Source organism: Dermacentor andersoni, chromosome 7 (assembly GCF_023375885.2).
Source record: "Dermacentor andersoni chromosome 7, qqDerAnde1_hic_scaffold, whole genome shotgun sequence".
NCBI lineage: Eukaryota > Metazoa > Arthropoda > Arachnida > Ixodida > Ixodidae > Dermacentor > Dermacentor andersoni.
Window position 1 is genome coordinate 44,821,825 of NC_092820.1, and position 101,736 is coordinate 44,923,560.

Sequence of the window (101,736 nt, forward strand, 5' to 3'; positions counted from 1 at the left end):
AATAATATAGTAAGCCTTGCGTAGATAGGAATGTTAAAAAAACGAGTCGCGCGGTTACCGCCTTATACCGTGGAGCTTGTCAGTTTCCTCGTTGTCGAGCTAAGAATGATGATGATGATTTCTTGTACACTGGCATAGACCCACTGTGGGGTGTAGGCCACGAACCGGGTGGTAATATGGTAAACGAAAAAAACAACATTAAACAAAGATATTAAACCAGCCAATAACAAGTAAAATAGCGTGTAATAAAATAGTCAGCCTTGCTCAAACAGGTGGCAGCATATAGAACTTCAAAACAATAAAAGTACCTAAAAGAAAAAGTGAGGGGTCTTTTTTTTTTATGAAAACACAGAGAGGTCTGCGTGAGCTAGTGTGCTTTAGCCTGCTACTCTGCGTAGGGGTAAGAGGAGCAGGAGAAGAAAAGAGGGAATGAATGATGATGACGACACATTAGAGCTAAAGATGCTAGATTCAAGATTATGTATGGCTGATAATGGCGCGCTCCCACGTCGACATTGGGGAAATGTTCCAGAATTTCCCTCATTGAAGATTGTTGCATATCTTGTCAACCGACCACTGACGCAAGAGAAAGTCCTTAATGACCTGATGGACATCGATGCTCATAGAAGGTATGAACTGGTGAATGGCACATTCAAGGGCATACGACAGCGCATGAAAGGCCAGTTTCATAAGCTGATGCAGATAGAAGAGCTGCAATGAGTGGCCGCAGTACCCGCCGTGGTTGCTCAGTGGCTATGGTGTTGGGCTGCTAAGCACCAGGGCGCGGGATCAAATCCCGGCCACGGCGGCCGCGTTTCGATGGGGGCGAAATGCGAAAACACCCGTGTACTTAGATTTAGGTGCACGTTGAAAATTCCCAGGTGGTCGAAATTTCCGGAGTCCTCCACTACGGCGTGCCTCATAATCAGAAAGTGGTTTTGGCACGTAAAATTCCATAATTTAATTATGGGGTTTTACGTGCCAAAACCAATTTCTGATTATGAGGCACGCCGTAGTGGAGGACTCCGGAAATTTCGACCACCTGAGGATCTTTAACGTGCCTAAATCTAAGTACACGGGTGTTTTCGCATTTCGCCCCCATCGAAATGCGGCCGCCGTGGCCGGGATTTGATCCCGCGACCTCGTGCTTAGCAGCCCAACACCATAGCCACTGAGCAACCACGGCGGGTAAAATTCCGTAATTTAGTGGCCCCAGTACGGCAAGCACCTGTAGAGCGGACTTAACAGCCGGCGTTTGGAACTCAGAAAGAATCACGCACACAGAGTTCAGTAGCCTTTTAAGCATGCTCTGAATAGCCTTTTTGTAATTAGTTCATCGCTTAGTGCTCTCAGTCTCAATATAGTACCTAGACCAAAAAAATGGTGGAAGTGAAGTATAATTCAAGTTAAAATTTTAATGTTATTAATAATGCTGTTAATGGGATTTGGTGTTTTTGCTGTTTGAATTTTGTAAGTTGTTGAAGGTAAATATATCAAGCGTGCACAATGCCAAATATTACTAGGGTAATTGTTTTGTGTCGCAGAGGTCATTAAAATGCCTCGGCAAACGTTCGTGCAGCGGTATCCTAAAGCTCATGCTTCAAGTGAGAGTAGAACATGAAGGTACTGCATGAAGGTAGCCCGAGATTACGGAACGGAATTTTCAAAAATTGTTCTCGTTGATTGGAAAACCTCCGTCACGACAAAAAAAGTTATGCGTTCATTCCACTTCATTGCAGAGTTAGCATAAAGCGGACACCGCCAGACCATATCTGTGCAAGTAAAAATTTAGTCGCGAAATACGGCGTGAGGGAGTGGCTTATTGCGATGAGATTGCAAATGTTTGTAACTATTGTGTAACCGGCTTCTCCGCAAACAGCCGATTGTTCAATGAGAAAAGTATGATAACATGAGGTCGCGTGAAAAACAAACAAACGATCCAACAATAAAGCACATTTCACAAATATGGTCAAAAATGGCTGTGGCTTAGCTAAGGTTAAGCCCAGGATGCGAAGCATACTAGCCTTTATTTTAGTTGTTGAACCACTGTTTAGCCTGGTGAACTGCTGTTGCTTGGCTATATTTGGTTCGGCTAGTAGAAGAAACAACTCATGCGTTACTCTGTTTCGCCTTCAAGAGTGGAACGCGACAGCGTTCCCGTCGACCCGCCAAGGGGTGTAAGACAATGGGCTACGGCGCAGCGACTACGCGCCCCGCATTGGACGCGGTGAGCGTCGAGCAACGCAGCGTTCGGCGCGGCAACGAAATGTGCGCCTGAGCAAGCGACGCACGCCTGAGCCTTAGAAACAGCTCGTTTCTAAGGCAGCACCGCATTCACTAGAGGCGCTTTTGTACCGCTTCGAAGCATCGTACTCGTGGCTCAGTGGTAGCGTCTCCGTCTCACACTCCGGAGACCCTGGTTCGATTCCCACCCAGCCCATCTTGCAAGAGTTGAGCCAAAGCCACCTAGAAACAAGCGCAGCTGCTTATATACCGCCGCGACGCCGCGAGCGACGGCGCGAGTTGGAGCCCCGTTTCTCCTCTGTCGTGACGTCACGGTGTCACGTGGTATTGAAGGCGACACCGCCGCGCCTGAGGAGCTGGGTTTAGCTCTAGTAATATGCTTCGCATAAAAATTAGCTCCATTCCGACCTGCGAAAGCGGATGTACAGCAACGCTGCTGCCGACGTCAGACAAGCACCACCACCACAGACGACGTACTACATCACGCGCGCACGGATATGTGTGCAGAAGTGGAGCCCACATGCTCATTCTTCTAGGCTTTCCGCCGAGCGCAAGTGCCTTGTTGAACTAATGGAACTTTCAAAGTAAACTGTGCTAGAGAATTTGTAAAGTGCGACTCACACACAAGCTGCAGACATAGCTTCAGAATGTAATTCGAACATACGAGAAAACATATTTCTGCCACGCGGACACTCAAAGACAAAGCCCTTTTCCAGCTGCCGTTTGAGGTCTGCCTGAGTGGCCGCGGCCGCTATACATAGTATGCACATGACGTCACATCCGCTGCTGTCGTCTGCTTCCGCTACCTTCCGCCATCTTGAGGAACCTTATAACAGACTTGCGCATATGCCTATAGGTTCCCCAACATGGCGCCGCCGTAAACCGGAAGTCGCGCTGTATCGTTGAATGACGTACGTGCATACTATGTATAGCTGGAGGTACGGTTCTTGGACAATGTTTGCCATAATGTCGATTACGGTCGCAACACACACTGTGCGACAGGCGCAACGGGCAGAGCACCAGGCACGTACCCAGGATTTTTTTTCGGGAGGGGCCCAACCCAAGGTAAGTTTTCTATGCAAATGAGGGGGGGGGAGGTACCTTTACTAGTAGCAATGTGAATAACGCCCGCCATTCGCCGTGAAGACGTGTAAACCCGCAAAAGAGAACTGAAATAAGGTGTACCTCGCACTGAGCACCCACGCATCAAGGACAAATACATTGTGAGCACACGTACGTCACGCGCGCATGCACGCGTGTGGAAGTGTACCATACATTCTCATTCTCCTAGGCCCTCAGCTAAGCGCAAGAGCGTTATTGCGCTAACAGAATTTCTCAAAGTGCATATCGTCGGAAAATTAGTAAAGTGCGACTTACACACAGGCTGTACACATGATAGCTTCGGATTGTAATTCGAACATACTAGAACAACGACATCGTCACGTGATGATATCGTCTGATGACGTAACCTGATGACGTCATCACGCAAATGTGACGTCACGCGATGAAATCTTTGTCGGGTTATGATGTCGCCTGATGACGTCATGAGACGGCTCTTGGAGAAGCAGCAGACTGCGCGCTTCCCGCTTCTTTGCACTGTGTGCGGGATCGGCCCGCATTTCTGTGTGAGCACCGTGCACTCTGACAGAAAAAATCGCGAACTAGAGGCCACCAGCTTCGCTGTAAAGCAACAGCTAATATACAAAAGAAAGCACACAAATCAATCCTAACCCACGCGGAATGCTGCGATATAACAATAACGCACACAGGACTTACAAAATGTTGATATATAGATACAATGTCACTTTCAGTAAAGAATGTAATAACGCTTTCAAAGTTGAACGCTGTAATCATGCTTTATTCCATTGCCCAAGCTATTTTTTTCCTGAAAGGATAATTACCAAGGGTCGAGGGTCAGAATAGTAAATTACACTTCGAATCGTCGGATATTCGACGATTCAAAGAGTTTTTTTGCAAGGCCACTACTCCATTTTCCAAGAGTAATGTAGGTGCAGAAATTCCATGAATTCGGCTAATTGTTTTTTATTTCTGTCTTCAGACGGAGAAAACTGTCTTTATCTAGCCGCAGTGGCATGAGCAGTAGCTGGCAGCACCGAAACCACTGAACCATTTAAAAGGGGCGCACGGAAGTGCATGAGCTATTTTATAAAGATGAATTTCTCGGTGGCCTTGCACACATATTAAATTAACTAAGTTTAAGTGGAGCAGAGCTAGTGAACAAAATGTGTTCAAAGCAGTTGAATTTCTAGACGCGTTCATGCGATGCATAGCCAAAGACAATATGTGACAATAATTATTCTTTAAGCATATAGGGGTAACTTTTTCAAAGCTAAACTATTTCCAAGAATTCTGCCTGAAAACTTGGGGCATAATGTGGAAGACAAAGTGAAAAAGACCACTCAGGAGACGGTAAGTAGATTGCTATGTCTGCTTTCTGTTCACATGAAGAAGCATGAGTCCCGATTATGTTTATGCAGAAATGTTTTCGCGAAATCCACGGAACCTCCCTTTCCACATTTTTCTTTCGCTCAGGTATGTACTCTTTTGTTAATGCGTACTATGTCTTTAATACTTTCCGCGCATCTTCCAGCCTTGAAGCTTCACATGCAACAAGGCATTTAAAATTGTCATGGTTAACATCGAGGTAGTCCGGAATTGAAACATCGTCAAATGCTCAATAATTAGGCACCAGTACAGTCTTCGTGGTACGCACTTGGTGACGCGTGCCTAATAGGTGAAGAACAACCATGTTTTATTCTGAAAAATTCGGATAAATATCTGAAATCTTATTCTGAGTGCACTAGAATTAGTGAATGGAATGACCTCCGGATTATGTACACTAAAGGTATCAATTCTGCCAGCACAAATACTATCTGTGGGATAAGCAACTGTGGCCACGTGTATTAAAAAAAATATTTTCTTTTGCAAATAACTGCACATTGTGAACGTTTCACAAGTGATCCATAAATATCAGGCAGGTTTAAACTGCAAGCATGCGAAATCTCATTCCACTTTCTGGCACTACACATTATTAGCACACCTACAAACCTACGGATTTTGAAATTTGTAAAAATAATTCGGACATGAGCCCATATTTATTTAAAGCTTGCCTAGACCACAGGCCTTTTCTGGGATATGTCTTAGCGATGGTTTAGCTTTAGACGGAGCACACAAGCAGACCCTTCGCACTAATAGAACATATTTGTGCAGGTTTCAATAAACGTGTTGCTGGCAGTCAGCGCTAGTCCTATGCTTTTTCCTATCCGTGTGTGAGCGTCCCGCTCCAAAAAGTTCGTCCCGCTCCAAAAAAAACAAGGGATTTTATTTTATATATTGTCCCACTTCCAGACAACAAAATGCAGCCAAAAACTAGAATTGGCCGCACATACATACGGTAGGTAAATCTTAATGAGTGTGTCATTTCACATACCAGAACGCCGGTTACTGCTTCTACATGTATCCCTACGGCTCGTGTCCTATTAATTGCAATAATGTGTTCAATATGGGCACGTCAGTTAGCTTTTCCGTCATATGTGATACCGAGGTACTTAAGTGACTCAGTCTGGGAAATGGCGCAAAATGAGTTGCGTCGGTGCCGCGTTGTCCCGTGGAGCCTGCCAGCTTCCTCGTGGGCTAACTGCAGTAGAGTGACCGAGCCTTCATCCTAAACTGGGGCTGTCAGTTTTGTTTTAATGACCGATCAAGACTACAGAAAAAAAAAATGCGCCCTGTGTTGAAAAAAAAAAAGTTCCAATCTTTGGAATGACGGTTGATGCAATCCTACATTCATATTGCAGATTTTAGCCATTTTTTCTTCTTGGTGGTCCTTTTTTTTCTTTTTGTTGTAGGTATTTATCGTAGTAAAATCCCCCTCTCAGCGCCTTACATAAGAAGGAATACACTATAATTTCAAGTTCTCTAATCACAATATGTATTCATTTATATACTATATATATATATATATATATATATATATATATACATATATTGTGACGCAGCAGTTGTCACTACGTTTATTCCGAATCGAAGATGCGGCGAACCGATCACGCCCACAGCACGGATCACACTCGAGAGCCAGCCCCACAAGCGATGAAGAACCCCATATGAACCCCACATGATGATGATGATGTACAGATGACAAAGAATAGCTTATAAATGGCCACTCTAATGTCCCCTCGCGCGAGAGCGGCCATCCTGGCCGCAATTCAAAGGGGCGGCGAACGCCTCGTGAAAGGCTTCATGCGGGAAACGTGGACAACCTCAGCAGCGCGGCAGCGGCGGTCATTTGGAACAATAACTGGTACCACGCGATAGTTAACCGGAGAAGTCTGCTCCAAGACTTTGTAGGGGCCGATGAACCAAAGCTGAAACTTGTCACACAAGCCAGGAGTACGAACTGGTGTCCGGAGTAGCACTTCGTCGCCAGGGCGGAAGCACACGACGCGATGAGAGGCGTCGTAATGCTGCTTGCGGTCCTGTTGCCGTGCTTCAGTGTTAATGCGGGCGAGCTGGCGACAATGCAAAATGCGGGACACATATTCTTCACAGGAGAATGGACAGTGATGGACAGTTGGCGCGAAGAAAGAGACGTCAAGACAGGAACAGGACGAACGACCACAGACAAGGTAGAATGGCGAGTAACCGGTCGTGCGTTGAACGGCGGTATTACACGCAAAAGTTACGAATGGCAAAATTGCGTCCCAGTTTCTGAGATCTGGTTAGATGTGCATGGCTAGCATGTCTGATAGCGTGCGATGAAATCACTCGGTGAGGCCGTTGGTTTGCGCATGGTAACTGGAGGTAGTCTTGTGGGTGGTTCCGGACGCTCTGAGTACTTCGTCTACTAGTTGCGAGAGTAACGCTTTTCCACGGTCGCTCAGGAGGACGCGAGGAGCACTGTGGCGCAGTATTAAGTATTGAAGTATGAATGCAGCAACTTCAGAGGCTGAGGCAGAACTCACACAAGTTCTTTAATATATATATATATATATATATATATATATATATATATATATATATATATATATATATATATATATATATATATATATATATACAGAGAGAGAGAGAGAGAGAGAGAGAGATTATTTATACATATGTCGTATATTTATATATACAATACACAGTAAAAAAGACTGTTATAAAACACTCAAACGGTAACTTTCTGAATTAGCAGTTCAACTAAATCATGGCAGATGTATGTACACATAATCATTACACACGCATAAAGAAGAAATTCTCGCAAGATACTTTGGTATGCAAAATAGTCACTGGGAGGGCGCGCGCTGTATTCTGCAGCAATAAAGAAACTTCTTGGAGCCTATGTTTGGAAAGCAAACAACGCTTGTCGAGTTCATGAGCCCACAAAGTTTTACACATAAACACTGTTTTAAGCAATAACAGCAATAGCTGTAAACGATTTATGCTGAAAGTGGCAGCTGTTGGTTTTGTTTTCTACAAAGAGAGGTATACATGTAACTAGCTATAAGCCTTGCTTACTTAACATCCGTATGGTAAAACCTGCTACTTTTTTATGGTGCAGGAGATGATGCTGGCTCTTTGGACTGACAATGTCAAAGAGTGGCTACCTCACCGGAGTCGTTCTATAAATTCGAGAAACAAGTATAGCTCGATCAATATGTGCTGAAAGTACTGTCATACATAGCATGACTATTGTGTCACCTTTCCTAATTACGACCATCGCAGCTTCATCATTCATCTATCCAACGGCACACCGCCCTTGAGGTTTGCTATTTGGCAGTGGATGAATTTCAAGGTCAAAATGAGAAGAACCATGAGACAGAAATTTACAAAAGAATAATAACGCGTTCTTAAGGCGTCCTAACTATACGTGGCCTTCCCACGGCGCCATCAGAACACAAAGGAAATCAGTTACTAGGCGGGTTCTTCTTTTACACTTGAAAGCGTAGTTACGTCCTTTCCTGCTTTGTATGGTACCATTACCAGTTCCGGGCAACTGCAGTTTATGCAAACGTAATCTTTACCGCGAAAGGCTCGCGGCGAACGCTATGCGCGAAGGCGAGCTTTCTGGGTTTTTTTTCTTTCCCCCGCATGGCCGCCGCTGCCGCGGATGCGCCGAGGCACGCGCCATCTGGTGTTACCGCAAGGAACCCTACGGCGCACACGGCGCGAACCTCCCTCTTTGATTGGTTGAGTTTTTGCCCACGTCAGATGCATTGGGGTGCAGATGCAGTATACAGCTTCATTGGAAAAAATTGCCGCGCACCTGAGATGTGACGTCGCTGAAGGTGGTGGAGTAGACGCCTCGTGTCAAAACAGCTTCTCCCGTTTTTTCTCGCGTTCGCAGGGTCTATAGCATGATATGGCGGCTTCTGGGTGGGAAAGGGTTACGCGATACGTACTGAAGTTATTTAAGTCAGAATGACCCGAGCCTCGCGGCATTGAGGTGGACGCAGCACCCAGCGCGCGATGGGGGCGCCCGTGTTTGAGCCTACAATCAGCCTCGAAGACCAGTTGTGCATTTCTGAAAATTCGTTTCGCGAATGTAGCCTCACTGCAGCATTCTCACTCTAATTCTAAATTGTGGTTTAGCAGCAATGAGTAGTTACGAAACATATGACGATTCAACATTGCGGACACTGTTCGGCTGCGGATAATGTGTGCTGTTTACTTTTACAAGCGTTCAAATTGTCTTATGTAGCCCTTTCAGTCACGAAGTCTCCACATGGAGACGTGACTTTCTTGTTGGCTTTTTCATCAAAAAGCGAAAGAGTCCCCCGCGCACTGGTGCGACTAATATTTGAGACATGATTATACGTAATGAGCGCCCTCTTATATGAAGCGGCGAAACACTGCTGAAGAAAAAGGCGTTTGAAGATAGACGACTCCGCATTTTACGAAAGCTCTGGTTTGTCGCTGTTCAAATTCCTCGTTTACAGCAGCCTACATATGCAATTCCGAACAGTTAAAAAGCCCTGTTTTATGTAAAGAAGGAACTTGATTTTATAAAAACCGTTACTCAATACTCAGGGTTCTGTTACTGAAAAGTATCGCTCCTGTTTTGATGCGCGTCTCCACACGGAGACACCGTGACGTACTCAATCTTTCTTTACCACGCTGACGACCCATACGCACCACGCAACAATTTAAAACTACCGAGGTTTTTATGGTCTTGCTGTGCCATCTAGTTTACTGTCGAAGAAATAAACTTTTATTGTTTTCATTTACGAATGGTGGCAATTTTTAAACGTGAGACAAAGGTTGCTGTATGCACTATTTGATCGTGAAGGGGGTAGACGCTCTCGTTGCCGAACCATCGAGCGAATGATGTCGGTCCAGCATTTATTTCCTGGTCCTCGTGTGGTTGTGTGGATGTCAGTGACTCCTAGTTTGATGCCACATCAATGGAATATTGTTCAGACGAAGCATACCCGCAGAACCAGCACGGACTGTTTTTGTATCTGAGAATTTTCTCTTCGCTGCAATTTAGCATCGTTTCTTTTACTGTCCTTCCTCAATAGCTCTTTTTGAGCCACCCTCCTTGGTGTAAACGTGTTGCGGTCATCTTTGTGTGAGCTACGACGCGAAGGACCACTGGCCTCAGTAGGTACAGTGCCAGTTCCGCAGCGGCGCAAGTACGAGAAGTGTATGGCGAAAACTAGGTTCCGCAGCCGGAAATGCGATGTTTTCCTGTGTAGCGCTGCTGAGGAGGGCTGTTTCTTCCAATCTCACAACCTGAGAACCCGTTGATGCAACACTCGCACAGCGACCTTGAATAAATAATTTCCCTCTTTTCTGTAACCTGCCAAAGTGTACGTGCGAATCAATCAATCAATCAATCAATCAATCAATCAATCAATCAATCAATCAATCAATCAATCAATCAATCTTTATTTCGCAATCGTTCATTTACAAAAAATGAACGCTGGAACAAGAACTAAAAGCTGCTTTTTTGCAGCTTGACAAGGTTCTTGCCCGTATTCATGACAACGGGGACATAATAAAATAAAGTTTGTACGCTTTAGTGTGTGCAATGTACAAATGTATAAGTGAAAATGTGTAAATCCAGATGTGCAATCAGTGATACAAAGCAGAGTGTTTAGTCAGTACAAATGACATGTACGAATATAGAGTATATAACAGATATACATAATTATTTTCAATTGCTGAAACAGTTATCATATAACATTCTATTAACATACGAAAACACAGATGGCAAATAAAGGTGTGTATAAATCTCTTGCAGGTTACATCCTATATGCGAAAATGTTATCGAAACGTAAAACCACTTAATTTAAGGAGGTAAGTAGTGACTTTCCCAAGTCAAAGGAACGTTTAAAAATAATTACTCAGTTTGAATTAGGAAGTCGCGTATTGTTTTCATAGTAATGTCAGTTATCTCGACACCGATTTCATGTAGCTTATTTAATAAGGCTGGGACGTGATGTCATTCATAATTTGTGCGGGAGAGTAGTAGCAGCCATCTCTTTCTATCTTAATGTTATAGGGTAAATCTGTTGGTTCTGTTAAGTTACACAACCCCAAGAACGCTTCATTGTTGTACTTAAAGAACCTCTCGTACTTTAGGGCAAGGTTAACTTCATATAAACTTGCTAGACAAATGATATTATACTTGGAAAATACTTCAGATGTACGTGCGTCGAATGGCATGTTTGCGATATGACGAACAGCCTTTTTTTGCAGCAGTAATGATATTTTGCTTTGACGTGGTACCCCACACAAGGTGGGAATACATTAAATGAGATGAGAATAGTGCATTATAAAGGATCAGCTTAACTTTAGATGGTATCGTCTCATGGAGTCTGCAAAGCACGCCGCAAGCTTTGGCTAAACGGGATGAAATAAGTTCCACATGTTCATTCCGCAATAATTTTTTTTATTAAATATAACACCCAAAGTTTTGACGTTAGGTACAAGTTCAATTACTTCAGAGCCAACCTGCAACAGTATGTCTTCACTCAGATGTTTTTGTGGAGGTGCAGGATATAACAGCTTTTGTTTTTGTTGTATTTAATTTGATAGTGTTGGCCTTGCTCCATTCGGCCAATTGTTTCAGTTTGACATTTGCCAAGAACGAGAGATCGCCGATGTCACGAGACTGAAAAAAAATAGGCTGGTGTCGTCCGCATAAATGATGAAGTTCGCGTCATTAGAAATGCTGACAATGTCGTTAACATATGTATTAAACTATACTGGCCCTAGTATACTTCCCTGGGGAACGCCCTGTGTAATTTCCCGGAGACGTGAGTCTTCTGATGAAACTGAAGCAAGTTGTTTTTTCGGTTAAGATAAGATTGTAAAAGTTTCAGAGAAATTCCCCGAAACCTATAATGCTGTCGTTTAGTAAGCAAAGTCTGAAGATTTAACCTTTCAAATGCTTTAGCGTAGTCCACAAAAATTCTTAGAGTTAGTTCCTTATTTTTTACATGATGGAATGTTTATCACAAAATGACTTTAATATTTTACAAACAACTTTTTCCAGTCCCTTGGGTAGGACAGGCAGTACTGAGACTGGCCTGTAATTCGACAGCATATTTCATTTCATTTCATTTTATTTCCTTAAAGGCCCCATTGAAGGGGTATTACATAAGGGGTGGGTACATACATGAAAAATTGAAGGCCGTATTTTTAGTACAGGGTAAGATAATTTGTTACGGTGTTTAAAAATCTGCTAGGACAGGTTATGACTGTAATTTCGTTAGGAAAGCCGTTCCCGTCTGTTGCTGCACGAAAAAAGAATGAAGACGAAAAAGTGACAGGGTGCGCGCACGCGGGCGCGCGACTTGTTGCGGGTGACCGGTGCGACTGGAGATGCGTGCCGGGGGGAAAATGTACGGTGGCTTGCCGAGTGAGCTGCAAAAGAACTTGTGAAAAAGACAGACTAGCAATGCGGCGGCGAGATGCAAGCAATGATAAACCGCATTCTGTTTTCAGTGCCCATATACTGACGTCGTAGGAGTATTTCGAGTGAATAAATCTTGCAGCTCGATTTTGGAGCGATTCCAGTTGATTGATGAGATATATCAGTAAAACTTCATTTGGGCCTAGTTGGTACATAATTCTTTCCATCTTGCTTCCGTGAGCTGAGCCGCAAGGCTCAGCTCACGAAAGCAAGATGGAATTGCATGTTAAAAATTTTGTGTGGATCTGGTGCAAAAATTACCCTAGATGAAACAAAAAGTGTTAAGGTATTGGTAACGCTGTTCTACCTGATGAAGTCAACCGTTTGATAGTGAAAGGCCCTAGGTTCTGTGTTCCTTCTAGTGTCCCTGCTCATGAACTCATAGCTATTAATAGAAATGGTGCTTCCAAGGCGAATCAAGAAGACCGCGATCGCTGCCTTCTTGAAGGTGTCGAGCGTTTGGATAGGGTAGTACCTAAAGGACCTTCACGCTGTTCTGATGGCAGTGTTCGACGTACGTTGTCTTTCCTAAAAGATAACGAACTGTGCCTTTTGCAAGCAGATAAAGGAGGAGGGTTTGTTGTCGTCGAGACGGGCATTTTTAACGAGAAAGCGCTGCAGGCTGTGCTAAAAAACTTTGTTCTTATTAAGAAAAGTGCAGTTAGGATAAAAACAAAGTTTATTGACTTTAGTAAAAAACTGGAATTGATGCCGCTTGCAAAAAGCATAGAGAACAGTAGAGCCAGGTGCCTATCGGTATTTTTTAAGGCTAAGACCCACAAGCCAGATTCACCATTCAGGCCCATTATTAGTGAATCTGGTTGTTGGCAGAAGAATGTGAGCCAATTCCTGCAAAAAAAGTTACTAACAGTGAACGACCCTTTCCGAACAAGGAATTCGAATGACGTGGTGCAGTTCTTGCTTGGGAATAAAGATGTAGGTTATGGTTTTTCTGTTGATGTTGAAGATTTATTTTATTCAGTTCCACAGCGTGAACTCCTGTCTTCGGTACGTGATTGTATTGAGTATAGTGGTATGATCTCGTTCCAGAATCATGCCGGACTTTCAGTGGGAAATTTTTTAAGACTTTTAGAATATTACCTTCGAGCTGCTTTTATTTGTTTTTAATGACAACGGAATGGTATTTGTATTGGGTCATGTGTTGCTCCCATTCTTGTGGATATCTTTTTGTCTAGTGTGGATCATTCTTTAGACCATGCTTTTATTGAGCGGAAAGATTTAAAAGTTTTATGTCGATGATTTTTTTGTATTTTTATCGCTTGCCTCGTCCTACCAGGACACGATCAATAAGGTTTTAGAGGATCTTAAGGTACATGGACAAGGTCTTGCGTTTACCCACGAGAGTCCACAAAACAATGTATTGCAGTTCTTGGAACTGAAGCTTGAATTCTGGAACGCCATGTGTGTTGGGCGTGTCAACCCCGCGCGAAAAAGGAACTTTTGTCCTTTAGGTCTGCGCACTCGAAGATTGTGAAAAGAGGCATTGCGTCGTCATGTATGTAATTGGCTCTTAAGAGTTCGTGTGTGCACAAGATGCAAGAAAGTTTTGATAATCAGATCAGCCGACTTTTGGCAGCTGGGTTCCTTATGTCGCTTTTGACTGCCGTGGTTGAAGCTCTGATGCAGAGAAGAAAACCACAAAAAGGCCGGCCGCCGAACGTGAAACGCGAAGGCCTGCGGTGGTCCCTTATATGCATAAAGTGACCCATCGACTCAAGAAAGTTGCTTGCAGGCATGGTGTTCTTTTGGCGATTTCTGCGCCAAACAAGCTTTCAAAGCTATGTTTCCGCACCTGCGGAGAGAGCAGAGGAGGATGCCGAATTCGGCATGGTGCCTCATACGTGTCGTGCGCTGTCGGCGTGGTTTATGGCCTTCCACTCTCATGTGGTAAGACATACGTTGGCCAGACAGGGCGTTGCGTCAGTGAGCGACTCAGGCAACATGCGCAAAAAGTAAACAAAAATGTAGACAGAAGAGCGCACCTTGTTGCGCATATAAACTCTTGCAGATCTTGTGAGGCGCGACTTGATCGGACATTAATTCTTGGCAAAAGCAAGAATGAGCATGCGCGGCTTGCCTTAGAGGCCTACCACATTAAAAGACAAGGCAATAATTGCATCAGTGATACATCTTTGTCCCTGCACCCATCAGAATTTGAATTCCTACGTTTGCGTATGCGATAAGTTGGCAGATGTCAGTAATGTATCCTCTGCGCCTGCGCGGTTGTGTGGCCTAGGTACATATATGCATTGACGACGAAGGAAAAAAAGAAGTTGATAGTCAGCGCCAGTGTGTGTCGTGTCTTTTTGTGGTTCGTCTTAGGTGTTTGCGCTGTAACGTTAAGTTCAGGATGAGATATACTTGATGAGGGTTCCAAACGGGGGATGCGTATACTAATTTCGCCCTGACGAGAGACTGATAGACTACTAATTTTACATATTTTGGGGCGTGGTGCAAATGGCGTTTTAAAAACCCGAGTATTTTGTCAGCAGATGAAATGATGTTCATAATGTGCGTTTCCCAGGTTAAATCTCTACAAAGGGTTACTCTGAGATATTTGTAGGAAGGAACTAATTCAAGGTGGACGTCAGCAATTTGGTATGAGAAAACAAGTGGATTTCTGCGGCGGTGGAAGGAGACAGTCTTAAATTTGTTAGGGTTTATTTCCATTAATTAGCCAAAGGTTTTGTCACCGGACTTGAATAAGGCTGCAACTTTCGCGTGTTGCATTTTTCTTTCAGGAAAAATTTCAGTTGACAGTGGTAGCTTAGAAGAGAGAGAGAGGAAAGGGGAAAGGCAGGGAGGTTAACCAGAGAAAAAGATCCGGTTGGCTACCCTACGCTGGGGAGAGAGGGGAGGGGGAGGTAAAGTGGTAACAAAGTAGAGATAAGGAAAGGAAGGAGAATAGACACACAATCCCAATCGGTCACTGTCACTGAATACTGTCATCGCACAGCACAGTGACACTTGAAGCACTGTCAACACCTGTTCAGGCTACAGCCGCCTGTCCAATTCTGTCGCCCTCAAAAACCGCAACAGTGCACTCGTCGCCCTCTGCTGCGAAGGCAAAATATGAGTAAAAATATGAGTAAAATATGAGTAAGTACTGGTGGCTAGAAATCACGCACAAATTTAACAGGTCTTATTTGAAGCCCGTTCACACCACGGGATTTACTGTTCTTCAATGACATGAATATCGTGTAAACTTCATGTGGATCTGTAGGTTTAAGAAAAAGTGTACGTGCGTTGCGTGTGCCCATAGAGTTGGTTACTGCTGTTGTCGTGAGTACTTTTTTTAGACTGGTGAAATAATAATTAAACACATTTGTTAATTACTTCCTCCTTAGCGTTATATCCTAAACTACAAGTTCAAGGTCAACACTATTGTGGACATCGGAATGCAAAAGCTTTTTAATATCGCGCCATAATGGACTGCTTCGATTACCCAGCTCTTGAAATAGGTTCTCGTAATACAGCTTTTTAGCATTTCGTAGAAATTTTGTAACATAGTTCCGGTATTTCCTAAAGCCTGCAAGATCATCAGGGTTCCTTGTTCTGACAAACTTATGATACAGTGAGTTCTTCTCAAGGATCATCCTAAGGCATTCGTCATTAAGCCACGGTTCCATTTACTAGTTGACTTCTTTACTCTTTTATATTTAAAGGAGTTGTCATATGCTTCCTTAAGGGAGCGCATGAGTTTATCATATGCATTATCAGCGTCCTGACATAGAAGCACGGAACCCCAATCGATATTATTAATTTTCTTGCCGGAAAGTATTTAGTGTCTTGTAATTAATTTCCTGGAAAATAAATGACTGAGACTGACGCGCTGGTTTTGAAGCCTGATGAAACTTACAGAACATGTGTATCGGCAAATGATCGCTCATATCAGCTACGACCAGTATTGTATCAGTATTGCATGTATTAGTATTCTATATCAGTATTAGTAATTAGTCACGATGTTTCCGTATGAGGACGTGATCAAATTTTCATAATAATTGTGCTAGAGAGCTGAATGTTTTTCTTTGCACTCTGGACACATAAAGCATCAAAACCTGCAAGTTTCAAATTTTTCTCTGCACAATATCATAATTTGTGACTGAAAGGCGTAGATACATTGGCCAACTGCTTTGTTTTCTGGAGGAGCTTTCCGCACACGAACAAAATAGTTTTGGTTAGTAATAACAGCATACCGTACAGCGTTAATCTCATTTTGTCGAGTGGTCGAGCGGCTGGCGGTGGACTGCGCAATCGTCCGAAGCACAGGTAGTTGCTGGGTGATAGATCGGTTCGTTTTACAGCGCATGGCGCAAACATGTGGTATTCATTCATTTCATTGATCATTTCATTGAGAAACACATTTCTGGTAACGATACCTGGGCTAAAAGCTATTTTTAGACAGCTTGACTGGGCTCGGGCAACCTGGAAACATTTAGAAGTGGTGACATTTGGGAGGTGAAACTGATCAATGATAAATAATAGCCATTAATAACACATACAGGTGACATGCACATATTCTTGCACATATGTTCCCATGTATACTAACACGCACATTTATCATAATACACAAATATTGATTACACTTCAATAGGCCACAGATATTCCTAGAGTAAAAATTTCTAACCTACCCATTTCCAACAATAATATAAGTTCGAAATTTAGTTCAGGTTGAAAATAGAACCGCTTGTACGATTTGCATAGCATCCTGAAAGTTAACAGTAATATAAGGCTATATGTTCCCAAAATATCATTTTAGCTCTTTAAAACTAAAGCCTTTGTATGCTTGCACCTGTTCAATATACTAGTTAAATTATGTTCAAGGATTTGTAACTTGTAGTTCGTGCGGAAACGCGGCATACCGCAAGTCCATGTTTCGCGTGCATATGTTGCTTAGTGCGGGATTTAATTATGTTGTGTGTGAGAAAATCGTGAAAGGAACTCGCCGAAAAAATAGAATGAGCGCAAAATACGAAAGTTCTACACGATATGAGAGGTCGTAATTTTATAGGCCCGAAATCCAACGCAAGTGTGTGATAAGTACGGAATGTTTGCAATGTATCGAACTTTCTTGTTTTGTAACACTTGAATATTCATGCTCTTTGCTTTTCCTGTTGTTAACCATACTAGGCTGCAATAGTTGATTGTGCCTAGAAGACTGTGTGATATACCTCAATTTTGACAGATGTCGGAAAAATTGTGCTGCAACGTGCAGTCAGTCCGCATGCATAGATACCTCTTTGCAGATTACGTTTACGTGTGTTCCACGATAAACAGGCCTCTAAAGTGACGCGCAGTATTTTCTGTTGGTCGACGAAATCGATTTGCACAATAAACGGTGCGATTGATCATCAAAGGTTTGTTTCTTGCGCGGAACACAATGATTTTGGATTTAGTTGGATTCCCTTCAAGTCTATTTTGTTGGGACCAATAAAACAACTTCTCAAGAAAAGTGTTGCATTTTCCTGGCAAAACGTCTGCATTTGGGCCAGAAAATAAGACAGTGCTATCGTCAGCGTAAATAACGAAATTAAGTGAAGTTTTTGTGTCACGAATGTCATTTATGAATGTATTAAATAAGAACACACCTAAAACGCTGCCTTGCGGTACGCCAGTCTTAATTGTCAGATGAGAAGACCGATTTCGACCTATTGATACTGTCTGACTTCTGTTCGTCGAATAGGTTTTAAAAGGATCAGAAGCGTTACCGTGTATCTCATATATGAAAGCTTTTGTAATGCAATATTATGATTCACACAATCAAAAGTTTATGTAAAATCAATGAACAGGACTAGACTCTAGTGGTTTTTATCTATAGTGCGTAGTATATGTTCCTTAATTGTTAATGCGGTCTCGGCTTATGTGCCTTTCCTAAATCCATATAAAGCATCTGATAATATTTTTTGTCTTTCAACAAATTTGTTACTCTGGTTAGCATAATCTTTTCCAGTTCTTTTGACAAAACGGAAATAACACTTATTGGTCTGTAGTTAGCTACTTTGTTTCTATCTCCACCTTTGTACAGTGCTGCTACCCTGCTCTTTTTCATCGCGCTAGGAAACGTTCTCCTCTCCAAGACAAAATTAAAGATATGAAGCAGTACGGAAGGATAACATGCAGTACATGCTTGACAGGTCGTATGTTAATGTTATCTGCATCTAATGCTTTGCTGTTTTTCAAGTTCATAATTGTTGCATGTAGTTCTAGCTCATTTGTTGGTTGAAGGAATACGCTTTCGACAGAAAGGCTAGCTAAGCTCACTTTACCTATGGATGCATCCTATGCTGTGGCAACATTGATGAAATGATGGTTGAAATATTCCGCCTTTGCTTGACCACTCAGCACTGTGTAGTTACATGTGATTTGGTTTGGTCGTATATTTGGAGCGCTCCGACCCAATACATCATTTATTAAAATTATGGGGTTTTCGTGCCAAAACCACGATCAGATGAGGCACGCCGTAGTGGGGGACTCCGGAAATTTGTACCACCTGGAGTTTAACTCTTTCCGTACCATGGCGAAAATAGGTATCTTTTGTAGGTTACGCCAGATCATTTTTCTGAATGAACTACTGCACTGAATATTTTAACTAAAACATAAACAAAAAGCACTATAAATGCACTTTTCACGCATAAATGTTTTATTAGCGAGATATATATGTCATGAAAAAGATAAAAATTTCCACAATCAAGATTTTGGGATAACATTGAACAAAGTTTGCAACAACACGGTTGTACCTACTAAAAAAATATGTAACAAAAATAATGGGATGTGCGAAATGTATTGCCGTCTAATAGGCACCATCTCCGAAAAAAAATCTAACATTTTAATTGAGAAGGTATTACACTACGAAAATTTAACTGCAAGCACTACAGTTGGGCGTGCCGGCCTGCGGCAGGCGATGTTCCGGGTTGGTTTGCGTCGTCGTCGCTCTCAGAGTTTAAGTGCGACGAGGCAGCTTCCTCAGACTAGCTGCTGCTCGATCCATCGATCGAATAAGCTGCGGAGGCAGCGGAATCACCAGATCTGTGATCTTTCGAAGCGCGCGCGCCGCTCCCGGAGGCAGCCAGTTTTGCTTCCTACTCTGACGATCGCGAAACATCGGAGCGTGTTCAAAAATTACTGCCTCTTGGGAAAAAATCGAGCTGCTCATAAAACAAAAATATAGTTCTCGTTCTTTACGTACGATGCCGAAGTGTGTCCATGAGAGGCGCGGAAGGTCCCCAAAGTGGCGTTTCAAACATTCGATAGTGGACGGCCATTTTTGCTTTCTACTTTGACGATCGCGGAAGATCAAAGCCCGTTAAAGAATCACCACCTGGCGTTGAAAAACAAACTGCTTAAAAGATAAAAATATAGTTCCCCTCCTTTACGTCCGATAGCTCAGTATGTCCAAGAGCGGCGCAGAAGGTCTCGAAAGCGGCGTTTCCAACCATCGTTAGCGGGCTAACGATACACAATGGGCGCGGTAAGGAAAGAGTTAGCGCGCACCTAAATCTAAGTACACAGATGTTTTCGCATTTCGCACCCATCGAAATGAAGTTTCCATGGCCTGGCCGGAATGCGATCCCGCGACCTCGTGCTTAGCGGCGCAGCACCATAGCCACCATTGGCGTAGCCAGGAGGAGGAGGGGCTCAAACCTCCCTCTCCGAAATTTTCTGACGAACCCTTCTCCCCTTTCCCATGGAACAGAAAGTTACAAGAAGTAGGTTCCGAAAGAGCGACATGGATGAAAGGGAAAGCTCGAATGCGAAAGCGAGGTAAGGGCTAGTGGCGGTATGAAGGTGAGGGGCGGGTTGTCATAAGGGCGGTCCCTCTCATATGCACACAACTGCTGAGCGGGTTATATGCGAAGCGTGCGCATACAACTTGGGAGGCATTGTTGCTCCCCACCGAGCCTTCGTGTCGTCGAAGAGCTTCTCATTTCTGGTACTTCAGCGAATCGTCTACCAAGCTGCGTGGAAGAAAGGCATTCCGAAAAGATATTTAAAGAAAGGCATAATAAACACCCCTCCTTCTTCTTTTCGTTTTCTTTTCCTTGTCTCAGACTTCATTATGTTAACAAACTTGAGAAGAGCTTGCTCTTAGGCTAGTTTCTACGCGCTGTTAAAAATAAAGAAAATATCGCAAAAGACGGTACAAGAAAGAAAGGCCTACTAAACGCTGACTTGCACACGACAATATATATCAAATAAGAAACCGCCACAACAAACAGGTCAGAGGGCTGCCTTCCTCCCGACTTGGTAGGTGAATGGCCTCGAATTCCATGCATGAAACAGAAATATAGGAATATTAGGGGCCGCCGCGCCGTTGAACAACCCGGTGAATGCTGAACAGTGCGACAGAATTTTAAGAAGGGGAGTGGGGTGATGGATACGAGGAGCGGTGAGAGGGGAAGGCGCATAAAAGGCACCAAGGACGAATTTGGCGAATAATTATGGACACAGGCAGAGCGTCTCGTCACTGTCCGATCGCTAAACCCCAGACGGCCGTGGTCAATCGCCTAGCTGAGTCTCCCCAGTCCCTTCGTTATACGTGTTGCATAATTAGTGAGGAGAGCCCATTCTTACTAAATGTCTCGACGGTTTTAAGAATAGGTGAGTGTCCGCAGGCACCACACTTTCAGATCTCTCGGAGCTACTGGCTCCTATTTTACTGCGAACTACTGATGCCGTGATTTTCGCAAAGGCTTCTAAACAGGAAGCAGCCCTGCTTCGGACTGTCTCCCATCAGTTCCCTAGTGTGATCGAATAACAATACGCGTCACGCGATAACTACAATACCGTGATGGCATGTTACTTCCAAACATCTCTTCAAACTTGTCGGAGAGCAGGTGACCGAAAGTGAGTGAAACATGCACCATATGATTATCGAAGCTCTAGCGCAAAGCTTCCTTCACGTATATTTAAATCTAGAGTAATATAGCATGCCCACAACGCCGAAAGCACGAATGAGTGACGGGTGACTTGCAAAAGAGTGCCCGCCCTCTTCCGTACGTAGCCGTGGCCGTACCACTCACTGGAAGATCTGGCTGGAAAACAACGGTTATCCCCACTGTTACCTCAGCTCCAAGAAGTCTGACCTGCAATCAAGAAGATGCAGGATAATGCGTTTTATAGGTTTTGATTGGCCCCGTTTTCAACACCGTTCGCTTTTCCAAGTCATGTAATACCTAGGACATCGACATACATTATATAAATGCAGCAATTCGTAAACGAAATTCCAGTTTTATTTAACATCATAATTTTTTTAAAATAGCATAGGATAATAGCATAATTTGATGCGAAGTGGCTACACGCCTTAGCAATGAAAAACTTAGAAGGTAACCAAAGTGTTTTTCGGCAACGCCAAAACGTGCGTCTTCGTTGTTAAAGCATTCTTGTCCGGGAAGTTCTAGGAGTTTGTCTTTGCGTGGTGTACAACCTTCATGTATGGACAGAAAGAGAGAAAGAGGTGAAGGTGGGGGAGGAATAGTTGTCGGCAGAGAACCTACCCCTTCTCCCTAAAACATAAATTTCTGGCTATGCCATTGATAGCCACTAGGCAACCACGGCGGGTAGCGGTTGTCCTCTACGGTCTTTTTCTTTTTTGTCTCGTGTTTTTCTTTTGTGTTTCATAAGTTAAGAATAAAATGACGCCGTCGATTGGGCGGAGGCTCCACTGCAATACCGTTACAACATTGCCTTCAACTTTTTCTACCGATATGTGTCACTTCTGACGTTGTCGTCCATGTTGCTTTTAGGCTGTTTCAACATAAAAGTTACACTAGCACGCTTTCCTTGGTAGAAGCAAATAATGTAGAACTTTCATATTTAAAGAAAATGGGGGTCACTTTTTCGGCGATATACACAGAAAGTTTGAACTGCGCATAGGTTCTTTATGTGCTTTGAAAATATTTACTAAATACCTGCTTTCTCCCAACTTTCATGTACAAGGCATATTTTATATACAAGGCATTTAGTTGCTTCTCTCGGTTTCCCAGGTAAACTATGCGAGGCACGGGCTATATATTTCGCAGAAGTAGGAATCTTGTTCTAAGTGACGAGCGATAAATGATTAATATGTGTGGGTTCACTCCAGCCTTTGTAAAAACGTTACTAAATCAAGCATTTCAAGGTACCATGCTGCCGTTATTCAAACTGTTTCTCAGACGCCTAAAACAACTGCACGTCGCACGAACATGAAATTCCGTGAAAATAGGGAAAAATTTCAGTATAATGGTGTGGTAAAACTTTCATGCACTTGGTTTACATGTAACGTTGCAGATAATTACAGAACCCTCAGTGTTGCCCCCCACCTTTTTTTCTTTTTTTTTTTCTAGGAGGCTCCCAGTTGGTTTTTCCGGTGAACGAAACAGGGCACATTTTTCAAATTGCCCCCCCCCCCCTTTTTTTCTTTTTGTCATAGGAGGCTCCCAGTTGGCTTTTCCGGTGAACGAAACAGGGCACCTTTTTCAAATTTGGAGGAAATTAGGGGCACGGATGGGTAATGTGTAGGCAACGTTCCTATAAGTGCTTAAATGAGCCTATTTACAATATATTACGTATGCAAGCGTTCGAGAGCGTTATGAGTGTGTTTTACAAGCGGCGTAAAGAGAGAGAGAAAGAGAGAGAGAGAGAGAGACGAAATGGAAGGAAAGACAGGGAGGTTAGCCAGTGTAAATACCGGCTGGCTACCCTGTGCTGGGGAAAGGGGTAAAGGGATTAAAAGGAGAAGGAAGAGAAAAAAAGCAAGAAACATTCACGCAGTAACGCGATGTTACGCGCAACAATAGTCAAAGGCGGTCGCACAATTCACAGGCCCTTAAAAACTTCAGCAAAGCCCTTAAGGCCAAGAGTAAGCGACGTAAAGGTTATTCCACGGCCCTGACATAATTACAAATACAACCCAGGTCAAATATTGCGAACATAGAGGGAACGCTACGCCAAGTTTGTGTGCAATTTTAGATATGTGTTGATCAAATTCAGCTCATGCGAAAAAAAAAGAATACTACTTAAACAAGTTTTCGCAAGTGTCGATCGAGCTGCCGTTGTCAGCTTCGTTCGCCAAATTCCCAAAAGAACTCGCATTTTATGAACTTTATACTTAGAAGGAATGGGCGCAGCTTAAGTACCACGCGTCACGAAATTTTAACGTTTTCGCCTTGTTTAGAAATGTCACAAATAATTATTGAACCCTCTTTCCGGGGGGTCTTTTTTATGCGTGCTACGTATATCAGTTTCGCCTGGTGTCGTCAGTGAACTGAACGAGACAGCTTCTGTTAATTTGGTGAGAGTAAGGACGATGTAATGGGTGATGTGTACGCAAAGTTTGAAATGGGTGGGTAATTGAGGCTGCGGTAAAAAATTACGTAAGCAAGCGAACTAGAGCGTTATATATGAGTGTGTCTAGAACGAACTGACCAGAAGTTAGCCCGTCGCCGTGGAAGAACTATAAATACCACAGAAATAAAATATAGGCAATATAGGTAAAACTTTATGAAAAATATATGTGCGAAGTTAAATGAGTTGTATGACACACGGCTTTTCTAAAAAAATGTATTTATCAAATTTTAGAACATGTGATACGGCCGCTATCGGCTACGGTTCCCATCGTCCCAACTTATCTGTGCTACAACAGGCTTATATTTCGTGCAAATTGAAATGGTAAGTCCCATGTGTGACAAAATTTTTACGTTCCGAGCCCAGTTAAAACAAGCGTTGCAATTACTAAACCAGCGTTCTCTTATTGTGGTAGCAATTATATGGACATTGCCGGCGCATTTCCTGCCTTCGCCGTGGTGTTCCGTATAAAGCGAAGGACGATAGCACCGTCGGCGTGCCGTATGCTGTATGCGCGAGTGAAAGCTTCCAAGGGTGAGTCGACGATCGCGACTCAATCTCGCGTACACGGGGAATAAGGAAGCGGGAAAGAAGCGCGCGTCTTTCGCACCTCGCACCTGCTAAGAACTGTGCGACTTCGCGGCGGCGATAGCAGCAAACGTGCTCGGCTGTCATCGATGAACAGGAAGCCCGTCGCTCTCGGCCGAGCTCAATTTAAAGCCGGTAAGGAAACTTCGAGATAACATTCTAAAGACAACGACAAAATTTTGGAACCCAACATAGTCGCGCGTGGCTCGGATCACTCGAGATAAATCTGGCCGCATCTCGCGTCACAGAAAAACTGATAATGTGGCGTGCCGGCCGCTTTAAGAATGATCAAACAAAGAAAGCATAGCTTCGCAGCATTATTCTAACCACACAATGCTGGTACCTAAAAGCGGACAGGTGCATATACTTTTCTCCGTTCCTTATCCTGTGGAAAGCGAAAACAGCGCATGCCTTTCGTTGTCGAGCCGGCACACGGCGGTACACAACACCCTGCCATGCTGGTTTTTGCGACTGAACATTTCAATTGCCCAGTACCTGGCGCCGGCCTCGGAAACTCCGCCGCTTCGGTGGCAGAGGAAATTGGCGCCATCCATCAGGAAGGCGGGAAAGTAAATCCGCTTCCCTTGCACGACCTCCTAGATTGGCGCGCACCTATCCAGGAGGCCATGCCCTATCGCTCCTCCTCTCAACTCCTCTCCCCTTGCCCTCCCTCACAACTTCCTCCCCTTCGGTTGTCTCCGCGCGCGCCTGCCGGCTCGGCGCCAGCTTAGCCCGCTGCATGAAGTTTGATGGCTTGATATATCTGCTGTTATCGGGAAGCGTGCGCTGCTGTGCCTGGACCGCCGTGGGCAGTTTTGTCAGTTTCGTGGTCCTAGATAGCTGTGTGCTTGTGCTTCGCGATGTTTTACGACTGGCATCGCTCGTGCATCGAGCAGTGGTGCATGACTACTTCAAAAACAAGCCCTGCAAGGTTGTTCCGGGTGCCTAAATACAACAGGTGAGCGCGCAGACCCAAGGACATCAGAAGGCGCATGTACTTACATGGCCCTGTCCATGTGCGTGCTCCATAAGTCTCCGGACGTCGTTGCGCCTCGGTTGTGCTACACTTCCCTCTTACCGTTAGAGAAAACTGACAAATAGATGTTCCTCCTCATTGCCACCTGGTCTATAACTTGTGTTTTTCTGAGCCAAGTCTCATTCTGCAACTGTAGTAAATTGCCCAGCTTTCCATTCCGCCCTCAGTACTTTTTCTGTGTGTCACGTTCTACAAACACACTAACAGCTGAAAAATTACTGTTCGTGTTTGTCTATTATCTCAGTAATCGCCGATGGGAAAACCACGTGAACAACCTTCATGTGTAAGCATGATGCACTTTTTTCCTTGAAAGCGTGAGCATTGCAAGTGTCCTATATGCAGATTTTTGCAGTACGTGTTTATTACACAAAGGAGTGCCCAGTAGGTATGACGTAGTGCCTTAAGCGACATAATAAACTAATTTTGCGCCAAGACAACATAACCAAGAAAGGAGACAACACTGGCGCTTTCTTTTGTGTGTGGTTTTGGCGCAGAACTCGTTTATTATATCGGATTGCCAACTGGCCCAGCAGTTCACTCTCCTCAAGTGACGTAACTTTACTGCTCGTGGTAAAAGAAAAGTTGCACTCGTGGTGAAAGAAAAGTTGTGTTGGCTTATTTCACCTGGTCCTAGATTGAGGAATAGGCCTTTCTGCAAATGCTTTCTATGTGCTACTGCAAAAGATGACTACCTTCTGCTCCCCCTTGCCACCCTTACTTAAGTTGTGGCCAAGTGCAAAATAATGAGATAATGTGTATTTCTGTTTTTTGTACAGTACGTGTTTTGTTCTGCCATGTCTTTTTTATTTTGCTCAGTAGTAATAGACATGTCACGCATTTCATATACTTTTGCGCAGGCATATAAGTAAGTTCCATTTTGTATATAATATATATATTTTAGTTAATATATATATACATACATACATAAGTTCTTTTTATAGTGAGCTTTTTTTTGTGGTGTGGCTGTCAATACACCAATAATATTAGCATTTTATTCTATTTTTAGGTATTTTGCGTGTCTTTGTTTTTGCCATTGCCAGTGAATTTTCCTTTTCTTTAGTTTTCATGACCATATCATACACGTACTAAATTTTCTACCTTCCTACACTCGTTGCACAGAGTGCCTCAAGCTGGCGTAACCAGCTTACTTGGTAGAGAAACTTTTCTTCAGCTGTCGTCGTTTCTCCTGTTCCATCAGAGATGGGACGCCATAGACGTTTGCATTTAGAGAAAAGACTTTATGTCCACAATATTTACATCGACAGCTATTTAGAATGAGTCTGACACATCAACTCAACATAGTCGATAGTGCATAACACCGTTTGTACGTCAAGGCCCTTTGGTTACACTGGGACCGGCGCCTTAACTCGGCAGAGCCGAAAGTGCAGAGCACCTTTCCTGCGCCCGGAACCTCCGTGAGAGGTAGGGAGCCAGGTTTTAACCCTTCAGTTGCTCCTCCCGAATCCCCTCATACCAAATCGCGACACCCCAGTGACCTGATTGGGTCAACTGGGCTGTCACTCATTGGACACTCTCTCTCTCACCCTCTCCCTGCGCTCCTCTGAACATTCGGAGAGATAGAGGGAGAGAAAGGAACCACCAGACAACAAATAAACAAACATCCCAACCGTCCTGCTCTGCGACATGTATGGGAAAGTCTCCCGACACTTTGAAGGACACTTACGGGGAACGAACATCTACGTTGCCCCGTCCTCACACCATAATTAAAACCATCGCGCATTGCGTGCTGCAAAGGGCACCCCTGCCGAAGCGCACCCACCGATTCACCATGCCGTCTTGTGCAGGGTTCGTCTCCTCCGGCGGGCCCATAAAGCAAAGTACAGAGATGGATTGTGTCTCGGGTGCCAGCCTGCCTTTCAAGAGACTGCACATCGGGTCACCGATCCCTCTGACTTTAAGTTGCCCCTTTGTACCCCAGGCATGCCCATTGACGCCCAAATGACGCTTTGCCCGTGGTCCGTCCCAGGCAGGGCGCCTCCGTCCGCGCTTCCGGGCCTAAGAGCCCCCAACGTCACACCCTTTTCCACGTTTCCAAATGGCAGGCGCGACAGGCGAAGATGACCCGAGGTGGCGACGCGGGCTCTTTGCCGCCAAAGAGCGTCTCCTGATTCACTACTCAAGCGCCCAGCTGGTTTTACTCTCGGCGAAGCCCGAAAACGGTGATCTCCCACAATTCTGGGACGAAATTACCTCAGCCTCCATGCCGTTTGTCAACATCCTTTAACACGTCGTCCTGTTTTCTGCAATATCTATCAATCAATATTTATTTCGGACATAAATACAATGTTGTAGGTATGTCCACGAGGCCACACGTATGTTTCCTGACAGGGCCTTCGCCTCGGGAGTACACATTAGACAGCGTATGCACTAAATCAAATACAGTGTGCAATCATATAATACCAAATAAGTAGAACAAAACAGAGATATTATATTACATAGGGAACACAAGCAAATGTATACTTGACATAAATTATAATGAACTGAATAACACACAAAGAGTAACAAGTCATATAAGGTAGTGCAATACGATTGTTTCACTATATAAACATAAATATAAAGGGATGAATGCACTACATGTATGCACTACATACAATAATGAATTTCATTAACTATTACACACAGGTCATGCACCAAATAAAATCAGATAGGATCGGGTATTTTTACCAACAGTAGTTTTATTTTCCTTTTGTAATACCAGATAGTTTTACTGTTGAGAGCGTGATCAATTATAGAAAGATGTCTGTTACAAAGCGGTATTATTTGATTATGTATTGTTTGGGTACCGTAGTTGGTCCGGGGTCTATGTCCAACTAAAATATTCGTATGTAAATTATATACTACATCCTGCTTTAAATATTTTTCGAAGAAAAGTGTGTAGTTATTCTTGATTTGACAATAAACGAAAAATCCTAGGAAGAAACTGTAAAGCTCGGCGTAAGGTAATATTTTTAGAATCTAGAATATACAGCTGTCCGGTACAGACATTGAAAAACATACTAAACGCAAAGCTCTTTATTGGAGTGCGAAGAGCCGGTCCGAGTCAGTCTTGTTGCCAAATCCCCAAACTAAATGACAGTACCCAAGATTTGAATGAATTAGTGATAAATACAATTGCTTCTTCAAACGCATCAGTATAAGATGTTTCAGCCAGTACATCAAGCCTATGGACCTAGATACCTTCAAACGTATATGGTTGACATGGTTAGTCCAGCTTAAATCTGATTTGAAGCAAACCCCAAGGAATCGACAGCCATTTGTTAACATGATTTCAGAATTGTTGATGCGTAATTTGAAATTATGGTGCATGGATTTATTTTTCGCAGCGAAAATCATATATTTTGTTTTGTTTACATTAAGTGCTTTTTCATTATTATTCAGCCATACATATGACTCGCTAAGCTAGGCATTAGCTTGTGATTCCAGCAAGGCAAGATCAGGTCCGGAAAAGAAAACATTTGTATCGTCTCCATAAATAACGATCTCTGGGGTTAAATGTATATTTACAATATCATTTATGTAGATAATAAAGAGCAACTGACCAAGAATTGATCCCTGAGGAACACCATATTCTATATATTCTATATTTCGTGAAGTCGTGTGTACTGTTTTCTTCCTCTCAAGTAATTTTCTATAAGTTTGGCAGACAGTCTCTCAGTATACTCTTAGTGAGTATATCAGAAGCTCTCAGTGCGCATATCATAAACTCTTCTATGCTTTGCTCTTTAGGGCATTATATAAAGTTCTTTTTTTAAAATGTGTGTACATGAAACGGCCTTTGTGTTTTCCTGAGATTTTTTTTTTATATCACTGTCTGTGAACTTTTGTGTTTAGTAGTCATGTACATGTCATGTATTTTTCACTGTTGTTCATTTTCTGAGCGTGCATCATACCAAGTTATACGAAAATCTTTCTTTTTGGAAACGGAAGTCAATAAAACGAATGAGGACAAAGATCTGTTGTGTTGGAAGTGGAATTTATACATGTTCTGGCATATGCTGGCATATTCAAAGCATGGACAAAACTGCATGCATACAAGCACATCAAGAAACCACGCTGCACCACGCACCAGTTCAGAACGCCAATGTCTGGCGTAGCGTGCGCGCGCAATTAAAAAAAATATATGTGCCGCGGACAGGCAAAAAGACAGCAAAAGTAAAGATGTGCATGGCATAGGGAAGGATGGAAAGGGAGCGGAGTTCGTAATAATAAAAAGTAAAAAAGGAAAAACAAAGAGCGCTAGGGTGAGGAGGCGCCCTGCGGCTGGTGTTCCTGTTGCCATGACAACGTAAACAAACATGCAAGCATTTTGCTAAAGTAACGCCCTCCTGCTAGGGCCGTAACTGAAGGGGACCTTGGCGCTAGCTTCAAAAGAGCGTCTGCTTAAAAACAGCCAATGGCAGCCATGCGGAGATTCACCCCTGGGCCTGGCGCACAACACAGCAGCTTTGCAAACTCCCCAACAGTGCTGCTTTACCAGCGCTGGAAGGAACGAGCACAGCAAGCTACTCGCCCCAATATGGCGACTGTGGAGCAAAAATGCGGCGCGGTGCAGGCCAAAAGGTGTCACCCCCCTGTACGGCGGCGTGCTACATCGAGGCACCCTATTTCACCTGGGACTCGTTGCCGCGCTTGCGCGTTGGCCTGTCGCTTGCACTCGTCCACATATTTGCGTTCCATGTTTTGTGCGCACATTTGTTATCTCGTGTGCAGTTTTTGCTCTGACCGATAAGATGACATGGCAACGCCTCGTTGGAAGAACTGCTGCTTTGCTCCTGGTTGCAGAAGGGGGTATAGCGGCGTGAAGAACGCACCAAAGTTGTTTGGTGTCCCTGAGGACGACGAAATATGTTGTGTTTGGAATGGGAACATTCACCGTGATGAGAAGCCCCTGGAGCTGACTGACGCTGTGTGTGGGCTACAGTTCAAAGAAAAGTACGTATTTCGAGACAGTGTTCGCATCATTGATGGACAGGCAGTGAGGATACCAGGTTTTCACCTCGCTTTCACCGGAAGCAGTACCGACCATTCAATGTTACGAAATACCTGTCGAAGGTGCCAGCACGCGAAAGACCTCCAAGAAAAACGGTGTGCGCAGAACTTGCAGTGTGTGGCTCGTCTAAGAAACCTTGCTTGCAAGTTGATGAGCTTCAAACAGATCGGCCAGTAATCGACGTGCAGTACATGCCATTTGACTTATGGAATGTATCTCAAATCGACAGAGCAGTGGGCTGCTCACATATTTCTCAACTATGGTGGTGCTGCTTATGTTCACACCTCTTTTAACAGTCATTCTCACGCTGTCATGATCCAAAAGGCTGTCTTCATGAATTCCGGAAGTACACAAGGCGACGATGTCTACCGGACGTATGTTTGCCGTATGTTAATATCAGAACCACTCTCGCACCCCATGGAAGAAGCGAGACAGGTGCTGCACGACTCCTGTTTTGCAGCGAAGCTGTCTATGGCTAGGATTCTGGAATTTATTCATGGCATAACGTCGACAGAAAATGATCATCTATGGCTCATACCTCCGTAAGGCAGAGGCTACAAGCACCTACCAAAGGGAAGCGAACAGTTCATACATTCTCTGGTATAATGCATACAACATACAGAGCAGAGCAGCATACGGTTCAGTAAAGAACAAGCTTAAAACGAGCATCCAAACCACGTGCATAACTGATGATACGACACTCCTACGCCTACATGCAATGCAAAGCACGTAGTGCTCCCCACATACGTTTCCCAGTAAAGATTAGCGTTGCGCAAGCTGCCGCGGCGACATCAGCTTGACTGTTGCATACGAAACAGGGAGTGACGTAACTACTTTCGTACGTGCAAGAAGAACGTGCCTAGCAACTGATTTGTGTTGTGACATGCACGTATAATGAGGACTCCTGAAGAGCAGCGTGCATATGAGGCGTGGTGAATTTCTCTTCTCCCAGGCTCTCTCTTTGTAGGTGCACGAAATAGCGCCGCAAACCAAGTCGTAGGCCGTTGAAACGTAATAACTAGGTAAAGTCTATGTGAATGTCGCCACACGAATAATTTAAACCTGCGCCGCAATGGGCAATCGTTCTAGTTGTCGTTTACAGCTTCGCTGTCCAACCATCTTTGCAGCATGGAATGGGGCATATTTTTTATGTGTAAATGAAACGCTCTCTGCAGAACTAAACCTGTGTGTACACTGGATGTTTTCTAGTCAGTGCAGGTTCTGACAAGTCAGTTGTGCCACTGGCACGTGCTTGGACTCGCATGTACCAATGAAACTTCTTGAACCTGTGTCCTCACAAGAAAAAAAAAAGAAAGAAAAGAAAACGAAGCAACTCGGTTTCCTTTCCCGCTTTATCCCACTTCTGTATATTAGAGAACATGGTGGAGCATATTTAAACGCGTTTTTCCAGCCGGGCGAGGAGACATCCAATGCGTATGCATGCATCAAGGGCCCAGGTGAAAGGCGCAGCAGTGCCACCTGTGCGTTTCTGGGAAAACTCGCATGGCCCACTACCCCCAATCTAGTGCACTATGGCTATGTTCTCTGTCGGCGGGTTCACCAGCCATCCGGCTCATGACATCAGTCTAGAGTGCGTGCCCATTGTTGGAAGCTCATGAGTATCCACTTTTGAGGGGCAAATGCCGCTGCCTTTTAAAGTTGTACCTGACTATTGTTGCATTCCACAAGACACCTTCACTGTTCCTGTACAATGAAGGCTTGTGCACATATATACAACATCTTGAAGGGGCAGCGCAATATGACGAAGACTGAATGCAGGAACACAAATGACTTCGTCATCTTGCGCTGCCCCTTCAAGATGTTCAACCAGTACCAACTCACCCAAATGTCGATCTTTCTACATATATATCAAGTCATTATTATGCTGTGTGGCAGCCTGTGCATTGCAAGAAAAATACAGTACTTCAGGAAGTGCAAAATTTTCAACAGCCTTGATGGCACAAATGTCTACTAGTAGTGCAAGGAGACAGTGAAAAGGGTGATGTTCCAGGGCCACTAGATTTTGAGCATGTAGCGGAGAAAGGAAGATACAAACAGAAGTTCTGTGAGCAAGTGCTCTTGTTTACACTGTACTAGGCTACAATTATGATTTTTTTGTTAGGGGCCTAATATTACCCCGTATATTATAATCGAGCTTATATTTAAATGCAGGTTGTTAAAGTATTATTTTATTCATCGCTAACCTTTCTCTATATCCGAGTACACTTGTGCTGTCTTTTAGACAAGTACTTTATTCACTCGATTCTAATGCACCCTCGATTGTAACACGCACCTGTTTTCCGTGGCCAAAAAAAAGGAAAAAAAACCGCCCTCAACTGTAACACGCACCCGCTTGCCGTGACCAGAAAGTCCTTCACAGTACCGCACATCTCATTCTTTCATACAGGAATATAGCTTTCTCTCATTTGGAAAAAACTAAAATTTACTCCTAATGCACTAAAGTTGCGATAAATAAAAAAGTCACAGTTTTGCCCGAAAGGCAAAGCACCGATTACGATAGCAAATTAGTAGACAGCTATACAAAAAGTAAGGATAGTAGTTTTAGTGGCCGCATAAACTTTTAAACAATCGCTTACTAACTAAATTAACAAGCATGGTGTCACGTGTGCACAAGCAAACATGAACGCATCTCAATCAATGACTGCGGAAACTCTTTATCAAAATGCTGGAGTGAGGAAGTGTGGTAGCACAAGCGAGGAAATTGACCTTTGTGTGGCCTCTCGCTTCAATGCGATTTTAAGCGATGAGAAGACTGTGCGGTGGGCCTAGATGCGTAGACACTGTCTCCATTGCAATCGCTTTCAAGATAGGGGGTGCGCAGCTGAGCCGTGCGTAGTAGCCACCAGTGTAGAACGCTTCTCTGTTTGGGCCAGTCCCGTACGCAAGTTTTGGGAACTCCGAACGCCCGTGATGCGGCCCGATTTCCGTCTGTCTCCGCATACGTGATCGCTTTCCTTTTAATTGCAGCATCAAGATGAACTTGGCATGTCTTTGCAGTTGGCCCTTCCACGCTGATAGAGCGAACACAGAAAACGGGAAGACCGGGAAGACGGACAGTGCATTAACCTAAGCCAAAGGAAACATTGCCTAAGCACACGTACTACAGCACATGGAGGCAGCCATGGCAGCTAGGCTTGAAGCGCATATGAGGTGGGAATTTTGAAATGCCGATGGTGATATGGTAATCTAGATTTAGGGTCAAACTTGATTCTAACGCACATGCAATTTCTGGACCTGTTCTATTGAAAAAAAAGTGCGCATTAGATTTGAGTAAATACAGTACTAGGGAAACCTGATCCTGTAACTAAATTTGGCATGTTCAAAGAAATGTGCAAAAGACTGTGAAAAAGGACGTCATTTATTTGTAGGTTCATTTATGGCAATAAAGAACGTCAACAAGTGGCCTGCAGACTGAAAGAAAGGCGTGCGTCCTAGCCGATCGGCCCCCGTCAAAGCTTCTCCAGTTTAGCCACACGTTCCACAAACTCCACCAGAGTGCGCACTGGTCGGCCTGCAAAACAAGACAGTGGCTATATGATGCACAAGCACACACACACAGAAAGGAAAGCAAAACAAAAGCCGCAACAAAAATGTTCGCTATAAAAGCCAGTGAGTAGTTAATAATATTCATCAGCATTTTTTAACGTCAACTGCAGAATGATGGGCTCTCCCAGGGAACTCTAATAAATAACTACACCTGTCTTGTGACAGCCCTAGCAATGTAAAACTATCAATACATAGTACCCTACATAGCACACAACTGATATCTGTTATAATCTGCTACCTTGCAGAAGCTTGGAGAAAACATTACCACAATAACATGCAGTGCAGCAAGATCACATGCTGTGCATGCCATTTTCAATGAGCAGCATTCTTTGTCTCATTCTAGGCACCTTGAGGTATGCAGGTTCTTGTGTCGCCACGTTTGAATACAAAATAATTAATTTGTGACCGATGGTGGAACCGAACCTCTGCGTGGAGTACAGAAACCTGGAGTTCTAACCGGACGCATGCTCCTTCAATTCTAAAGGCAGCCAGGTCTTGGAAACACATGCACCTTGTGCTACATTTTTGTCTTCTTTCCTCGTGACAGGTCATGCTTTGAACACTGTGTTAGACTGTTATCTCCAGGATGACACCACATTGCCCAGTACTTTTCTCGCAGCAGCTAATGCTCCGTAGAAACTCTGTGACGTACCGACTTTATAATTGGCCCAAGTTAATAATCTTTTAACATATACACTACTTTCAAAAGCACTGGTATACATACGATAGTATTACACTTAGTTGGAGATCGTGTCACACTCCCTGTCTTTCTCGCTAACGCCTGTCGAGTACCTATTTGGAGCCGAACAACTGGCATGTATAAATTTGCGTCGAATGGTCACAGTGGAAATCATGTCACTTCAGCCATACGATTTTGTATGTCACGAGCCATACGATTCAGCCATAGTTTTTTTTATATGCATGCCAATAAAGCAGTGTCTATTTCATGTCGCAGATATATACTTTTGTAAAGACTTTGCACACAAGCTAACCCCCAATTCCAGCATGGAGTCCACTTACTCTGGTGAGCCTACAAGGGGTCCCCAAAACTCCCATGGATATGAACCAGTACGCTACAAAATAAGATTGCTGACATTTCCCTGTTCCCAATTGCATGAACTGAGTGTTACTGATGGTAAGTTATTGCAATATTTCTCGTAATATTGGTAGCAAAGCATAGCAAAACTATTGATAGCACTGTCTATAGCAAACTATTAATGCATGAAAACCTAGTTAATTAAGCTCTCGTTAATTTGCACTTTTCCTATGGTCCTAGCAGGCTTATGCATTATTTAATGTCATCAAACTCTCATTGATTTGAATGCAATTAGCCTCACGCTCGTTACATTGAACAACTATCACAACTGCCGAAATGCTTGACACAAACAAGCAAGAGCAGCAATAATGTTCAAATGAAATGAACCGGTAGAGTCCACATCGCCATTATCGTCAGCGGAAATTGTACAGGAGCACAAGAATGTTTCGTGCTAATTTGTGCGCTTATTGTAACGTTTACCATCCTGCATCACAACGTGTGGGCCTCCATGCCTTCAAAGCTAAATAGTCACCATCTGCGATCGCGTCAATAGCAACCATGATTTCGCCAGCAGTGGTTGCCGCAAAGGCTGGTTTCATTTTGACTCAGTGGGCACGTTGGCCATTAGCCTTCAAAACTGCATAGTCACCATTTGTGATTGAGTTGATAGCGATCCCGCTTTGGCCTGCAGCAGTGTAGGAAACGGTAGTTTCGTTGCAAGCAATTCAGCTGTGTGCCTTCAAAACTTTGTAGTCAACATCTGTCGTGACAGACGTTACCACAGCCACCTGTCTTATTTCTGCACCTTTTCTGGCTTGCTAAGCCTACTCTCAAGGAAAGAGTGGCCCCTTGGTATTGTAGGAGCAGAGCCTACTAATACAGCTAAATTCATTTTTCTTTTTATTATGCATTTGACAGGACAGTAGCGGAAAGGTACAAATACAACAAGCAAGATGCCGTTTGCTTGTCATGCATTTTATTCCGCTACCTTCCCAAGAATGTGGTTGTAAATTTTGACCAATAAGACAGGCGGGAAATACAGTTTGGGCAGCAGAAATACCAAAGCGAGAATATCACACACTTTGTTGGAATGCACCCCCCCTACACCCCCTGCTGCCATTGCACAAGCTAAGCTGATGATTATTGTGCACATACCGGCCATGCCTGATCCCAGGTACGACACCTCATCCTTGTTTTCCATGACGCCTGCAATGTCAAGGTGCGCCCATTGTGGGCACTTGACAAACTCCTGGAATGAGAGACAATGAGTGCTGGGGTGAGAAACACTGGCAACCCTATGGAAAACAAACAACACAAATGTTCTACGCCTGATTCCTGTTAACAATTTTAGACTCCACATGTGTTGTAAAAGCCTATATCCATACATCAATCACAAAATCAACATAAAGCTTATAATGCAAAGGTACCTTGCCATCTAATGATATACAGTAGGAGGTCCAAAAGTCAATGATCGTAATAGGACCTCATTCAATCAAGACTTCCAAAAAAACAAAAATCGATCAAATGAGGCAGAGCTTGAAGTAATGAAGCAATCAATCCTTTGATGCAATGCTACGATGTACCTAGTGAGCTACTGTGCAGAAAATGCATCAAACATATTTGAATGCAGGCTAACAGAGGACATTGCAAGGTTTCTCAACATAACACAGTGGCAACTTTGCAACAAATAATTTAACAGTAATTTATTTCTGCAATACCATGGAAAGATAGGCTACACCACTACTTTTGAATATAGAATAACTGTACTTGGTTCCGAGCCCTGCCGACACTGAGCATAGATGGACACGCAGATAAAGTACAGATATCAGATCTGTTAATATTATCAACAAGTATAGTTAAATAACAGTTAAGCAGTGTGATGATAAACAACGGGACTACTAGTATTTATGAGCATGCGAGCATGCATTATGGAAGCTGAGCACCTGGCTCCTGGCATCTTTACAATGACATTAGTAGTGCCTTTTGTAGGTAATGGCATTAATTCCAGGATGAGAGCCTCAACTGGTACAGCTATCAAAGAGCACAGCTCGTGAGAGCTGCATTATCAACAATTGCTTATGCTCTACAAAGAAGTAAGTGTATACAGAAACACTACCTCATGGCCTTCACAATACCACCATAGTCGAAAATACAGGTGCCTATTTACCCATCTTACTTTTGTGCCTCAGTGATAGCGCTAGTAGTTACCAGCACACAATGATACATGCACAACACAAGTGGGGCAAATGCAGTAAATATGGTTAAAGTGGGAATAAACAGGAAGTAGGCACTATGTCATAAACACCTCCTTTCAGAAGAACTGCCAAGGAGAGAGCATGACACAAGTTAAGCAAATATAATAGTGTATTTGCATTAATATGAGTTTTCAAAATTTACAGCTTCAGAAAGCGTCATGTGTTACATATTCCTTTTCATGACAAGGATATAATGTCTTTTTCTTTTCTGTTTCACTTCAAACTGCAGTGAGCTCAACCACCTGGCGCCACCGTGACTGCTACCATGTAGGGAGCCCCCTTGTGCATGCCACTGAAGCCTGCGTGCATTGTAGTCGATAGGCATGCGCTGCGAATTGCACCATCACTCGTTATAATATGAGACCATCATATGCAATTGGGCTCCGCTCTGGAAAATTATCTTTTTAAAGATGCATACAGGTTGCCTAGGCTACATGATAGCACTTCTTCCTGTCACTTTCACTCAGCAGCAAGTGATTACTTAACTGAGCCAGACGCCAAGCTCCCCTATTTATTAAAGCTAATAGCTTTCTTTGGCTTCTTCGGTCATTTTCGTGGTAGGTATGGCAGTGGTCGAACTTGGACAAGTGGAGGCCAGAAAACATGTTAAGGGAAAGGGCGTGTGGTCTCGGGCAACATAGAAGTGAAGACAAGTAGGGGGAAACTGTCACGTCTCGTGCCACCAAGTTGTGGGAAGAAAGGGGGGGGTACTGTAGATCATTAGCTCACTAGCTCGTCTGTCACAAGAAGGAAAGAGAAAGGGAACATGCCCTCAGGCAAACGAGTTGCTGGGAGGGGTCAGAGGTAGCAGGAGGGAAAGCTGCTGCCCGCATCGATGGTTTCTGCGCAATTTTTCATACCTCTCCGCTTCTAATCTCTCACGCACTTGTTCTCCTGTTCACCGCTATTTTGTCTCACTCTAGAGCAGTGAGCTGGACAGAGTCTTTCTTTCTTCTCCTGATTTAGGACACAGCAGTGCTACATTAATGTGGTTACGGCATATCAATCGACCTCAAGCAAGAAAATCGGGGCTGTTGTGTAGGCGCCGTCAAGTGAGTGTCAGCCTACAAAATCGCACGGTGGATCACCAATGCATGAAAGGCTTTGTCCTGTTCGAATGTGTCACGGGTTTTTCCAAATTAGTACTGCCTGTCCTTGATGACATGAAGGATGACAGGGATCTCATTGACGGCGCAATCAAAGTAATGACAAACGATGCCACGTGAGTACCATATCTTATGTGCAGCTACCAGTTTTTTTTTTTTTTTTTGTAGCATTCCCTCACATTTTAATCATAATACAGTAAAACCTCATTATGCCGTACCTGCTTAAAGAGTGGTTTCATTTTAAAATTAGTAAAGTTAAATCCCCGACTCAGCAGCCATTGAACATGGCATCAACACATCAACCAACGCGTCAGCCATGTGAAGTCGGCGCGCCCCAGGCCAATCGCACGTGGTGAAACTGAATGCGGGCTCCGAACAGCAATTTCCGATCCTGTCCTAGCTCGCCCTCGCAGATGCTTCTGGTCATCTGCCGTTATCGCAAGCATCACGTTGCGCATCTGTTTTGACAAGCACGCCGGGTGCGTCTCTTTCCTCGACTGTCCTGCTCATTCGCATGTCAAAGTTTATCAGTGTCCGATCAGTGTTTCCGTTTCAGAAGCAGATAAACTCTACGTCCAGCAGCAGGCGTATAACTCGACTTAAGGCCCATCACACACTTTAAAACCCCAGACAGGCAGAAAAGCGAGCCACACACACGTGAATTCAACACTATGCCCGACTATGACCACTATGCCGATCAAGTGCCGGCTGCCCCTTCATCACTTCGACTCTCCCCTGCGCCGTGCCTGGCCGTGCATCCTGCGCGCTCACTCTCCTATTGCGTCAGCGTAAAGTATGTAAACTGCATATGTTGCAGAGAGCCAGTTGCATTTTTTTCTCTCTCGAATCTGCGAGGTGCCTTTGAGCTGGCGCTGGCAAAAAGGATGGGTTAAGCATTAGGTGCGCTTGTTTTAAACCCACGTTCGAGAGACAAAGATTGTAGTCTCTCCAAGAAACTACAGCACGGCCGTTCGATCGTGGGAGTGCACAGTATCTTGAGTTTGAGACATGTTGAAGTAAGAGTCAGACAAAGCATTCGCTCCCCCACTGCCGGTGCTTTCCATGATAACGTCGTCCCACTGCAGGCAACACTAACAGCGCCGGGGGTGAAGTGGACATGAAAGAAAGCATGGCTGGCTTCACTTTGTACCGCCGATGTAAAGACATCGTCAACACAGCACGAAACTATATTTTCTGTAGCTGGCTCTCAAATTCAGCAAAATGAATATTTTTGTTCTCATCCAAATTTTTTTTTTTCCCAATTGCTCGATAATGTGGGAGATTTTGCGACTCCTTCCGTGGAAGAAATATCTGTCGGCAACCATGTTTGTTTTCATAAATGGTCAAATTTCAATATAACAGAATTTCCATATAATGAAGCAAACTGCCAGTTTTACTGACTCCACTATATCGAGGGTTAACTGTATACAGTTAAGTGTTGATATAATGAATGTCAATATTACAAAATTCTCTATGTAATGAAGTATTTAACTTTTCATAACCTCTTCTCTATAGAACACCATGTATTTAGAACCTTAATACAACGAAATGTGTTTATATGCGAGTTCAATTCAACGAATTTGTACTTCCGCCGCAAAGGAATGCCGAGACAATAAATGGAAACTTCCGTGGACGCAGATGGTCAAATGATGGAATTAAAAGCGGCTGCTTGCAAAGGCACCTCTCAAATTGCACGGTATGCGACAAGAGTGACCGCAGAAATGGAGCCGCATCATGTTCCGTATAAAGTCCAAGTGCGATAAGATCATTTCGTGCCCCACGCACTGTCCGCTTTAGGTGCAAGTGAAAGTGTGTGAGGATTAGAGAAGAAAGATAGTGGCTTCACACCTTGCCGTGCGAGCAAAAGGAAAGAGGGAGTGGAGCGAGCTAACGGTAATGCAATCAAGCATGCGCGAGTGGGTGGGGGGTAAGTTGGCGCGCATCTCGGCCATGGCTGCACATGGCTGTAAGTACGGCTGAGTGCATACGCAGCCGTGCACCCTGCTTTAAAGGTAATCCGGCGCGAGTGCAAAGAGTGGCCGTGCCAAGATGGCGTGGCCCCATGTAAGCTGTCTTCCAGAGCGTTTAGTATTGGAGGTCACGTAATCTCGAGTTTCAGTGATCCATTGGAGCCGGAGTCAGATGAAGCATTCCCTTCCTGCTGCCGGCGCTTTTCCTGATAATGTTGTTCCAGTGCAGGTGACGCTATCAGCCGTGAGGGCGGAGTGCACACGAAAGCATGGTTGGCTTCACTTAATTGGTACTGCCTATGTGAAGATATCGTCGACGTACATTATATGAAACCGAATCATTCGTCACCAACTCCCAAATTTATCAAAATGAATTGTTTTCTCATTCCAATTTGCTTTTTTCGATTGCCCGATAATACAGAAATTTCTGCGGCCTCTTCCATGTAAGAAAAATCGATCGGTGACTGCATTTATTTGCATAAAAGGTGTAATTTCGATATAACGAAGCAAACTGCCGATTTTACCGACTTCATTATATCGAGGTTTAACTGTAATAAAAAGCGCTAAAATTTATTTATTTCTCAGATGTTCAAGTTTTATCAATGTTCACTCTTTACAGAGAAGTTTGCAAACTTTCATATCTTAAGGACGATGTAAATACACAACCTGCTCTAGAGTTGACGATAGTCACTCACTCACTACTAATATTTCTGTAGGCTATGTACTCACTCATACTCAGGTGCACTCACATACTCTTCGGCAGTCGCTCATGTTTCTAGTGATGCTCGCCGACACCCACTCGTGTTCATAGCATCTTACATACCCACTTACCTGCATCCACTCATACGCATATACTCGGGTCAACTCCCAATCGCTGACAGTCACCCATGTTCATACTCACGTCCGCTCGCACACCATCACTGAATTTCCCTGATACTGGCGTTGACTGGCACTCACTCCTATTCGTACTCACGTCTCCTCGTGCCCTTCGCCCCTCATTAATGTTCTATCTTACGCCCGTGAAATATGTAGAGAATACGAGTCAGGCTACTCGTAAGTGACTATGCTGACCCGTGCAGAAAATAGACAAATACGAAAAGGGACGTTTCAACAGGAACAGACCTTGAGGAAGGCTGCGGCTACACAGCAACCTCCTGCCCCGGCCTGTTTGGAGATGTTGTTGATGTCAGCAACGGTGGTCTTGGTCATCTGCTTGTGGTACAGCTCAAACAGGGGCATGCGCCACATCCGGTCACCTGTCACACGGCCAGCCTGCGCAGAACCAGGGTAACGGCACCACACTAAGGGTGAGCCTGCTCTCCCACCAAGCAGTCACGAATGCCCAGTTGAGCACAAGACACAGCTATGGCACTGCTCTAGAGCATTGTACTTTCAGCATTCTGAAGCAGTACCTCTCGTCAAAAGTATGGACAGCTGGCTAAATTGGCACGCTTGCATTCTTGAAAAGTGCACACTTCAAGACAACGACGACAAGGACGAGCAAAGACTCACAACTACAAGTGAAATAAAACGTCAAATACATTCCCCATTTTAGTTCCAGAGCAACACGTTCCAGTGTTCTAAAAAAAAAATACACCCGAAAGAAAGTACACCCAACAATTTTTCTCCAGTGTTCTAGAACAGCATATCCTACTGTCCTGGAAGAACAGTTTTTGATGTTTGGAAACAGCATATGCAGTGTACCAGAACATCACATAATAGTACAGTTAATATGAAAAAGAAAAGAGAGAATGAATAAAGGAAAGAAAGCAAATACCAATTATATATGCTGTAAATTCTGCAGGAAAACAAAATATAGCCTCATGGCCAAGCTTGTTCCACCTACGAAAATAATTCTCTCTCATTATCCAAACACATCATGAGGAGCCACATTGCTCCTCCCCTCTCGCCTACTGCAGCAAACACGTCTTCTCAGTAATGGCAAAGGATGGAGTTCAGGCAGAAATTAGGTGCAGTGCAATGCCTTTTAATGCCCTGCATGCAGGCATCCTTACAATGGAAGAGGAAAGTACTGTTTTGCCTGCATTGTTTCAAGAAAATATAAACAGAATGATCACTGTGATGGCAGATCACAGAGCCAGAAGGCATTAACACCTTTGCACGCTTTTAGCACTTTGGCATCTGCCATGTGGCACAACCAATTCGCAATGACTTTATTCGCTATTCGCTCTCGCGGACAGCGCTGAGCTGACCACACCACAAAAGGACAAAGTGCAGATGGCTGGTGCTGTGCCGACTGCCTTTAATGCGGATGTTTTGACAAGTATTTAACAGATGGCAGCACACTGCAGGTACTATCCAGTTGTCTTAGGATTTCGCACACTAGATGGACACACTTGTCTGCACTTTCAGCAGCAGTTCTTTGTAAAACAATGGAAAGCTTCCCACTCACAAGGCCCCGCTCTGTTTGTAGCCATTGCAAACAGAGTACAAGCTTGAAGAAAAATGAAGAGGATTCCAAGTGGGCACTTTTTTTCAACACATAGCACCGAAAACGGTATAGCATTACCATTCGAGGCTGTGCTTAGCTTGAAAGGGCTAAGTCCAAAAGTCTAAGAGGCATTCTCAGTGCACAACACACAAAGGTGCACTCCATGTTCCAGCATGTTATAAACTTTCTTACACTTACTCTCCAATTTTTTTCTACTGCACCTGACATGCAAGCCTTATAAGAATGAAGTAAACCAGCCATTCTGTAAATGCAATATCTGTAGCAGATTTCACAGCGATTTTCCAACAACACTGAACACACTGAAAGAAGTGAAAAAAAATGTGCCATGAAACACCAGGCACAGTGGAGCATCGAGCGGGCAGAAGTGAAAGGATAAAAAAATATGAGGAGATGCTCATTTTAGATTTCTCTTTCAATTATGGCTTTCAGTAGTGTCATAACTTGCGTGACTGCGTAATCAATGCATTAATCTTAGCTTTAAATGTTGAAGCCTAGCGACAATGCTTTAAAAGATTAAAAGATTTCGTCTTCCTGCATGTCTTGCTCAAAAACATTATGTAACGTGCAAGATTTAGACTATATGTTAACTTTTGCCGTTCTTCAAATTAATTTTGTTGCTTGCTGTTCAAAACAGCTACAAATTCTAAATGTCTCCAACTTTCAATTAAAAGGATGGCCACATCCTTACTTACATTGGGTAAGCAGGCAAACCGAGTGCCACACTATTCTTTTATCTCACCTCATGCAGCAGGTTCCAGAGGGCATTGGAAGTGCAGAAGGCGCCAGTTGCACCTGCACCCAGTGCAACTACCATGGCACCTGGAAAGTGCAGAAAGCAAAGCAAATTTGCACATTTATTGCAGTCTTCATCATTGTCATCAGCCTATTTTATGTCCACTGCAGGATGAAAGCCTCTCCTTGTGATCCCCAATCACCCCTGTCCTGCGCCAACTGATTCCAACTAGTGTCTACAAATTTCTTAATTTCATCACTCCACCCAGTCTTCTGCCGTTCCCGACTGCACTTCCCTTCTCTTGGCACCCATTCTGTAACCCTAATGGTCCACCGGTTATGTAACCTATGCATTACATGACCTGCCCAGCTCCTTTTCTTTCTCTTGTCAAGGTGTTTATTGTCAGGCTATGCAAGGAGCAAGAGGTCGAACTCGGTGCAGTAGTCAAAACCCTGCGAGCAGTCAGAACCTGCTCCGTGTGTAAAGCGCTGGTGATGCGCCTGACTGACCAGCACGTCTTTGTGACATTTCATACGCTGGAGATGCGCCGAGCTGACCGGCGCTTCTTCTTCGTTACACTCTTCATGTCAATTAGGATATTGGTTATCCCTGTTTGCTGTCTGTTCCACACCGCTCTCTTCCTGTCTCTCAATGTCCACACCTAACATTCTTCGTTCCATCACTCTTTGTGCGGTCCTTAACTTGTTTTCGAGCTTTTTCATGAGTCTTCAAGTTTCTGCTCCATATGTTAGCACCGGTAGAATATTTGCCCTCATAATTAATGCTTCGCCTATCGCGCGAAACTGTGGCTTTTTTGGTTTTTATCGCAACTTTCGTGCATTGGGAGTAAATCTTTGTTTTTCCCAACGAGAGAAAGTTGTATTTCTGTAAGAAAGAATGAGGTGTGCAGTACTGTGAAGGACTTTTCATTCTTTACGTCACGGCAAACGGGTGCGCGTTACAATTGAGGGCGTTTTTTTTTTTCTTCCCTTTTTTTGGGTCACGGAAAATGGGTGCACGTTACAATCAAGGACATGTTAGAATCGAGTAAATGCGGTAAGTGACTTAGGTTAACATACTCCTTCACAGACTCTAAAGGCTGACTGGCAATCCTGAACTCGTTCCTTTGTCCAGCTATTGATCGTTATCTTTGCTTCTGCATATTAATCTTCAACCCCACTCTTACACTCTCTCTGTTAAGGTCCTCAATCATTTGTTGTAACGCAGTAGAGCTTTCAAAATGTAACAGAACAAATTAGCATCGTTTAATGCTTATTTATTTTATTATGTACTGTACATTGTAGACTCCTAGTGAAGCACTTTATAAGGGACAAGTACAGCGCTGTCCAATGCTAAAGGGGAACACTTTTAATGTGTGGCTCTCACTTTGCTGGCCGTGATTCAAAAGATATAAATTTTTAAATTCTCCACATTTCGAAGTTGAACTGGCTCCTCCTTCAAGAGTCAAGTTGGTAGAGCCAGTAGCGTTGCTTATAAACTTTTCTATTTCTTATGTCTGCACTTCAGCTGGGCAGTGGCATTGTGAAGAACTTTAGTGTAGAAGAGCCCCTAATGAGAAGTTGAAATTATTTCTTGTTTGTTGTATATGCCACGACTCCAAAAGGAGGCGTCTTGCAGGATTTCTCTCAGCTTCTAAGATGATTGCAACGCCAGGGTCAATTCTGTGGTCGTAAGTTTCCAAGTGCTCGGCAACTGTGCTGCATATACGATCGAAGTTTCTATGGTTTTCTATGGTTTCTACGGAAGCGCTCCGGAAGATAATTATTCTCACTGGGCTGGCAGAGCAGCCGGGCAGGGGACAGCATCTCAGCCCAGCTGGAGCGGGGACAAAAGCGAAAGCAAAAGTTTGCAAGCATCACTTCTGGCTCTACCGACCTCACCCCTGCGGAAGAAGGCAGTCCAGCTTGGAAATGAACATCCAACATCTTTCAGTAGATCTTAAATTCAGCCCTAATAGTTAGTTATTCCCAACCAGACAGACGTCAGCTGAACGTTCACGATGAACTGCACGGATGTGCAGGATGGCGCGAGCAGCAGCACCAAGCACAAGTAATCTGCTGCAAAGCTGGGGGAAAAGTTCCGTGTTCTTGTGGTAAATACCAAATCTCATATTTTATTGCAATTGCAATTACAGTTAAACCTTAATATCTCAAACTTCCAATATAACGAAATTCTCGATATAAGGGAGCATTTAACTTTTCATAACCTCTTGTCCATAGAACACCATGTGTTTAGAACCTCAATATAGCGAAGTGTGTTTGTATGCCATTTCAATTTAGGGTAATGAAATTTCACTGCTACAGGAAAGGAATCCCAAGACAATAAATGGAAACTTCCGCAGACGCAGATGGTCAAATGATGGAATTACAAGCGGCTGTTTGCAAATGCACCTCTCAAATCACGTGCCGTGCGACAAGAGTGACCACTGAAGTGGAGCCGCATCATGTTCCATATAAAGTCCAAGTGTGATAAGATCTTATTGCGCCCCACGCACTGTGTGCTTTAGGTGCGAGTGTAGATGTACGAGGGTGAGACAAGAAAGATGGTGGCTTCACGAGCGTTGCATTCCCGCGTGAGCAAAGGGAAAGAAGGGGAGGGGAGCGAGCTCACGGCAACGCGATCAAGTGCACGCATGCGGGCGGGGTGAGCGCGGAGCGGGGGTTAAGTTGGTATGCGTCTCGGCTGTGGCTGCGCATGGCTCTAAGTGCGGCTGAGTGCATACGCAGCCGCACACCCTGCTTTAGAGGTGATTTGCCATGTATGCAAAGACTGGCCATGCCAAGATGGCGTGACACCACGTAAGCTGTCTTACCATGTGTTTAGTATGGGAGGTTGTGTAATCTCGAGTTTTGATAACCCGTTGGAGCGAGAGGCAGACGAATTATTCGCTCCCCACTGCCAGCACCTTTCCTGACAGCGTCGTCCCAGTGCAGGCAACGCTATCAGGAAAGGCGGCGGCAGTGAGGAGCGAATCCTTCATCGGGTGACGCTGTCAGCCGCGGGGGCGGAGTGCACGAGAAAGCGTGGCTGGCTTCTCTTAATTCGTACCGCTGAGAATATATCGTTTACCTACGTGGCATGAAACCGTATCATTCGTCGACTCCGAAATTTATCCAAATTAATTGTTTTCTCACTCAAATTTAATTTTGACCGATTGCACAATAATACGGAAAATTCTGCGGCCCCCTTCCGTGTAAGAAAAACCGATCAGTGATTGTACTTATTTGCATAAAAGGCCGAATTTCAATGGAACGATATTCCGATATAACGAAGGAAACTGCTGATTTTACCGACTTCGTTATATCAAGACTTGACTGCATAGGGACACTCCAGGTAAATTTCTGCCGCCGTCACAATGTGGCCCTGCACGGTATGCTGTAGGTGCGAGTAAAAGCTAGCGAGGGTGAGCAGATGTGGCGTAATCTCGTGCAAGCAAGGGAAGAATGTGGGGAGGAATATCCCCGTCTTCCATTACAAAAGAGGCAGTGGATGGAGGAAGCTCTATGTACTACGCAGGCCCTATCTTGAAAGCGATCTGCGGTGGGCACAAGCCTAACAGCGTTGAGGACTGGTGGTTTCGTGTGCGCCGTGTTCTCACCACTTAGTTCGTGCCCAAGTGAGTCGGAGCACAAAGGGCAATGCTGTTGATGCTGCTGCCACTCTTCGTTACGCCAGCATTCTGACATCGACTCTCTGGAATCATTGAGTGAGCTGTGTTCGTGTTTCCCTGTGTACACGTAAGAATGTGCTTGTTAATTTATTTAGTAAGTAGGTGTTTACGGCAGTTTATCAGCTGATAAAACGACTAACTTTAGTTCGTAGAGCTGTCTAATAATTTCTTATCGCAATCGATGCTTCGCCTTTCGGGCGAAACTGAGTGTTTCTGCACTTGTGTGCTCCTGCGCGTGCCGCGCAAGGAAGGAAGGCAGACACCCTCCTCCTCTCCACTCTCTCCTCATATTTCCTCCTCCCCTCTCCCTGTGCAGGCAGCCAGGCAGTTCCCCACTGGCAGCGCAACCCTCTCAAGAACTGGTCATCCATGTCAGGTTTCCAGCTAGTTAGAGGCATCCTACCTGTGAGGGTGGCAATGTCCACCACCGCCTTGGGGTTGAAGGTGTCTGCGTAGCAGAGAGCGTCAGCCAAGATAAGGCGTCCTTCAGCATCTGTGTTGTCCACCTGTGCAAACAAAATTAGAAGAGCTAATTAATAAAGCGAAATACACACAGAACAAAGTTGGAAATGACAGAGATTGGTTCACAGAAAGCTTATACTGTTGCCGGATGATCTTTAGGGCATGAAAAATTTAGATAAGCTTCATTATTTATACATTTTCTCAACAACACCATTCATTCCAATGAAATGATGATAACGATGACTAAAATTTTCACAACACACACAATAAAATTTATTTGGACTCCACGATGTGCCTTAACTTGGCCTGCGTCTCCTCGACAACAAAAGTACTGAAAGAATTGGCTGTTAGATAACCACATGTCATAGCCTAGTCAATCCAGCAGTCACCAATCCTAGGCTGCAGCCAAACCGCGTGACAAACCAGGCCAAGCCACCAAGCCTGCTTTTGCTCTCGTCTGTCATGTGCATCCATTGTTTGTTACTTGATGCATTAAACAGAAGCAGGGTCTTCAGTAGCCATCAGACGTTGCTCCAACTATAAATTTTTTCACTACAAATCATTAGGCAGCTCTTAAAGACCCCAGCACCACTCTCATTACCTGAACAAGGGAAGCGGCAAGCTAACGCACATACTACTGGACAGCGACAACAGCAAGGATTACCACAGCTGTATGACTACTGGATGGCAGCCAACCTACAATTGTAAAAGTTGGTTGCGTTACACTGGCTAAATTTAAAGGAATGTTGAAGAGAATTGTCAAACCTGATTAGATTGATCAAGAATCCTTTAAAACTGCATCTCATGACATGAAGCTGGTTACTAGAAATACAAATTATCAATGTATATTTGTTTGTATTTTGCACTGAAGCCAGTGCCAGTAGGTGCCAGCGTGATGCCAGCCGTTAAAGGGAAGTCCAACAACCATTGCCATGGCCACAGGTGGCACTGGCTAACACTCCCAGGGCTAGTGATGCATGCATACATAGTACACACCCAGGAAAATGGATGGGAGGGCGGCTGCCATGGCAGCTTAATCTGCCTTTTTCATTTTCCTGTGCTGCCCTCTGCCACACGCGGCTGGAAATGTTTTGAAAGGGTACCGGGGTTTTTGCTGCTTGATTTGTGTACATGCGGCCACGTTGAGTGTGTTTCAGTTGTGCATTTCGTTGTTCACGAATCATTATTAATGGCTTCTCTGGGGCAGACTGCCGTTCCTGAAAGCCATGAAGCACTCATTGACTACTGGGTGAGCAGGCCTGAGTGCACTGTTGTGCAAACAGTGCAGCCGTTAAAGGCACGCTGAGTTCCTTTGCCAACACAACTGCCTTGGAGTTTGTTGTTGCTGATTTCTGCACTTGAAGCTCGCTTTTTGTATTCTTCTTAAACATTGTTTAAACATTTGGCATATTCAAGAAGTCTTCGACTGTAGCCTTCCGCGGCAGATTTATCAAAGCGGTGCACTTGTTTACATCGACATCTACGGACACAGATCATGGTTAGCGTCAAACATCGTGGAAAAGGTGCATCGCTAATGTGAAATAATGTCAAAACACAGCAAAAAAGACATATCCGCATATGTGTCGTGTTGTTGCACCCTGAGATGAGTCAATGTGAGCTACCGAACCACTTAAACAACGGCAACTGTGATCCAGATAACATATTACGAGCTGTTAATTCATATCTGATTCTCACTTTTCTGTAACTCTATCATACTTACAGTTTGCGCATACCATAAAACATGATTAGAGAAAACTGTGCTTGCATAAATGAAGTGCTCATTTGTAGGCCATGTTGTTCTTTCGCGAAAATGCGGGTGCCATCACTGATACCGTTGGTATACCTGAGTGAGACAGTTTTTCATGCTGCTGTATACCAAATGCACCGTCTCTTGTTTCCTGTTTGACGCAAAGGTAAAGAGTACATCGCTGGAACTGATAAATGTGTCAGCATAACAACACCTACAGACCCACCCATCTATGTAGTGAATGCGACCACCAGCCTACCGGTACGGTGACGTACAGATGTTGGCACAGCTCTGTGCAGCTGCTTGCCGCTTATTGTGTACGCGTCATGCGAACTGAAGTGTAGTTGATTTCAAATCGCAAAAGACAGAACTGAACTGTAAAAGCAGTTTCCTTCATCCTAACTTCTTACATTTCAGTTCAAGTCCACCGGCAGTGGGTGCACGAACACGACGATGCCAGGCTTAACCTTCGCTTAACAGGATCAACATTGGATTGAACTTCTTGTGCACGGCTTCAGAGGGTTGAAGCTTGTACATTTCAACTACTTAGGCATGCTCTGACTCATGCTGAGTGCGATTAATTATATATGCAAGCGTGTCGCTATCGTGTTGTTACTTCGATGGCCAATCATGCAGGGTTCAGCCAAACGATGGTCGGCAGATTGATTTTGTCAGTGCCATCAACAAGAAAACTCGCCACAGTGCGACAACTCGCGCTCGTTGTTTATGTCATTGTCGGCCTGGTACGATAAAATGCTTTCAGTGACACACTGTACTGAATAGTCAGTCAATCGGAGACGTGAGCGTCTTGTTGGTCTCGTATCGACCTAGTGTTACCACGTCTTAAACGAGTACGTGAAGTCAGGCATGCGCTGTCACCACCAGCAAGTCAAGACCAACGCTGCAAGAAGACATCATCAGCAACATGATGTTTTTAAGTGTCGCCCTACTGTAACGCACGGGTTTTTCGTTAAATTTGCTAGTTATCAATGAAAGGTGGCAACTACGTGGCTCACGGTGCAGTTTGAACCACTCAGACGAAGCCCTGGCCACTTTCCGTTTTAAAGCAAACGTTGTAGTCTTACGCACCGCATGTTTTCGGCACTGCTACGACGTCGAACTAGCAGTGGATTTTCAACACGGTACATGGCACGAGCGTTTGCAGCAGTGTGCGTCCAAACACTTCATTTTTTTTTTTTCTGGAGACTTTCCGGCACGCAGCGACACATGCGACCCTTCCAAAACGTTTCGCGACTAATCTGCTTGGGCAGGGTGCATGAGCCGTCGCACCACGAAAAAGGCGAATTGGCAATGCACCTTTAGAATGGAAACAGTGCAAAGAACACAGTAGAACGTGTTGCTGGGCAAGTTACTTGAAGTATTTAGGATACATGTGAGCGTGACGTGGAAACAAAGAAGAGAGTAGGAAAGAGCGCTAAGCTCTGTTCTTTCCTATTCCCTCCTACCAAGTCTTTGTTTCCACGTCACGCTAATATGTGCCTCTTTGCAAAGAACAGACTTGTTCTTTGCACTGTTTCCATTCTAAATACCACATACCAAGTGACCCAACAGCAAGCTCTCTTGAGGTAAAGCACCGCGCATGCAATGTAGTGGGTTTGGCTCCCACTTGAGGCAAATTGTCGCACTGACATTTCCTTTTTCTTTATTGATTCTAAATTACAACTAACCATAAAAATGAATGTGCCTTATGCTTTCTCTGGCTTCAATGTCTGCACTGTTGATATGCTCGTAAATAATTGAAACTGAGTCCCTCAAATCCTTTTATTTTTCTCACTGGTGTCGTGGATTTCCAAGTATGTTCTTGCACTTGGGGTAATATGGCATAGAAAAAGTTTTTCAAGCTTACTAACGTCACTTTGTTACTCCTTAGTAATTAGTAAATAATTAAATATACATTATTAAAGTTGTCCGATGGCAGGATTTGAGCACAAAATCCCTAGCACAGATGCCCAGTATTGAAACCATTACGCCAGACTCATGCATCGACAGGCAACATGTAACACCCTTATGAATTTACCACGGGCAAGCCAGTGCCTTGAGATGCCAGGCGCATTTCCATTTGGCCGCCTCGACAAGCTCAGTTGTTGCAATCAGTAGTGATTGTGCCTGTTCGCAGCGCCTTCTGCACTTAGAAAAGTACAGATGGCTCTGAAATTTACGACAATAAAGGCATACAAAGCGTAATAAACAAATCCACAAGAATGTGTGAATCCACAAGCACGAAGATCAGGCAAATCCATGCACTTCCCATCATTCCCATGGTGGCTCAATGACTGCAGTGCAACAGTTCCCTCTAGTATATTGTAGGAGGCCCTATGCTCGCAGTTACACGGTCTGACCAGCACTCCTCTGCAAGTTTCCTATTCATGAAGTTTGTTTGTACACTTACTGAGAGGATCGGAGAAAACTTGCGTGTAGTTAGAACACACCATATGGAATTCCTACAGTGCTACCTAAACTGCCGGTGACGCGTGCTGTCCAATAAGTGTGAAACTACACATCAAGCGCGAAACTACACATCAAGCGCAAACTATAGCAATTACTAATACAGTACATTAATGGTAGTGCTCCTTACAATAGTAAGCAGCACTACCAGAAAGTATAGCACGCATAAATCAAGACATTATGCCCCAATACATTGTAGACCACTTATAACATAGGTCGTCGGAGTTGCAAATATCTGCAATATGACCAGAACAACATATTAAAGGGCTAAACACGTGCAACACAGGCAGACAAAACAGCTGTGTATATCCGAGAAACAAAGCATACAACTGGGATGTTTGCATTCATTGAAAATTTACCAAAGAGGAAAGGTCAACGTCCGACCATGCACGGTTTTCGTGTGAAGCAGGCAAAGTAAGAAGAGAAAAAGAAAATGCTATAGAGTCACTGAAAATTTTTCAGGCCTGCTCGATTATTTGGACTAGAACCAATGTAGAATGATAATCAAAATTTCGTATGTTGTATGGCGTCTCATTCAATTTCTTGCAGTAATTCGTGTGCACTTTCTCAAGAACATGGCGATTGTGGACCAAGTTGCCACCATTCAAGTGTTGCCCGTGCCCTTACTTTCATTGTCGAGGTGGTTCGTCCGCTTTCTATGTGCCGCACCACTACTGCGAAGTGTTTTGTTGACTCGGCACCAAATTACAACTTTGGTCGTTGACAGCTCCCGATGAGGCATGTTAGTTAGGCCTAGCCGGCGGTATTGTTGGGTGGCATGCCATTGCGGCAAGCTCGCCCTTGAAAATGGCACGTGATCACGCGCACAGGGTGAACCAATGGCAGCATGCATGATACAGAGTTTGGGTTCACAGGCGATCGCCCAGCAACTACCGCCAACGCATAAATAACTTTGTATGTGCTGGTAGGAATGGCGGAAGGTCGCGTGTGGACATTAACGAACACTCCAAACTGGCTTTGCGCAACACAGCTTAAACTGACAGCATCGCAAAATCAAGGTCCATACGCACTATATCGGCATTTCGCGATGCTGCGCGTCCCAACAGGCGAACCGGGAACACACCCGCAGCCTTGACTGTCACAAAACTTTCAAAAAAAATTTTTTTTTTTCAGCCTGCCCGATTACTCACATACTTTTGTGACCCCTTCAGTGTCCAAAAATGTCAGTCGACAACTCTATTCACTTTCCGCAAACAAACTGAGGAGCCAAAGAGTGACATTGGGCACATGTTAAGTGCAGAGTGCAGACCTCTGAGGAGTGGCTGGAGCAAAGGCTTCCTATTGCCTAGGCCACTCCCGCATGCCTGCAGAGCACATACATACAGTGCACTGCCGCCATCGCTCTCTCTTCTTCATTTTTTTTTTGTTCCTTGTTTTTTTGCTCTGCGTGTCGCTCCTCCTCCTGCGCATTGTCCTCGTTTCTCGCCCTTCGGCAGGTGCACCTTGTTGAGAAGCACACTCGCTGCTTCACTTATCTGCAGGATTTTCCTTCAGCCACATCACACTCAAACCTCATTATAATGAAATGGGATATAACTAAATAATGGTTATAACAAAGTAAATAAAATCCCCCTTAAAATCCACAGAGACCTAAGTATCTAAAACCTCGTTTTAGCAAAGTTAAATTATCCTGCCAATGGATATAACAAACTAGATTCATCTCTGAAACCAAAAAATGCCTAACCGTTGCGCACTGAGTACATTGATAGTGAACTGCACACAGGCAGCTCCCCCCCCCCTCCCCCCACAGCTCACTATCGCACTTCTCCGTTGACCTCTTTCTCTTGCGCATGCCTGGCTGCGCGAGCTGCACCCTGCTGTGCATGGTGGTGTGAAAGATTAGTGCAGTCACTTCTTTGCGGTGTGCCGCTCAAGCAGATGCAGCTGGGTGTGATGTCGGAGATCGCCCCAATGCAATCTCGAGGGTCACGCGCCAGCCTGCGCAAGTCGCACCATGCTGCACGGCTACGCACGATGGCGCGAGATTAGTGCATTCAATTCTGGCTTTCTCTATGGCACGCTGTACAAGCAGTCGCAGCTGGACCTTACCTAGGATACCTATTCGGCGTAATCTCAGGTGCCATACCCAGGCAGCTATCTAAAGGGTGTCGCGTTCACTTCTCCTTCTCCCTGCAGCGTGCCGCAGGGGCTGGCAGCTGGGCGTGCCCTCCAAAATCGCATTGGCATCGGTACAATCTCAGCCGAGGTAAACCGGCACGACTAAGTTCGCCTGCCTCCTCGATCACACAGCAGAGCGCTGCGTTGTGCTGCTGCTCGACCGTGATGAGCCAAGTGGATAGCGGACGCAAAAGACAATCACAATGGAACGGAAGACAGCTATCTTAAGGCTGTCGCGTTAGGCGCTAATGAGTCACATGTTGCACATGCCGAAGATTCTTTTGTTGTTTTATTTAAATATTGTTGCATGCGTAGCCGTGCAGCATTTTGTGGGCCACAAAGTCATCTTATTTCCATGTTTACAATTGTGCGCCCTATTGGACATATATTGCAGTAAATGGCAACAATGGATATAATGATCTTCTAGTGTATTACCGGTATTTCGTCTTGCGCGTCTGCACTATAAGCGGTATGCATGGAGTCATGCATAGAACATGCAAGTTCTGTGGGAGGGTAAACAGGAGTTATAAAAGACTGCGTTATATCCGGTCCTGCACTATAAGTGGTTATGTTTTAAGTGGTCTGTGCTGAGCTTGGCAAATCAAAAGCCAAGAGGTGTTGTACTCATCCAAGTTAACAGAGGTGCTACCATGTATGATCACATAAACAAAAGCTACATATGGGAACTCAATATCCTTTGATATATATGTACACAATGTTTGTAATATATTGAACAAGAATGGAGTACTGGGTGAGTTAAGAGCAAATTCATGATTTACAGCACAAAAAGATAACGGCACACACATCACATGGATTGAGTAAACCTTTAGTATAACACAGCACTCGTGCTGTTCCTACATTTTCTATCTCCAGTCTTTTTTGCACTGTAAGTCATGAGTTTCATAATGCTGGCCCCTCCCCCCTTATAATTCCCTTTAGGGCCTTTAGAATGCCTTAAAATGAACATTGAAGCAGCATCAGCATCACTGTTTACGAATGTTAGTTGTAATGCAGAACTCGTGCCTTAAGACCACTGCAGTTCATGAGCTCTAAATACCACACCATTTTTCATGCAAGAAAGCTTCCATACACCTCTGCATTTCTTTTTGATTATGAATCACAAGGTTAAGAATTCAGCAAAGTGGAAATATACTGATAAAGACTGAACAATAAGAAAAGATGGCAGTGGGTAAAAAAAAGTTCCCCAATCAAAAATTAATGGTGCAGTTGCTTCCTAAACAGCAACAGCTTCAGCAAAAACCAGAAAATGGTGCAAATGAAATTTTTTGCCAGAAGAAAAATGCATATGAAAAAAAAATTTGGCACTGAGAAACCTTTTTCACTTGCAATTTCTTTTATGATTAGTGACACCAGCAGTAGGTCAGTGCAAAGTGCCTCTTTCACTAAAGAACATTTTTCACTGTTCTTCTAAACCCAGTCTTCATAAAATGCTGGTATGATCAAAATTCCAACAGATTTAGGAATTTCAACTCTAGATTTAGGGATCCTGGTTAAGTATTACTGACCTTTCACATTCCACAGGATCCTTGCCATGGAAGTGTCACTGATCAGTGCTTTCGGTTAACGTATTAGTGTTCCTTTCCACAGAGCTTATGAACCTTGAAAGTGTGTGCAAGAAGTCAACAGGCCAACAAAAGTGTGCACGTCACCTGGATGGTGGTTCCGTTCATGGCAGTGAAGACATCACCCGGCTTAGTCGCCTTGCCACTGGGAAGGTTTTCGCACAACGGGGTAAGACCTGCGCAAGAGACCAAGCTTCAGCCATCAGTTCTGTGCTGTGTCACAACTTAGTCAATGAAGCTATGAAGCAGTGGCCATTAAAGCACTGCACAACAAAACCACTCCATACAATGCAATAAACTAGCCATATAATCTCTCAAATGTCTGTGTTTCTCTTAGGGGAAAAAAGGATTGGTGGCGGCTTTGAGCGAGAACAGTCAGTCTAAGAACCTTTCAAAGCGAACCACATACTTCATATGTGGAGAGGTATTGTCCGAGAGAGAAGGCAAGAAACAGCGATGGTGAGTGAGAGGAAGTTGACCAATGAGTGCTCTTGATAATTATACAATACACTAAAACCTGATTAATTCGGGAAATTGGATAATTCAAACTAGCCCTCTGGTATTGGCAGGTGTATGCATTATTTAATGCAATGAAACTCTCGTTAATTCAAACTGATTTGGCTGCACATCGGTTAATTCAGACAACTCTCGGAGCTCGGCGAGCGCCGCAAATGTGCGATGCAAAAGAGCATAACTGGCGTTAGCGTCCACTGAAATGAAGTGGCAGAGTTCGCATCGCCTTAGTCATCAGTGGAAATCGTACGTGAATGACAGCAATGCCAGAATGCTTTATGCCTATTTGTGCCCATAAAGCCTTCATTCTTATGAGTACAGCCGCGCATAGCACCACATTGGCTGCGTGCCTGCATGACTGCAGAGTCACCATCCATGATCACATTATATATAGATACTTCGATGTACCAGCAGATATAGTGTGTGTATATACGGTATATATATATATATATATATATATATATATATATATATATATATATATATATATATATATATATATATATCTGCAGGGTGTCGCAACTATCATGCACCAAGATTTAAAAATATGCAAATGCCATGTAGCTGGACAGTACCAAAGTAATGTTGTTTGCCATCACTTGGAGATGTTAAGATTATCTTTTGAATGCTGCATAATTACACAATTAGTCTTAATAATTTAATAAACTTCAATGTTATTATAATTAGATGAAGAGTGTCAATGAGAAAATTGTACACCAACATAAGAAACTACCTATACAACTTTCTGTTGCTGAGTACATGCTACATAAGAATGCTTTTCCGAGTGTGATAGAAGCCCACGAATACATGCAAAGTGCCTCAAGTGGTCAGTCGCCCAGCAACAGCCTTGAACACATTATTTAACTCCTACAGCGTCACAAATTACAACAAGAAATGTGCAGTATAGTTGCCTAACTAATACAACTACCAAGATGGATGAAAGTGCAGTCAAACCTCGATATACTGAATGCGTATATATCTAATTATTGCATATATCGAACACTTTCTATATCACCTGGAAAACTGCATGCATCTTAAATTTTTAATTTCGAACAGGGTCGAATGTAAAATGAATATATCGAACTTCGCCACCCCAGACCACATGCACTCTGTTGACAGGAGGTGAGCTTTCCCGCAACACCCTCGAAGATAATGGTGGTGAGATGGCCGTTCCCGACCGCTGCTGCACACATCGCTCGCACCGAGGGCGCCATTTGAACATAGCGGCATACGCACGCGATGGCTTGGCTAGTTCGACAATGTCAACGATGCACTGCATTTGCCGCACGGACTCCTACACGGTGCCGCCAGTGCCGCGCTCTGCACCTGCCATGCCTCGCCAGGACTGGCGGTTTCCATGCACAAAGACGGGCGACAGCATGTGCTGACTGGGCTCACTCATAGATGCCTTAGCTGATGCCACTTCATACTTTGTTACTGACAGTGTTTCAAAATGCTTCGATTGACTGATGTGGAGATCGCAGCGGAAGTAGGGTTAAAACTTGAATACGCTGCCGAAGTTGATCTCGCAAGCATTGATGACGTGCCGCTCCCGACTTCAACTGGGGCTGCAGCTGCTTTGGCCTTTCTACGCCACTATTGCGGTGCAATAGAGGACACCGGCCTATCACTTGTGGATCGTTTAGACTATGTGGAGGAAGCCATGTTTAAGCATGCGGCTGCGAATAAGAAGCAGGCTACACTGCTGCAGTACTTTCAGCAAAATAAATACTTTGTGTGAAGCTTCAAGTGAGCATTAATTGTGCCACGATTGGGGCACGATCAGGAATAGTTGTTGGGAGCGCATGTTCGGTTACACCGCGCGCGATTGGCCCAGGCCACGGAGCAGTCTAGGCCACGAAAAGTGTCGATGAGAAACTTGTAGACAACAAGAAAAACTACCGATACATCTTTCTGTTGCTGAGTACACGCTTGAATTATTAGCACACTTGCTTTGCCCACTTTATGGCAGCAGCCTGCCGTGCACTTTGCATTTCCTGAGGCCAATGTGCTTGGTTATCTCGAGTTTATTTGGTCGCTGCATCCTAGCCTGATTGTGCTAAGGATATTATTTGCTCCAGATAAGAGATTCCGTTTACTTTTCTTGACTGAAACGAAGCTACTTCGTATCGTGCAATCTGATGGGTGGAAAGGTAGAAAGGTTGTCATCGGGTGGCGAAGACAATGGAAGGCATGGATACAGAGCAACCCAAGAAAGTGAATGGCACCACTCTTTCTGATGCAGCAAGACTGTGTTGCATGTGATTGCCGGCTCCTGATAAAGTAACAAGGTGTTTGTAAACAGCCGACAAGTTACGCGGTACTGCACAAAGCAAATGCTTCTTTTTCTTTGGGAGGGGAGTTGCGAGTCAAGGTGGAGTGATGTAGGTCGCCTGGGCAAAAAGAATGCGACTGGCGCATTGGCACGGCTGCTCTGCCGACCTGACAACAGCCCTTATGTGGCATTACCTGCACGCCGGGGATTGCGTGGCTGCTTGATTGCTCATATCATCCACCACAGCATGTAAGGCAGTATCATCCCGAAGTTTGTATCAGTTTGATCGTATCACCAAGATACTATGTATAAAGTTGCAGTGCAAGCATTTGACATGATTTAACTAAACTGAAAGTGCACTTCTGAGCACGTGAAAATTACTTCATAATTGCAGTTAGACATACATGGTCTGTGGGATATTATAGAATTACACTGAACGGAGTAAAGCTCCCATCACAGTGAGCACTTAAATTTGAGTGCTATGTTAGGCCATGCCAGCACTTTCAGCCAATCAGAGAGTGAGTGCACAGCTTCCTTGAGATCTCGCCAGAACTGACAAGATGGCGCTCTTCAGTATGGCAGAATTTCACAGTGTGAAGAAGTCGTCCAAAGTAGCACTGCTGGTCTGGTTTGCTTTAAAGCGAAATTTTCCTGTGCTTTCCTCCAGATCAAGCACGGAAGGAGGTACTCACCAACCATCTTAATGGGCAGCTTGAGAGCCGCCACAGCTGCAAAGGTGGCAACAACGCAGGCAGCACCGGTCATGTCGGCCTTCATCCGGTCCATGTTGGCCGATGGCTTCAGGGAGATGCCACCGCTGTCATCCCACCACAAGAACAGAGAAAGGGGTAGCATTTAATTTATACTTCTTAGGTGGTGTGCACATAACTATGCGGTCTGAGAAGCACTTCAAATCACAAGGGCTCAGGAACACAATGTTTAAAACGTATTGAACACCTTTTCAGACATTCCTGGTTGGACATACGCTGCAAGAGTGCGTAGAAAGAGAGTGCCAGATGTCCGGATAAAAGTTGGCAGCTGACAGTTCAAATGAAACTGTCAATTTTGTATTTGCAGATACAGTCAACAAACTATTTTTGGGATGCCCAATTTTTCGGGCATGCCCAATAATTCCGATGCCTTCGTGGCACTGCCCTGTACCCCATAAACCAATGCATGAGGTCGTCTGAAATTTCGAACGCTGAAACCCTTCGCCGTTCAATTTTTCCATCTTTTTTGCCGTGAGCACAAGTCCGAAATAGCATTATATGAACCCACCACTGCCACCATATATGTTATCTCACAGCATTGAACCGGCACTCTAGCACGCTGATCTGCTGGGAGCCGTAGTCGCTTTGTGCTGTCGTTGGGCCTAGCTGCTTTGACATTCGCTATCAAGCCTCGTGCTGTTTAGTGCCGTGTTTTTCATCTAAAGGGCCCCTCACCAGGTCTGGCCATTTTGAGCTGACAAGCGCAGAGCGTACAATGAGTGCCAACCATCGTGCTTGCAAAGAATTACATCATCACATTCTGCGGAAAGATCTGAAATTTCAATCCGAATACCGTCTTCCCTTCTCCTCACGGCCGCTGCTCTCCAAGCCAGACGGTGACGCACTGATGTCCCTGCGCCTACATACTCTGGTCTGCAGTGTGACGTTGCTCCTGGTGAAACGCGACTTCGAGAATTATTCAAGGCACCATCTGTTATTTGTGTGATCTGTTGCTTGAATTGACGAATTGAAGTTTAGAGAAATAACAAAACACACAAACGGAATGTCTGCATGTTTTTTATTTTACTTTGCGCCGAAGCAAGAGAGATGTACTCCCACTTCGTCTGCTTGTTCGCACGGTCGTGCAGTCACGTGCGCGGGTACCGAAACTATGCCATTTTCTACCGTGTTCCATCACGTGATCATGCTCTGCGATCCGCTTGTTCTGCCTCACTATTTGTGTAGCACTGAATTATGCTGCTAGTCACGTGTCCTTGTGCACAGAAAATCGTGCACTCTGGGAAACCAGACAATCACAACAGCTCGTGCGCAGTGCCGCAAGAAAAAGAAAAGAAAGCGAGAAGAGAAAAAATGAAGGCAAGGCCCATGACGTATGCATCACGCGATCCTCGAGGTCCGGTATGGGAGAACGCAGGGAACGAATTTCGCTTGCGGAGGCTAGACGGGGCAAGTGGAGAGAGCGTCTATGTTTGCAGTGAAGCTCGCCTCCCAAAATCATGGGTTCGCGGCACTGAAATATTTCTATCTCGGCTATTAATGAGCCGGTCTGAAGAAATTTTTCGGCAGAACGCTCCCTGGAGGACACGTAACAAGTTTCAACGTATAACCAAAATTTACTATGAGGCCTGGTCAGAGACCCTTTAAAGGAATCACCGCAGTTGGCTAAGTCGCGTACTCCGCCACTGTCGCCATCGGCGATGGCGTCGAAATGTAGAAAGCACGCAAGGGCCCAATCTGTTGCACAATGCCTGTCCCAAAAGTTGGCTTCACTGCAATACAATGTTGTGTGGTCAAGCATACGAAATCTATTGCAGGACAGCATCCAAGAGTGCAAAGAGGCCACTGTCACTGGGCATAAGATGTGTTTCTTAATTACACACATGCGAACCAGCCGTCTCATGTCACGTTATGAACAATGAGATGCCTGAAGCGTTGCAGAATGTCGGTTCCCAAAAGTCAGCTTCGTGGCATTAGAACTGATAATTCACCATAGCCAGGTATCTGCATAGCCATAGCCATGCCAAAGCCTTCGTCAGTCGCCATTTTGGTCAAACATGTGAAGTCAGAGTCTGACTTCGCATACGTGTCGGAGTCCGACTTGCCGCACATGAGAATTCGGGACACATGGTACGAATCAGTGAACGGCACGTAGCTCCACCCAGAACTGGTGCCCCTGCACGGATACTGAGAATGACGCCACAAGTAAAGTGAAAACAAACGTGCTTGCACAGATCTCTCATTTTAAACAACAAATGCCAATATAAACACGACTGTGCAAGCAGCGTAGACGTGTGTCTGCAAGGTCAAGTTTGCAGTGTCGGCTCCATTCACAGCCGCCGATGACTAGGAGCTGGCAGGCATAGCTCGCCGGGCCGTCAATCAAAGACTGCTGCCGCTTACGACACGATTTTTCTATCACTACTGCGCGCGTGTATGGAGAATATGTAACGCCAACGAGGAATCTGCCATGCAAGTGTTTGCCGAGAAGAGGGGGCTGGCTGAAAAGCTGGCATGCAGCTTCAGTAAGTTTGAGGCCGCTGTCGTCGTGCTAGGCCGCCGCGGCATCAAATGAAAATAACATTTTTGTCGTGCGAAGTGAATAAATACTTCATGTTTTTTTCCCCTTTCATCGCACTCTCTCCGAGTTCCATTTTTGACAGGTACGTAGGCGATCTCATGCTATTTTCGTTAAACAGTACTACCGTTTATTACATACTTTTTCCGAGCTCCGGCCAACTACGGTTTAACGAGGCTTCACTGTATGGACGATCCAGGTGCATTTTGGCTATCGCCGTCGTAGTCGTCGGCGCATGCCGCATGGTGTAGGTGTGAGTGAAAGTGTGCGAGGGAAGCCAACGATCGTGGCTTAAGCGTGCCGTCTTTCGTTGCGCAAAAGGCCCCGGGGGGGAGGGCGGGATGGCAGCATTGCACCCTGGCTGCAACTGCATATTGCACAACCGCGCCCAAGGGGTGCCAATGAGGCTGGCTCAATCTCCAGCATACAAAGGAGGAAAGCGGGAAAGAAACCCGCCGTCTTCCGTTGCGCACATGGCGCTGGAGGAGGTGGGGGGGAGGGGGGTAGAGATCTTTTGCACCGGCAGCAACTGCGTGTTGCGCGGCCACGGCACGCCTATCTTCAAAGCAACCTGCGTCGAGAGCTGAGTTGATGGCGGCTCATACCTTTGTGTGTACTGCGTTTACGCCGCTCAGTTTGTGTTAAAGCGAATGTTTGCAAGTTTACACAGCCGGTAAAACTACCATCCTTAGATTGTGTAATTGTCTACACATTTGCTATTGCAATCAATGATTCGCATTTCGGGTGAAACTGGCTTTTTTTAGAGGTGGCAGCGGAAAAAGAAAGATCACTCAAAATCTTACCTCGCATAATGAATGCACCCCCAACTTTGCACATATTTTTCGGATAAAAAATGTGTCTATTATGCAACTAAATACAGTAATTTGTGCATATGCTGTTGAAGCACTGATGGATAAAAGCAGCCAAGTCACTGAGGTAAAATAAGGTTGCACCGATTTCTGGTGGATAGTACCTTGTCAGTAATCGCTTATAAACAAATCGCAAGAAGGTCGGACCATAATAGCATGGTTATGAGCACCAGTGCTCGCAGTACAAATTGCACCGACAGCAATGCATCGGCATGGCTCACGATGCCAGAGATTAGAGTCTTATGTCGTGCAGCACTGTAAATGTTGGGTGCCATGGCTGACCTGTGCTTAGTGCCTGCAGCCGTCATCAGATGGCGCCCTCAAATTAAAAACGAAAGTGCAAAGAGATACGGATATTCATTCTCAGAAAAAATTCACCGACAATTACGATATTCCCTAATGCAAAGTTTGAGCACAGCTTTAACCCTTTCGCTGTCGGACCTTTCTGGCCGTGACGCACCCCCAGTGTCGGCTTGGTTTCAGGGAATGAGCATAACAGGGAATGAACATAGCAATTTATTTTTCATTATGATTGGTATACAAATAACATAGTCAATGCAATATGCACATTTCAGTGTTCTGCAGCTGTTGTTAGTAAACATCATCATCATCATCAGCCTGACTATAAAATCTGTTCAACATCCGAATCTGACAATGCGGAACGCTCTTCCTCGCATGCGACTCTGTCCGAGTCCGAATACGAGCTCGGCTTGTATTCTGAATCGGAATTGAGCCACCGCTCCAATGAGCAGACGAAGGTCCCACGCGCCGAGCCACCTGAAAGTAACCGCGCGCAGGGATGATGCGCTTTCAGTCGCCCGCACAACGGAGAGAAATGGGACGTTGCGTGATCAAGAAGATGGAGGGAGATGGAAAAAGGCTAAATAAAGTTCGAAGGGCTTTACGTTTACTGCTGCAAGTCGGAAGCGAGGGTGCGGCGAGAGAGCGAAAGCAGCAATCGAATCACCTTTTTTGGAGAGGCAACGGCACGTGCGCCTGAACTTGACGCGCCGTAGCAGACACACCAACAGAAGAAAAATAAGAACCTTCAAACCAGCGGAGATGGCAGAACAACCCTTGAACCCATACCCACACGCGCGCGACGCATGATCCAGCGAACGCAGAGCCACCGCGCCACTCAGCAAAGAGAAAGTGGGGAGTGGCAGTCGCGCCGTACTCTTCAATACATGGATTAACACAGGTCGGGGCGAATGTACGAACTTGTAGAAAGAGTCAAGAGATGGCGTGGCCGATTCCAGGAGCGCCAGCTTTGTGCTCAGGCGCGAAATTTTGAACGCACGATAGAGAACGTACCGGTACGTCAGTGACACTGTGGGCGGGAAGCGCGATGACGTACCGGTACGTCCGTGACAGCGAAAGGGTTAAAGGTGTTTTTGTTCCGCTATATATTGGCTGGTGCAGATAATCTGTCTCGTGTGGCACGTTGCAAATGGAACGATCTGTGGCATGACTGCCTCGCTAATTGGGAGATTGCGAGAGGAGGCACGTGGGTGACGCTTAGGTGTGATTCACAGCAGCTGCCGCAGGCAGACCTCCGCTCATGCAGCACTTTGTTTCAATACAGAAAACGCACCACTCTGGCGCCATGTCGTAGCCATTGTTGCCGCGAAGCCCACTTTGCGCGGCACTACGCATTTCTGTTCAAAGGGGAGGTGGTAGCTGTAACCACCACCTTTCCACCTTATGGTTCCGATGAACCCTCCTCCTCCGCTCTGCCCCTTGTGCTCATTAACTATCGCTGTCTTTCATCTCCAGTTGTGCTTTGCGTTCACTTTCATCCTTCACTGTCTTCGTTCACTCGGTTACAAGGGACAACGTCGACGCTCGCCGCAGGAAAGGGGCCTAAGAGCTGCACTCTAAAAGAAAACAAAATGTTGCAGTATCACCAGAAAGGTGGAAGAAGCACTGACGGGGATAGCAAATATAACTATACAAAGTAATGTTCGTAGCTTATCGGTGTCACACGTGCTCATGCAAAGGTAACTCGATGGCCAACAAGACTCGCTGTAGCAATGCGAGCGAATGCTTTGCACCTAGCCTCGAAACTTGAGATTATGTAACTGCCAACAGTGGACGCAACGAAACAAAATGTGCGTGAAGGCACCAACCATCTCGGCTTGCCATTTGCACTTGCCGAAAATTACCTCCAAGATATGGCATGTGTACCGCCTATGGACAGCCATGTGCAGCTACAGCAAACCTAAAGAAGAGGAGATCATGCTTGATCATGTAACCGCGCGACTGCCACTTCCCCATTCCCCCTGTGCTGAAGGAATCATCAGCTCTCGTGTTTTTCTGAGTACTTTTAGCGCTCCGAGCGGTTGCACAGCTTGTGGCCTCCACAAGTTGTTATGCGACAAATGGTGCGGCGCTGTTTCCCACTTACTGCGTCCTGGTATGCACGCTTCAATGGCTTTTTTATCACTTGAATTTTTCATGTGGAAGGATGCTTGCAAATAACATTTTCTTCAGCCAATATTTTTATAGTTTTTTGCTAGATTTACCAGCCATACAGACTCCAAGTACATGCTTGAAATGGCTGAAAACTTCGTTAAAGCAAAACCGTGTCATGAATTGACTTCATTAAGTATAGAAAAAGAATACAATTTTCAATGGATCTCAGACTTTGAAATAAACAGAGTTCTTAACATAGCGAACTTCGTTATATGGAGGTTTGACTGTAGTTGCTTGTGCAGCTTTTAAACATTAAAACCTACAATCTTGTTTTCTATATTTCTTTCACTCTTTCGGCCCATCACTAGCGAATTGTGCAGGAGCATTTCGTGTGTGCCACAGGAAGGGAATTAAGGGTTTCAGAGATACGCAGAGGACAATCACCTGTCAAAAGTGACCCCTTTGCCGACAAACACCAGGGGTCCTCCGGCCAGGTGTCCCGGTCCCTCGTAGTGCATCTCCAGAAACACGGGTGGCTCGTCCGATCCCCTGGTGACGCTCAGGAAGGAGCCCATCTTCTGTTCCTCAATCCATTTGCGGTCCCTGCAAACGTGTAGGTGGGCACAGGCACCATAAACAAAAATAAAGCTATTCACAAGGCTCAGTTCAAGGGTGCAGAGAACAAGGTTTTGAACATTGGCAGAAGCTGCACTGCAGAGCATCCCACCAGCCTACAACTACAAGAACAACCTACAGTTTTTTCAGACATAGACGGCAATGCAAGAAATGTCCATATTAATTGGGTAGTAAGAAGAAAACTAACTTCACGGAACACATTTTTTTCTTTGTTTTAATAAAGCCAGCTGTACAGAAACTTCATCTGCAAGATTTCCCTCCGAATTATGGATCAGTGAAGTAAGACACCAACTTGAAATTTCACGATGGTCAAGACCACAGAGGCACTTGTTTATCCATTCTGCGGCCTGGTCTGCTTCACGTGTTGTCACAATGGAATGAAGCGCAGATGCTGTGACCTTGAATGCATGACATTGTTAGCTTAAGCTGCATTGCTCGAGTTTGGTTCAGAGCTTTCTGCCTACACTCAAGCTTAACTCTTGAGTCCTTACTGTACATGAACGCAAAAGATGCCAGCCAATCAGCTGTGAATCTATCGTCGAAAACACCTATTTTCATCCCACCCAAAAAAGATTTTAAAGCAAAAATGGCAGCGCATAATAAATATTACAGTACAGTCAAACCTGTTTATAGCAAATTGGATAGCTCCGCAAAAAGTGATCACTGTATCAGTAGATCGTTATATGTACGCTCACCCTTCAACATGCACAAAAATTAACGAAAGTGAACCTTTTTTTTTTAAAAGAAAATTCTTTTGAAAACTGCTTCGGCGGTGCAATCCGATATAAAACCAGAACCAGAACCACATTTGCAACAGCCTACCATCAGAGCCAGCGTTGCCAGCGTCATTGTGTCCTTGCTATCACAAGTTGGTGGCCATGAATGGTTACATAACTAGTCCCGACATAGTATGATGACGACAACATGCCACTTTCAGTCTGATTACGAAAGCACATTCAAACCTTAAGTCATTTTACATTTCAAGCTAGCAAACGAATTGCACAATTTGTTTTTAGCGCCCCGGTAAATCACATGTGTCGTAGGATGAACTAGTGAGCGGGTTAATCTAGACCTGGGCCATCATCCGGTTTGTAATTGCTTGAGAGTAGTTTGATAAATGCAGCATATCAAATGCATTATTGACCGTGTGAAGGATGCCATGTAGTTGTACTTTATAAACAGCGATAAAGCGTGCTGTCTCAAAGTGATGAGGACGATTATCAGATTACTTAATTTTCATTCTGTGAAAGCAAAGTTGGCTGGTTTCGTCTTTTTATTATTGCCAGAATGGAGGCATGTTATGTTTTCCTTGCTAATGAATTGGGTATGTGTTCTATATTTACTTTGTTTAGGAGCTCAAAAGTAGACTTTTATGTATGTTTTGTACAGTGAAATCTCGATACAGTAAAAGCTCGTTAATTCGAATTCCGTGGGGATGACACGAAAATTCCGATTATACAAAATTCGAATAATGAAAGTCAGAAAAAATCGCATGGTTAAGGTACATATACGGCCCAACGTAGCGAGAGTACACACACGCTACGTCACATTGGTGAGAATAAGAACGTCTATAGTTCGATGCACTGGCGCAGCCAACGTAACCGGAAGCGGCCAATGCAGTCCAACGTGCGCAATGTCGAGATGGCTCTTGCTCCATCTGCGCGTTCGTTGCACCGATTGCGCCCACCTGCAATGCATGGTGCAGAGAAAAAAGGTGCTCTTGCCGCTTCGCCGATGGTTGCAGACAGCTGTTCAAAGCAGTACGTGGGTTGGGGATCGTTCTGCAAATGCTCCGAAGGAAGCAGCCAATGGTGCGCCATCGAAGTATAGCAAATTGTGCCATCGAAGTATAGCGCTTGTGCTGTGCCTGCCGAAAGGCAGGCACAGCACAAGCGGCATAGTGCGACTGGCCGCAAGCGACGCAGACCGAAAACGTGGGACTATAAACACGCCTTTCAATCACCGAGAAAGAAGTGGTTCGTATTGAGAAAGGAAAAGTTAGCACTATCTTCTGCAGCCCTTGAGGGAGCACGGATCAGTGCCAACAGGACGGGGTAAGCAGGTGAAAAGGAGGCAGGAGAGAAGCGCCATCGATCCTTGACGCTGGAACAAGGTCTGCGCTCTAAAATGCAATCGCAAAATGCACAACCTCCTGCAACGCTGGTCTCCGTTATGCTCTCTTGTCTGGACTGGCTGCATGCTGCCGAGTTCCACTATACGTATAGGTGGCGTCCAAACACGCATCCCAACAATGCTTTCCTTTGAGCAACAACCACGTATATCAAAGGCAGTGCTTTTTGGTACTGTGGGTATGTGGGTGCAACAGTGGGTGCCGACAGCCAACAGCGATGTTTTCGTGGACAGCACATATGGTGACAACTTATGAACTTATAGGTTGATGAGTGGAATGGTTAATTTTGGGGCTTTCACTACAACAATCTTTCAGAATAACAAACAATTTACCATGGTCTCCTGAAGTTGGTTATCTTGAGATTTCACTTGAGTACTGAAATATTTTTATACTGAAACTATAAGAGGTCAGCAGGGGATTCCTAAAAAGGTTGTTAATCTGAAAAGTTTGTTAATATGGGGTTAGTAGAAACAAGGGTCAACTGTACTTTGAAACCATAAAAAACGGGTGCACATTCAGCTCGAGGACGTGTTAGAATCGGGGCCAAATACTGCCAAAATGAATCAGTTTTGTATTTTACCATTCTTTTCTGTCTCTTATTTGTTTCGGCCCGCCTGATTAGTCATCCAATTTTGTCAGTCCTGTAAGGGTTGAATTAACAAAAGTCGACTGTTTAAGGGTAGACCAACATTTGTGTTCATCTACGTATATTTGAGTAAATGTGGTACGTACATTCTTTAAGCCACAAGTGAATTACAAGTATAGCTTTTGGTGTCTAAAAGTACAGACCGATAGACAACTCCTCGGCATGCTCATCTTGTGATTAATCCTCTTCGTTTGCACTCCCACATCACATAACAGTTTCGTTTGCACTGCAACACCAACTGGCCCAAAATTCAAAGTTTTTTTCATCTGCTGCGATCGTCACATGGCAGGAACAGATGCACAAGCAAAGATACGAACCTGGCGATGACCTTGACTCCCTTCTTTTCCAGAGCCTCGGCAGCTTCCTTGGCAAAGCGTGTGGGTGTCATCAAGTTTGCGGGCATCTCGGACAGGCGCCTCGCCAGGTTCTGCGCAGACGACTTTTCCACTCCTCGGGTCCACCTGGCACACATAGAAAACCACACACAGTTCACATCAATCCATGACCTTGCAAAGCTAGCTTAGTTTGTCGCTACTCACACAAGTCATCCACTTGCACAATTTATTCAACCTAGTGCTTCGTTGTTCACCAAAAATAAGAGTCAGTTTCTTGCTTAACTTCGCACCACAAAACTGTGCGCCGTCACCATGCACCATCGATCAAGCTTTAACATATGCCGTGCCCAACACAGAGAAGGCAACAGGAATTTTGCCCATCATTGCTTTGTGTATAATGTGACCCTAACAGGGCATGAGATGTGACATTTTAGACAAAGACCTCTTACATGCCATGTATGCACTACACTGGACTACCGTAGACTGAACGAGAAAGCATAAAGTACGACCATTCAAGGAATAATAATATCAGTGCAATTTTGCACTACCAGGGTGTTTAGCAAATTCAACTTTTTTAATTTCCCTGATGTTTTCACGCTTTCGATGACATTTGCAATAAAAATTCCATGACTACAAAAAAAAGTATCAGAAGACAGATTCCACTCTTTCAGCATAATTTTTCTCACAATGTCCCCAAAAAATGTGAAAATCCAGAGAAACAAAATTTGGGAGAAAATTTTCAGGTTACACTGGCAGCAGGCAAAATCTAAGTTAATTTGACTTCATTTTTCGATTATTTCGATTCCAACCAAAAGACCTGGCTGGCACCCATACATTTCTATTCATCCAAGCATTTATTATTTCAATCCTGAAATTGGCCTTTGTCGGATGATGTCAACTTGAATGGTGAGCACACACGCCTAACCCCAATGGCTACTCAGTGGGGTTACTCACTAAGTCAGTAAACACAATCAGCGACTCTAGTGGTTACTCCAATAGCAGAAGTATCTGTTTTGGTAGCACTTAGGATACAGTGAATGCATCCCACGTCCCCTCCTGTCGAAAACATCTGCTTTTGGCCTACGTAACTTTGCCGGGCACCAAGACCCCAAATGCCAAGTTTTTGTTTCTATATTCTGAAACTTCTGCGGGCAAATCTGTTTAGGATTATGTGGATAGATTATCACTTGCAACGCCCTGTGAGCAGGTGTCATCTAATGAGATTAGTGAAACCTTTCAGGGTGTCAGAAATTTTGACCACCGTTACAGTCGAGCTCTATGGTGTGCATAATCATGCCATGATAAAATTCTAATAGTACAATGACTGTAGACAAGAACCACTCATCATGCAAAAATATCAATTGAAATTGTGCAAAATGGCCTCTTCAAAAAAATCAGCAATGAGTGAGCATAGTTTTACAGTTAAGAACCCAAATGTGAATCCCAGATGCAATATATATGCCTTGATATTTTTAAATATCAGTGCGAAAGTGTTGTTTCAAGCCAAATGCACCAGCCATGAAGTCGACTGCCTCCAATTTCCATAGAAGTTGTGGCTACCTAACTACAACATTTAGTGAATTTCATTCCAAAAATATTTCCGAAGTGCAATCTCCCACAAAAAAATATTTGCCTGCCTCAGTTCCATTAAAATATCACAACACACGGTCAGACATGGTGTGCAATAATATCCTTCAATTATGCCTAATTTCATGAGTGGAGAAACATTTTGGGGGTAATATAGAGAAATTGTACTTTGATGTGCACCCCTAATAATGGCCATCATTTTATTTTTTCTTTATTATTGAATCAAGAAGACCGACTTCGGGCAGGTCTGAAGTTTACATGTTCGCTGTCAATTCATCATCTGATATTGGCAGTCTTAAAGATAAATATTTGAATAAAAGTTATGCTGATCCAATGGATATCTTGGAATGTGTGTGAGCGAACCTTTCATGAGGCAGGTATCAAATGTTATAAATCTTCGTGTTTCTTTCCTGCCTCATGGGCGTAAAGGAAATAGGCTTGCGTGTATGTACTTTCGCGCACCCGTGCTACGAAATGTTACACACGCGGTGATCATCTCAAAGATCTGCAGTCGAAACCTGCGATAACGAAACCCCACAACAACGAAATATTTTCGTATCCCCAGTGAATGCCCATAGGATTCCATGGATTTTGTACCTCTCAACAAGGAAATGTCGCTGTACTATAATCCCGCATCAATGAAATTTGCCGGAACGTAACCCCATATATTACCTGCTCGCGCAAGGCTAGCAGGCTCCAAAATGTGCTCAAATGTGATTGCTTTGCACTAAAATTGCATAAAATACCACCACATTAAACTAGCGTGGGCACCGTCATTTTTGTTTACAAAAACAACCATGTGCCGGGAGCGATCATGTGCGCCGGAATCACGTCATGGTCGCCATCTTGTTTGATGATCGCACGTTCGGAGCGGCATGCATGTTGCTACCAACATGTGATGACAGTTGTTGCTCACCTAGTACAGTGCGTAATGTGCACTTCGGTGAGAAAAATGCAGCAATAGCAAGGAAATCCACGTCCCGCCAATGTGGAATATGGCGCTTGAGATGGCAGTCGCAGCATAGAGTGCCACAGATCGGGCCGTGATTGAGCGATCGTCCAGGAATATGTATTCCTTGATTCAAGAACGCTGGTTTTGGTGCCACCCGACAGGCATCGCATGCGGATTCGGCATCGGACATAGATTTGCGAGAAGGGGCCATAATCTTGATTGACTGCCTTCGAGTATACGAGATAAGATCACTTTAGTGCTCGGCACCAGATGCGTCGGCCTCCTCAGGCGACAGCATGCGCTGGAGAAATGCTGCTCCATGCGTGGAGCGCTGTTGCTCTGTGTCCGGTGCCAAGTCGTGCAAAATCTTGCACAAGTGATTGTATCTCCAAAAGCAACTGACCGAGAATACTGCTCCATGGCATTGCTGCCACTGCTGATCGACGTGCGCGACGCACTGTGTACTGTCGGCAATGCGGAAAAGCTTGGCAAAGTAGGCCAAGGGAATTTTGACAGTAAAGTTTCGTTCTGCGACGCATTACCTACCTGTGCTGTCTCATTTCGCAACAATGAAATTCTCACAAAAGCAAATTTTTTCGCATTCCTCGCCAATTTCGTTATTTAGAGGCTCAACTGTAGCTGGTGCTGGCATGATAGAAGTACAGTCAATAGTAATAACAATGTTCAAGTGCCACGAAAATTCCATTGTTATAACCAATAATTGTTATAACCAGGTTGCAAGAAAAAATAAAATCTAAATGGGGGATGGCACAGCTGTTCCAAGAAATTTATAATGGCGGGGAGGCCAGTTCTCCTCCCCACCACCTTCTTAAATCTGACTGTGTTGACTCGTTTAACTGTTTAACTCTGCTTGCTGCACACTCCAATCACCTGTCGTTAAGCCGCGGCTGTCGGCGTTTAAGAATGGCACTGCTATAACTGCAAAGAGGGGTCACAGACGGCAAGTGACATACGAGCTCCACCGAGGCATCACTACGCTGGCCCCAAAAGGCACCTTTTAAAAAATGCAGGAAGGTTGCCGCGGCAGCATTTCAGCTTTAGAAATTCAGAAGAAACGCTGAAACGTGATCGCCACAAGCATCTCGCCACGTACTTCCCGCTGGCTTGCACGAGAAAGCCGCATGTCTGTCAGCCTTGCTTGCTTTACACAAATCTTGCTGACATCCTTCTCCAAGGCATCCAGGTGCTTCACGTAGTGAAGCAGAAGGTCCATCGCATAAGAGAAGCCCTGGAGGGACTGAATCACCTACAGGACCTTCCGTGGGGAAATGTTGAGGCAGCCTGCCCTACTGCGTCAGTGCTGCTGCTGTGGCCGTCACTGTCGCTATCCGATGCAAGTACGTACACTACGATCGCCTCATCAGTTAGAAGCACTTCGTTTCCAAATCTGTAGCAGTGCACTTTCTTTTCACCGGCAATGTCGTGCATTGCCGATATCAACGGGTGGATCAGCCATCTTCCATTTTGGTGGCGAGTCAATGAAGCTGAGAAACAACATGGCCAGGCACGACTTCCATGTAATGAACAAATAGAAGCCCAGGCGACTTAATTCGTTAGCAGAACTGCGCAGAATTAGGGCTGTAGAATAATGAACCATCTGTGAGGGCCTAGCGAGCAATCTGGGAGCGGCACTGGTAGCGCTGGCAGCGCAGTCCATTCATGTTTCGGAGGGTGGCACGGTGCAGAGCTATGGGCCCAGCCCATTCACATTTGGACGGGTGGAAGGGCGACGGGAGAGATATGTGCGAGGCTGGCGTGGATCTCTCAGGAGAGAAGTGCGTAGTGGCAGCTGGGGAGGCGGGTTATCGTGCAGCGGCTCACATATTACATTTTTTTTTTATTTTCAAGAATTTCGCATTCCATTACCTTTCGGCACGGACACCCAGCAGCCAGACTTTATCGTTATAACTGATAAAGCGGCATGGGGACAATGCAGTAAGCGGGTATTTCTCCATAAAGAAAGATACAAAATTTGACGGTGCAGCAGCTTTTCATTGTTATAACCGATATATTAAAACCGGTATCGCTATGCGTAGGTTCAACTGTGTACGTGCAATTGTGGCCTAATGATTAGAGCATTGGGCTGCTGCGCTGGGGGACCAAGGTTCGAGCTTACCACCGGGCACATAATTGAAACTGTTTCTTGAGTGTGAGCTATGCGGCATGGCTGCAGCAGTACGGTGCTGCCACAGCCAAGAAAGCTTGGTAGTATTCGCAAAGAATGTTCCACTTTAAAGGTACCTTGTCATGCAACAAACACATAGGAAAGCTAAAATGGCCCCGAATTTATGAAAATGGCACTTATGCCATATGTTCAGCTGCAAATGGCACATTGTTGTGAGTCATCTAAAAATGGCAATACAGTTCATTAGACAGCAGGACCTGTTTAAGGAAGTTCAGTGGAAGTTTTTTTTTTTTTTAATATTTACGTAGGAAAGAAAGTTGGCTCGCTGCAAACAGGCGATGCCGCAATGCTGCCGCTTTCAAAAGAAAAGTTGTGCAAGCCACAGAGGCATCGCCAAACGTTCAAGCCAGGCAGTACTTCGGCATCAATGAGAAAAATGTACGTCATCAGAGGGGGCAACGGGAGATGCCTTTTGCATGTGCTGGCAATGAGGAGATGGCTACGATAAGGAAGATGACTACGTTGAATGAGCTCGGCATGTTCATGTTTAATAAATACTGTTTTCATTTTGTGAATGCTGTCCTCGCACTTTTGTTCGGCCTACATTCGAGGAAAGTTTCTTTTTTTCTCACTTCGGGCTTTTGGGGGTTAGCTTAAAATTGGAGTCAGCCTAGATTCAAGTAAATACAGTAATACGGAGCACTGCGCGAAACGTTGCAGCAAGAGACGTTGACGTGCGCTCAGCTGGTGGGGCTCAAGCAGCCCGAGATACGCATTATCGTTTTTGCGGCTTTGGCAAGCTTAAATTTGTCCTGGATCAGCAGCTTATACGAGTGGGGCAATTTAGCGGGAAGTTTCGACGTGGCCACTTGAAGCCAATCATTGCAGCATGAGACACCAGCTCACGTTGAGCAGGTAGGGCCCGAGCAGCCTGAGGCACACATTGTCGTTTTCCTATTGCGCAGTGTTTTAGGCAGGTGGCAGGAAACCAAAACGAAATCAAGCTGATGGGCAATTCAGCAATACGATGCCGACAATGCCACAAGAGTGAAACATCACACTCACTTCACACCACCTGCAGCAGGAAACGGCGATGCATTTGGGTTATTGCCTATTAAAAGCATGCAGTACACTTCCAATGGCACTATGCCCCGTACGCTGTGAAACAGATAGGTGAAGACGCTTATCGCTATACGGTTGGCGATGATAGCTGTGAATGCAGCAAGCGAGAATCTCCGAGGAGATTCGCTGGTACCAGAATAGAAAACAGTGTGTGCCGGCTTTTCACATGTGAAAGGCAAGGGAGTATTGCGGGGAAGCTGCTACAATGGGCGGCTACCGATATTGATAGCAAGCACCTTGAGCCTTTTTTTGTTTACGTGGGATCTAGCGGCCACAAAATTCATAACAGGATCGCAGTTTGGCGCTGTGCTGAACGTTGGTGCCGAAAGATCCTGTTTTTCCGGAACATGTGAAATATGATAAGGAATGCCTGTAGTATTGGACCATTTCTTGTGCTCCCAATTGCTTATGTTGCTAACTGGGAAATCTTACATAATGGGATTCTATCTATAAGGTTTTACTGTAGTTGATCGATTAGATTTGACATCCCAAAGCCACACACGGCTGACTGATTCACGAAGTTTAATGTCAAAAAGCAACAGTGGCCTTATGATAGGTGTCATAGCTGAAGGCTCTGAACTAATTATGATGCCCTAGTGTGCTACCTTATAATGCACACCAAAGTACACAAGCATTTCTGCATCTCAAAATGAGAACAAAATGCCACGCTCAGGACAGCAGCAGGATGCCATTCCCTGTAACAGTGCAGGAGCTATGAGACGCACAACAGTGAAGGGTTCTGAATTCACTTTGGACACCTTCAACCTGCCCCCAGAGCACATGATTGCTTCTGCATGTATTTAGTTCCCATTACAATGCAGTCATCAAAGTTGGGAACCAATATCCACAACTTCGTGTGCGCTGAGCAGCCATAGCCACCGAGCCGTCTGTAGCAGGTATGAATGGTGAGCAACTGAGCACTGCTTACTTGTCCAGCTCCTGGCTGCCGAGGAGCGACACCGTCACCGGGGGCTTGCGTGATTCTTTCTTCTTGAGCTCCTCGAACACATGCAGTGCCAGCGTGCAGCCCTCCGCAGCAGCTGGTAGAGAGGAAATGCAGTGCAAGAAGTCGTAAGAAGCAGTTCTTATAGTACTGTGGGTTCTTGCAACTTTAGAAAGTTAGAATAGTGTAAAATGCATGTGACTGAAAGAATAGAACTGTACATACACTTGCAACAAGTGTTTTCGATGTGGTCAGCCTCCCAGTGGTAAAGATAAGGCAGGCGATGCATCAAGGGAAAAGCAACCTTCTTTCCACACATTACAATGGCTGAGATAGCACATCACTGTGTATGGCGAGTCCAGAAATTGAAACGGCACACTATGAGGCATCCAAAACTTTTATTTTGTTGTTCTGTACTATGCCCACATTGCGAATGACCGGGCAAAAACAAGCTGTATCGTTAATCGAGCACTCAGTACCCCAAAAAGCTGGTCTTCAATGGTATTTGAGCAGCAGCGCACAACTTGGATAATTATTTTTGACCTACTGAACAATATTTCCTTATACCGTAACGTTTTGAGAACAGTTGAACAATAGAAGTCAGAAGTTAAATGAACCTAATCAATGCCACAAAAAATAACATGCAAGCACTGTTTGAAACCAAGAATGATGAAGGTTTAGCCAAATTCACATTTACTAACCATCGAGAATTTGTAGTACATTTGATGATGATGATCAATGCGGCCTTCCCCTTTGTATTGGGTGATCAACAAGAGTTCGGAACTGGCACTCATTAGAAGAATCGGGTTAAAAAGAAGAGTGCATAAAAACAAAACTAACAGGCAAAGAAAAAAAGACACAATTGCATGGCGAAGAAAAAACAATAACATGCAAAAAAAGGGGCGGGGGGGGGGGGGGTGCATAAGGCTGGTCTTATGTTCATATACGCATCAGTTCACTTCACTCACAGGCTCACCGCCCCTGGCGTGCCACCAAAATTCCAATCTCCTCTGAGTCACTTCTAACGCATCCCACTGCAGGTCCCGTCCCTTCGGGCGAAAGCTCATGGCCATTGCCAGCGCTTTGCTGTCGTCCATGATCCCGTCGGGGCTGGTGACTCCGGGGCTAGCAAGGTTCATTGCTACTGGAGGCAGACTCCTAGGACACTCCAGAACAATATGTCTTATCGTTTCTTCGGAGTTGTCGCACAGGGGGCAGGTTGAATCAAGGCCTGCCGTGAATTTGGAATGCAGTGACCATGTGAAAAAGTAAAGAACGCCTTGGGAGCTATGCAAAGGGGGAAGGCAGCTGGGGAGCATCTGGTAACAGCAGATTTGTTGAAGGATGGTGGGCAGATTGTTCTAGAGAAACTGGCCACCCTGTATATGCAATGCCTCATGACCTCGAGCGTACCGGAATCTTGGAAGAACGCTAACATAATCCTAATCCATAAGAAAGGGGACGCCAAGGACTTGAAAAATTATAGACCAATCAGCTTACTGTCCGTTGCCTACAAACTATTTACTAAGGTAATCGCAAATAGAATCAGGAACACCTTAGACTTCTGCCAAGCAAAGGACCAGGCAGGATTCCGTAAAGGCTACTCAACAATAGACCATATTCACACTATCAATCAAGTGATAGAGAAATGTGCAGAATATAACCAACCCTTATATATAGCTTTCATTGATTACGAGAAAGCGTTTTATTCAGTCGAAACCTCAGCAGTCATGGAGGCATTACGGAATCAGGGTGTAGACGAGCTGTATGTAAAAATACTGAAAGATATCTATAGTGGCTCCACAGCCACCGTAGTCCTCCATAAAGAAAGCAACAAAATCCAAATAAAGAAAGGCGTCAAACAGGGAGATACGATCTCTCCAATGCTATTCACAGCGTGTTTACAGGAGGTATTCAGAGACCTGGATTGGGAAGAATTGGGGATAAGAGTTAATGGAGAATACCTTAGTAAGTTGAGATTCGCTGATGATATTGCCTTGCTTAGTAACTCAGGAGACCAATTGCAAGGCATGCTCACTGACCTGGAGAGGCAAAGCAGAAGGGTGGGTCTAAAAATTAATCTGCAGAAAACTAAATTATAGATATATGTTTAACAGTCTCGGAAGAGAACAGCAGTTTACGATAGGTAGCGAGGCACTGGAAGTGGTAAGGGAAGACATCTACTTAGGGCAGGTAGTGACCACACATCCGGATCATGAGACTGAAATAATCAGAAGAATAAGAATGGGCTGGGGTGCGTTTGGCAGGCATTCTCAGATCATGAACAGCAGGTTGCCATTATCCCTCAAGAGAAAAGTATATAACAGCTGTGTCTTACCAGTACTCACGTACGGGGCAGAAACCTGGAGGCTTACGAAAAGGGTTCTACTTAAATTGAGGACGACGCAACGAGCTATGGAAAGAAGAATGGTGGGTGTAACGTTAAGGGATAAGAAAAGAGCAGATTGGGTGAGGGAACAAACGCAAGTTAATGACATCTTAGTTGAAATCAAGAAAAAGAAATGGGCATAGGCAGGACACGTAATGAGGAGGGAAGATAACCGATGGTCATTAAGGGTTACGGACTGGATTCCAAGGGAAGGGAAGCGTAGCAGGGGACGGCAGAAAGTTAAATGGGCGGATGAGATTAAGAAGTTTGCAGGGACGACATGGCCACAATTTGTACATGACCGGGGTAGTTGGAGAAGTATGGGAGAGGCATTTGCCCTGCAGTGGGCGTAACCAGGCTGATGATGATGATGATGACCATGTTCGGAGAACTCCGCCTTGGGCTTCACACAACAGGTTGCTGGAACTGTCAAAATATAGACTCCTTCTTTATGGTCATCTTTCGGGCACAATAGATCGACATTGCCGTTTTTTGTAGTGCTGCATCTTGCCAGAGACCTTGCTCGACTTCGGCTACCTGCTTCCTTAGTTTCTGCCACTGGGTCGGCTGGAGCAGAGCTGAAAGCCTAACCGGATCTACTCGGTATTGTTCGGTGAGTCTTTTCATGCGCACCACCCACTTGGTGTTGAGGCATTGCAGATGAACACATCTGAAGGCTTCTCGAGCCCATCTGCCTTCCGGCGAAGTGGCAAGTCGACACTCGTAGGCTAATTTTGCCACTGCCTCTCGGGCCTCAAAGGAGGACGAACCAAGTTCGCCTTGTACGGCTTCGTTAGGTGTGAACCTGCGAGCGCCGATAGCTGCACGGCCAACTTCATGCTGCCTGGTTTCAAGCACTTGTCTTGTCCACGATGATAGGCAGGTGACAAGAGTTACTGAAGGTGAGCCCAGGCACTGCCACTGCCTTCCAGAGAGCATGTATGGCCTCAAATTTGTTGAAAGACCATAAAGCCCGACTTCCCAAGAATGCCCTGTGGGTGACAGCTTTTGCTCAGAGTTCTTCATATCTAAACAGGTAATTCTGGGTGGCTGCTATCTTTACTCCAAGGTACTTGTAGCTGTCGACCCGTTCAACGGGGTCTCCATGCAGATGGAGTTCTGCAGGGAGACCTGCAGATGCATAATTCTCATCTGCACCAAAGCGCATTGCATCTGACTCCTGTGCATTAAAGTGTAGCCCGAGAGATGTGCCCCCTTCCGAGCAGACATCCAATATGGCTTGGAGGTGAGAAGACACCACCTGCTAGTACCACAATGTCATCTGCGCATAGCAGAGCTAACAAAATAGGTTTGAAGTATGTCCCTTCCTCCATGTAAGACAGGTCAAATCCTCGGCTACATTCTGCCAGCAGCCTCTCCATTTCAGAGATGAACCGCATGAAAAGCAGGGGAGATATAGGGCAGCCCTGTCTTGGCCCCCTCCGGACCTCTATTGCTCGAGTGTCGACCCCATTCCAGCCTGTATACACAGCTTGCAGTATGCGGAGTATGCTCCCAGGTATTACTCGGTCCTGTAGCTTCATCCATGGTACTTTGTGTTCTATGGAGTCGTATGCCTGAGCAATATCCAGGAAGGCCATTACTATCTCTCAAATCTAGCAATCTCTATTAACTGATAAACAACGAAGATGTTGTCCTCCAGACATCGACCAGGCCTCAATCCATTCTGGAGTTCTCCCAAAATGTTAGCCTCCTCAGCCGAGTGTTGCAGCCGAGCTTGGAGTACGTGACCAAATAGCCTGTATAGAGCTGATGTCACTGTTATTGGCCTGTAACGCTCGGGTAGGCTTTTATCTGCGCCCTTCTTCAGTACAAGTCCGATCCTGGATATCCCTCCAGCTTTGTGGTATTGATCCACTGTGAAGTATTGCATTAAATGTATCCTGTATTCAAGGCGAGGACTTACGGAGTCGCCATCTGTCGAAAGCGCCTCCCTTGCATAGTATGAAAAATCACGCAGCGCGTTCCTCGCAGGTTTCACTTACGGTGCTGAATAAAAATACCACACGGCATCCCTCCTGGACATTTCTGTAAGTACTCGCAAAATGAGGGAAGTTTTTTACTGTCAACATAATAATCTTGGGCAAACAAAAGCAGAGAATCATTTACAGATGCTATCTCTTTACCGAATACGTGCAGTGAACGGCACTGCGTGCGGTCGCCGCGATGGAGTCTCCCAAACCGGCATTTTGCGTGAAAGGTAGCCAAACGCTGTGAGCAAACCATGTGAAATATGTCCTTATAGTGGGCTGTCTGTATAACTAAATAGAGTATAACAGAATGAGGCCTCAATGCGGCGATCGCACGGGTTCGTGGTGATCGACTGCGCGCCTGCACCCATGTATGCGCACAATGTTTCCCTTTCGCTGCTAGTGCGTTTTCGCATCGTGCCGTGAGCTTCAGGCAGCAGCATATGAGCATTTGACAGCACACAAGCAACCATTGTTGCGTGGAAACTGTCAGAGCTGTTAAAAAATGATTTCGTTATAACTACGGACTTCGACACCTACCAGGGCGACTTGGGATGTCCCACTGCGATGATTGAATCTTTTTTCTTTTCTAAGGTCTTGGACGTTTAAATACCCTTATTTCTCAAGTTGCCTCGCACTGTGTGTTTATCGGTCTTCTCAGCGAGCAATTACCCGCTGCTTCGTTCATTTATTCCAGTACATTTCATTGTTTGCTGCTACACAAGCGCTACCATATGTCATGCCTCTTTTTATGCGCTTTTTACGGTTCACTTTCCATTACTGTGAACTTGCCAGTATATAGCATCAACAAGTTCATAGAAGAAAACTTCATGACATTAGCCGGGCAGCGTGTGGGCAAGCGTCTCATTGTACGCTTTGCGCTACTTACCGAACATCGCAGCCCAGACGTCGGATTAGCAATCTACCTCAATCTACCTCGCGTCTGTGCTTGCTGCACAATCGAGTTGTAGCCGGTGGCTGTCTGCCGGTTCTAAGTCTCGCGAGCCAAGCTTCACGCAGCTTCTTGTCCTGCGGCTACATGTGAATAAGGCTGACACCGGGCTCCGTAGCATACGTCCGGTACTGCGGCACCGAGCAGTAGCCTACCATGCTGCACGCCTCCAAAGGCAGCCACTACCTCTTATAGTCCTTTCAAATGTTGTCAAGCAGACATCCAAGGCGGGAAAGCCTCACCACTTAATCAGAACCGCAGCGCAAGTGGGACTTTAAACTTTCGTTTTCAGCTCGCTTTGCCACTTCCGAAGCAGCCGACACGGCTGCTGTGTCCTCGTGATCTCTCATGCCACGTCACGCCGATGGTGGCGCAAGCTTTTCCAGTGGTGGAGCTCACCCCCAATCGCCTGCCGTGCCTGTTTGCCACATTTCTTCAGCAGCAAGGGAAGTATGCCATCCAGTCCGGTGGCTGATTTTCCAGCCATGCATTTCAAGGGTCTCTCCAGCTCCCGTTGCGTAATGGATTCTGCCATCTCCTCTTTACTAAGTTGAGGTGAGGAGGCATCGAGCAAAGAAGGGGGTGTGGGATTTAAGCTTGTTAGGCAATCCATTTATGCAATCCATTTAAGCAATTCATTTTGTGTCGGAAGAATTAGAGGGTTGTCTAACACTTTCGAAGCCCTTACAAAGAATTTTCAAGGAATATTGTATCATGATGCCTGGCAGCTTGAAAACAATATACTGTTCAAACAATGAGCACTTATATTTTTTTGCTGCAAACAGATGCTCACTAGGCCTTTTCTGCATAAACTATCATTAGTTAGTATTAGAAGACTTATATGGGCTAGTTGGCTGCTGGCTGGACAGAACATGGCTATAACGGTGCGTTTGAGGACGACACATCGAAAGAATGCACAAAGGACAATCGTCAATCTTCTGTGACACTAGGACAATCACTAGCTACCCCAAACAGGATGGCTCCCTAAAACAAACATTCCAATCAAACAGGATTGCTCTAACTCGTGGCTTGCATAAACCTCATGGTCAGATAATTAAAATAAAGTCCCCTAAGCCCAGCCAAAATCAGAACTCTTAGAGTTTTTAAACACTCGGTGGAACCTAAAACCTTTCAAGGCCTCGAAAATGGCGGCTTAACGTTCATGGCTTTTCAAAGGTTTGAAGGTCTGCTCGAACCTTGGCCCATCATACTCATGAAAATTTAACCGCCGTACTGGTGCCACACCGAGAAACCAGTGGGAGATATTTCTCTAGCATTATAAGTGCGAAATTCTCCATTGCTTCAGACTGTTCAAAACCAGTTGTCTCTCCGTTTCTTACCTTCGGCATTGGCACAGGGGTCCACGTCAATGGCCGTGGCACCGATGCCGCGCAGGCTTCGCACACCAGCTGCAAGAACCAGACAGGCGGCAGCTGTACACACTGATTCACAGGGATAAAATGCATGCTTGTTGAACAAGAACAGCCTGACATCACGAAACATCATTAGCGTCTCAGATTTTGCAGCACCAGAAAAAAGTGTACATGTTACACAAATGTTTCAAATGTACCGAGAGAACAAAAAAAAAGTCTTCACTGTTTCAGCAAGCCGTTATTTAGTAAAAAAATCTAGAATTTTTTTCTATTCTTCACACAAAATCTGTGAAGGAACTACAATGTTCAGAGCTCACAAGCTCCTTTTTGCCGCTTGTTGTTAATATGTTCCTTTCATCATAAGCTCCCTGTGGTTAAGTTTTCCTGTTGCGAGTAGCTGCTCATGCATATGTGCACATACACATAATGCCGAATGGAGTGTGCTCAGCGCAGTTTCCATACCAGCACAACAGATGCCTAAGCCAGGATGTCTACTAAGCTGACATTTCCAACGACCCTGAGTTTTCCAGGTTTTCACTGAGTGCCTTTGCAAGATTCACTGAGTGACACAGAACTCTGTTTTGAGCCAAACAGGCTGACACCATGTCGCCCGATGCTGTCACTCTCTAAAGCATGTTAAAAAAAAAAAACTTAATTCAGTCTCAATAGTGAAGAGTAGTGCTTATGCTATTCGAAAAGGAAACAAACAGAAGGGAGGTGTTAGTAAAATGCAGAGCAAATAAAATATCTTTGAAAAAGCAGCAAAGCCTATTGCAAATCGACTTGAACATATTCAAATAAAAAAAGATGCATACAGAAGCAAATATTTTCGAATATGAGCCAATTTTATCAACTGACAGGAAGCTCATTGGTATGGGGCCCGAACTTTGTCACAAGTGAGACTCTCTATCAGCTACTGGAAAGTCCACCTCAACTGTCCTGACATACTTTCAGCCCGTGCAAAATGCCTGAGTGTTGCATTTCAGTGATTTAAAGAGCTTATTTTGGTTAGGATGAGGGGCACCTGCCATCTTGGCATCAGCCAACACTTTGTTTCTTGAGCTCAAGTTCCTTCAAAGAAACGGCGGCACACTTTCTTTCCCATCCATTCCTCAATGTGTTGGTCCTTTCTGTTCTCATCCTCTTTCCGCTGCACGTTTACCCCATGAAACACTTGAAGCCCCCTCTTGGTCAGTTGTACAGTGAACATCCGAAAAATCGGGCAGTCCGAAAAAAATGAATGCATTTCTTTTACTGCCCTTAAGGGCTTAAATCGCCACAGGCACATCCAAAAAAGCTCTGAAGGTGATAGGAGATGGCAGTAGCCCGCATGTATGATGAAGGAATACATACTGTGTTCCAAGAGTTCCAATGTGTTCCAATTTGCCCTTCTCACACTTGTTAAGCTTCACAGCAATACTTCGCGTATGCTTCACCGCTTAACATAGCTGTGCCGAGGCGGCGCTGACTTTCGGGAACCGCCATTATGCAATGTGCTGGAGTGTGTGCCACTGCTGACAGCGGCGAATTCTTTCAATGAAAAACATGACACCGAACACAAGAAGCTTAATAGAGAATGCTAAAGTAGCTAGGCCTAGCATTGCCGCGGTGGTGGCTACGGCTGCCAGCCGATCTGCGTGCGAGAGCGCCGGTTCCAGGTGGTGAGACAATCAAAATGGCGGCGGTGATGGTGGTTTTGATTAATGCCGTTTCGGAACTGCAGTCACAGCAAAAAGTCCGGAAAATTGGATGGTGAAAGGGTTCTTGCATCCGAAATTTCAGATGTTCTTATACATTGACTCTATGGAGTACATGGTGATGCCACGAAGCCGTCCTAATTATAGGGCATGTGCCAAAAATCGGGTGTCCGGAAAATTGGTCACTGACTGCACATTGGCAACCCCTCCAACTGACGACACGGTGTCAAAGACGATTTGTTATGATTCCTCAATTACTTGAGCCAGCATTCGTGCAACTTTCATTCCCTTTCAATAAAATTACAGCTAATTTTCCCAGATATAAGGCCAAATTCCCTGAATTTTCCCTGAGTATTTCCAGACTATGCAAATTCCCTGAGAATTTCTGGTTTTCCCAGTTGGTAGACACCCTGCAAAGCATTGTGTTGCATCCTACGTGCAATGTTCCATGTTTTGCATGGCTTACTGTCAAAATTTTCAAACAAATGCAAGCATGCTAAATATGAATTTGCTGCGCACCAATAGATTCATTTTCTTTTACCTCTTACAATGGCTCCCGGCAGATGATTAAATTTAGACTGCATACTTAACTAAATTGAGACTGTCAAACAACATTACTTTCCTAAAGTGTCAGATAAAATTCAGTGTGCTTAACTCTTTCGTTAACGTGCCTATAGAAATAGAAATCTATCAATTTGATCTAAGGCTTTTTTACATGCTGTTACACATTTACGTTGGAATTCTTCTGCTACCAACGTCAGGCCCTGTCTGAAATGACTACTTCACTTTGACTATTTGTGAGATTTGACCATCTTTGGCAGATTGGGAAGCCTGGAAAAATAACAGTTCTGCTTGAGGTATCGTTGAACCTAGCCTGCAAGCTCCTACCACTTCCTCCGTAAAATGATGCAAAATTTGCGCTTTGTTCAATTCGGCAATATAATTTTGAGGTGGCAGTAGAAGTGAAGTAACAGGAACGTTTCTCGGGCTGCGTAATTTTCCGATCCAACGTCTAGGCTGTTTTAACAATGTCTCAAACAATGGTAGATGCTCATGGGTGCATGTTATTTTGAAAATGGTGTTGCACAAATATCAAATGCAACTTTTTTTTCCACTGCAGTTTGCATTTACACAACTGCAGCATATGCACTAATTATTACGAGCAATCCTTCCCATTCAGTGGCGTTTTGACTCTCACAAAAGCATGCTGTCAGTTTCAGACACACCTTTAACCGAAGTCTGACTAGCAGTCTAATCTCTTACATTTTGAACATTGCCTCGGCAAGTGCCCTTAATTTATTACTGCACAAAATTGCGCAACACTCCACATTACTGTACACTACTGTACAAGAAATGAATACAGCATAGGCAGGTTGCGTTCAGTTCCTGTCCTGCATGTGCAGGCTGTACCACAAATGTGCAACACAAAAGAGCAAAAGTAGTGCCGACATACGACCAAAACTAGGGCCCCTAGTTAAGTTTCAAGGTAGCACTATATTCTCCCTTTCTTGTTCCCCTCCTCGTTCGTCTTCCGCCAACACGAAGTGCCGCTAGCGCCTCCACAAAGTCCCAAACCTCTCAACACACATGGAAAAACAAATACCTCCTGGTTTGTGTCTTACTACATTTATTATCAATAGAGTTGAAACTCAATAGAGTCAAACCTCAATATAACAAACCTCGATTTAACAAAATTCGTGATGTAACAAACTATTTTCATTTCCCGATCTTAGTTGCATTGAAAACCGTGTATTCACTTTTAACTTCATGACGCAGTTTCGATATAACAGAGTTTTCGGACATTTCAATCACATACTTGGAGCCTGTATTTATCAAAAAGCTATGTCGGTCGCAGCAAAAGTTACTGCATGAAAAGTGTGAGCTGCAAAATTGCTGCCAAAGCACCTGCACTGGGACGCGGCAGGCAGGAAACACTGCTGTTGGAATGCATCATGTAACCGCATAAAAACAAGGGACAAAGAAGGAACACACAAGACAATCCGCGCCTGTCTTGTGTGTTCCTTTTTTGTCCCTTGTTTTTGTGCGGTTACATGATGCATTCCAATATCGACCACCAACTAGCCCGCCTATCCCTGTTAAACACTGCTGTGCCATTTGTTGCGTTGGTAAACAACTTGGAGAAACACGAGAGCTGACGATTCTTTCTGCGCAAGAGGGATGGGGAAGGAGTGCATGCGCAGAACGTGACCAAGCACACGCTGGGGTGGAGGGGGTGCAGGAACGTGGGCCTATCTGCCTTCTCCTCCGCACATGTCCATGTGCGGGCCACGCATCGTATAGATCTTGGAGGTAATGTCTCCGTGGCAAGCCGAAATGGATGGTGCTTTCACGCGCATGTTGTTGTTCCCGCACGTCTAGTGTCGGCAGTCACATAATGTCAAGTTTCCGAGACACGCGACAAAGCGCTTGCTTGCATGGTGACTGCGAGTTTGTGGTCATCGAGTGAGATCTGTTAATGTTTGCCTGAGAGTGGATGATACAGATAAAACTATGAGCCTTAATTCATGTAGTCTCTTTGCTATCACTATAAGTGCTCCCCCTTTCTGGTGCAGGTGACTTTTCTTCTTTTGATTTTTGGCTCAGGACCGATATCTGTATTTTTTTACGCTTTTGTTTTTAATTTGTGGGCGCCGGCTGCTGGCACTAAGTGCGGTCAGCTATGGCATTCAAAATTTACGCCATCGCCTGACACAGCACAAGCAAATCTTTGGCGCTGTGAGCCACGTCGATGCATTGCTCTCGGTGTGATCTGCACCGTACACGCTGGCACTCATAATCATGCTATTATGGCTTGACCTCCTTGCAATTTGTTTATAAATGCTTACTAAGAAGATATTGTCCACTTCTAATGCTCTGGGAATTTGGGAAGTTATTTTTAAAGCTGAAACACTAAAACCTCAAACTAACAAAATTCACCATTTAACAAAGTTTTTGCTGCAAGTACAACTTCGTTATCTCGAGGTTCAGCTGAATAACAAAGTCAGTAAAATCGGCAATTTCTTTCGTTATATCAAAATTCTGTAACATATTAAAATTCAACCTTTTATGCAAATAGACACTATAAATGATGGATTTTTCTTACATGAAAGGAGGTGCAAGATTTTCTAAATTGTTGGAAAAAGCAAATTTAATGAGAAAGAATGTGCAGTTGAATTTGAAAGTTGGCTTCATGCCATGTTGATGATTTCTTCACATTAGTGGCACCTACTTAAACTATTTTAAATTGCCAAAGCAAGCCAACGACACTGGCGACGATAACTTCCTCATCTGCAGGGATAGCAGCTCCCTAGTGGAAGCTGCTGTCCCTACAGCAAACTTGGCCTGAAGTTTTGTAGACAACAGAAAAGCACTAAAGGATTGTGGTTTTACTGTAGTAGAGCTCAGTGAACACTGACATGTAGTTTTAGTGTTCGCTGATGCCTAATGCTCTATGAAATGCAGATAACAGCTGGCACAGCACAGTACACACGGTATGTGGCATTAGTGTTTCACCAATACAGGAACCGGTGTGCTTGCATACTCACCAGCAACAGCATTACGAACGCTCTCCGCAGCTTCATCACACTCCTCGAGCTCCCGAACCTCAGCCTGTCGAGGACCCAGGTGAACAACAGAGGCGATCGGGTACTTCTGCAAGATCAATTGCACATTGCAGCGAGTTCAGCAGCATGTTTACTAAGTTCACATGCAATGTTCTTAGTGTAAGGTTTGTAGAGAACATCTGACTCGAAATTCAAGGACAATTCAAGAAGGGGCAACAAAACCTTATTCGTCGAAATACACTGAAAAATAATGAAATCTCTGTGAGCTACGCTGCTGAGTTGGACAAATGATTCAAGCTCTTGGGGTCACTTTTCTAAATTGACTTCCAAACTGTAATGACGTCAATCGCCTTCTGGCACAATGGTTAGTAGTGTCCAACTACAGCCAAGGATACTCGTGTTAAACCATTAAGGCTCAAGAAAAAACTACCCACCAGATCTGATTTTTTGCACAAAATGGTGTTGTTACACTGCAACTCCATTGTGAAAGGTTTACAAATTGCGCTTTATAATTTGAAAAGCTACAATAGCATAATTTATAAAGTATACTGGGCATTTATTGGAGCAAAACATAATGTAGGTTCTGAAAGCTATGCTATATTTTGGAACCAGGGTGTCTACCAAGTTGACATTTCTAAATTCCCTGAGTTTTCCAGGTTTCCCCTGAGTGCCTTTGCAAAATTTTCTGAATGAGAGAGAACTTCGTTTTATGACAAGATGGGCTGACACCATGTTGCCCAATGCTGTCACTCTCTGGTAAGCATGTTGAAACAAAATATGACTTAATCCAGTTTGAATAGTATGGTGTAATGTTTATTTTATTCAAGAGAAAACAGAAGCAAGGAGTTAGTAAAATGTACAATGAATAAAGTGTATTTGAAAAAAATGGCAAACCCCATTCCAAATTGAGTCAAACATTTACAAATACCAATGAAAAGGAGATGCATACAGAAGCGAATATTTTCGAATATGAGCTATTTCTATCAACTGATAGCGAGCTCATCGGTATGAGGCTTGAACTTTGTCATAAGTGAGATTCTCTCTCAGCAGCTAGAAAGTCAACTTCAACTGACCTTACATACTCTCAGCCTGTACACAACACTTCAGTGTGGGGTTGCACTGCTTTAAAGTTTATTTTGGTTACTATGAGGGGCACCTGCATCTCAGCGTCAGCCAGCAATTCGTTTTTTGAGTTCAACCTTCTTCAAAGAGGCAGCGGCACGCTTCCTTTCCCGTTCATTCCTCAAAGCATGGATCCTTTCCGCTCTCGTCCTCCTTCCACCACGCGTTCGCCCCACGGACGATTTGAAGCATCCTCTTGGTCAATTGTACAGACGTCATATTTTTCGAACTCCCTAAGGGCTGTGAAAACGTCAGAAAAATCGGGCAGTCCGAAAAAATGAATGCATGTCAACTGACCTTAAGGGCTCAAATCGCCACAGGCACGTCCGAAAAAGCTCTGGAGGCCTGCCAGTAAATTTATTAGGCATATCGGTGCTCATAGTGCGACAGGAGACAGGGATGCACGCATGTATAATTTAGGAATAGATACTGTGTCCCGTAACAATTGCCCCTTCCACACTTGTTAAGCTTCACCGCAATAGTTTGCGTATGCTTCACCGCCTAACACTGCTGTGCTGAGGCGAAGCTGACTTTCGGGACCCGGCATTATGCAACGCGTCGTGTTTTCCAAGCTTCAAAACCAATATGGACGATTACAAAGGCGGAGTCGGTGCCATTCCTGACAGCGGCACATTCTTTCGATGAAACACGCAGCAACACAGATCAAGAAGCTTAATAGCGAACGTAGAAGCAGCTAGGCGTGGCGTTGCCACAGTGGTGGCTACGGATGCCAGAGTATCTGCGTGCTAGAGCACCGGTTCGAGGCGGCGAGATAATCAAAATTGCGTCGGTGGCGGCTTTGATGAATGCCGTTTCAGGCCTGCCTGCACGGCAAAAAGTCCGAAATATCGGTCGGCGAAGTGTTCTTGCATCCCAAGTTTCAAGGCCAATGGCACACGGCGCAACTGAACGCGCGCTCCGAACAACGATGCCCGATTGCGCCCTTCGTTCAATTATTGATTTTACAAGATTTTGATGCCTTTCTTGCGTGATTTTATATATACAATGGCTATATCAAACTATTTCGCGATCCCCGCGCTGTTTGATATATCGAGATTCGGCTGTACTTGCACTCAGCTCTCTGAGGCAACGGAGGGAAAGTGACAAAGGTGGTACTCCTGCAGATGCGTTATTTTGCCGGGTAATGTGGCAACAGTTTTACAGTGCTTTCTAGATACTGAATCAGAATAACTTTCTACTTCCAATGTATTTGAATTTGACAAAAAATATAGAAGAGCAAATCAAGAACATCAAATAAATTTAGCACTGAGTGGTGCGTTTTATGCCTTGTTTTAGTAACAATAAGATTCTAGCTCTCTGTGGATAAGACAAAAGGTAATTTCCAATAAAGGAAGCAAGAAATCATGACAATGAGAAATCTGTAGAAATGTCAGCCTTGCTGTACCGCATGAGTCCAATCAACCAGAACTGAGGCGATAGAAGACTTCAATGAATATATATATTTATATATTTCTTACCTCATCAAGGCCATAGAATATCCTTGTTTCACCTTTCTTGAAAGAACCCTTGGTCCTGAAAAAAAAAAAAAAAAACAGTTGAGAAGCTGCACAACGTTCTTGAAAATGCAAAACATCAACACAACTTGCACTTATGCGCATGATTTTTGGCTGGCTGACAGAGGTGGAACTAAGAAAAAGTGCAACATGAATGACACCACAAATATGACAAGCACAGAGGAAAGGCGTTGCTAATGACCTGTACAACTCATTGTGTGGCTTGTGGCATGAACATGTCTAAACCACGACACTTTGCATATTTGAAGTGAAGATTTCATTGCTACTTAAACACTCCTCTTATCCCCACCCCTCACAAACAAACTTTAAAAATAGACAAGGTGCTTGAGAGAGCGTCATCAAAATTGTTGTCATCAGTTGAACACAATATCAAGTTCTACCCATACCATTTAGGTACATCAACAAACCTAGGTGTTCATAACACAAGCGACCCATTTAGTCTAGGGAAAATCTCGATCAATACACACTATAAACAGGTCACCAGGAATCTGGGCAACACAAAGACCCATACATGCAAGTATCTCTTTTTTCTCATGTTGTTTTGCAAACTGTTTGCACCCCCTAGTAATTACTTATAAGCTTCTGAAGGAACATGCCATTAGGTTCTTGGAGTTGGCCGTGAGTTTTTCCAAGCATGTGTGTTGAATATATTAACCTAAAGGGAACAGGCCTCTCTTACCCATTAGTCCATGCATGCCAAACCAGTAAAAAGAGCAATTTTTGGGTCATGCCTCAGATATGCAGTAAAGAAATTGTGTACGCACTTGATGCAAAATAGCTCCTGCTTCTAAATAAACTGCCTACCTTGGCTAAACCATGGAAGTAACTAAAGCTGTGGCTGAAGTGACGCATTGTAAGATTAAAGGGAAAATAGGAACACAAATCCAAGCAAATTAACAACAAACACGTGACATAGCACAAAGTTTAGATATTAGAAAACAAACAGAATTAATATTATTGGACAAGTCCAAGGCTTTTGATCACGTACCACACAAAAAACTAATTAGGAAGCTTCAGTATACACTAGGAAAAGGCCCTCTTGTTAAATGGACAGAAAACTATCTGACTGACCACTCGCAATTCGTGCATATTCATAACAAAGATACCACTTTAGCTAGCCCTGTTACATTGGGAGTGCCCCAAGGCAGTGCACTGGGCCCTGTTTTGTTCATAATATGCATAAACGCTTTGCCTTCCAGATTACAGGTTAACATCCATCTGTTCGCTGACGATTGCATTTTGTACCATGAAATGAATTCTGATGATGATCACCCTGTACTAAACAATGCCCTGGAGCCTGTCTTTTCTTGGTTTCAGGAGTGGCAGATGACTGCAAATGCTGAAAAATCTAACACTTACCATAACTAGAAAGAAACAAATAAGCTTATTTTACTCACATTATTAACGACACACCTCTCACTCATGTATTTGAGCATAAGTATTTAGATGTCACTTTAACACGTGATCTTTGATGGGAAACCCATGTTAACAATGTAACTTCAAGTGCACTAAAGCAGCTTTTCTTTTTTGAGAAGACTGCTTCATCTTGCGCCCCCAGATACAAAGCTGCTGGCCTACAAAATGCTCATTAGACCAGTGCTAGAGTACGCTAATATTGTTTGAAACCTATCGCAAGAATGGAAGGGGTGCAGAGGAAGGCAATAAGGTTCATTTATAATAATAAATACAAGCTAATGAATTCTCCAACTGAATTACTAAAGAAAGGTGAGTTATTAACACTGTAAAGTTGGGCAAAACTAGCAAGACTAAAGCTTTTGATTTAATTATTTCATGGTGACATAATCAATGACACGTCTAGACTAAATTCACACAGTCGTCCTAGACCAACATGCTAGAGGGACTCTCAAACACTTAATGAATACACTTTCAACTCAAATTGTTTCAGATATTCATATTTCCCTCAAATCATAAGAGAATGGAAGAAAGTTAGTTCTTGTGTTACTAATGCTTCATCTTTAGAAATGTTCTTAACTATGGTGAAAGTGGATGTACAGGCTGAGTAGTTTAGATAAACTGCCTTCTTTTTAAGTATCCGGATTTTGTGTTTCCATAATCTGATTGCACACCTTACCATTGTAATTGTCATAATTTGTAGTCTTGTCGTGATTTGTCACATTGCTACTACTGATCTTCATGTATTGATTACTTCATTGTTTTGCATTGTAAAACTGATTAGATTGTACCTCTTCTGAATTTGCATGTATGCAATCCCTGCTACGATATCTCGTGAGGTCGGCAGTATTGCTAAATAAATAAAAATAATCCTAGCCCATGTTATCACCTCTGTGCCCTTTTCTGGCTTATCTAGACTCCACAGGCAGCAATGCTGACGTTTTTAGTATTCCAGAAGTGCAGTTCACCAACCATGCCTAACCTGACATTTCTCTTCAGTGGTGCCCATTTAAAAGAGATAGAGATAGATAGATAGATGCTCGCATAGAGATCTGTGTGAGACATGACCTCTATGTCAGCAGCACAGCCCCAAAACACATTCTAGATGGTTGTCAGTCCCTTTAAAGGCGCACTAAAGGGAAAAGTGAGTGGAGCTGTATTTGTAAATTATGAATCCACAATACAAAAAAGCCACTCTTATTGAGACAAGTGGCTTGGAAAGCCAGAAGAGACGCACGAACGATATGTGAGAGGCGACACTGTCTTCAAACTCACCGTGATGTCATGGATCAATTGCATGGGCCTAGCTATTTTTTGTCAGTAAAGATGGACTACAGTGTATTCTAAAGCAGCCAAACACTGAAGTAAGAGAGTATTGTAACATTTACTGTCCAAAAATGGCACAAATATGAGAAAACACTTTTAAATCCCAGATGTCACACAGACGTACTAGCACTGAGAATTTGGCACAAAATTTTGAGAATAGAAGTTTGGCCTTGATTTGCTCATTTAGCAATCAACTACTTACCCTGCAACTGAAAAAAAAAGCGAGTTTCAAGGCACACTTCATCAGACTAAACAGATGTAGCGTTCCTGTTTAGTTCCCATTTATCTAGTAAAAGTCAGTCAATGTGAAGCTCGTGCACATGTGCGAAACTCACAGTTCCAGAAGGTCGTTCAACTTGGTGCTGGCAGCAAACTGCTTGGTGCTAGGAGTGAGCACAAAGTCCCCCTCCTTGTCCTTCTCCTTGTCCTGGTACACACCCAGAAGGATTGCTTGCCTCTGCAAGGACAAGGCAATGGTGGAAGTGTTAAATATGGGGACATGGAAACATGCACCCTGACGAGCACTGCCAAAGCAAAGACAACAGCTTAGCAGATTCTTCATTACCATATTTTCATGCACGTCCTTAGATATATCCCTTTAAAAAATTGGGTATAGACAAGAAGTGAAGGTTGCACAAACATTTTCCTTTCATGAGTGGCTATACAACAATCTTTACCATCATCATTGAAAAGAAAGGTGCACAATCACTACATTCTACTGGTGCTAAGATATGGGGCAGACACTTGGAGGATGACAAAGAAGGCCAAGAACAAGTTAAGGACTGTGCAAAGAGAGATGGAATGAAAAATGTTATGCATTACTTTAAGCGACAGGAAGAGAGCAGTGTGGATCTGAGAGCAAATGGGGATAGCCAATATTCTAATTGACTATAAGAGAAAAAAATGGAGCTGGGCAGGCCATGTAATGCATAGGATAGACAACCGGTGAGCCATTAGAGTAACAGAATGGCCACCAAGACAAGGGAAGCACAGTCGAGGACAGCAGAAAACTAGGTGGGGTGATGAAATTAGGAAATCTGCAGGCGCAAGTTGGAATCGCTTGGTGCAGGACAGGGACAATTGGAGATTGTATGGAGAGGCCTTCGTCCTGCAGTGGACGTAAATAGGCAGATGATGATGGTGATGATACAACAACGCAGCATTCAAAGTCATTAAACCGTAACTACCCAGTCTGTGTAAATGAAGTAACCATGTGAAATCAAGGCAAGTCATGTTTCTGACATTACCGTCATGATCAGCTTAATTCAAGTCCATTGCTGGATGAAGGAATAGTAGGCAATCTCTAGTTACCACTTTATCACTTCATCCAATTTCATTCTATGCCTGCACATATCCAAATCTCGTCACACCACCTAATCCATCCACCTCGACTCCAGTTTCCTTTTCTTGGCACTCATTCTGTTACTCTCGACGGACCCTAGCTATCTGCTTCATGTGATGCCAAGCCTGCCCAACTAACTTCTTCCTCTAGCTCAAATAAAATCTTGCCTTTGTGCATTTGCTCTACCATATATACTGCCACATTCCTATTTCTGTACGCTTTCCCTAACACACTTTTTAAATTTTGCATGATGTTTTACACATCCAAATCAATTTAGACTAGTATACAGAGGTTTCACAAGCACTGGTTCAGCTTGAACGAGGCAACCGTGACAAACTTGATGCCAGCATAAAGCTCACAAATGAGTGAAGCCAAAGAGAAGAATAAACGAATTCAAAGCACACAGCAGAGCTGTGCAAAGCCAGTTCCCAGCTTACCTCCATCGTGACAGCTTCGAAAATGGGATGCACGGGCCCCCGCTGTGGCCGTTTTACCCGCACAAAGCAAAAGAAAGTGCACAAGCCATGCAACCTGACAGGAAATGGGAGAGGAGCCTAGTGACCTCAATCAGACTAGCAGCTGCAACCGTGTTCACCTCCTTGCCCTCTAATTCTGTGCTTGAGAGATGCTATGCCCCCAAACCACAGGTGGCTGCAGTCCCATCGAAACTATGCACACACGACCAAGCTAAATAACACTAGACAGGTGCTTTTGTTTTTCTCTTATGTAGGTTATGCTTGTGTTAAAGTGCCTGAATTAGGCTCTTCATTCAAATTCATTGCTTCATTGTGGACCGTCTCTGCAGTCCTTAAACGAACGCAAGGCTGTCAGGAGCCAGCGGTCAGTGTCCAATACATTCATTCAGGAAGCAAAAAGAATGCCCGTACACACATTTCCTTTGGCCTGAACAATGGCTGCGTGGGAAGAAACAAGGAGCATTCACGGCTAAAAATGACAGGCAGCTCTCGCAGAGAAATGTGGGTGATAACAAAATGCTACACTGCTAAGGCCTCCCAGGGCCGTTCAAGTTGATTTGTAACATAGGTACACGTGTAGACACAATAAGGAATGCCACTACAAAAAACTCAGTTTAACGAATAAATACCTCACCGACTAAAGAATACATTTCCAGCTGAACAAGGAAGCCTAAAGCAAAAAGAATGTTACCTAAGAAAATTTAGGATAGCCTAACAAAAAGCTTATTGCTAGAGAAACTGGTGTGATTTCCCACTTTGATGGGACCCAAATCTACAAGACATATGGTAGTGTTGGGCTCAGGATAAATTTGAACAAGTCGTTGTTAGAAAGTATGAAAATCATTACGCCAACAGTTTTGCATTCTGTGCCTATCAAAATGCAGCTGCAACAACTGGGAGTCAAACCCACAACTTACTGTTCAGCAGTAAAACACCACACTTACAGAGCCACAGTGATGGATTGTGAAAGAGAAATGAGGCATTAAATGTCATTGTGCAAAGTGTGCTGTACCTCAACAGCCATGTAACGTAAACCCCTCAGCAATGTAGACTGGGAACGGCATCTTGTCACACACCACAATGTAAACAGCTGAGTTTATGCAGTACATCCGACTTTAAGTTTTACTTCAATTCAAGGACTTAACGCTACTGAAAGTGAAATTCAAAGGGTGAAGACAGCATTAACTTACACGCTTGAATTCTCAGAATGATATTTTAGCCACATTTTGTTCCCAAAGTGACTGTATGAAGATGCATGCTTTGCATTTAGCAGCTGCAGCAGACGTGCTATCAATACATGCACATATTGAAGTGCCTGAAGTGATGGCAATACAGCCAAACCCTCTCGAACTAGTGGTAAATTGCGTACCACATGAGGTGATAATGAACTGCAAGAAGAGACATGGCATGCAGAACTCTTATGTGATCCATTAAATGCATAAACAAACAATATGAAAACGTATATACATCAAAGTAACACAATATGGGCCTTACTTAACACTAGATATCCACCATGGTAGCTTAGTTGCTATGGTATTGCGCTGTTAAGTACGAGGTTGCATGATGAAATCCCGGACACAGCGGCCGCGTTTCGATGGGGGTGACATCCAGAAATGCCCGTGTACTATACATTGGGTGCACATTAAAGAACACCAGGTGGTCGAAATTAATCAGGAGTCCCTTACTGCGATGTGCCTCAATTAAATTGTAGTTTTGGCATGTAAGACACCAGAATTCAATTTAATTCAATGCTAGATATTGAACAGTTTAAACGCCACCTATTTCTTGCTTTTGAAATCAAACACTCAAGAAAGCATTCAAATTTAACAGTTCGCACAAATATGGTATTATGTGGGTTACTCAGATCAGGACTTCCTGATTTTCCTTCTTATCATGAAATGTGCTGGCTTTTATGACCCAAATGAGTTTCACATGAAGATTTTGAGGAATTGGAGGACTAGTCACATAATCAATAATTTAAGAGCCTTTGAAGGGAGGTGTGCCCATTGCGACACCAAGTGGACTCATTTTAAAGTAATCATTCAACTGAAGTAGAAGCATCCGTTGTATGAGTAAACAACACGTGGTACACGAAAACAAAATGTGGAGGATGCTTAAGCTTCGCCTTTAAGAGTGGAACACGATAGCATTCTAAGAGCCCTGACAAGTTCTCACGCTTCTCGGAAACTGCAGCTTGTGTAACCATAATGTTTACCAGGAAACATTGGCAGCGAACGCTACGCACAAAGGCAAGCTTTGTGGGACATACTACTCCTACTAAGACATTCCTCAAATGGAAGCTGGAAAAGGGGTCTGCGTTTGAGTCCCCGCCTAACAGAATTATGTTTTCTCATATATTCATATTACAATCCAACACTTTCATGTCAGGAGGTTGTGTGCAAGTCGTACTTTACAAACTTTTGACGTATTTTACTTTGAGAAATTTAATTAGTTCAGTAATGCCTATGAGCCATGCGGAGGGCCTGCATGGATCGGGAAGCGTGGTTCGGGATCATTTCTTTTCTCATAAAGACAATGTTGCTGCTGTCAACACCGACGCCAGATTTGTTGCGACACAAGGCCTTTAACACTGTCACGTTAAAACACCTTGTAAACCTTTCACCTACAACTATAACAGGCTTAGGACTTTCTTGAGGCAATCAGTACAAAAACCTACACAAAAGATAAAACAGAGACAGACACAGTGTCCGTCCTTTCTTTCTGCTGTGTAGCAGTTTGCGCTGTTTGCTTTAAGAATGTAATGCCAGCTTGCTAAGCATGCATACCATCCTTTAGGACTTTCTGCCACCAATAAACACTTCTGTCTAGCAACTGTGCTGTAGCAGCTAAACAGGGAGGGCATGGTAATTTTCAGTGCATTCTAGCAATGTTCTTCCCACCACATGTTTCAACATAGTTGAGACTTTCACCATGTGCAAATGTTCCTCTGTTTGAATGATCCTCTGGGCCACCACAGCTATCACAACAGGGTTAGAGTAAGTAAAAACTTGCCCAAAATTTCTCACGTACGTAGCACATGTTCACAATCACTTTGTATTGTGATCACTGACCTTGAATGAAAAATAGGTGGTGCTAAATTACATTTTGCAGTGACCATCGTTCCAAACTATGTATCGCCACATGTGATACTAATGCATATTCCAGTTCCCTTATTCCCCTGAACTTGAGGAACTGCACTCTTGTGAAAACAAATCAAGCACTGATGGTGATCCCTAATCTCATTAACCCACAGCTAATAACTGCTCTCCTACTGAAACTGCATAAGAAATTCATAAGTGTTGGCAGATATTGAAAATTCTCAGTTCGAATTGAATGGCCTTTGCCATACAAAAGTGCGAAGCTGAGGTGGTTGGCTGAGCAAAATTCTGAGAAAAACTGTGCAGCAACAGGACCAATGAAAGAGAAGAAAAAAAAAAAAAAATAATGCACAGGCGCTGGCTCCCAACTGCAGGTTTATTCATAGAGCTGACTTACATACATACATGGCAGAAAGGTCCTGCCTATGAATAAACCAGCAGTTGATAGTCCACGCCTTTATTGTTTTCTTTTTCAATGGTCCTGTTGCATGCTGTATATATATATATATATATATATATATATATTTTTTTTTTTTCGGAATGTACTTTAATAGTTTGCGGAAGGGTTGCAAATTGAGCTTGGTGCATTTTAAAACTTATTTGGAGGAGTGCTAAGTGACGGGACAGGAGAGACAACAAAAGGGCACAGACTAACAAGGCCTCCACCCTTGTGTTGTCTTTTCTTGCCCCGTCATTCAGCATTCCTCCAAATAAGTAATGTTAATATTTGTTTTGTATTCGGGTGAACAGTTCACCATTCAAAATGGTCCAATATATTCATTTCTGTTCAGTTACGAAGGGAATCTCAGGGGAGAAAGACCAATGCAAGTGCTGGCTGTTGCAAATTATTCTGTTGCAGGAGATTCTTGCACTTGTTGCGACCAAGCACGAGTTCCTGATCAATCTGACGGGGCAGATAATTTCTTGCCATTTGCTAAAAATGCATCACTTTTTAAGCAGCCTGCATATATGTTGTCTCTATTTAGGCAAAACATTTTATTATTTCACTAGACCTGCCATGTTTGCATCCTATTAAAACAATGCGCGGTGATGTAGAATTACGGTTAGCTCCTTCCAACAAACACAGAACTGGATGTGCATTTGCTGATGTGCTCTTTCACTGTTTCATTACCGTCACTGGCACATCTGATTACTCAAGCTGTGGTTTATAATACGCAAGCTTTTCACTTGGCAAAATGACTAGTTCGTTATGGCATTATATGCAAGCATAAAATAATATAAGTAGGCCTTTATCTCACCAAATAGACTCCACACATCCTTTATATCCAACTGTGGTTAGGAATGCGAAAGTATTCAGTATGACTTTTTAAAGGTGCTTTTCATGTTCGATTAGGAAATTTCCCTATTTCAACACCCCTAGGCTAGAAATGTGCCACGCTTCAGCCATGAGATATACACATGCAATATTTAAACTGGCACTTAGTAAAATTGTCATACATAACATGAGCTCCAGATTGCTAGCACGCTCCTGGGTGCTAGCTACCCTGTGACTTAGGCCCCAACATAAATCTAACATTATTTACTTATTAACACAGATAGGAAAGCAGTCACTAAACAAATTTTCTTACTTCTCTTCCCGCAACAAAAGTTTTTTTAAATTCTACACAACGTCCTCATATGTCTTGACAAGAATTACTGTTTTGTACAATACTAAGCAAACTGAATCACAGTCAGAACAGGCATAACAAACATTGAACAAAGCTGTGTGATACTCAACCTTGTGTTATGTAAATCACGATACAAAGCTTTTCTCCAAGTTTTGGCAGCGTCTTGCTGACAACACTTCAAAGCGTCACGTAATAGAATCAGAAAATGCCTGAGCCACACCTAGTTTCTCCTACATCGTCATTGGTGAAGGAGGCTCTTGAAATCTATTGTGGGAGCACGGATTTGCTCTGCTGAATACACAAACAAAGTTTAACAAGCTTGAAGAAACCCATGTCTCACATCAGCAGCCACATGGTGCCCAGTGCCAATACATGGCCACATCAGCATCTCACTTACAAAGTAAGTGTGTAAGTATAGTTGTCTGGCATCAAGCTGTAAAGAACTAGGGCTATGGCCATGGCAGAAAAGTGTTATATTGTAGCATATTGACGTGAGGAGCAGTGATGTAACCTCGGTACTTTCTTTTTTATCATATTAATGCAAGGGATGAAAGCTTGAAGATTTTCCAGTCAAGCTACCAGTCTTTTATGCGGCTTCTAAGTTCGCTGTGGAGTCCCCCAAGCTGGCCTTATCTCGAACGTATCAATGGGCAACGCCTTTTTTATGACCGGCCCTCCCAGAGCAGCAGAGATTTTTGGCACGAGATAAAGGGACCATCTGCTTTCAAGATGATGCGCACTCTTAGCCCCATTCCAGTTACACCCAGAGCGTGCTTGCCAAAGGAAGATGCTCTCTGGACATATTGACCGATGCCTCAGTGAGCCCATTCCCTTGTTTTCTGTAAGGCTGCACAGATGCCAACATTTCGTGCATGCATCTGCTTTCAATATGGGCAAGGAAGGCATCTACTTGAACTGGCACAGTGCTGTGGATTTATGTGGCTTTACCCACCTATAAGACGAAGTAACGCCCACAAAAACTTCAGCTTTGCAACCAGCCGGTGCCCAACACTGGACATGGGCCTTGGATTTTACCCATCGAAGCGACGAAAACGCTTATAAGCTTGCCTGTTATGTGAGTGCCAGTACGCTATATCCGATAATGCTTTGTATAGCCCGAGTATTACGCGTGCGCAACTTTCCTTAAACTGCGAAGGCTTACTTATCCGCACGAGATGAACACCTCAACCCTGTGCTTACCGAACAGCCACACGCAGGAATGTAGTATAGTTCCGTGTGCACACGTGACCCGCGGATATACGGCCCACTTGCATCGCTTTGCACCCCAGTTTTCCACGCTTCGACGACTCGTAAGGACACGCGCTGCGAAGTTCCATTCCTTATTGTATTTTTCGCCTCCTCCCGGATGCGTGACCCCGCAACATTTCGCTTATGGCTGTAAACGTCAGAATAAAAATGGCCCTTTTTTCTCGTTATTCTGCAAGGGCTACGTGAACACGACGATATGTGCATTTTGCTGGGTAACGAGTGCACTGCAAGGACAAAAGAGAGTCTGGAGCGTTCGGTTAAGTGAGAATCGTTAAGAAAAGCGTCATCCTCTCCGCGTTTCCGGGCGGTCCACGTCCGCGACTACGCAAGGCAGCTTCCTAGCCGGGAATGTGTAACCTCTACGAGCAAAATACAGCAACTGCCAACAATCAGAGATTACTCTAAATTAAACTTAATGCTGCGCCAAGTTTATTTTACTACCTTTGCGCGACAATCTGCGGCGCAACTCGACACCCACAGTAAGCGTGAATAAGCACAATCTGACGAACGGCCAGCGGTTGACCTCTAGCATGCAGTATCACCGTGGGTCGAAGGATTGCCCTATGTCGCGTGGCTCACAACCCGTGCTTGCAATTTTTTTCTTCTTTTTTTGTGGAGCGAATGAGTGTCTCGCGCAATGCACGGAAGGCGACAACGTTACATTCCGCGGTTGCCGACTTTTCTACCCGCGTGCCGGCATGGCTTCGCTCGCGAAGCGCCGCGAAGACGATCAACGAGCTTTTGCAAGAATTTGCGGAATTCCCACCTTAGCGGCCATGACCAGACTTCTTCGATGTGCAGACACGACCGACGAGAGGACGATGTGTGAGTTCGACTTGGAACAAGCTAAAGAGAACGAACGTAGAAGCAGGATCATTTATCAGTGACTACACTGTATCTCTGATGTGCTGACAGATGACAATCGGTGCACGGTGGGCTGCCGCGCGTCTAGACAGGCAATCGGTTGTGCCGGACTCTTCGTGCCGATCGTGAGAAAAACACACACAGGCAAACGCAGAGCAGCGGCACACACGCGATCACACCACACCCGGCGCACGCACCGGCAAACCGGAAGCGGAATGTATGGTGGTGTGGCTGCTAGTACGGCCATTCTTCGGATTATTTCGCTTTCGGTTTTTGTTTCGCTGCTGTTCCTCAGTTAAATGTTAGGGTTGGAGTAGAGTTGGAGAAATGGCATTGGTTGGAGATTGCGTGGAACTGGCTTTCAGTTTCTACCAGCGAAAAACCGTACTTGTGTTTGTGGAGCGGTTGCACGTCAACCAGTATAACCTCAATACAAAAGTCGCTTTG

At 44.4% G+C, this 101,736-nt stretch overlaps 1 protein-coding gene across 2 annotated transcripts; it reads right to left on the reverse strand.

Annotated features, from left to right (window-relative positions):
• Positions 1-33,505: 33,505 nt before the first annotated feature.
• On the reverse strand, positions 33,506-101,501 carry LOC126535269 (cytosol aminopeptidase-like). 2 transcript variants are annotated; one of them, XM_050182165.3, is made up of 15 exons: positions 101,192-101,501; positions 92,948-93,069; positions 89,817-89,871; positions 87,199-87,304; positions 81,924-81,992; positions 75,237-75,348; positions 68,484-68,627; positions 65,198-65,356; positions 58,856-58,980; positions 55,463-55,551; positions 47,382-47,484; positions 43,294-43,373; positions 41,204-41,353; positions 35,906-35,999; positions 33,506-33,679 (listed from the first exon to the last, which is right to left on the reverse strand). In XM_050182165.3, the coding sequence occupies exons 1-15, from the start codon at positions 101,300-101,302 to the stop codon at positions 33,618-33,620; spliced, it is 1,581 nt and encodes a 526-aa protein (XP_050038122.2). In that variant the 5' UTR covers positions 101,303-101,501; the 3' UTR covers positions 33,506-33,617. The 2 variants fall into 2 exon arrangements, with proteins under 2 accessions (XP_050038122.2, XP_054929027.2); XM_055073052.2 differs by lacking the exon at positions 101,192-101,501 and adding an exon at positions 94,392-94,412.
• Positions 101,502-101,736: the final 235 nt, after the last annotated feature.

What these genes read in the sequence shown, in the direction of transcription:
- LOC126535269 (XM_050182165.3), bottom strand. Translation starts at nt 101,302, where the DNA reads ATGATCCTGCTTCTACGTTCGTTCTCTTTAGCTTGTTCCAAGTCGAAC. An exon ending in GGACATTGCCACCCTCACAG is followed by an intron (nt 43,374 to 47,381) that starts GTAGGATGCCTC and finishes TGCACTTTCCAG; the next exon opens with GTGCCATGGTAGTTGCACTG. An exon ending in TCTGGAACCTGCTGCATGAG is followed by an intron (nt 41,354 to 43,293) that starts GTGAGATAAAAG and finishes GGTTCTGCGCAG; the next exon opens with GCTGGCCGTGTGACAGGTGA.